Below are 123104 nucleotides of genomic sequence, written 5' to 3' on the forward strand. Positions count from 1 at the left end.
TATTTTGAGGCTAGAAGTTAGTTTGAGGATATCACCAAGATTCAATAAAATATGGACTAATTACAATGTAACAACATTGTGTTTCCCAAAAAAGTAATAGTTGAACTAGTCTTATTCTGTTATAATAATAGAAATGATCACTTAAATTTATAAAGATAGCTAGAAGTGTTACAGCACTATGCCCATCTATCTCTTTCTATTTGTATCAAAATAAAAGACGAGGTTATAGTCTACATCTTTTGTCTCTTTCTCTCTACGTGTTTACGACGTCAATTCCCAAGTTAGATTTGCAGTTTATAGTGGCGCTAGTGTCTACGCAAGCTGTCAAAGTTATTATCAAAAATGGTTAGTTTGGTTTTTTATCCACCGGCATTCGTAACATTGTCGTACAAGCAAGTGACAGGTACGGCGTTTCTTCATCTCTTTTTTTGATGACGACAGCTCATCCAATATCCATGTTCAACACACTCATGCGCAAAGGACGTGGATTGTAGACGTGCGAAAATATTGCGAATTTATCGAAACACAAATAACTCAGTTTCCAGGAACTCAGTGTTATCTCAGTGTGCATTAAAAAGAGTGTTTACTTGTTGTTGATGTGCTAAAATACTGGATTGCGGTGCTTGTGCTGTGGATCAGTGAGTCTACTTCAACGCGAAAGGATTTTTTTTGCATTCATTCACCGATTATTATGTTTCTTCGATTACTAAGGTGAGTGGCCTAGATCTACAAGCATTTTTTTTTAATGCATGTAACCTGTAAAAGTAGTTGCCTTGACTTGTTGCTGGCTGTCAAAGATATGGATTCCAATTTTGAATTTTGAAAAACAAAACATGGTGTGCATTAAATAAAAAAGTTATTCTCTAGTACTGCAGGTTACCCATCATCTTTATGTAGCCTAAAATAAAATACATTTGAGCATGGAATTTGTAAAATATTGTTCAGACTCAAAATGCACTGTTAATAATTAACAACAAAATGTCTGTGAGTACTCAGAATGCTGTACCAAATATAAAAACTAACCACATTTTTTTTTATCTATCCATCCAATATAAGCGCATAAAATTATACATGTGACATCTTTTAGAAATAAATACTTTATTGTTCATCATCATCATTAGAGATGAAACGGATAGTTGTTTGGCCGGATACCGGATACCGGATATCCGGCCAGCTGCTAGGCCGGATAGCCGGATATCCGGCGGCCGGATAGTTGGCCCATTGTCTCGTTGCATGTCGTGACGAGTATAGTGCCGCACAGGTGCTTCGAACGCGATCAGTGGGTCTATTAGTAGAATAGACTAGTCACACTTTTGGAAAATCGAATCCGTCCGAATAGAATGTCAGATTTTGCCACTTGTCTAGGGGGCAGATCAATTCAATTTCGGCTGCAATAGTGAGTGTGTGATTGAATAGCGAAAATTTAACTATACTGGTCATCACAAAAATCGGCCCACCTACGTTTTACATTAAAACTCGTTTCTACTGACACAGTCATGGTTCCCCAACAATATTGGTGTTATTTGAAAGCCCAATAAATATCCTTAAAGATAATCACATTTAATTTCTTAATAAACGATTAACATAAACGCGATATACAATAAATGTGACTTGAAAAAAGACCTCACTTTGGGCTCACCTCTGGGATCAATTAGACCCATTTTTATGGTTATAAAACCAAATAATAATCTCACGTGTCCTCTTTAACAGATGGATAGCGATTAATCCCAACTTAACAGTTTTATAGCCATAAAAGTTAGCTCAAGCGTAACTACCTATTTTTTGAAGAAATGACTCTGGATTCTTCTACAGACACATTTTTGGGGTAAAAACCTTTCCTTTAATGAAATGAAGTTTAGAACTAGGCTTTTAAATGGTGCCTATTGGCGGGAAGTGGGGATGCATACGTTTGAAAGTGCTTGTCGCGGGAGGGTCGATCTTTGTGATGACCAGTGTAGTTGCATGATGTCATCAGACCATCAGTGAAAAAAAAATCGCCTATTTTATTTGGCAATATTTCGACATTAAAGGATATTTACTATTTATCTATGTATTCGTCATTAGAGTGAATAGCCCAGAAAAATAAATTAGTTTTGAAAGGCCTTAATATGGCTTTTTTGTAACTTTTTGGACTTTAAATAAAAGCCGTCATTATTGTAAGCCATTTTATTGATATTTACCTCAAAGATTAATGTATTTCATTTTATTAATAGGAAATTGTCGTTTTTTTTTAATATCCGGTATCCGGCCGGATAGTGAGTTACTATCCGGTATCCGGCCGGATAGTAAATTAGGGCCGGATATCCGGCCTACCGGATAGTTGCCGGATATCCGTTTCATCTCTACATCATCATCATTTCAGCCACAAGACGTCCCCACTGCTGAACATAGGCCTCCCCCAAAGATTTATGTAATATTAAATTATCTTTACTTTTACTTACTTACAGTTCCTATTTTAACAATATCAATAAAATAAATGACCTCACATTATTTAATTTCATTCCGTAAAATGGTTTCAGTGTCATCGATACTTTCTCTTGATAAACAAACGCTGATTATGTAACGTGGACAACAATGTTTCGGTTTGGTGTAGGTTATGGTTTACAGTAGCAGATGTAATACAATAAGTGCTCATACTTAGCTAATAAATGTTTTATTGTTATTACATGACTTTGTTCGAATCAGGGCCGGACCAAGATTTTAGGGGGCCCTGAACTAATACTGCTTAGGGCCCACCTAATTACTCAATGGAAAAAAACAAAATGGGACAGTAAAATATTTGACTTGAATAAGCTGGGGGCCCCTTGAATCCATGGGGCTCTGGGCTGAGGCCCAAAAAGCCATAAAATATGGTAAATCCAACCCTGGTTTGAATGATTACTAGCATTGATACTCATGGATGTTTGAAGTGTAGTACATTACTCATACGTCTATTTTATGACCCTTTTATGTCACTTACTGTTAGTTTTGAGCTTGTAAGAAGTACCATAGAGGGAACAATTTATTGTTATTTCTTCGTACTGTACATTGAGAGTCTTTTATTAATAAATCCAATCTATATCAGTTATGCTTTAGTTACATTTTCTGTACTTATTGACCGAGCTGAGAATAAACACTAAACCTATGTGCTGTGTACTATCCTTAAATAAATAAACCTAAATGGATGAACCATGTTATTTCTGGCTCTTGGAACTGAAATGGCGATCGCTTTTTAAAATAGAATAAATTCTGTACTAAAAATATAGACCCTTATTGTACCTTATTGTACCAGTTTTAAGCGTTGATTAATATAGAAACGTCATTTAAACTAGTGTTTTCAAGACCTGTCTAACGTATCAGTAGGTTAGGGCGTAGGGGTAACGATAAGAGAGTTGAAGGAGTTCCTAGTTCGGAGTTTTTACTACAAGTCAATCAACTAACTTTAAATCAATTTATCAATGCCAAAGCAACTAAAGATCTACCACCACTTTTAAGTATACGGTTGATTCAAGAGTTTTTAAAACCAGTGAGGTATTAGAAACATTGTGCCATTTAACATGGTTGCTGTTAATACTCTTATCTAATTTAACTTGCAAAGACAAGTGTATTAAAATTCCTCCGACTTCGGCGGGGTTTGCCCGCAAACAAAATGAAAATACACACATACACACTTTAGATCCATGACACACAGTTGCATGTTTTACATGTTTATCAACAAGTTGACCGGGCATCCCGAGCAGCAAGATCGACAGAGACAGATAGCGTGAGAGCGGGACAACTGTACGTTTGTCAATGAGGATCAGTACTGTTGTAGAAAATTCAATAAAACTAGTATCTACGTTAATCTTTAAGACATAAGAAAGATATATCTTTTTGAATTATCCAAATCGGACCATTACTTACGAAGATATTAAGTAATAAACATAGGCCGTTTTTGCCGCTAAAAGTCAACGTACGCAAGGCCGCGTGACGTCATTATATCCGAATCGAGCGCAGCCGGCGTACTAATGGGATGGAAAATATTTTTTTCCGGCTAAACTATCAGTTTTAGAAAAAAACTTTTAATAACATTTATTCTTCAAAATAAAGTAACCTATCGACCAGTAATTTTTAAAAATAAAAATTGTGAAAAATAAGTATTGCTATGTCCAAAAACCACATTTTCATAGGATTCGATGCAATGCGGAGACGCGGTTGGGGTGAGTGTAACTTAATGATTGTTTGTATTGAACATAATAATACTTAATATGATGCTAATACCCAGTTTCTGGCCTGGGGGGGGGTACACTTTATTTGAATAAATCGCCAAATATACCACCGCGGAGACCCCAATCGCGTCTCTGCGTGCCATTGAATCGTATGAGCGTATGGATTTTTTGCGTTATTTTTCACAATTTCCATTTTTAAAAATTACCTATCGATAGCTTACTTTATTCTGATGAATAAATGTCATTACAAGTTTTTCTCTAAAACTGATAATTTGGCTAGAAAAAAATATTTTCTATCCACGCAGTACGCCGGCAGCGTTCGGATCGGATATAATGACGTCATCGTCCCCGCGCCGGGCGGTCAGTGAACTTTTTTAGTAATTTGGCCATAACTTCGTCAATTTTTGTCGTAGAACAAAAATTTTTGCACTGTGTATTAAGGATTTCTTAGCCCTATACATCTGCATTCACAGCTAAAAATCGAAATGATCCTCATTAGGTGACTCAAGGCCGCCGGGTGCGCACCTATGGTTACAGTTCGCGCCAATTGAAAGTAGCAATTTTGTTGACTAGATTTTGCCCGCGGCTTTGTTTGCGTGAAAATCAGTTTGTAAAATTGTCACGGAAAGGCCGCCTAACTTGTCAGTTATCGTTGTTATTGGGCTAATTAACTCAGTCATTCTGAAACAATTAATACTGTAAAATTTTCTCATAATCCGTTCAGTAGTTTTTGCGTGAAAGAGCTACAAACATTCATCCATCATCTTAAACTGAACACATAATATTAATATCAATAGGATTGTACTTTTCACTTTTTTAGTATCCTTCTTAATATCATTTTATCTTTGCAATCAAAGATAGTTTAATACATTTGATGCATAAATAAATAGCTGTTATGCTAATAAAATGTTATTCGGCTTTATTTGTTACAATTCCTCTGCTTACATTATTCTGCCTACATTATTACAGATTGATATTGTGCTGTGTGCTATCCTTAAATAAATAAAATAATAAAATAAATACAAAAATTGCCATTTCCATTGGCGATTGACTATACATAGTAAGGATGCAACTCCCGCGCAACATTCTGCGATCGCACGCCGCAGATGCGTGATCATTATAAATAGACACAGAATTAGCCATTTTTGACGAGTACAGACGACAGCTTATCAAGTTAAATAATGTACATATTTAGTGCTATTTTTGAACAAAAAAATAATAATATGATAAACCTATATTAATTAAGACCTTATTTCAAGTCAAGTCGTTTTGAAGGTATTAACTATCTCCTGAAAATCTGACTTACCCCCCCTAGGCCAGAAGCTGGATATAACTTGCCCTCCGCGACCGCGACCGAGCCCCCATCTGCTCAAAAGATCTTTTTCCAGATGATAAGGGCCCCCCTTGATCCTTAAGTGCCCAGGGCCCCTAGTAGGTTAAAGACGGCCCTGAGTCTACACCAATTTTAATGGGTGGAAGAACCCTAAAGTCACAGACCGCGGTAAAAATATTGATTTCTATTGTGTCTCGACTATTGTACCAAGTACCAGTGACTTGAAGGGGTAATGGTAGACACCTGTTACCTGACCTACCTACTAAAATACAAAACTCATGGCACGTGGTGACCTCTCTCGTGCCTTCTATGACGTCATAATCACTGAATCGATTAACATCGATTATTAACTAACAGCTTAGGTATCCCTTAGCAAGATTTCCTTTTATTATATTTTATGTTAATTTATACGCAATGACTAAAACAATCGAATGCTTATCGAAAAAGCAATTAAGGGTACTTCCCTACTTAAGCCATGTTTCATTCGACCGCAGATAAGAGAGAATTTGTACGAAAATAAGTCAGTAAAGTAAAAAAAAACATTTATGTACCTATATCCAAAAGCGAGCGGCGCTAATCCTTGGGGCAGGCCTTTATCCAGCAGTGGACGTCTTTCGGCTGAAACGAACGAACGAACGATATCCAAAAGATGTCAAAATGTACAGTAAAATTTTAATCTCTGGCGAATAAATAATGATAAGGAGCAGATACAGTTAAATGCTCCCCATTTTACCTACATCCCCATTCCCCACCCTGGCTAGAAGATTACCTCTTTAATTTACCCGTACCAGAGACAAAATGGAGGATTTAATGACCTACACTTCCCATATGGAATTGACAGGATTATTAACCAGAATCTAAAGGTCCTCAACATCAGATCATTTTTTTCGTGTCCAGTGCAGGACAACCCTCTTTAATTTCCTAAAAGCATAAGGGATGAATTAAGGCCTACTCCCCACGCTGGCCAAACGCAAGACTGGATCAAGTTTTCTGTATTGTGTCTTTTAATGTGTCAATAAACCTATTCTATTCTATTCTAAGTACACGGGACTATTCCCACCTCTCGTTCCCACCGCTGCGACTCCTGTGTAGCCAGGATCTACAGCTTGACCGCCAATAAAAACCCAACCAGGATCAAGTCAACAAAGGAGGATTTGACCTACACCCCACGTTGATCAAATGCACCAAATTCAAGAGGAACCAAGCAAGATATTTCTTAATGAGGATCAGTACTGTTGTAGAAAATTCAATAAAACTAGTATCTACGTTAATCTTTAAGACATAAGAAAGATATATCTTTTTGAATTATCCAAATCGGACCATTACTTACGAAGATATTAAGTAATAAACATAGGCCGTTTTTGCCGCTAAAAGTCAACGTACGCAAGGCCGCGTGACGTCATTATATCCGAATCGAGCGCAGCCGGCGTACTAATGGGATGGAAAATATTTTTTTCCGGCTAAACTATCAGTTTAAGAAAAAAAGTTTTAATAACATTTATTCTTCAAAATAAAGTAACCTATCGACCAGTAATTTTTAAAAATAAAAATTGTGAAAAATAAGTATTGCTATGTCCAAAAACCACATTTTCATAGGATTCGATGCAATGCGGAGACGCGGTTGGGGTGAGTGTAACTTAATGATTGTTTGTATTGAACATAATAATACATAATATGATGCTAATACCCAGTTTCAGGCTTGGGGGGGGGGNAACTATTAAGTGTACATCGAAATGATTTTCATAGCAATGTCTGATTGTTAGAAGTTATACCTTATTGTTAGAAGTAAATAAATTAATACTTATACATTTTTATATTTTACTTGGAAGAAGATATGACTCTAACAACACTTATGTACACTTTATTTGAATAAATCGCGAAATATACCACCGCGGAGACCCCAATCGCGTCTCTGCGTGCCATTGAATCGTATGAGCGTATGGATTTTTTGCGTTATTTTTCACAATTTCCATTTTTAAAAATTACCTATCGATAGCTTACTTTATTCTGATGAATAAATGTCATTACAAGTTTTTCTCTAAAACTGATAATTTGGCTAGAAAAAAATATTTTCTATCCACGCAGTACGCCGGCAGCGTTCGGATCGGATATAATGACGTCATCGTCCCCGCGCCGGGTGGTCAGTGAACTTTTTTAGTAATTTGACCATAACTTCGTCAATTTTTGTCGTAGAACAAAAATTTTTGCACTGTGTATTAAGGATTTCTTAGCCCTATAAATCTGCATTCACAGCTAAAAATCGAAATGATCCTCATTAACACGAAGTTTGCAACTCCACTCGGGCAAGTCCGGGTCGGTGCTTGTAGCCCGTAGAAAGTTGTCTGCGACTAGTGCGCTGCTGCAACTTTCAATGAGTCTTAATATAATCTGTTAAGGCCGTAACACAAACTTTGTTGAAGTAACCTCCGTGGAACGAAACGTTATTTAAAAAATATGTGTAATTTTTTTTCAGTCAATTTTGCGCGGGCAGAATCCCAACTTCCCAACTAATATTATAAATGCGAAAGTAACTCTGTCTGTCTGTCTGAGTCTGTCTGTCTGTCTGTTACGCATTCCCGCTTAAACCTCGCAACCGATTTTGATGAAATTTGGCATAGAGATAGTTTGAGTCCCGGGAAAGAACATAGGATAGTTTTTATCCCGGTTTTTGAAACAGGGACGCGCGCGATAAAGTTTTTCTGTGACAGACAAAATTCCACGCGGGCGAAGCCGCGGGCGGAAAGCTAGTTGGCCATAAACAAAAGAAGTTTTGCAACGGAAGTGGAGAGAATTGATATTAAAAAAAAAATAAAGAAAATCACTGTCTGTCTGACAGATCGATTTTCCCGCGTAAAACTTTTTTGAGCTCCACCCATATTATTTCGTTATTAGTATTTGTAATCGAAGATAGTCGGAATCCAAGCAAAATCCATATCATGTAATATTAAAAACACATTTGCACGAAACCAGTGGCTATCAATATTTAACATTGAAATAACCTTCTTTAAGACGTCTCTTAAGTGGGATATAAATAATACAATGGTTTTGTAATATGTCTGTCTGGTTATACCTGCATCGGCTGCATCTTAATTTTGTATTTTAACATCGATTCGTTAGCGCGTTCACACGGCGACAAAAACTACGAAGAAACAAAACACTTTCCCTTTTTCATTTGAAATAGAGAAAAATACTTTATTTAATTTTGACATGTGAAACACACATTAATAAACAGAAAAAAATGCCAAAAAGGTCATCGCAGTAGCATCTTGACACGTTAGATTGATTGTGACTTTCAGTGTCAAAATTATCATGGAATCATTGAAATAAAAAAATACTATCCTTAGGGAGAAACAGGATAATCTCAAAAGCAGTGTCAATGTAAAATTTCATCTAAATCGGTTCAGTGTTTACTTATAAAACAAACGTTAGTTTCTACTAACTAGCAACTTAGCGCGCGTTCAAATAAAACTATCCAACTTTACCGTTTCAGAATATTTATAAAAAGAGTTTTAGTAACATCAAATCTTAAACCGGCTTTTTCGAAATCCTATTTTGTGAATATAAATATTATTCAAATGAAACTTTAATTACTTGTGATAAGATTCAAACTATCGTGTTACTTAGGGGGCGTCCATTAATTACGTGAGACGTTTAGGGGAGGGAGGGGGTCAAGAAAAACCTCACTAAATCTCACGTAGGGGAGAGGGGGGGGGGGTCTCGATAAATATCACGTAATTTTTTTCAGCTAGAAAAAGGGTCAAATTTCGAGAAAATGTCCTCCCATGCCCGGCAGCCATCAAAATTCGTTCGTCAACTTTAGTTCATAGGTTCAATAGCAATCGAGGTTGGAGCTAAACCGTCTAAACAGTAAAGAAATTAGAAGAAACAGTTTTTTTTATATGAAATCCTAATCGAAGCTAACCCTTACATTAGAAATATGTATTTTTAAAAAATTCACGTGAGATTGTAGGGAGGGGGTCTGGTAAAATCTCACCAAATCTCACNCATTAGAAATATGTATTTTTAAAAAATTCACGTGAGATTGTAGGGAGGGGGTCTGGTAAAATCTCACCAAATCTCACCAAGGGGGGCGGGGGGGTTAAAAATTTGCCAAAATTGTCTCACGTAATTAATGGACGCCCCCTTATCCGACCGAATCCAATTCGGTAATGGGGGGGGGGGGTTTGTTTTTTTACCGCTTTTTATTTTGCAAGTAGCCAGCGCATTGTAACTCAAATCGATGCAGTCTGCATTCACAATAATTATCGAAGATTTCACAAAGACGAACGTTTAAACGCCTTTGCATCCTCACAAAAAAAAAACTGACTTAAATAGTTTTTTTATCATTCAAATTCAGAATTAGCATCTGAACTGTACCTTGTATTTTTAAATTCTTTGTTCGAGTTCGATTCAAAATGGCGGCTGTGACGTCACGCGTATAAATAAGTAATCACGCGAGCGATACAGGAAAACTTCATGCTTTAGTACTACAAAATGTCCTTGAGAGGAGACATAGCGTGTGGGACGCTGGCCCAGTGAGCCGATAAATGAATTACTGTAACAAACATACCACAATCCTCATCAATACAGTACTTTACTAGCTTCAGCACGCGGTTTGGCTTGCCTCGATTCTGCCAGTGATTTTCCCGCGCGCGCGATTTGCAAAAAATACAAAAGTTTTCTTCATATCGGTGTAACTTCAGAATTCTCTCTAGTAAATATCTGGGTTCATGAGATAGCTTGGTGACAGACAGACAGTGGATACAGCAGAATCCTCACCACAATACAGTACTAGCTTCAACTCGCGGTTTGGCCTGCCTCGATTCTGCCATATAGTTTTTATAGTTTTTAGCGCGCGTTTTTCAAAATTAGTTTTCATATTATCACTAACATTAGAACTCCATTAAATCACGGTTCGATAGCATGGTGACAGACAGACAGTGAATGTCTTAGGTAATTTAATAGGGTCCCATTTTTGTCCTTGAGTATGGAAAATGACGTTGGTATTTAAATACCAAGAAGTTTTCAGAACTAAGTCAATGTGTCTTTTCCTATTTTCTGTATTTTTCCTGTATTTCTTGGCACAAATATAAAACTCAATGATTGTTCACTTAAGTAAGTTGTCATATTATCACTAACATTAGAACTCCATTAAATCACGGTTCGATAGCATCAAATAGCATGGTGACAGACAGACAGTGAAGTCTTAGGTAATGTAATAGGGTCCCATTTTTGTCCTTGAGTATGGAAATGACGTTGGTATTTAAATACCAAGAAGTTTTCAGAACTAAGTCAATGTGTCTTTTCCTATTTTCTGTATTTTTCCTGTATTTCTTGGCACAAATATAAAACTCAATGATTGTTCACTATCTCGAAACCTATTAATTGACCTTAAGTAGGTTAGTATGTGCATTATCTCTGTTTCTCCTTAATAGAGGAAAAAAGACAGCAGATATAAATAAAATTCAAGAAAGCATTTTAATCTATCACAATTAAAATTTGGCGACGACAAAAAGCCATTTACTCGTATTTTATAAATCAGTTGTCTCTTTTTATTTGCTGAAGAAAGACAGAGATAGATCGCACTGACACTGAAAATCTCGGAAACGGGTCAGAGAAAATCTTGGAATTCTGGATCATTGGTAAACATGCGTGCGCGTGCGCACATTAAGCAAATAACGACCGAATGCCACGTTATTATGGTGCATATTTCACTGACTCAAATCGATAAACTACGCAGAAAAATATCACAACATCTGAGACTGACGTTGAAGGAATATTTTTTTCAACCTTTTAAAGTTTTTTTTTTACAAATTAAGGCCGAGTTGCACCACCCTACTTTAATCTTAACTATAACCATAAAAGTGCTTTTGTATGAAGTTTGACAGACTTTTGACGTTTGATAAAAAGTACATAAAGCTACTAAAGTTTGTCAAACACTGAAGATCGAACCGTCCCAGCTATAGACCCAATATACCTACTGAACTGTCCTACCCGTGACATTGACAGCGGGGCGCCACCGTCAATACCGGATCGCTGGTTCCGATTTTTGTTATGTTGGAAACTATTGATATTAAACGATGCTGGCGCCTGTCAATGAATTTGGTGGGAGAGTTCAGTTAAGGTCATCTATATGACTTTAATAGGAGGGCGCTACTATCAATACCTGGGATTAGTTTTGTCGATTTTTGCCAATGAGGGTTTTCGCAAATGAAAAATCCGCCAGATGGCAATACGTAGACGCGAGGTCCAAATTCTGCATGATTGGTTTTTTTTGACATGACAGACAGTATTTGACAGATATGTCAAAATCCACCAATCACGCAGCAGTCAGACCCCACATCCACGTCCCGCCATCTAGCGGATCTTTCATTCGCGAAAACCCTCATTGACCTTTCTGGTCTGACTATACGGTCATGCAGTGTGGTAAACAAAACTAATTGGGTCTTCAGTCCCAAAAACCCAAAATTGTCTTTAAAATCGAAAAACCATACTGCACCTAATTTAAAAACATTGTGGAAAATTCTACATGAATTGTCCTGATAGTGACCTTTCTTCAAAAATTTAGTACGCTAACTCAATAAGTACAAAAATAATGTCTTATCATTGATCAATATTAATTTATTTTGTGGATTGGAAAAACATTGCAAACGTTTTCCTTATGCACATTATTCAAGATTTAAATAAATACATACGAGAGCCCCAAAATAACAAAATAAATGTGTGGGTGCTAAGGAAAAACGCTGTATTTTGCGAGGTATAACGCTATAAAGGGTCGATTTAGGAAATTGCAATACAATAGGAAATTCTAATTTTATTACCGAATCATAAAAAGTGCATAAACAAAAAGAATCGACTCTGCACAGATACAAAATCATTTCCTATGCAATAAATGTTGCCATCACAAAAATAATCTCTTTTTTTAACTAACAACAGAGCTTTTTGGCGAGAAAGGGAAGCGTCGTGTTTAGCAGTTTTGTTTTATTTTCTAAAAATGTTTAGCCGACTATTAATGTGTAATAATGGTGGATTATTAACCATTAACTGTTCCTACGTGCACGAGTGTAGGCAAATGAAATAAAACAGTGCAACATTTACTGGTTCTCGCAAGAAGTCCGCGTCAAGGTTCAAGTAAATAAAAAATATAGATATACTCTGATTTACCTACATTGAGCATTAATAATAATTTAAAAACAACATTTATAACCGACTTAACCTAATTAACCCTGGCCGTGGAAGCACAGATAAACGAATGACGTCATTTTACAACACATACAACTCATCCAGACAGAAACGACGTCATCGCACACACACCCGAACGTATAGTCTATGGTACAGTCCCCGAAGCAACTGAAGATAAGTTATCTGTGGTACAGGGATACAAACACGAAGTTCCCGAAGCATAATCTGTGGCGCAGCGAGCAATGACGTCATAGGCGTTAACAGGAATCATCCCATAGGATGCGTATGAGTCATATAATAGCAAGTCAATGCACTGACAGTCAGACTTGCAAACCAAATAATGATGGCTAAGCCTTGGCGCAGACAACCGATTTTTAGTCGGCCGATAGTTGGACCCGATTCTAATTTGTATGAAGAATCAATAGGTGTAATGTGCGCACTTTCATACATTTCCATACTGATTAAATGCCCGACTAAACTATCGGCCGACAAAAAATCGATGGTCTGTGACTAGGCTTTGTCTTCCAGTCTATGGATGTCACTATTTTGAACCGACTTAAAAAAAGGAGGAGATCCCCTATTGAGAACGAGTTTTTTTGTATACTAGCTTTACGCCCGCGGCTTCGCCCCGCGTGGAATTTTGTCTGTCACAGAAAAACCGGAATAAACACTATCCTATGTTCTTTCCTGGAACTCAAACAATCTCTATGCCAAATTTCATCAAAATCGGTTCAGTGGTTTAGGCGTGAAAGCAAAACAGATAGAGTTACTTTCGCATTTATAATATTAGTTTCTATAGATTTGTATGATATTCATGGGCTAATAAAGATACAGGTCTATTTTTAGAAACAAAGAGACTAGATTTTTAACTGAAAAGCGTTTTTGTGTTCAATGTCAAAACAAATCGCATATTTCTCTCTCACACAAAGGATGATGGGCATATTGGGCGTTAAACCAACAGAAACAAAAAGTATACTAAATTAAAGCTTAATACTAGGACTTCATTNTACCCAACTTCTGGCCGAGGGGGAAGTCATGCCCAGCTTATGACCTGGGGAGAGGAGAGGGGCGGGGTAGTCATACCCAGCTTCTAGGTGCGTAGGTTTAACTCAGAAAAACTAAATAACAGGTAGGTATTAACTATTAAGTGTACATCGAAATGATTTTCATAGCAATGTCTGATTGTTAGAAGTTATACCTTATTGTTAGAAGTAAATAAATTAATACTTATACATTTTTATATTTTACTTGGAAGAAGATATGACTCTAACAACACTTATGTACACTTTATTTGAATAAATCGCGAAATATACCACCGCGGAGACCCCAATCGCGTCTCTGCGTGCCATTGAATCGTATGAGCGTATGGATTTTTTGCGTTATTTTTCACAATTTCCATTTTTAAAAATTACCTATCGATAGCTTACTTTATTCTGATGAATAAATGTCATTACAAGTTTTTCTCTAAAACTGATAATTTGGCTAGAAAAAAATATTTTCTATCCACGCAGTTTAGGATTAGAAATAGACTCACACCTAAATTGGAAAAATCACATTAAAAAAATCAAATCAAAATTATCGCGATTCACATATGCCCTCTTTGAGTTAAAATTAAGTACGGATCAAAAAACAGCAACTGCAGCTTACTACGCTTATGCACACTCGTGGTTAAAATATGGAATCATCCTTTGGGGCAACAGTACGGATGCACCCGACCTCTTTATATTGCAGAAGAAATGCATTAGGATCCTCGCAAATATTGGTGGAATGGACTCATGTAAGCCGCACTTCATAAAGCTACGTATATTAAGCCTTCCATCGATGTATATACTGGAACTTTGTAAATTTATTAAAGATAATTGGATTATTTTTGAAAATTCGAATCCTATCTTGCGTCCCCCTAGAACTATCAATAAATACAAAATTAAAATACCTCAATGTCGCACAACAATGTATAGAGATAGCCCATATTGCACTGCAATAAGAATATTCAATAAACTACCAATAGTATTAAGAAAAGAAACAAATAAAAAAATATTCCTCAGAGACCTAAAGAACCTACTAATAAAAAAATGCTACTACAGCCTAAAAGAGTACTTCAGTGACTTAAACTTAAATTAAAAATATTTTTGTATCCGTCACACGTTGATTACTAAATCAATCATTTAATTGCTAAGCCTAAATGGGTAACATGATGTACTGGATAATATGATAACCACATCTTGTAAACATTCATGAAATGCAATAAATACATTTTGACTTTGACTTTGACTTTGAATCACAGCTTGACCTTACGTTTTGACAGCTCTAAAAAGTATCTCAATTGACTAGTGTATTTACATTTGCGGTGCAATTTTGAACCAATTTTGAATTTGGACAAAAAATAAAAATATCTGGGTTGTCATGTGTGCAAGGTACTTAAATTGTATTTCAGTATTTTACGATGTGACAAGCAAATAACAAAATAAATATCTCAAGTTATTCTAAATAATTAATCTCATTAAAAAAATTTGAATTTAAATCCTCCTGTAGCCGGGATCTACAGCTTGACCGCTAAAACTTAAAAAAAAATCCTTGGATCTATCTGTAAGCTCACTTGCATTTTAAATTAAATAGGGTAAACCGTATAGCTATTGCCCACTTAAAGATTTCAAACACATTGAGATGAAAAATTAAAGAAAGTATTTCAATTATCGACCATTTATGACTTTTTTCTTATAACTCAATAAACTGTTAAACAGAATATTAACAGTTTTTAGTTAAAACTTACGTAACTTAGAAAATATTGAAATAAATTTAAAATCCTCCAAAAAGTACAGTCATTGCCCATTACTTACACTAATTGCCCACATCAAAGCACAGTAATTGCCCAGTATCTTAAAACGAAATAATTAATTTTAAAATGACAAAATAGGCTTTAAATAAACAAAACAAAACATTAAACTTAAATTGTAGTAGTACAGTCTTCAAAATTTCAAAATAAATTGCGTTTGGCCTTATTAACATAAATATTATCAAATATTTCTTGAGCTGATGTTGATGAGTCAGAATCGGTAGAGACAGAATCATCTACTTCAAAACATAGAAGACGCAAAAATTTGAATTTTATATTAAAATTTTATATTTCATGTATTTATTTTTTTATCTTCTTTGATATCAGTTCAAGTGGTTGCTCAGAATGTTCAATTAGCTGTTGGTTATACTTCCCTAAAGTTGTATCTATTTCCTTACAATTAACATTTTCACTAGTAGATTTAACGTAGGTTTTTCATTTTTTGTATTTGCGTTTGAATTTTTATCAATTTTTTCAAGCCAAACCATATTTTCAGCAATTTATCTTGTAGATAAATTGTTGGATACATCTTGTACAGCTTCGATCGCTTTTTGCAAATTTTCTATGCTATATTGAACTTTTGGAGTCTTTGGCATACTGAAAATGAAACATTAAAAGCCATTTCAATATTTATGCCTGTAAATTGCAAAACAAGTCTAGCAATGAGCAACTTAAACACTGCTACTGCATGGTGGCAACACTCTAATAATAATTGCCCTGGGCAATAACTATACATTAACATATGGCAATAACTGAAATGATGGTGGGCAATAACTAAAAATATACAGATTTACGTGCAGTGATTACCCACCGTTAAAATGACCGTTAGAAATCAAATTTTATCAGTTATTTTCATTGATAATGGAGAAAACACTTATAATTTCATCATGACTATACACCATTAGTTGAATATTAAATAACTTGCAAAAAAAATTTAACCTCTAAGCAAGTAATTCCTTAGTAAAATTGTTAAAGTCTTTACCTGTTTGAGTAACATTTTCACCCGTCTTGACAAAATCCGCCATAACTGTTTTTTTTTAGTGTTTCCTATTGTAAATTTTAAATCTACTGTACATTGATCACGGAGCCATCTACTTAGTAAATTCAAATCTAACTAGAGTGATTCAAAGTCAGCACCTGACAATATTATTCTTAAAGCGGGCAATCACTACCAGTGGGCAATCACTCTCTGGTTTACCCTATTTGTTTAATTGTTAATTTTTAAAGTACTTCTATTGACTACTTAGTGTTGTTATCTACCCTATTTTATTTCAAATTCAAATTAGTTCAAATTCAAACGGTTCTATAGTAAAATACAAGACCGGACGTTGAAGTGGGACCGGACGGTTTGATACATTATGTAACCATTACCAGATCGGACACGGTGAATTAAATGTGAGTCAATCCACCAAATTATTGTTCCGTACCTACTTGCATTGCATGTACACGATTAAGTAATAAACAGAATTGGGCTTTAAACGGGCGTTGAACACTTTATTAATTTGACATTTAGTTTGCAAATGTCATTTTAAACAGGACTATTCCCACTTTTCGTTCCCACCGCTGCAACTCCTGTGTAGCCAGGATCTACAGCTTGACCGCCAATAACCCAACCAGTGAAGGTCAAGTTTGTCCCGGGGGAATGTTAAACTGTCATTGGACCCGCAACGAAATTAATCAGAAGATCATAGGAGCAGTTCGAAGTTAAGGTTCGACTTCCCTCCAGTGCAACACAATAAAACACGTGTTTAACGTCTATTTAAGTTTTTTGTAATAAATCATCATCATCATCATTTCAGCCATAGGACGTCCACTGCTGAACATAGGCCTCCTCCAATGCTTTCCATGTTGATCGGTTGGTAGCGGCCTGCGTCCAGCGCTTCCCTGCTACCTTTGTGGTGTCGTCGGTCCTCCATGTGGATGGACGTCTCACGGTGCGTTTTCCGGTACGCGGCCTCCATTCCAGATAAATAACACCAAATTATTTGAAATTATGTGAGTCTACTATGTATATCGAACATTAATGTAAATATGGTAAAGCCATATGCCATGTTTAAAAAACTGGATTAATGCTCTCGTTGGCCAAAGCATCAAAACACGATTGTTGAACGTGTTATCTCAGACCTTAATGGCGTGGTTTTTTCACCTGCACTTTTTATACGGATTGTTCTGACAAAAAACCCTGCTTAAAATCTTTTTATGGTATTTTGAATTGCCAAAAAAACGCTAGCAACGTGTGCCTTTGCCTTATGGCGCGTGTACACTATGCGGTAAATTGATCGAACAGAAATGTGAACACGCACAACGAAGTATGGGCGACGCGCGGCGATTAATACTGAAGTGAGTGTTCACACTATATCTCGATCAATGTCCCGCATATTGTAACTGCGCCATTAAACAGATCCATAAGTGACATTTCAAAGTACGTTATAGTTGACCCACGCTGAACTGTCCCACCAAACTCAATGACAGGGGGGCGCTACTATCGTTCAACTATATGGTTTGCAATATGGCAAAAATCTGAACCAGCGATTCGGTATTGACGGTGGCGCCCTACTGTCAATGTCATCGACAGGACAGTCCAGTATTTTGGAACTATAACCTGAGTTCAGTATTCTAACTCCATGATTCAAGCCTACCTCAAGGGCGAATTATTGAGCTTGAGCCATGCAGAGCTGCTAGGAAAATCTTTTTTTTCTCTCTTTATTTGGGACAACAAACATTTACATTGAGGGCAATGCAACCAGCACCATTGTCCACAGATAGGATCTAATGTAGTAAAATGCAGCGCTTCAACAAAATTAAACAATTACTTAAAGTGTAAATGATGTTAGGGCTGCGGCAAAGTTTTACAGTACAGTAAAATTCGGCAAGCTACAAAATGCAAAAGAAAAACGATTATTGCAACCAATGAAAAACTAAGTAGCTTATTAATATGTAGGTATTATAGTTAGGCAATGACAATGACAAGAAGTCACACTATTAATAAAAAGGCGAAAGTATGCGAGTATGTAAGTGTGCATCTTATCGATGTTTTTAGACGACAAATGTATGGGCTTATCGTATAAAATCGACAAAGTTTATCGTGGGGCGTATCTTCGGCTTAGGGCTATAGAAATTAGTAGGCGATTTTCAAGATGTTTTACATAATATCAATTCAAGCCTTGGTCTAAATATTGAAATTCAGACATCACAGACTTTGTATTTGTTCTGCATCCCAAGTCAAATGGGTCAGCTACCATTTATCCTGTTTTCCTCTGGGTCTCAAATTTTCTCTAAACAACTCATTCTAAATCGGTATTTGTTTAGGCGTGAAAGGTTAAAAACATTGTAAATAAAGTAACATTTTGTAATATGGCTTGAATCTATATCACAGGTAAGAGTCAAGAAATATTGTAAGTAGGTACAACCAACGGCCTAAAGTAAAAAAAAAATTCTTCAGACTTGGAAAGATCAATATCAGGAAGTTCTAGTACCTATTTACGTACATAAAATGCCGGAGCGAAGCCGTCGTACATTTATCAACCCGGAAAGGGATCGTAACCGTATCAACTCGAGGCGGTCAGTATTCTTTGTATGAAACTCCATACTGCAACCACCCGCACCGTAACGTAAACGCCACGCCTCGCGCGAATGGCGATGACAGCTCGCGAAAGGCGATACGGTGTTGATCCCTTTCCGAGTTGATAAGTCTCTGCTATAGACCCAAATTCAATATACTGATCAGTCCTATCCGTGACATTGACAGGGGGCGCCACCTTCAATACCGGATCGCTGGTTCTGGTTTTTGCCATGTTGGAAACTATACAGGGTGGAATTTTGTAATGTCACCTGCAGGGAAAGTACTCTTAGGGCTATATTTCACCGGGACACCATGGGCGGCGCAACCAGTCGCCGGCTACCAACAAAATGTATACAGCTCTATAGAGAGTTACTCACCTGGTGTGTCCGTTTGGTTGCGCAAAGCTGCATACATTTTGTTGGTAGCGGCGACTGGTTGCGCCGCCATGGTGTCCCGGTGAAATATATTATAGCCCTTAATAGTATAGATAGAAACCCTGAATAGTTGAACGATGGTGGCGTCCCCTTGTCAATTAGTTTGGTGGGACAGTTCAGTTTAGGTCACCTATAATTATGAGCTTTACATATGTCACGTTTGTACCTTTGTTTATGATGGCTGGTGAGCTTATTTCTCTTTCTTCTGCTGGTGGTAACGCTATGCTACATTTTGAAGCTTGGTTAACTACGAGAGGTAAATTTACATTATATCCAAATAAAATACACTTGTTTTTGTAAATGATTTAAATTAACCAATTTATCCTCCTCGTTAACCTTATCATTATTGTTTTCCTGTAACGTACCTACTATTTCAAATGTTTTATGTCTGTAGTCGACTAGGCTTCTAGATAATAAACCATAGGTTCCCAAACCTTATGCTTTACGGGACTATTCCCACCTCGTTCCCACCGCTGCAACGCCTGTGTAGCCAGGATCTACAGCTTGACCGCCAATAACCCAACCAGTGTTGTCAAGTTTGTCCCGGGGGAAGTTAAACTATCATTGGACCCGCAACGAAATTAATTTCTGATTAATTAATGCGGGTCCAATGACAGTTAATCCTGGCTACACAGGAGTTGCAGCGGTGGGAACGAGAGGTGGGAATAGTCCCGTAAAAAAATGGGAAGTGTTCGTGAACCAATAGCCATGCTGTTGTGGTATTAATTTACCGTGAATCAATAATGATACAGAATGTTGTGGTATTTGGGTATACCTCAAGGACCTCAAATACACCCACGGGCCACGTGTGAAGTGGCATCGAAATTCGAAATCTAACCCGGCAGTTTGGAGAAAAATACTTTAAGGCTTAGTTTCACCAACTTACTTAGTTTGGCCGTAACTAACAATAACCGGTGCTTTTTGAATGGAGTTTGACAGATTTTTGACGTTTGTCAAAGTAAGATGATGCAACTCAGCCTTAGAAACAGGTCTCTTTTTTCAACTACGATGAGAATTATAATTTATAAATAATGTATTTATCATACTATTAATATAGCCATGTCCACTAAATTCAAGTTTTCCTCGTGCAAATCTGCCGTATGGTATTTTTAACTTCTTGTATTAGATTTCCTGTTCGTTTGTACATAACGTATACGTCAAACAAGAGTAATAATTAATTTATCAAGACTGATTGTGGCTGGCAAAAGTATGACGGGAAGTCATAAGACGTAAAGAACTAGAGTACCTATCTCTGTGAAGTGCATTTGCCAATATGGTATAACGTCAGCTTCAAATACACTCAATCAACATCAAATAAATCGCACCTTCCGCGACGCGAACCTTAAAGATTTTCTTCTGACACAATCATTGTGCCCCAACAATATTGGTGTTATTTGAAAGCTCAATAAATATCCTTAAAGAAAAACACATTAAATTTCTTAATGACTTCAAAAAAGACCTCACTTGGGGCTCACCTCTGGGTTCAATTAGACCAATTTTTATGGTTATAAAACCAAATAATGATCTCACGTGTCCTCTTTAACAGATGGATAGCGATTAATCCCAAGCCCAACTTACCAGTTTTATAGCCATAAAAGTTGGCTCAAGCGTAACTACCTATTTTTTGACGAAGTGACTCTGGATCCTTCTAAAGACACATTTTAAGGTAAACCTTTCCTTTAATGAAATGAAGTGTAGAACTAGGCTTTTAAATGATGCCAATATGGGTGGGAAGGTGGGGATGCATACGTTTGAAAGTTCTTGTCGCGGGAGGTGCGATTTATTTGATGTCGAGTGTATTTCGTGACACCCGAAGCAGTGGCCAAAAAGTTGATTGACACAACCTTATTAAGACGTGTTGCGAACTTTTTGGCTACTTTGGGTGTCACGAACTATTTGACGCTGACTGTACAGATGACAGCCCATCAGAGAAACTACATTTTTGCTGCTAAGTCGCTCGCACTACAACTACCTACATAAATTATGCCTGATCTACATAAGATGACGTTTTATTGTACACTAGCTGACCCGGCGAACTTCGTACCGCCTTAGCGTAGAGACTTTCTTTATATTTTTTTCCGTAAAAACCTTGTACAGAGTATTAGAAAACTACAAAAAAAAATCAGCCAAATGGGTCAAGCCGTTTTCATGTTATGTCGTGACAACGGAAAACGGGTTTCATTTTTATATATATAATATAAGATATTCCACAATTTCACGATGTTGTCGCCTGTACTATTTTCTGCCCACGGCTTCACCTGAAGAAATTTTGATTTTAACCATTCTTGTGGCCGAGTTTAGGGCCGACGCGACCCTGTGTAGGTTTGTTGTCGACACGAAAAGAAGAAGACCATAATATTGATGAATCTTGTAATTAAAATTTTTGACAAAGATAATACACATTTTGGATTTTTTACATTAATTACTTGAGAAATCCTCTATTTGCCTATTAGGCCAATTCTTTATAGGTATTAGATGAATCTTAGATGATAACCCCCCACTTCCCTTGAGTTTCAGTAAAGTAGCACTTTAACTTTACTGAGACAACACACGGACTACTTGATAGTTGAGAGAATTTGAAGTGATGTTGCCCCGTTTTGTATTTGCCAACACTCACGCACTTCACGAATACCTAATGGTAAATAATCACCCGTTATTTCGCATTCATATTCGCAAACACAAAAGAAAATTAAACAAAATTGCCATAACATGACACTTCACTTTCCCGCCAAATTGTTGAAGAATAGATTATATCAAAAAAGCGTTGAAAATAGATTATGCAAAATTATTATGCCTGGCGACCAGACGCACGGTCGTTTTATTAACATAGCGGGAAAGCAAAGGCGTCGCATTATACAGCTTATGACGTCATTCGATCGTAGATGGCATCCAGTGTTTTTTGCCACGCGCTGGCTGGTTATAAATTATGTTTTTTAAAAGGCATAGCTACGTGCAGCAAGTTAAAAAAGAAAAAATATTTGACATTAGATATTGGGCGGGAAATCCGGCATATAATGGTGATGTTCCGTGCGGAACTAAAATCCGGTCAAGTGTGATGACTCGCTCGCTAAGGGTTCCGTACTTACTAGAATATTGGGTCCAAAATTCTTCGAGTACGCAACCCAAAAGAGTCAAAACCCATAATTTAAATTTTTAAGCAATTAATTAATAAAACTTAGGTAGTCAGACTGCTGCAGATTCTAGATTCGATATATTCGAAATATATCTTCGAACAGGGATATATAAATATAATAACATTTGAAAATACATAATATAGCATAAATTCATTCTCAAAAGGTCTACTGAGCGTTTTCACAAGTAAAGAAGGTTAAAACAAAATAAGTAACACTATTGTATACCTATTTAATCTAAGATGGCGCACAAAAAAGAGGAAATATTGTCTGAAAATTAAACGATTTGATTGATTAGATATTCCCAGGACCAAAGATCAGCAGATGATTGCAAGATAGTACTAATATATCAGTCTTGACAAGTAGATAAAAATTTAATGTAAATTTCCTCATACAAAAATAGCTGTGCCCGCGACTTCGTACCTACGCTAACAAAAAATTTTGACGTCCGTAAATATTCATGCGGGGGAAGCCGTTAAACGCCAATATCAACATCATTAGTAATTAAACGAGGTCCACGCGTACGAAGTCGCGGGCGGCCGCTAGTTAATCATATACCAAGACCTTGACACGCGCTTGGGAGTTGAGATTGCTCTTGAGACAACGTTTCAACGACTTGAGCTTGTAAGTTAGTTAAGTATAGACCAGCTATTCGTTCTCAAGTTTTGATACGCGATTCTTGAGATCTCTCTCAATTAACACTTATTCAACAACTTAACTTCTTACAAAAGTTTAAATTAATGTTCAGAGGGCCTGGGTTTACATCAAACGCGCTCACATGACATTAAATGTATGACGGATTGTACAGCGCCCCTAGCGGAAACGTTCAAGAACTAAAATTTTCATACTTTTTTTAACGCGCTCTCTAGTGATTTAAACTCACACTTAGCCCTCAGTGTTGTTCCATCGCACGTGAATTCGGTTTATCACACTATATCGTGTGTTCCCGTTTCAGAACCGGGATGAAAACTCCAGTTTTTCCCGGTCTCTCAAACTGTCTTTATATTGAGTTTTTTTTTTATACACAACGAGGAAGCTCTTGGCCTGTATCTCACCTGATGGTAAGTGACGATCAGGCCGAAGGTGGAAGCGAGCTTCACCCGGAATCCTCAACCACGGAGGAACTGGCTATCTTACCTGTAACTGCGGAACACAACAATGCTGTTAACACTGTTGTTATTATAATTTACTTAAATCGGTTCAGTGTTGCGCTGGCAAAACTAGCAAAGCTTGGTATGGGTTTTTTTTATTCAGGTACGTAAGTACCTGATCCTTTTATGGTACATAGCATCCTTTGGTACTTGCGACCTTTTTATGAACACAACCATAGAATTGAAAATAATAGACAAACCCAAAATGCAATATTCAACAAAGCCTCTTATTTCAATAGAACAATACAATACAACATTTTTCTGCCTCGCTCCTTTTGTGAAAGAAAGAGACAAAAACTCATCCCTTTCTTTTGTACATTTTACCTAGCTCGTCCAGTCTACCATGGTTTGTCCAATCCTTCATCCCTTACAAGATTCCGTTCTTCTAAGTCTAAGGGATCAAAAGCAGAAGATCTCCTTTTTTCCCAACGAAATAACCACGTTTTGAGCACAACTGTCTAATTTAACTGAGAAGGAAATACGCATTTATGGTCTTTTTCAAATAATTTACTATCGGGATTATTCCACCTCTCGACCCCACCGCTGCAGCTACTGTGTAGCCAGGATCTACAGCTTGACCGCCGATAACCCAACCAGTGAAGGTCAAGTTTGTCCCAGGGGAAAGTTAAACTGAAAGGACCCGCAACGAAATTAATCATAAGGGCCGAAACTACGTTAAGTGGACGCCCGCGCGGTTTCATACGAAAGTCCCCCGCGGGCACCCGCGACGAAGCACTTTGTATGAAACCGCGCGGGTGCCCGCTTAACGCAGTTTCTGCCCTAAGAACATAGGAGTTCGAAGAGGCGTGACTTTAACTGCGTCAAATAATTAACTGTTATTAATATGTCGTTTTTTTTTGTTTCAGAATGCCAAGAGCTAAATCCTAACGAACGACCACTAATATGGGTAGTGCAAAGGTATCCAACGCGCAACCACAAATATCAATGGCTGAGAACGACAAGAAAACCCTAAAAAAACTGCTCAAAGTCTTCTTCAAAAAGGACAAGAAAAAAGACAAACCCAGCGAAGATGCAGTCAAAACAGAGAAACAAAGAGACGGGAATGTTAATTCTATCCCTGTCAACACAGTCGCGAACATTCTAGACAAAATACAGTACAAACTAGAAGTCAAAAACGAAAATGAGGATGAGGATGATGAATTAAACAATTTTTCGTTCAAAACAGTTCAAGAGGAAGCCAGGAATGACAGAATTGACTCACAATCGTCAGAAGACAGTGGCTTTGCTGAGAAATACGTAGAAGAAGTGCCATCAGATGATGATTGTAAAGAAAAAGACGATGACGTCATCCTATCGCTGAAAAAACTTAACTTGGACGACAAAAATACAGACAAAGACGATGGAATCGTCGACGCGTTCAACAATTTGGATATCAACAACGAAAAATGTCCTTTATCGGTTAAAAACGACGGTGATGACGAAACTGTTGACAAATCTGAAGCTTCCAATAAAAATGAGGATGTTGAAAACCAGAAATGTACTAAAGAGAAGCGGAAACATAAAGTACTGTTGTGCAGAAAACCTATAAAGACTAAAGTTGGGGAGCCTAGGAATGCGTGTCCATATTATGTACAGCAGTCAGATCCTTGTAGACAGGTAAGAAGTTATTTACTTATCTACTGACTTACACTCGTATTCACAAACATAACTATGAGGTCTCATAGTGCGCGTGCTCACGGTCCCAAAAACCTATTCATTCAGGTGGAATGTTACACTAGCCCAGTGTTTTTCAACCTTTTCCATGACACGACCCCCCTAGTATGAAAAAAATTGAATAGACCTCTGTGATTGGTTCGTGTCTCACCCTCACACTGTGAGACTTCATAGTAATGTTTGTTAATACGGGCCTAATAATAGCAAGTCCTTGAACGTTGTCTATATGTCGTTGCCCGAGCGCAATTTGAAAATGAAAATGATATTTATTTAGTCCAAAAATATTACAGTACATGATCTAGTTACTGTTACATTCTGAATAGAAACGGATTACAATTTATACAGTAAGTATGTACTAACAGCATTTGTATGTAGATTATCTTCTGCCCCTATCTATTTTGTGCTTAGAGCCACAGCGCACATGGTACTTTTAGCATCGGCGATTTAGCCGCTTTTGAGAAGCTAAATGCAGCGACCACACATTCCGAATCGCAAACGCGGCGATTGAGTCGCTTTTCTTAAGCTCGACGTAGCGGCAGCAGTCGCTAAAACGTTTCCGATACCGCATCCGAACGCATGAAGTCGCAAAATCGTGATGCCATATCGATAAAGTTGCTAAAACGCGCGATTTTTATGTCGTGTCCCACCTCTCGTTCCCACCGCTGCAACTCCTGTGTAGCCGGGATCTACAGCTTGACCGCCAATAAAAATCCGACCAAAAAGGTCAAGTTTGTCCCGCAATGTTGCATCGATAGTGATACAGTCGCAAAATCGCCGATCGCCGTTGCTAAAAGTAGAATTTCTGCTGTGGTTATTTTCACAAATCACAACTAATATTATAAATGCGAAAGTAACTCTGTCTGTCTGTCTGTCTGTCTGTCTGTCTGTCTGTCTGTCTGTCTGTCTGTCTGTNATTACCTGCGAAGCTTAAGAAGATACAATGTGCAATCATGAATTTGGATAGTAACCATTAGAATTATGCCTGTTTTCACCATCAATCCCTAATTTTTAAGTGATCCCTATGGTAACAAATAACAGGTATTTTGTTATCATAGGGGCTACCTAAAAATTAGGGATTGATAGTGAAAACGGACATTAGTCAAATATTTTCGTAACTTACCTATCCCAACTATCCCAACTAATATTATAAATGCGAAAGTAACTCTGTCTGTCTGTCTGTCTGTCTGTCTGTCTGTCTGTCTGTCTGTCTGTCTGTCTGTCTGTCTGTCTGTCTGTTACGCTTTCCCGATTAAACCTCGCAACCGATTTTGATGAAATTTGGCATAGAGATAGTTTGAGTCCCGGAAAAGAACATAGGATAGTTTTTATCCCGGTTTTTGAAACAGGGACGCGCGCGATAAAGTTTTTCTGTGACAGACAAAATTCCACGCGGGCGAAGCCGAAGGCGGAAAGCTAGTAAAATATAATTTTGTACGACATCAGGCCTTTGGAACGATGAACTGTGGTCATTTGTGTTTGAAATTTTTAAGGAATTATTGGAACAAACATCCCAACTATCCCAACTAGTCCCAACTAATATTATAAATGCGAAAGTAACTCTGTCTGTCTGTCTCTCTGTCTGTCTGTCTGTCTGTCTGTCTGTCTGTCTGTCTGTCTGTCTGTCTGTCTGTCTGTCTGTCTGTCTGTCTGTCTGTCTGTCTGTCTGTTACGCTTTCCCGATTAAACCTCGCAACCGATTTTGATGAAATTTGGCATAGAGATAGTTTGAGTCCCGGAAAAGAACATAGGATAGTTTTTATCCCGGTTTTTGAAACAGGGACGCGCGCGATAAAGTTTTTCTGTGACAGACAAAATTCCACGCGGGCGAAGCCGCGGGCGGAAAGCTAGTAAAATATAAAGGTGCGAAAATAGCCTAACAATTAACGTAGTTCAATCCTCGTCCACTATAGACTATTGTGGTGTTTTGTACAAATAACAACACGTCATCTACCGAACACTGCAGGAGCTTAGTTGTATTACAACTACGGTCCTACTTTGCAACAAAATGACGTAAGGCTGATTCGCTGTCAACTGTACGAAGATAGGCACTATAATTAACAATATGAATACATTTAATAATTTACCATATTAATATACCTACATGCAATATTATCACACAAAGCTATAATTGCAAATGACTATTTGCAACTGTAATATTACAAGCAAATTATTTTGTAACATTAACTCCTTAAATGGTAATTCGACCGGTGGCAATTTTCCTCCATTTGCGTGTGCTTTAGCAATGGGCCAGTTTTCCGCAAAGCGTTTTGATGCCAATAGGGAACATGCCTAGTCTTTAAAGCCTTGATCACACGTACCGAGCAAACGGGCGAGACACTGCTCTCGGCCGAGTACTCGGTGTGTATGAACATTATATCGCTCACCCAACTGTCTCGACCGAGTAAACATTTTACTGTCTCGCCCGTTTACTCGGTACGTGTGATCCAGGCTTTAAAAGTTAATAATTGGGTACCACTTGATTCTTGAGTCAATTGACATACTTTTTATAAGCTGTCTAAACGCACGTATTTTGTATAGCAAATCTTAATAAAGTAAAGTAGGTACTACATTTCAGTTAAAACAATTGACTTAATAGTAACTAACTTTTATGATGTCAACGCTACTAAAAATCTAGTTTTACAGCAGCTTTTTCAGGACTAGAATGAACTTGAAGTGTTTTCTAAATAATTTATGTCTTGTAATTTAATATTTAATTGTGTCAAGTACACATTCCAAAGCACAGATTCACAAAAGAATCTTCATTTTTACCCTGAAAATCGAGTTACTTTTGAACTTGCTATAAAATTCTATTTTAGTAACTATTTTAGTTAGTAGTTTTCAACTAAAGTCAATTGGGTACGCGATCTACCAATGTCGTTGGTTTTGGAAGACAAAACCTATGGGAGTTTGACAGCTCTTAAAAAGTATGTCAATTGACTAGTGGTGAGTGACAGCTAAGGTGACAGCTACCCTATTTTAAAGACTAGACGAGCTGCAAAAGAACTTTTAACTGGAAAAAAACTATAACACTATGAATGATATTTGTGTGAAATATTATGTTTCTTAACCATGGCACTTGGCAGGCTGGCACCGACTCGGACCAATCTATACTAATATTATAAAGCTGAAGAGTTTGTTTGTTTGTTTGTTTGTTTGGTTGAACGCGCTAATCTCAGGAACTACTGGACCGATTTGAAAAATTCTTTTTGTGTTGGATAGCCCGTTAGTTCCTGAAGGCTTTAGGCTATTTATCATCACGCTAAGACCAATAGGAGCGGAGCACCAATCAATAATATTTCAAATCGGTGATTTTTTTCCTTTTGAGAGCTGACGCTGCGTAAACGGTTAAAGTTTCGCAAAAATCATGTATGACAGGATTGTTCCCCTTTAAAAGTTCTTTAAAAAAGTCCGCGGTAGCATATGTCTATCTTTTAAGGTTGGCTCATAGTAACCATTTTTATGCAAAAAAAAATCTGTTTTAAAATAATGCATTATTTGCGAAGGTGTTTTTATAAACATGATATTAATCCTTATCCAAATAAATAAATTATTCACCACAAGTATTTAATTTTAAACATTCTTGCCCTTTACACCATTCGATTTCAATAAATATCTTAGGAGATATCGCAGTTTTAAAATCACATCGCAGCAAAATAATGATCAAGTACTACGCGCGCTACTGATGGATCAATGCACAGCCTAAACCGCTGATCGTAAAGACCTGAAACTTGGACGGTGTGTTCTTTGTATGACGTAAGCATCTGATAAGAAAGGATTTTCCAAAATTCTACCCCTAAGGAGGTAAAAAGGAGGGGCAAAGTTTGTATGAAATAACGAGATTCCTTCGTCCAATCTACTTAAAATTTTGCATAAGCATTCTATAACAGAATTAATGGAAGACGTGTTTCGTATTTTAGTGAAATGCACCCCCTAACTATGTTAAAAAGGGGTAGAAAGTTATTTTAGTGGTGATTTGCTTCAAAGTTGATATTAATTACTCATTAGTGCATTTTTTTACAATCATGACGTCATGTTAACGACTACCATACTCTAGGGGCCTCCACTTAACCTCGGAGTGGGTGCCCGCTGCGTGCGCTCGCCCAACAATGCATAGTAATGCATGAAAGTCATGCCGCGGGCACCTGCTTGCGCTGTATACATAAACTCATTTTCGCGCGAGAGTTTTGGCGGAGGCCCTTGAGGTAGTGGGAGTAGTCTTGAGGAAAAGCTCCTTCTCCCACGGCCAGTGGCATGCTGGAAGCTTGGTGATTCTAGCACCCGTAGGAAAATATAAAAAAAAAGTTTACAAATAATACTGCGGTAGGTGTAGTTTTCGATTTCGTTCACCGGATCAAAGGCCGAGCTGCATATTCATAAAAAATATTTTCATGTTTATTTAACCTGATTTTTATATTTTAAAAGTATTCAAACATTTAGATAATAACGTTAAAACATTTAAAAATAATCGTATGAGAACGTTTTCGACTTCTCCACGGACGAAGTCGCGGGCAAAAGCTATTTGTAAAATAATTAGACTAAATTAATAAAAGTGCCTACCCAAAGTCATTATTCCACGCGGACGAAGTCGCGGGCACAGCTAGTCATTGTATAAAATAATAAACTGTCCTGTAATAAATAAATAATGCAATCATTTTTCTACTTTTTAACATTGTTTAGTCTCTCTTATTGATACAGAAAACGACGCAACAAACTGAAAATAACGTTACGTAGTTGCAATAAAAGCTGTTTTTCTACCACAATGTCAGACTGATAGATAGTTAATAAAAACAATAATAAGATAACCTGTTAATGACTGAAGCTATCAGGAAATAGTCGATAAATATATATCTTGGGAAATACCTACATTATGCGTAACAGATATTAGGTATCTTATACTAACTGTGCCCGCGACTTCGTACGGGTGTAAACCCGTTTTCGCAACATTTTTCATTGTTGCTCTGCTCCTATTGATCGTAGCGTGATGTTGTATAGCCTATAGCCTGCCTCGATAAATGGGCTATCTAACACTGAAATCATTTTTCAAATCGGACCAGTAGTTCCGCAGATTAGCGCGTTCAAGTAAACAAAGAAACAAACTCTTCAGCTTTATAATTATCTTATGTACTAACTAACCTTCCGCTCTCTTGTAAGGTTAATAAGTAATTAAGTTAAACTAACTCAGATATCTTATGGCGATCGACTGAGGCCCAGTTTCTTAATCCGTAGTTAAAATAACCAATAATAACCAATAAAATAAGCAATGTTAAAATGGCACCTAATTTTTGCGATCTGTCTGTACTTTCTTACCCTCATTTCTGGTCACAAAACCGATGATTAATTATATCTTATTTTTCGCAGATCCAAATCAACAAGCACACGCTAACCGGTGGCCAAGTCATCGTGAATCAGACCAGACACAACGACTCCATCGAGTTCGACAACGCCTTGATCCAAGTCCAGCAATCCTCACAGAACTCCCAGCACGAATATGGCGACGAATGGATCAACATCGTCTCCGACGTCATCGAAAACGACATGAAGAAGGTCTCGCAAACGAAAGAGACAGACGAAGATCTGCTCTCCTGCTTCTTCCAATCCCAGCAGTTGCCAGAACCGGTAGATGTGAACGTCATGACGCCCCCTCATCAAGAGCAATCGCCTCCAAACCCAATCGAGGAGTTCTCGAACCATCTCAATTACGAACTCTTTGGAGAGCTGGACTTCACTACACTGCTGCCCTCAGAAATGCCTCAGCCTAAAGCCCAGCAGTTTCTCTTCCCGACTCCACCTCACTCAGAAAACGCAGCCAGTCCCATGTCGGATTCCCAAGGGTCTTTTAGGACTTCTGAGTACACCTATTCCCCTGATCGGTCAGTCATTTTCTCCCCTGAAAGGTCATCCCCCATTTGCAACAGTGATTACGAGAAATTCCAAGACATTTCGAACTTCGACGACTCTCCCATTCAAGATGAGGTGGTTAGAGGAAGAGAGCGTACAAATTCTCTTTCTATGACGATGAAGCAGTACAAGGATTTGCAGAAGGAGCTCTCTCAGTCTTTCTCGAAGAAAGATTGCTGTCAAATGACTCTGAAGCCGTGTAAAGCGCTGTTTCAAGAGCATTTGCAGAAATTGAAGACTGATGAGAGAAAGAATTTATGCCTCAAAGTCGCTAAGATGGAGCTGAAACATGCCTATGGGTGAGTTCTTTTGTTTTTTAGATATGCCCGCCACTTCGCACGCGTGAAAATCGTTTAAATAATTTTTCGCAACATTTTCTATTGATGCTCTGCCCCTATTGGTTGTAGCGTGATGGCATATAGCATATAGCCTTCGTCGATAAATGGGCTATCCAACACAAAATATTTTTTCAAATCAGACCAGTAGTTCCTGAGATTAGGCCATTTAACCAAAGAAACAAACTCTTCCACTTTATAATATTAAGTTACTTACCGATTCTCCCATTTAACGTAACCATGATAAGTTTTTTTTTGCGAATTACGTAAGACCGAAGAACGATAATTTATGCAAAATTGAAACAGGTAATAGTTGAAGGCTGTCTATGAATCAAAGGTCTCTCTAAAAATTCAATCTGTATGCTCTATGGTAATAGTAGAATTTTTCCCGCCTTAGGCAGTTCGATTTTTTCAATTTATTTATAATTTTCAAATTAGATTTTTTCCAGCTTGAAATCAATAAATAAATACTCAGTTAACGTCCTAGGTTCCTAAGTTCGATTGTTAATGAAACCAAATACTGGAATCGCGTGTTGTGACAGATAAAAAAAGTATGTCAATTGATCTGGTGTCGACTTAACCGGATGTACAGATGGTCAGGTGGACGTCAGACAAAGCAACTCGTAGCCGTCTCGAGATTATCATAAGGTCCATTATGACATAAGAGGGCGTTGACCCAGTCACAAGTCAAGTAGAATTGGCGCCAATTTTGTATTGGAGTGGTAGCTGAATGTTGTTGAATTTTCTAGTTTTTTTTCTTTCACTATGGTTTTCATATTTCTTGTGGTTTTCATATGGCTAATAATAAATTATGTACATTATTTATTACATAGTTGTTTATTACTAGTCCAGTCAAGCTTATATGCTCTTATATTTTAGTTACCTATTTAGTACAAATAACTAAACATTTGCGTCATAGTAAGTTAGTCATATAAATTGCAATAACTAAATTCATTGTTTACTGTTAATATGTTATTCATATTAATATGTGACAATGCACAAGTCCTAATAATCCTACTAATGTTAAAAATGCGAAAGTTTGTATGTTTGTTAGTCTTTCACGCAAAAACTACGCAGCCCACTGCCCACAGGTTGCGTGGGTAAAAACTAGTAATAGAAGAGTTTGTGAGATTGGATTGTAGGTGCTTCTTTGACACTTAAACTATTGAATCGTTTTAGAGAAAAACATATAATTTGAGACCCAGTAAAAAAATACATAGGTTCTGGTCCAATTTGATTTTTTTTTTTGTGTTGGATAGCCCATTTATCAAGGAAGGCTTTAGGCTATATAACATCACCTTACAGCCAATAGGGGCGGAGCAGTAAAGAAAAAAGTTGCAAAAACGGGAAATATTATTTAAACTTTTCACTCGTACAAAGTCGCGGGCGCAGCTAGTAAAATAATGTAGAACATGTTATTGACATGGTTTTGTGGATACTTGCTCTAAACCGCAACAACCTATATTATTATGATTCAGCCTTTTATTCAATTGTTACAAACGTCATAACGTTAATTGATACATTTATACTTACAACCGAATTGAGAATGCCTTCCTTTTTTGAAGTCGGCTGAGCTCGTTCCAAAGTTTCGAATGATTCCATCTCTCTCACGAGAAGCGAGATGCCAATATGAATGATAGTGACAGATAGAATAGACATGAAACGGGATTCCGGGAGAAGCATAACGGACAAAAAATGGTTGGTTGGGCTGGAATCATTTAACTTTTACTGTGCCCACTTTATAGTGGACCCGCGCCTGCCTTCTGTCTTTCATCCGCATGTAGGCCCCTCGCCCGCGGCGACTTTTTAGCAACAGTATCGCTACTAACACGCGTGTTAGTCGCATTTGCGCGTTACAGAAGCGATGCCAATGCGCTACTAATGCGCTACAGATCGATGCAAACGCGCGACAGAATCGCTACAAAAAGTCGCCGTAGGAGCCAGATACAAAACTCAAAAACTCATTTATTTCTGTAAATAGGCTTAAAAAAAGCACTTTTACACGTCCCAGTATTAACCCTACCACTGCTTCAGGACAATAAATGGGCCAGTGCTGAGAAGAAGCTCGCAAGAAACTCAGTCACTATTGTCAGCCTCTTTTTCAAAGGTTTACATGCTTTAAAATGTACAAAGTTATAAATATTTATGCGAGCTAGGCAGTAACATATCCCAACCATTTTTATCTTTTAAATAATCATCGACTTTATAGTAGCCCTTTTTCATTAAGGTACTTTTAATATGTGCTTTGAATTTATGAATGGGTAGTTCTACAACAGTTTGTGGTAATTTATTAAAGAATTTAATACATTTTCCCATAAATGAATTACCAATCTTATGCAATCTGAAATTTGGAACGGCAAGTTTATTTTTGTTTCTTGTATTAAAGTTATGCAAATCGCTCTTTTTCGTGAATTGCTCTATATTTTTGCGGACATATAAAAGGTTTTCATAATAATAAATACAAAGACAATTACGGAATTTCAAAATGTTTGTAACCCCTGTACCTTTCTCCAGAGTGCTGCAGCACGTCCTGATCAGACTGAGCCAGCCGTGCTCGCAGGAGGCGCTCCTGCACGCCCTTTTCTGTTTGCTCGGCGAGCGGGTGCTGTCGCAGGAGCCCGACTGGTTCCAAGACGACTTTGGTGAGTGGTCACTTAAGTTTAGGACGAGTGTTGGAGTAATCATCATTTCAGCCACACGTCCACTGCTGGACAAAGACCTCCCCCAAGGATTACCACAAAGAACGGGCCTGTGCCGCCCGCATCCAGGCACCTCACCAGATCGTTTGCCCTACTAAAGTCGTGCTCGCACACACTGTGTGACGGGCGGCTGAAGTGAGTGTGTGAGCGTGACAGAAAATTAAATATAATTACGCGCGAGCGATAAGGATGGGTAGCTTGGGGTCATTGTACGAAATTCTACCTGCTCGGCGACCAGACTTTAGTACGAGGCCTGCCCAGTGCCCACACTAAGGGCTATATTTCACCGGGACAATATGGCGGCGCAACCAGTCGCCGCTACCAACAAAATGTATGCAGCTTTGCGCAACCAAACGGACACCAGGTGAGTAACTCTCTATAGAGCTGCATACATTTTGTTGGTAGCCGGCGACTGGTTGCGCCGCCATGGTGTCCCGGTGAAATATAGGCTTAAGTCTTCCGGCTCGGAGTCGCCACTCGAGAACTTTTCTGCCCCAGCCGCATAGTTCGTTTCACCCAAAGTAGCCAAAAAGTTCGCAACACGTCTTTGTTACAATTTGGAAAAGCTTGTGTTATCAACTTTGACTTTGGGTGCCACGAACTATTATTTAACGCTGACGAACGAACACGAACTTTTATTTTTGAATAGAAATAGAACTGCATTCAAAACTTTTCCAAAAATTTGCATGGCACACCCGAGAATCAAACCAACTAAAATTTGTTAAAAATTACACCCTGTATTTTTATTCCATCGATCGTTAGGGTTAAGTTTATGAATGAAATCTCTCTAACAAACTTGATAAATTAAATGAAAGGAAAACCATGAAATCTTACATTATTTTAATTATTTACAGAAAATTGTATGGTATGGTAGTGAATTTTCGAAAAAAAATCAATCTTTGTTTTCGAAAATAAAGGAATGTTTTCTTTGAGTAAAATATTCTATCTACAGTATTAATAATACTTTCCCTCCAGGTGGCATTACAAAATTCCACCCTGTATATTTAGATAAGTTGGGAACACACAGGCTGGCAAGGAATCCAACTCCATTTTCATCTTCATTTTGTTCCAGGGTTGAACCTTCTAAAATCCGCCGTGCTGAGGTGCCCGCAGCGCCCGCTTCTGACGCGATACCTCGTGCAGTGCGTCCGCACAGCTGTGCGCGTCAACCCCGCGCTTACTGAGGGAAAGGACTCTGTCTTCCACGAGGTAAGGGACATAGTACATCACCTCTTATGTACTCAGCCTCAGCATTCTTATGTACATATTTGTATAGGATAATTTTGCAATAAATATACTAACTACTAAGTCTGATATGCACACCTGTCAGCTACCTTTAAGCAGGGATGTTATGGATAAAAGTTTCAAAGTTTCTTATAGTTTCGGATATAGGCAGTTTAAATTGTTTTTTGTATAGCATTATATGTAAAGGCATAACAGCCTGATTTACCTTTATAATGCCATCTAGTATCAATTTTTATTTTTTTATTACTTTTTCTTCGATGTAAAGTCATGAATGAACCGTGTTGGACAACTATTGCAAATTGCATTCTAAAGCACAGATCCGAAACCGGTATAATATTATTCCTATATCCGTAACCGTATCCATAACCGAAACTACATATCCTTTAAGTATAATATTTTGTAGTTCAACGTTTCCTAGCTTTCCTATCAATCCTAATAAATTACTTTGGTCAACATCATCAAAATTTCTACCGACGATCAACATTTTGTGATCCAAAAATAACATTTTAATCGCTAAAGTCCTTTCCACTTCAATAAAGGTTATTACTATCTTATCTGAACTTATATTTTGACTTATTTTGATGATTCATATCGATTTTATTGATATTGACAATGACATGGAGTGACTGCATTCGGAAGTACGTAGTCAGATAACAAAAAACCCCTTGGACATTTTTATATTGCGCCATCTAGTTGATCTGGTCCCAAACTAATCCATGGTTGCACCAACTTTAACTACCTATAACAAATGTCAAGTACCTACAAAAACAGCGGTTGAAGTTATGGTTACGGTTAAAGGTAAGGGCAACTCAGCCTAAGGCTATTAGCAGACCGAAGTTTTTCTTTAATTAAGTCTTTCGCTATTATAGCGGAGTAAAATAGACTTTTCAACCGACTTCAAAAAAGGAGGAGGTTCTCAATTCGACCCGTATGTTTTTTTTTCTATGTTTGTTACGCGATAACTCCGCCAATTATGAACCGATTTGAACAAATCTTTTTTCGGCGTATAGATAATACCTCAAGGGTGGTCCCATTTAAATTTAATAATAGAAAAACAACCCCCAAGGGTGGAAAATTGGGGATGACCTTTGTATACGCAATATCTCCGCCGATTATAAATCAATTTGAACGATTATTTTTTTGTTGAATAGGTATTATCATAAGGGTGGTTTCATGCGAATTTGAAGAAAATATTTCACCCCCAAGGGTGGAAAATTGGGGATGAACTTTTTTATACGCAATATTTTTAATTTTTAGATTTTTTTTGTGTTCACGCATTTGAAGTCGGTTTTTTTTTTTTAAAGTTAATTATTAAACGTAACTGTCTTTCTTCTAAATTACTTAGCACTCATAATTGAAAATTGCGTGATCGAATGAGGATCGAATCAAAAGTGACCGATATAGCTAAAATCAAGTGGCAGTGGGCGGGGCACATAGCTCGCAGAGCTGGTGACCACTGGAGCAGAAAAGTTCTCTAGTGACGACCACAGGCCGGAAGACGTAGTGTGGGCAAGCCCCCCACTAGCTGGACCGACGGTAAGAGTAGGCGCACACCGTTGATTTTTCGTCGGCCGATAGTTTAGTCGGGCAGTTGATCAGTATGGACATGTATGGGAGTGCGCACACTACGCCGATTCGATTTGGCCGATTCTTCATACAATTTGAAATCGGGCACAACTATCGGCCAACTAAAAATCGGTGTGCGCCTACTCTAAAGGTCGCGGGAAGTGTCGTTGTGGACATCAAGTTTGCCAAGCAGTGGACGTCGTTCGCTGAAACGAACGAACTTTAAAATTAATTTTAATTGGAAAGTCGACCACATTCATATTATTTGTATAGTGCGCCAATTCTTATTAAAGACGCTTACAAACTATCTACTTTAAGACATTGTAGGAAAACATCTAGGAAAAGCATTGTCAGTGATAGATTGTTATGTGTATTGGCAAGCCTTCGACCAGTGTAGTGTGTGCATATTAATCCGTTATTATGGCGCAAGTACACTATGCTCATTTTGTCCAAGTCAAAGAGCTAGCCCGCACCGAAGTATGGGCGACGCACGGGTGGGTGAAAGAGAAATTAACCGAGATGGTGTTCACACTAATACGTCTTGGCCAGTTTTCCGCATAATGTAGTACTTGCGCCTTTAGAGGACGCGTCCGCCATCTTGACGACTCTACGTCAGAGCAATGAGTCCTGAGCTGTCATTTGTTATTGAATAGATGAATTTTTAATATCTAACTCGGTATTATCCTTTGTTAAAGTTGTAATATTGTTTTGGCATATCAACACTTGAATATTTTTTTATGCATAACAAAGCATGTATTTGACCACAATCGCACCTGGTGTTAAGTGGGATGCAGTCTAGGATGGTACATTATCTGCCCTGTAAGTGCCTATTCACTCTCGCCTTAGAAGCCGGCCGACCAAACGTCATCCGATAAAAAATCTGTAGTCTGTTCTCTAAACATTTTTTCATTCCATGTTCTTTTGCGAGATTAATCCCATTTTTTTCGTTCTTACCACTGCAACTCCTGTACATCCAGAATCTAGTTTTCCTCCTATAAAAGCCAACCAGTGAAGGTTGAGTAGACCTGGGATATAACTTACGAAGGAAATTAACGCCTGTATTCACAAACATTACTATGAGGTCTCACAGTGCGCGTGGGTACAGGATGACACACGAACCAATCACAGAGCTCTGTTAAACGCAGTGCGTTCGATTTGCAAGCATCGTTTGTCAATACGGGCGTTAATCTACAATAAACATATTTTATCTTATAATACAAATAAAAATATTAATTACTTATAATTACTCTTATCACCTTATATAAGCGCCAAAAATTATCAATTTTGTTTGTGAAAGAGTTAATTTCGCATTTATAACGCAAGCAAAGATTGATTTGTTTGTTGCACCCAAAATCAACAATGATTTAAAATCAATAACAATCGGATGTGAAGTCATAATATTTCTGAAGAAATCTACTTGCTGTGACTAATCTATAATTGATAAGATAGCTTAATGCCAAACGCCAAACCTACTTATGTATGCCAATAAACGTTGCGAATCGATAGCAGTAAATTTTATTTTAAAGTATTAACTTATAACTGGTGCCAAATTAGTCTCACAAACCGTGAGGCGTCATTGAAACATCGTTTAAAAACTCATAAAATTCATTTATTTTTGCAAATTTTAAAAAGCATTTTTACACGTCCCAAAATTAACCCTACCACTGCTTAGGGACAATAAATGGGCCAGTGCTGAGAAGAAGCAGCGCAAGAAACTCAGTCACTATATTGTCAGACTCCTTTTCGAGGGTTTCATCCCCCTCCCCCTTGGTTGCAATGTTTCACAGCTTCAGTAGCTTCGACTTTAGTTGCGTCTACGCCGTAGAGAGGGATATTTGCATCATTCAGTTCCAAATTGCTAAGTTACATCGATGTAAGTTACACAAAAACTATGTCACCAGTTAAAGGTTAAGAGGGCAAATACGGACTAAAAAAGAAAACGTAGTATAGGCAGACAATCTGGTGAAGGTCGCGGAGCGTCTGGATGCAGGCAGCACATGACCGGTAGTTGTATAAATAAATCATTGGGGAAGGTCTTTGTCCTGCAGTGGACGTCATTTAGCTGAAACGAACAAATGAACGAAAGGTGTAAATACAAAGTAAAAAAAAATCTGAACTATTTTTATTCAAAAGACTGTCCTGATTTTTAGGTTTCCGTAGCCAAATGGCAAAAATCGGAACCCTTATAGATTCGTCATGTCTGTCTGTCTGTCCGTCTGTCCGTTTTCTCTTGATTAATGAAATTAAAAAAAAATCATAATTCAATGGTACGGAACCCTTTGTGCGTGAGTCCGAAACGCACTTGGCCGGTTTTAAGTGAATTTTAAAGTAGGCCTTGTATTCTGTACAGCTTGTTTACATCTCTTTGTATTAGTATAATAGCTACCTACATTATGTACTATCATGCTCATCTACGTGGAGGTAAAATGTAACAAAAGAGGAAAGAACGCACAACTAAGCAATATGACGCAACTTTAAAGTATTCATATAAAAATCCAGTGAATCATTGTATTTTTTATCGAAACGTAATTCATCCCTTATAAAAACTCATTTATTTCTGTAAGTAGTCTTTAAAAAAGCACTTTTACATGTCCCAGTATCAGTGCCGTAACTAGCCTTTTATGCGCCCGGTGCGAGCTTTCAAAACTGCGCCCTTGAAAAATGCTTGGTCTGGTCATTTCTGCGCCCCTCCAGGGTCTGCGCCCTGTGCCTGGGCACCGCTGGCACCGCCCTAGTTACGGCACTGCCCAGTATTAACCCTACCACTGCTTCAGGACAATAAATGGGCCAGTGCTGAGAAGAAGCAGCGCAAGAAACTCAGTCACTATTGTCAGCCTAGAATTACCAAATTACATCTGTGTCATCATCATCAGGTCATTTAGTCTCCATTGCAGGAGCACGACCCTCTAATGTACCAGAGGCAAATGGAGGATTTGTCCTACACTCCCCACGCTGGCCAGACGGGTTGGGGAGGCCTGATGTTCGCATATTTGTCCCTTAGTCACTTACGACATCCACGGGAAGAGTGGGGATGGTCCTTTTATACTCTGCTAGAACCACATGGCACTTGTGTGCATGGACATATTTGTTTACGGGACTATTCCCACCTCTCGTTCCCACCGCTGCAACTCCTGTGTAGCCAGGATCTACAGCTTGACCGCTCAACCCAACCAGTGAAGGTCAAGTTTGTCCCGGGGAAAGTTAAACTGTCATTGGACCCGCAACCAAATTAATCAGAAAGCATATTAATTTGTTTATATTTTGCAAAAAAATGTATTTAACATTGACACATTCTGCATAATTGATATGCCACTCATGTTTCATATGAAAGGAAATATATTTTAAGACGCAAATGTACGTAGACCTTGAGTTGTAACGTGTCTAAAATAATAAAAGATCTTAATTGTTTCAACTGTTCTCGGTAGTGATAAAATTGGAAATGATGTAACATTAACAGGCAAAACAAAACTTTAGTTACCTAAATCAGGGTTTCTCAAAGTAGGGTACGCGAACCCCAAGGGGCTCGCCAATCAACGGTACGGGGTTCGCAACAAGATTTACGTAATGGTGACACAATTACAATTATCCAAAATTACTCCAAAATTTTACTTCGTTTGCTTCTAGAAACAAGCACACCCATCACATTAATATTTTGAAATTTATTGAAATTAAAACATTATTCATCAATGTCATCAATTTCATTATTTTCTTTGGGGGGGGGGGATAATTAGCTAGTTAAGGGGTCCGCTATCACCTGGCAACTTTAACAGGGGTTCGTGGAGCCGAAAGATTGAGAGACCCTGACCTACATCATTCATAACTCAAGGACGGTTTGACCGATTTTGTCGACCTCTAATTTTTTAGATTCGTTTATGGCAGAACAACCAAAAATATGACGGAAAATTCCCGAAAAAAAAATGTATTGTTATTTAGGTTTGGAATTTCCATATTCCGTAATTGACAGTTCACGTCAGGTGAATCTATGAGGGGTTACGATATGATTGATCTATGATTGCAAAGTGAAGTAGGTAAATGTTTAGACCACTGAGATTAAACTATCTTCTTAAGTAGATTTTATCATTATCTTATTTACAAGATTAGATAAAATAATTATTACAAAAATACATGAATATTTTACTATAATTTTCCTTAAAGTAACAATGTAATTTAGTTTTATTATCGTGGCGTTTTTTAATTCTGGTAAATATTGTGATGCCTTTCAGTACATAGCTTATCCCTGCCATGCTTCTTCCCAAAGAGTCCTTTCTTCTTCTTCTTGTCGTGTCGACAACAAAACTACACAGTGTCAGCCCAAAACTCCGCTACAAGAGTGGCGTTGTCAGTAGCCTTTATTAAATCTTCCTGCGTGCAGTTGTTAGGGCACGCATCATGTGCTTCGTCGACTGGGGAACAAAACCACACTTGCACTCCAAGTTTGAGCCATCCAAGAGTAGTATACTCCCCTGAGTCACTTCATAACTATAGTTTTCGGTATTTATTACACTTTCACTAAAGTTACCCAGATTGACTGCACTTTAACTGGCATTTTTTTAGTTTTGTCTCGACTTCACATTTATAACGTACTAGCGGCCGCCCGCGACTTCGTACGCGTGGACCCCGTTTTACCTCCTTAGGGGTTGAATTTTGCAAAATCCCGTCTTAGTGAGCACCTACGTTCTAAAAGGAACCCCCATGCAAAATTTGAGACTCCTTGCACTTGTAGTTTCTGAGATTTCGTGATGAGTGAGTCAGTCAGTGACCTTTCCGTAACGCCTACTGTTGCGCGTCTTCTTGACAGGTAGCCTCAATATGGTCCCGGTCAAGAGGGCGCGCAATCCGCAATCTTCATCGTGTTGGTTCCCGCTGAAAACCAGCTTCTCGACATGGCGCTTGTTATGTCGCGAATGTCTGAGCGGACGCCTCTTCAGCATAGCTTGTAGTTTAATGTTATATGTACTGTATTTTTATTTTATTTTTCTATGCTGAATAAAGTATTTTTATTCTTTCGCTTTTATACAACACTAGCTGACCCGGCGAACTTTTTTCCGCCTTAATGGCAATAAATAAGCAGACTTTTTTTTAATTTCGAACGGGATAAAAAGTATCCTATGTCCTTCTCCTGGCTCTAAACTACCTCCCTGACAATTTTCAGCTAAATCGGTTCAGCCGTTCTTGAGTTATAAGTGGTGTAACTAACACGACTTTCTTTTATATATACAGGGTGGAATTTTGAAATGCCACCCGGAGGGAAAGTACCCTTAATATTGCAGCTATACAAAATTTTACTCAAAGAAAACATTCCTTTATTTTTGAAAAGAAATCGAACTGCATTCAAAGATTGCCAAAAAATTGCTTGTCACACCTGGGAATCGAACCAACTAAAATCTGTTAAAAATTACACCCTGTATTTTTATTACATCGATCGTTAGGGTTAAGTATAAGGATGAAATCTCTCTAACAAACTTGATAAATCAAATGAAAGGAAAACCATGAATTCTTAAATTATTTTAATTATGTACAGAAAATTGTATGGTATGATAGTGAATTGTCGAAAAATTTTCGAAAATCTTTGAATGCAGTTCTCTTTCTTTTCAAAAATAACGGAATGTTTTCTTTCAGTATTTTTTTCTATCTACAGTATTAAGAGTACTTTCCCTCCAGGTGGCATTACAAAATTCCACACTGTATAGATATTATTTTATTCGTCCACAGGTGGACGCGCAAGGCGACACCCTGGTGACGGCCTGCGCGCGTCGTGGCGACTCTTGCGCCGACGCATTGGCCGAGCTCGTACGACGCGACGACGCGACGCTGCTGCCGCTGTTCAGGATACACCACGTCAATGCCGACGGTGAGTTGAGAACTAAAGCCTCTACGCTCTGCCTCTTCGCGACTGTGCGACGCGCGCCCGCAGTGAGTGTGCGAGCGCGACAGCAACATAATTACGTGCGAGCGACAAGGATGGGCAGCTTGGGGTCATTGGACGGGATTCTACGTGCTCACGGACCAGGCTTTAGATACCCTAGCGGGCCAGCAACCTTTTAAAATATGTAGAAAAGTTAACAATTACTACAATTTTCCAGTTTTAAAAAGCCTTTGCATCAGTGGAACGCATTTGGTTGAAACGAAAGAGCCACATTTTTTTTTATTTGACGATCTCCGTGGTTAAGCAGTGTACACACCGGCTTTCAAGAGTTTTAAAATACTGAAACGCCGCTCTTGACACTAAAAGAGTCGAATTCCGAATTCGGCATGCGAACTGCTGGTTGCCGACCCCTGGCCTAATAATTTTTTTATACTTCCTATAAACTGAGATTTTATGTAGTAAACTATGACGTCATCGGGTTGCAAAACATCCTCCTATCGCCTAATAATAAACATGGATGGAACCAGCCTCTTTTCATTCAAGCCTTACTTTTTGCTACTTTTTGTAATAATAATTCATATACAGGGTGGAATTTTGTAATGCCACCTAGAGGGAAAATACTCTCAATATTGTAGATAGAAAATTTCTCTCAAAGAAAACATTCCTTTATTTTTGAAAAGAAATAGAACTGCATTCAAAAAATTTGCTTGCCACACCCGGGAATCGAACCAACTAAAATCTGTTAAAAATTACACCCTGTATTTTTATTGCATCGATCGTTAGGGTTATTATAAGGATGAAATCTCTCTAACAAACTTGATAAATCAAATGAAAGGAATATGTACCATGAAATCTTAAACTTTTATATTATTTTAATTATGTACAGAAAATTGTATGGTACTCGTATGGTTGTGAATTTTCGAAAAAAATTCGAAAAACTTCGAATGCAGTTCTCTTTCTTTTTAAAAATAAAGGAATGTTTTCTTTCAGTAAAATTTTGTATCTACAGTATTAAGAGTACTTTCCCTCCAGGTGGCATTACAAATTTCCACCCTGTATTAGATAATTTTATCATGTTCCTTATGTGTATCGATAGGGTCTTCGGCTTTGCACGTGGCGTGCAGCGAGCACAGCGCGTCGCGCCCGCGTCTACACATCGCGCACGTGCTACTAGAGCACGCTGGAGCCGACTTATGGCAAGGGGTGAGTACCAGATCACTGTGGCTTTGGTAGAACTCGAGATTATGGTAATTGTTGAAATTGTGTATCTAGATGACATGCTGTTTTTTTCATGTACGCTAGAGAGACATTGTGGTGGAATGATAGAAAGAAAGATAGCGGCGTTAAGTTGAAATGGCTATCTAGATGAAATGCTATTTTTTCGTGTAAACTACAAAAACAATAAGTGTTGCATTGATAGAACTTGACATAATGGTAATTAATTAAAATTATACTTGTATCGAATAAATACTTTTCTTTCTTTCTTTCTAATTAGTTAAAATGGCTACCTAAACCACATGCTAATTTTTTCATGTAGACTACAAAGACATCAGTGGTGGTGGAATTATAAAACGAAAGATAAGATAATGCAATAGCGTTTAATAGAAATAGATAAAATATTATTTATTTGCCGATTATTATCTAGATAATATTGTAATTTTTGTTCATGTAGACTACAAAAACAATAAGTATTGATAGAACTTGAGATAATGGCAATTAGTGGAAATGCTTATCTAGATGACATGCTAATTTTTTCATGTAGACTACAAAGACAATGAAGGTCATAGCAGACTTATCAACTCGGAAAGGGATCAACACCGTATCGCCTTTCGCGCGTTGTCAACCGCGAGGCGAGGCGTTTACGTTACGGTGCGGATAAGTGTACGTTGCAGTATGGAGTTTCATACAGAGAATACTGACCGCCTCGAGTTGACACGGTTACGATCCGTTTCAGGGTTGATGTGTGCTTCGTCTTTCAATCCTACGATTGGTTCGAAAATACCCTGATTCATAAATAATTATATTCCTTATCCCACAGGACTCAAAAGCGGGTGACACCCCGGTTCACATGGCGGTCAACTCCAAGGACTGCGACTTAAAGCTCATCATGGTTCTGTTCAAGCACGTCGACAGAAAGGTCTGGAAGAAACTGGCGCACACACCTAACATGTGGTACGTATAGTTTAACAGTCTATTTGCCGCCACCATCAATCAATGAGGGTTTTTGCGATTGAAAAATCCGCCAGATGGCAATACGTAGACGCGAGGTCCAAATGCTGCATGATTGTTTATTTTTGACATGACTTTGACGGATATGTCAAAATCCACCAATCACGCAGCATTTGGACCTCGCGTCTACGTATTGCCATCTGGCGGATTTTTCAATCGCGAGAACCCTCATTTGCGTACTTTTTAAAACTGTCAAAACGTGATTCTCCCATAGATTTTGTATGTCAATACTAGCCTGTCTGTGACGTCACTATTTTTTCAACTCAATAAACAACTTCTTTCTTACAATGCAACCAAAAATCTTAATCAATTAAAAGTTTTTAAGACGGAGATTTTTAAAAAAGTTGTGATTTCGAATTATTGGGGAATGGTGTCAAATAGTCTATTACTAAAGTTCATCACCTAAATATTCTCTTTTACATTTTTTTACCCCTATTTTAACCCCTCGAGCTAAGCTAAGTGTTACTTAGTACTTATTATTATTCTGTGCTTATACTAACTACATCCGCAATAGTCCAGCTGCGACATGTTTTGAACTACCGACTCTCGGCAAGTCCGGAATATTACAAAAATATTACAATCTTTTCCTATGCACCACTCTACTACCGCAGAGGCTAACTCGGTTATGCGCTATACTGTGCGGTTTTGAATTTATTTATTTATAGGTACAACAACAGAATACAATCTCAAACATTTTTATAGAATAACATTAGTTTTTTTTTCATTCAAATTGAATTCCTATAAATGTTGCACACAACGTTTACATAGAATAGATACAATTAAAATAAAGGGGTATGGATGCAGAGATATTACAATTTAACTATCATTATGTACTTACTTACATCAATGTTAGGCTACAAAGTTAGGCTGTTTATAACCCTTGGACGAATTTATTCGTCCAAGTTATAACCTTATGATATGAATATAAACTTTGATAAAATATATCCAATCTTTTTACGTTTTTATTATAAATTCTGCACATCCGAAACAGAGGATAATTGAATGTTACATTATTAGTACAGTTATGTATATGTTCTTCTTTAATAAAAAAATATGAATATGTTTAAGTTAATTTACATATTTTCTTCCACAGTTCGACGACGCCTCTCGAGTATGCGCGATCAGCAACCAAATCTCAAGTAAGAGACGGATATCCAACTGAAGTGCTGGAGTTTCTCAAGAAGTGCCGTTAAATTGAAGAATTCATCAATGAAAAGCACACCAACGTGTCAATCATATGTCTAAAAAAGTAAAAAAGGTATTTTGTAGCTGTAACACTGAAGTGTCCCAAAGAAGACAGTGACAGGACGCTACTATCAATACATATTAAAACTTTTCAAGTTTTGTCGACTACTGTAAGATTTTAAAACTCTTTTTCAATGTACAATTCTCAGAGAGCAGAAATAACAGGAGTAGCAGCGCGCGTTTATTTCCATACAAAAAAATTTCGCCATTTCCTGAGGGGGACGAGGTAATGACATTTGTGTAACAGCTGATGGCGCTGAGACACTATCGATATTTTTGTCGATGAGAATCATTGCTCTATGGTTCATAGTCTATGGCTCGTTTAAAAAAATGATATGAATTAATTTATTATCCTATGGGAGATTCAACATTTCAGATCTCTATTTAAAGGAAAATACGCAAAAGTTTGGCATTTCTTCCCTAGCACGAATACGAATTGTGAAAGTTAAGAGTTATATGAAAAAAACTAAAAAGTCATTTATATAGGCTCTTAAAAAGCACTTTTACACGTCCCAGTATTAACCCTACCACCATTACCCTACACTACCCATGAAATAGGTACCTAATATTCTTATATACCAAACATGACCCACGGCCACACTCCCTTGGCAAAGGGGATCGACTATCAGCCTTAGGCCCGGTTTCCACCAAAGCAGAGCGGTACGGAGACGAGAGATGTACGACGAAGCTGGCAGGCTATTTCCACCAAAGCGGAGCGGAGAAGAGCGCAGCGGTGCTGAGACGAGAGGAGATGCGTGAGCTGTGCGTAGCTGTTAGCTGTCAGTCTATTGCTATCTATGAAATACCGCACTTTTTCGCTTCCCAAAGATGCTGAAAGGTATGTTGGCCATGTAGGTAATCAATAATAAAATTCTTAGGATAGTATAGGATTCTTTATTTTTCTGTAATAGTATGTTTAATTTATCTGTCTATGTTAAAATAGGTAGGTATGAATGAAGACATTGTAATAGAACAAGTTTTTTTAATCCTAATTAGGTATATTTGAAATGTTATTTTTACTTACCTACGTACCTCATTACAAATAAGTAGATTAATTATTTTTTCACTAGACAGCAACCCTAACAGCGTAAGAAGAGTTCAGAGGCACGCGATAGAAAGAGACAAAACTTGTAGGTGAATAAAATTGTAGGTACGTAGTGCTGTGCGAGCTGAATTCCACTGTATCGCGTCGCAGCAAGACTCGCATTTATTTAAATCGTCGTGCGGAGTAATCCTTCTGTACCTGTACTATTACTTATTCTGTGACGACAGTAAAATAAAGACGTTGCAGAATTATCCGCCACCAGCAAATTGCGATGACGTCAAACGTTTTGTCGCGTATGTCATCGACCTAGATACGCTCATGCGGTGTACACTAAACTATGATATTAAAATATTCTTATAATTACTTACCTACTATACTACAGAAGTAAAATAAGCATTTTAGTTAAAATTAAAATTGTCTCTACCTGTAGCGGAGAATAATGTTATGGCAGGCCTTTGTTCAAACGATCATTGCAACAAACGTTGTGATAGGGATAGAGACATGTGATTTTTGGTTTTACGAAGGTAATACGATAGAAAATAATACAAAGTAATAAAAACCGCCGGTTATAGGGGCATTTTTTGGAGAAATTTATCAAATAACCAAAAAAAACACGAATTTAAAAGTAGATTTTTTTTAAAAATTATCATTTTTTATTATTTGTTGGCCTTTTTTGTGTATTTTATGTATTTTTTTAGTATTGCCTGTTATTTAGCATTATTACTGTTTTTATTTTATCAGGATATACCGCTTAGTTTAAAAGTTATTACGTTTTCTTTACAATAAGTAATTGGAAGAAAAAAAATTATATAAAAAATAAAAAAAATATCTCAAAAAAATTTAGACCTCTTTTTTGTCGATAAAAATAGGTCTAGTTTCATCTATTTTCATATGTACACTTTAACGTGACTCACACTGTATATGATTTATCTACTGTGCTAACGGCTAGCTCTAGCATGTTCTAGGCGCGACAATATTATTACCTACGCGCACCCGGAGTTGCGTATTATTTATTGATACCAAAATCAAACATAAACATTGTAGGTAAAAACCGTAGCATCCAAATGGGATATAAAACGGTATCCTTCCGTTTGGCCAAATTACTTTTCGCCAAATTTCACTTCGCAAACAACTTATCGCCAAAGTTTCATTTCCCAAATGAACATTTAGCAACTGTACTTTTCGCAACTAATTCATTTGGTCAAATTTTATGATTTGGCAAAATTTTACTTGGCAAATGTTTATATATAAAATGTTTCAGTTTGCCAAATATTATATCCCAAATAATTTGTTTGGTCAAATTGACACTTCACATACCTACTTACCCACCGTTACCCACAAATCAAAGCATAAGGCACATGATCATTGATCATGGTTTTCACAAGAATTTTATGTAGGTAAAACAAAGAGATTGCAGAACATAGTATGGTTGCAGAAAGTAGGTATTGCAGAAATAGTAGGGTTAGGTTAGGTTAGACAGAGACTAGGGTTGNATTATGAATAATTCCCGACAGTCGAGGTAAAAGTAATAAATGAATTTACATTTATCAGTGATTATTAATAATGTATTAATACTAACAAATATCATAAAAGAGAACACCTATTGGCAGTATCAAATTGTTTGCATAGAATTTCGATTATATTGTTATAAGTACACTATCCTTAAAATATTACACAATTAGGAATTTTTGCTTTCCAGTCATTCCAGTGGCAACACTTCTAGAAATTTAGTTTTTTGCAAATTTAGTGTATTAATTAATGTGAAATAAATAAAATAATATTTACCGATGGAATGTAATGTTGTCCTTTTCAAGATTTGATGTTTCAGATCTCTTCTTACAATTAAAAACACTGCAATTCACCATTTTTATCGCAGCACGTTACTCTTCAATAGTGACATTTGGAATATGTCATTGGTGGCGCTGCAACTAGTTTTTATAAACTGAGTGAACCACTGGTCTACTTACATTGCTAGAGGGGATTGCCTGTCAGTTCCACTCCTGTTATTTCTGCTCTCTGACAATTCTAGAACACTATTTCGAGGTACAATAATTGTAGTTTTTAATTCGAGACAAAACTGGTGTTACAAATGAAATGGTGATAAAAAATATTGTGCATTCGAACACGCACAGAGTGTCGAGCGATTTGTCGCATGGATAACTTGCTTTGGACCCGAGGGTGTCTTAAAAACTGCCTTTAAGGAAACTCAAAAACAGCCAACAAAAGCAAATAAGACACAGGAACATACAACTCCATTTGTAATCAATCTGTCTCGAATTATAAAGTTGATGCAAGAAACATACATGATACCTACATTCATTTTAGAACCATCCACAAATAGTTTTGTCTTTATTAACTAACACGAAAAAGAGTTTTAAATAAGCTTGTAGACTGATACCACAAAATTAACACGATTCACAGGTTTTAGTGACCTTCAGATAAAAACGAAATTAACACATTATAAGAAGTAAATTAAAAGTACACGATTTAAAACTGCATAAATCAATACTGGAAAGTACATTGATTTTTCTCATCAAATTGTACATAAATTTTGTTGTATTACATTTAGCTATCGGTGCGAATTCGTCAGAAAAATTAACACTTTTCATGCGATTTCTACAGACAATTTTAGTACGAATTCGCACTGTCTTAATAAATATAATGCATGGTCCAATGACAATTATTTTTAATACTAACACGTATTTTTAGAGCACTAAAGTACATATTTGTAGGCTCCGTTTTCAAATCAGACAAAGGATAAATTTTGACTACGCACTGTAAAATAAATTATTTTTTATATAAAAAATATGCCTTTTTTACTGTATGGGGACGAATAAATCGTTAGATTTTTTTAAATAAAATGGAAAAAAATCTTAGGCTAGATTGCATCATCTTACTTTAACTTTAACAAACGTCAAGTCTATCCAACTCCATTCAAAAAACACCGGTTAAGGTTTTAGTCACGGTTAAATGAAGGTGGTGCACCTCAGCCTTAGTTTTCTTGAAAAAGCAATCATTTTGTGTTGTAAATATATTTTTCTAATCACTTTACTAACAATTTGAGTCTTTCATAGACAAAATTATAAAATAATTAAGGAAAGGTTGTTGCTAGAATAAGTTGATATGTATTACGAATATAAAACGTTTCTTAACAGATGTTAGTGCCTTATAAATTGAGATTAAAAAAAAATTCATAGCTGTTAAGATTTTTCAGATCCATATATTACGAGTAAAAGTATGTCATCACCCCGTTGTTTTGTTCCGATCTTAAGAACTGAATTACTATGTATGTATCTATGGTATGAATTTCACGTTTATAATAGACCTTTAAAACTTTAATAATTTTTTTCCTTAAATCGCTCGGAACAATAGGGTGATTTCATATTATTTTTGCTCGCGAGTCTTTATTCAATTATGAACTTTATTAATTTCGAATTATTTGTATTCGTATGTAGGCGTTGTGTTATGTATGTAAATTTTGATTCAATTATAAACTCGTGTGTACGTTTATAATTTAGTAAGCCATGTCAATCATGATTTTAGAATTTAGATGAACTGTATAAAATGACAGTTTATTTATACATTTATGTATAAAAGGTGATATTTAATCAGCCTTACGTAAAATAGTACGAAGCATAGTTCGCGCTAATAAACTTGCAATCATGCAAAACGTAAAAAGAAGAAATATAAATTTGTCTATGCCTTATGTATGATGTGCCTATCTTTAGGCAAAAAATTTACTGTATTTGTTTCAATTGTTTTTTCTTATTGATATAAAAACAATTTTTAAAAATATTGGCGCGAATATAGGTCCCGGATATTTTAAAGTTAAAATATCCAGAAATAATATTAGATCACATTGTTTGAAATGAAAAATTATGAAAACTCCTTGAATATCGATTCATCCAGGAGTCGAAATGCATTAACATAACATAGTGTATGTTTTTCTTATTTAGGATGTATTTTTTTCATTTTATTCACTTTCATCACACGATTTTTTTGGTTTAGTTTTGATCTCTGCATTTATAACGATCTGAACCGCGTGTTTTTAGTTTTATTTAAAATTCGACCGACATGCCCACCATTTTAAAATTCGTTACCTGTTTGATCAAAAAATTACGTCAAAAAATATATTTGATCAAGTCTTGTAAATAGGCATCATTATTTTAAGTCATTAATGTAAGTATTGATTAATGAATTAATAATTAAGTTTTTGAAATATATTTTTGGATTGAAGATATTGTCGGAGGTTGATATTGCTTGAATTTTGAAAGAACAAAAATGTTGTGATTTAATTTTTCAATAAATGGTGCTATGTAATGATTGTTATGAAAAGATTTACAAATAGTTGGCTAGAATTAAGTTTTGATATAGATTTAACATGAACTCGAGTTTATGTATACGTATTTTGAAAACCAACATTTAAAATAGTCAAAATCGCATAATTATGTGAAGTTGTGAAGTAACTTTTGTCGATGATATACCTACGTAAATGCATAATAAATATAAATGTATAACTTCTTAAACTTGAGATTTTGTAGCTTCGATCAAATACGAAAATAAAAACGTAATTATTATGAATTTAAGAACTTTATCAGTAATTTGTAATACAATTTACATTCAAGCCATTGAAGTTTTTAATTGCCTCCATTTTGGAATCAAGAAAACCGTTATAAGAATTGACATTTGTTTTTACATAATAAATTGTTGTAATGTTTGAATGCTTGTTTTATTCCTGCTCTAAAACAAACCTAGTTTATTAGCAGTAGTAGGGGTAGGGGTGTCACAAAGGGGGTGCACTAAAAATGACATTAATTTATTCACGATAGTGGCAATAAACAGCGATCAAAAAAGAGAAGTTTGAAAAATAAGTTTCCGACAGCCGAAGTTTCGAAATTGGGACTTAGAAAAATGTTGACGAATTTATTATGTGGCTAGTGGAAGGGTGAAAGTAAAACTGGGTTGTGTAAAAGCGCTTTTTAAAAACTTGCAGAAAATAAATAGCTTTGATAACCTGTTTAGCTTTAGACTGTTTAGTGAGAAAATACATTTTGTAGGTAGGTCTTTTGTTTTATGTAGGACACCTTCCCCAAGACTCAAATTCAAATTAGGTACCTACTTAAAAAATGCACGTGCTATTATCGGTTTTATGTTAGTTTGTGTACCTACATAACCTGTTTTGCTCTCACTCGCAGTCGACTACTATGCGGTAATATGATGCAGATTCTTATCAACTTTAGTGAGAGAAATGAAATCTCCGTTCAGCAGGCTATCTGGCCAGCTAGTAAACTATATTTATTGTGCTTGTACCTAAGTAGCCTTTAATGCTAAGAGCTAGCTAGTTTATTTACCTAATGCCGTGTATTATCTAACACAGTGTGTTTTTCAGCCTTTTTCATGACACGGCCCCCCCTAGGATGAATTCCCCTGGTATGAAAAAATATTTTGCGACCCGACCGTTCGCTTTTTTTTCCAGCATTTTATAATGTTGCATTTTGTAACATTATAAAATGCATGAAAATCTACCTGGACCGAATACTTCAATTCATACAACATTTAGGTACGCATTTGCATTTAGATTTCTAATAAATCTATTGNGGGTTGGGAACCCTAACAGAGACCCTTGACGCGCGAAGGCGAGCAAAGCGTGCCGCGGCAGCGGCCGCCGAGCGCTAGAATCACCTCTATTGTTAATGAATCATTTGGAAATTTCGATAAAGAGAATGAAATAAGAAAATTAATTTAGAACAAATTTTATATTAACTACCCACTAAACAAAATAATAACCACAAGCTAATTTGTATTCCATTCTATGCAGCAATCAAATTATTTTGTAAATAGTTTATCGTGAAATATTTTTGCCAAATGAAACATTTGGCAAAACATACTTTGCCAAACAATAATTTGCTAAACAATAATATGCCAAAAACGACATTTGCGAATTAAAAGTTTGCAATAAGTTGTTTTGCCAAATAAAAATTAGCCAAATGAAAATTTGCGAAACGTTGTTTGCGATGTGATAATTTGGGAAACGTTTTTTGGCCAAACATTAGTAATCCACTCTTGGTGGCCATCGTCAACATCCTCCCCCCTAGTGTCGCTTTGCGACACTCATAACCAAAGTTGTACCTACTACGCGCGTCACTGGTCACTTCATTATAGCTGTTGGTCCCAGACCTTAGTGCCAGTTGGCTCAAGCACGGCTAGCGTTGTGCGGTTCTAACAAAGTTTCCATGTGGTAGGGATAGGATCATAAAACGATGTCGTCAAAGCGGTAAAGAATAAAAAATAACATTTTCAGTAGCACGCTGTAAACGTGATCAATCGTCAAACCCAAAGAAAAGAAAGATAATCTAATACGGTGGTAAGCTACTAAATATAAATTAAAGATAACAAATTAACCTTTTACAAAACTTAATCATTAGGTAATATTTATTCCTGTTAAGTACCTCTCTATTCCTGTACTATTGCGAGATCTTTTTCGTGGCCACCACGAACGATCTTCGCGAAGAAACAAATTTTTGAGCTCAGATTCCAAGCGGTCAAAGGCATTTCGATAAAAATTCGGCAAAGTAATGACGTCATGCGTCAACGGCAAGCCCTCAGTCCAAAAACTGTCAACAAGTTTACTTAAACTTTCCAACATATTAATCACATGTGAATTATCTTTATATTTACACGATTTATTCATTATTCCTATAGATTCTAAAGACAAATAATTTTGCACTAACTCTAGAAACTGCAAATCATATTCATATGGATCGTGTTGCAAGCAAGTTAAACTGTCACTATCATCATAAGTAGATTCGACAGAAGGTTCATCTACTTTGCGCGGCAACGACTTTCCATTTGTATCGGTAAATAAACAAGTTGATGAGATCGCTAAATTACCTAAACATTCGTTGCTAGACTCGGTAGTGGAATCGAGCGCACGCGCCGCCGTAGGTATGCAAGCGGGCGTCGGCAGACGCGTGGGGCCCGAGTGGGGGCGGCTCGCACGCAACGAGTGCGAGCGGGACCGCGCTACCGGCCAGCGTGTCGGTATTATTACAATAGGCGGCGACGGTTTGAGTTGGTTCACGGGATTCAAAACACAAGTTTGTGGTAAAGCAAACAGATTGATTAATTACCTTTTTTGTTGTCCCGTGCAGGCACCATCCTAGGCACGTCTTTGTCATGTATGGCTCACCTGGTTTTCCCCTTATGCACTCAATAGGAGCGATTAAGTCGCAATTATCTTGCCCGATTAATAACATTGGCTGGGCGTCACATTTGCACAAATCAATATTTACAGATTTATATTTACACAAATCAATATCAGGTACACATTGCAATGGCAAATTGAGTTCGGAAATTTTTCTTGCTTGTAACTTAAAAGTCTTAAAACGCTTACTGTCTCTATTTGAGATTTCAAAGTCCACTATTTCCGTCTCACATGTCAGTTCGTTAGAGTCCCATGCACCACGAGTGCGCATGGTATGAGTTACTCCGTGCAGTCCAACCTCATCCGCGAGTCGCGACTAGAGGTGGGCGCCGCCGCCGATATAAAATTGGCCGGCGGCGGCGCGCCGACTTTTTGACCTCGGCGGCGGCGGCGTCGGCGGCGTGACCTTGTTTGACCTTTGTTCATTAGGTTTTTTTTTAATCTGCTTTTTTAGTATCTATCGTCAAGACTAATCAGGTGATTTGCAGTTGGTTGGGGTTTGAGGCACTAAAGCAGTGTTTTACCCTAGTAAATTAGCTCTTGATCATAGAAACTTTGATATTTGGATAGCGGGTTTGGCTGAGATCAGGTTCTCNACCGAACACTGTAACCGGCACTATTTTCAGTAATACTTGAGGCACGTTTTTGCACTCAAGCGCGGTATGATTCACTGTTTCACTTTCACTGAGTCGCTGTTGGTCGCGTTCTGCTGTCGTCTGCTGCTGGGGTCGCGGCTTCGACCAATGTAGAAGGCGATGGTGGCCGAGTCCGCAACCGTCGACGTCACACTCGGGGGCTGTGCACGTGGTATCGGCGTGTAGTGGTTTCAGGCATTTGAAACACAACTTCTGTGTACGTGCGAAGCGCCAGCGATCTTTTCGTAGGGCTCGCTTGAACTTTAGGCATTGTTCAAGCGAGTGTTTTTGTGTCTTGCAGAACTTGCACTTATCGCTGTTGTGTTCGTCGTTTGTAAACACGAGTACATTGTTGTGCGTGTTTCTAGTGTACTCTGGCTTACGTCGGGGCTCAGATTGATTTTGCACGAAACTAACACCGGCTGCGGCGACCTTTTGCGCTTCTAGGTATAAAAAGTCCGATAGGCACTCTAACTTCGGCTTTTCGTTCACTTCACTGTTCGTGTACGCGTAGTCAGCCCACTTGGTTACGAGTAGCGTAGGTAACTTAGACACGATGAGAGATACGAGTTCGGGGCTCTGTAGGTACTCGCGTTGTTTGATAGCTCGCGCCGCTGCTACGTGGTTTCTTATTTTGACCGCAAACTGCACCAATTCAGTGTGGTAATTTAGTGACAGTGGTTGTAGTTTTCTCAGCTGTGCCACTATTTTATTCATGACGATTTCAGGTCGGCCAAACCGAAGCTCTAACATATCGATAATTTCATTAGGTGATGTGCAATCAATTAATAATGAAGACACTGCGTCTTTGGCTTCGCCTCGTAGGCATTTACGAAGGCGCCACATGTTTTCAGTGTATGTGTATTTACATACCGCAGTGGATTCGTAATAAGCGTTGCGGAACTGTAGCCAGTCGAGGGGGTCACCGTAGTAGATGGGTAGATCTTTAGAGGTGGCCAATCTTGACAACAGCTGGTCGTTGAGGTTTGTTGCGGCAGCGTTGGAGATCGCACCTGTGAGTGCCGCCGCCAGCTCTTGGATATCAGTACGCTGCTGGGGCGCGGTGCAGGTGGCATTCTCCTCCCGACGTGTTGCTTCAACGTGTGTTGTGTCAAGCCAGGCCTCAACTTTCTCTGACGATGACATCACAGATCTCTCCGAGCCGAGCTCGGCAAGGTCGGCGTTCAGCTCCATATCAATGAGCGACTTACGAATCGCGGCTTTTTTCGCGGCGGCCTCCGCGGCGGCTTCAGCGGCGGCGTTCGCGGATGCTTCCGCGGCTTTTGCGGCCGCCTTCCTGGCGGCTTCTGCTGCTTCGATCGCTTCGATCTCGATTTCCGCCCTCTTTCGTGCAGCTTCAATTGTGAGTCGCCGTGCTGCAGAGGACGTGCGCGTGGACCGGCTGCACTCACTTTTCAGCATTTCACTCGCTACTTTCACGTCGGTGTCAACTTTATGTGCCTCGTTTTCGACCATCAACTGTCGGCGTGTTTTGACTCCGGCGCCGCGGGGGGTGCGAAGCAGAGACATGTTGACGTATCACTCACTCTTGGTTCACAATTATCGATGATCCGGCTCGAAGGACCACTTTGTAGGCGATGGAGGTCGATGGGTGAACGATGAGATGAATAAAAGAAATGAAAGTCCAGTTTGTAAGTGAAAATAACCGAAAGGCGCGTCCGGGGGTGCGTACGCGCGTTCGCGGAAGTTGTTGGATCACGACTGGCGCGGCTCTCGGCCGCGTGTGCGGCGCGGTGGGCCGCGAGTGGCTTCTGGCCATAAAAGGACAGAGGCCTCCGGCCAATCAGCGGGCCGCATCGCTAACGGCTAGCTCTAGCATGTTCTAGGCGCGACAATATTATTACCTACGCGCACCCGGAGTTGCGTATTATTTATTGATNTTCAGAGGAGTGGGTGCAACACGGACATTAGACATGATTTTTGTCTTGTCCATGTTCATTCTGAGGCCCACTTGTTGAGAGGCTCTACTGAGGCCATCGAGCATTGTGCCTAGATCCTCCAAGGTCTCAGCCATGACTACGATATCGTCCGCGAATCGAAGGTGGGTGATGTACTCGCCGTTGATATTTATGCCAAATCCGTTCCAGTCCAGAAGCTTGAAGACATCTTCCAGGGCGGTGGTAAACAGTTTTGGAGATATGACGTCTCCCTGTCTTACCCCTCGCTGCAATTGGATAGGTTTCGAATCCCGATCCTGGAGGCGGACCGACATGTGCTGTGTGGGGACGGCCGTAAAAGAATACTTTTCCCCACCGCCAACAGGAGGCGTGTCGTAAGAGGCGACAAACTCAAAAACTTTACTGCCCAATCAAAAATAAAAAAATCAAAATCAAAAGTATTTATTCAGTTTAGACCACAAGTGGCACTTATGAACGTCAAAATTATTAAAGAAAATAATAAAGAAGAAAAGTTAGCCCTTATGGGGCACTTTACATGTCTCCTTATCTTTTGGGCCCTACCAGCTCTACGAGATATGTGCCCCGCCCACTGCCTCTTGATTTTAGCGATTCTGTGGGCTATGTCAGTCACTTTGTCCTCCTGCGTCTTTCGTCCTCAATTAGCGTAGTAGGAATCAATCTTCTACTTTGAACTTGAGGAGGGTAAGCGGAAACATGGCGGTCAACTCCTCAGATAGTCAGAAACAAAGACAGAAGTACAAAGATATCCAGAAACAGCATACGAAAAGATGCAAAATGAGCCCTTTCAAATCACAATGGGAAGGTTTGGCAGCACAGCACCTAGAATGGCGGGAGATTGTGTTGTGTAGAGGCGAGTCCGCGAATTCAACGAGTAGCGCACATCTGAACTCGACGCAAAACGCGATCATGTAAATCCCGTCCATATGCCGCCATTCACTATAATTATGTTGGCGGCGGTACACAATAAGTAATAGTCAGGGTTCGAAAATATCCGATATTTATTATAAATATCAAAATATCGGATATTTATGATATATATCCGATATACAGTGTGTCCGGGCATGTAGTGATCAAACTTTAAGGGCGTAATCTATGGACAATTTTATCGATGAAAATACTTCAAATTTGAGGCCTGACCCATTTCTCGAAAAATTACATCGATTTAAGTTTTTTAATTTTTAGTTTACACCTCTTCTTTAAAAAACAAGTGAAAGCGTGGGTAGCTTAACATATAAAGGCAAATATTTTATATCACGCGATAGCCAATAAAATTATCTATTAGTAGAAGAAGAAAGCAGATACAAGTTTCATACATTTTATGGGAGTAAGAATGGATTTAATTAGAAAAATACATTACTTTTTTCACTTCTTTTTCAGTTATTTTCCAACACAAGAAAAACCAGGTCGTTAAGGTATGTTTTATTTGCATTGTATTTTTAGTATTTGAGCTATTCTACAAAACGAATGTAAATTTGTTAGTCTACGTCTATTAGTTTCGACGTAATTGTTGAACAAAGATACCCCTTCCCAGCGGTTTCCATAGTAATCGGAATAGGTTGTGTGATTCCTTCAGGCAGTGCATTTTCGCATGTCGCGTGGGCTATGGAAACCGCTGGGAAGGGGTATCTTTGTTCAACAATTACGTCGAAACTAATAGACGTAGACTAATAAATTTACATTCGTTTTGTAGAATAGCTCAAATAATAATAATACAATGCAAATAAAACATACCTTAACGACCTGGTTTTTCTTATGTTGGAAAATAACTGAAAAAGAAGTGAAAAAAGTAATGTATTTTTCTAATTAAATCCATTCTTAGTCCCATAAAATGTATAAAACTTGTGTCTGCTTTCTTCTTCTACTAATAGATAATTTTATTGGCTATCGCATGATATAAAATATTTGCCTATTAATGTTAAGTTACCCACGCTTTCACTTGTTTTTTAAAGAAGAGGTGTAAACTAAAAATTAAAAACTTAAATCGATGTAATTTTTCGAGAAATGGGTCAGGCCCCAAATTTGAAGTATTTTCATCGATAAAATTGTCCATAGATTACGCCCTTAAAGTTTGATCACTACATGCCCGGACACACTGTATATCAACTTTGATATATATCAATTTTGTATGAAAGCCATAGTATTATTTTATTGTACTATTCATGAATACTATTGCATAAGTGTTACATAAACATGTTTTTAATGTTTTTAAAACTTAAAATCAGACAAATAAAGCAAAAACATAAAATATCTTTGAAATACGACAAAAACAACTAAAAAAATAAAAATCTTATGTCAAAAAGTACAAATACAGTAACAAATTTTTAAAGTTGATATATATCATCAAAACCGGCTTGATATATATCGGATATACAGTGTGTCCGGGCATGTAGTGATCAAACTTTANAAAATAGGTAAAATCAGATACACATTATAATCAAAAGTAAATATAGTAGGGAAGATATGTAAATCAGTTTAATTGCAAGTAAAAATAAGTATCTTACGTAAATCTATCGGCTACTATACCTACTACTGGTGGCCATCGTTAACAGTTGCCTAGGAATATTACATAAAACATTTATGCAATACGAATACAATAGTACTTGAAGCATTGTGAAAGTTATTTTCTCAATGTTCACGGGCTATATGGATATGTTCTACGTGACACCGCCGCGTTGTTTCCTGCACTATTATGGCTGAAAAATGTTATTTTAACAAGATGACTCATCATGCAAAGTGAAATTTTAAAATGTTTTTGCAAGTCACATGTTAGTAGGTAGGTATTGAGTATTTAGGCTAGATTATAGTAAATGTATGTCAACCATAGATATAACTTTTTATATTAATTTAATGGTAGGCATATTTAGACCTGTTTTACACTCAAAATATTCTATCATAATAAAAAAAAATTAAAAGATTCACCTTTGTTCATGAGGCTCTTCATCATCAGTTGATGGCTCTTCACCATCAGACCAGAATGGATTGTAAGCTTTTATTAGCCGTTTTCTGTAAGAAAAAAAAAACCATGACATTCTTCAGAATTAATAGTCTTATTTCATTATTTCAAAGTTAGAAGTGAGCTACACTTACACAGGTGTTGCTTGATTTTCATTACTTGATGCTTTAGGCTGATTTGTTATGGGCGGAACATCATCATCTTCATCATCACTGCCAAATGGATTGGTGCTTGCTTTTTTAGATAGCTCTTTAACTTCATCCTGAAAATAATATTAAGTTTATATTTAGAATAAGTAGGTATGCCATGTACCAAGGACTTTAAGCGTCTTCCTAATTGGCAGATAATCGCGCGACGAAAATAAATAATAATATACTCGCGTGTTGACATTAAACATTAAAATCGAATTGTTGTTGACCAATGATTGTTTGGAAATTAGAACGACGCTTCATAGTGTACATAACAAATTACCTCATCTTCTTCATCATCTGAAAATGGATTTAAGTGATCAGGATACATCTTTACATCAGGTTTCTTATCTTCTTTTTCAACTATTTTCGGAACGACCCTATCAGGAGATGACAATTGCTTCTTCCGTCTTGGAGGCACACTTATACTTACTTCCTGTTCTAGTTCATTTTTAACTACTTCATTATTTTCTAATCGAGTATTGTCTGGATTTGATGAGTTGTGTCCTATACCTAATCTGATGTCATCAGTTATGTTACTCTCTTCTTTATTTATACTCAAATTACTGTTTGTTTCTTTTTCAGAGATTTCATTTTTAACTATGTTACTACTAATACTTTCAATATTTTGATCTTGTTTAGGTGTGTCTAAGTTTTCTGGGGTGGTTTTGTCATCTAGTTTATCATCTGCCAATTGTGTTTGTAAGAAGTTAAATTTGTTGACGTTACTTTTGTACACTTTAGTTGGCAAGTCTGGTAATGAATGCCGGTGTTCGACAATAGCTATGTTTTCTTGAGTTTGTTTTGAATCAGCTTCTGTTTGAGAGTGCCCTTCACCACTTGACTCTTTAGCAAGACTAACTATAGTTGGTGCACTTAATTCTCTAGGTTTACTAATTGTGTTATCTTTTAAAGAAATATTTGCTATTTTATCTGTAACTACATCTTTTTCTGAGTTTTTCTCGAACATGTTTATTTTTTCTGAAACACAAAAACAAGTTTTTCAAACTAAAATATGCATTTATATTACATAAAATATGTTGCAGAAGTGTTGTTTTGTGCAAATAAAATTTATCTAAAAATAAAGCATCAACATGCACGCACGTTGATGTTAAACAAACAAACATGACATATGACTTTGCTTTTATTGTTTTAAGGAAATAGTGACATCGTAATACAAATTCAAAGTGATAACGTGCATCATATCACTGGAATGTAGTATGTGACTAATTTTGCTCCTTTAAAACCAGTAAATGAGTATTCTAGTAGGTATGTACTGTAATATTACCTTATGTTATTATTGTATTATTTGCATTATTTTTATATTTATTATGAACTTGAATTCGAATTCCTTACTTACCATATTAAAATTATTCTAAATTGTCACAAACACAAGCAGAGCCAAGGTAAAGGTGAGAAAGTAAATACTTACCTAAAATTGACAAAGGTCTTGTCTTAATTTTAACATTAATTGACTCCTCTTTAGGAACCTCCGGGGTTTTCCTTAAGTCATCACTAAATGCAAGCATTCCCATTTGATCGTGGTCATTATTATTGAAGAATTTAGACAATGTCTTTTCATTTTTACAGCTATCACAAGTAAATTCAGATCCATCAGTGATCTCAAAGTTCTTTGGGTTGAGGTGCCCAGAGCATTTGGAACATCGAAAACATCTTCTATGGTAGAGTTTGTGTGATACTATAAGGCGTTGTGCCAGATAGACAGGCAGGCCGCATGCAGCACATTTGTCAAGTCCAGATTTGCCAAATTTGAGTGGAGTCTATAAAAGTGAAACAGAAAAGTTGAGAGAATTCAAGAAAGAAACAAACTAGAATAAAGTATTGCAAACAAACAGTGAGTATGAAATAAGAATTTAAAGAAGTTGTTTATCACATTTTTACTTACTGAGTTTGAAGCTGAAGATGATTTAGGTTCAACTTCAGATGATGCCTTTGTATTTACTGTGAAATAGTATGTATTTTAATAAAAATAAAAAAGAGATGAGAGATTTGATTGATGAGAATTTATGACATATTATATATCATTGTAATTTCAAAACATACCTGTGTGGCCTAATCTCTGATAAAATTGAGACAAATAAGTCAGTATTGATAACCTGTCTGGGACATCATTCTCAACCATATCTTCGGGATCAAGCAAAGCAGGGATACCCAAATGTTTCTCAGCCACATTAAATGCCAACTGATTATTTTCATAGATATTTTCTGGTTTTAATGATGACATATCACTGAAATATAATCCATTTGTGTCAATATAGCATTAGTTACACATGTCTGCAATGCAATTAAGTAATGAAATGGCCAAAATATTTTATATTACTTAGTTGGTTACGAAAATGTTAACTTAAACTAATTTACATCAATAGGACTAAAATTAACTCTGTCACAAACTTTATTCAGTGGAGTGTTGAACAAAAAATTAAAATCTTATTATTATTAAAATTAATAAAGAAATTAGGTTGAACTTGGGTGTTATGCATTATTATACTTACATTAGGTCAGGACGAAAGTGGTGGACTAATGCACAAAATGCAATGCCATTCCTCCACGATGTGGTCATATTATCTATTTGAACATTTGGACAATCCCGCACTAGACGCTTACACCACAGTTCTAAAGCTTTAGTTCCTTTTCTTTCAGACATTTTATTAGTTTTTTTAGATTAAAAATACGATTGAGTAGAATAATAATCGGTCATCATTTAACTGCGTTAGGTGACTCATAAAATGCTTTTTCACCGAGAATATGTCATAGTTTGTTTTGTGCGAAACTTGCACTATTAACTATTATGTTAAATAAACAAAACTGTACAAATGCAAAGTTTTTGTGCAAAATTAGAATTGTTGAGTAAAACTTTGTGGTTAGTTGGCATTACTCTCTCTCATCTGTGGTTGGCATTTGGTAATTTGTCAAAAAAATTGACATATCATCCACTTTCTTTTTATCAGTAGGCAAAGAAATCACACTCTATACATAGTTCGTGATAAAGCAAAATTATTTTGCTCGGCGCACATAGCTAATAACGTTATAATTATGGAGACGGCTTTATTTTTGTGTATCTTTATGGCCATGACCATAAGTGAGTGGCTCCATTCTGATAGTGAGTGATCAAACAAGTTAATTTAGCGATTCTATTCGCATGCACTGACGCACTTCTGCAGACTGAGCCTTAAACTTTAGAATTATGTAGTAATAATTATTTAAACAGATTTATAGCAAATGTAAAGGGTAGGCATGATGATGCGTTAAAACAGTGTTTTTCAACCTGTGGGTCGCTACCCCCTGGGGGGTCGCGAAGCCTCTATAGGGGGGTCGCGAGAGGTCGTAAAAACTACCTCAGTAAAAAAATCAGTAAAGTTTTAAAGCTAGATTTATCCGAAATCTAATTATGCAAATGCATAAAATGTTGTATAGATTGAAGAATTCGGTCCCTAGAACATCTTCGTAAAAGGCATGAAAATAAACCGAACGGTCGGGGTCGCGTCATGAAAAAGGTTGAAAAACACTGCGTTAAAAGATGGACTTATTAATGGCAATAAGTAATTACAAAATCATTCATTAATAATATCTTTTATTGTTTATAAGTTAGATTTCAATACATTTCAAGAGTACACAATCAAATTAAAGATCTCGCGACAGACACCGAGAGCATCAGGCTTGTATCCGATAGGACATTGATTGGGTACGGTAACGATGTTTTTATGTTCAACTTCATTAAGCAATTCTTGCGATCTCAGTTCTGCTTGCCTGTAAAAGAGATTTTAATTATTGTAAACCAGTTAAGATCAATAATAGTGGTCTTCTTTGGTTTACTTTAGGCTTTTTAGATGAGTATGAGCTTAGATTAATAAAACGTGGCTTGTGGTCAACAAGACCACCGGATCGAGATCACAAAAAATCTGAGAACTAATTTATTTTTTTTTATTTAAAGACTTTATTGCACACACAACAATGTTCCGTACAAAAAGGCGAGCTAATATAAGTAAGTACCTACTTAGGTAACTGTCACAGTTGAGTTTATAGGTAGGTAGGTACTTAGAACGTTTAAAAACTGCTTTAACTGCTCATGATGACTGTGTGAGACTTCATCTATATTAAAGGGGGTGGAATAGGATAAATCGATTTTTAGTTATAGTACTTTTTTACCTTAGATTTAATTCTATGCCTACAGCGAATTATTATAAATGAAACAAGTTTAAATATTTAAAAAGGTATAATTATTATTTATATTTATTTATTTATTTATTATTCATTATTGAGCAATTACATATTTGATCCAAATAGCGTCCTAAATCCTCTTTAGGTTTGTCTAGACACTATTGTTCTCTATACAAATAAAACGTAAATATGACGTAGATCTTAAACTTTTACTGAGTAAATTACATTACATTTAAGTAGGTACCTACTTAGTCCTATCTATGTAGTTAACATAGCTGGGCATTAACTCGTTAATCCGTTAATTAACGAAGTTAACATTTCTATTAACGGATTAACTTTTAAGTTAACTTTAAAAAATGTTAACGGACTCGTTAACTTCCGTTAAATTATCCTAAGTCCGTTAATCGTTAATCCAGTACCTACTATTTACCAAAAAGATACAGCATGCACGTTGAAAAACACTAGAAAAACGCGTTGCGTTGAGCTGTATGCTCAATGTCGTTAACTATATGGTGTAATTTAGCTTGTCTCAAGACTTCAAGAGTCAAGCACACACACAGGCTGACTTCGGTAAAATAATGTGTGACGTGAGGTGCCAAACTGCAGAAAATGGCGGAGGAAATATATGATTAAGCATGAGTTATCATGAATAATATTAACCACTTATTTACCTCTCAGTGTCTTCAGGCAACTTAAAAAAGTACAATTTGTGTTTTTATTATTATTTAGTATTTAGTACACCATTTTCTTTATTTTTTTCCATCATATACAAGAATACGCGTGCGTGAGTCAATGCTTGCTCGTATGTGAGGCCTTGTCGAATAGTACTCCAATAGGGTGCCATCGTGCTTTTTTGTTTTCGAAGTAAACTCGCGGAGATAAACAGGCCTGCTTATATTGACTTCACTTGTTAGTATGTGTGGGACAAATCTTGCAACTGAATTTAAGACCAGTTCTCCTCAACCGATTGAGCTGCAATTTAGTATAGTTATGTAAGTACGATGAAAATGCAATGTTGTGGTACCATTAAGCTGGTCTAATGATGGAGTCAGGAGGCGGCCATAGGAACTCCTAAATGAAACGCCGGAATCGCATCGAATTTGGGTTAGTTGGATTTGTCTTTTCGAGCACATTGGTGCTAAATTGTATTGTAATTGAACCAAGGCTCTGAGATTGAAATACTATAGACTAAGAGCTGGTGAACGCCAGACCAACGTCATTTTATAAAAGCTGAAAGTTTGTCAGCGTATGCTTCCAATATAGGTTAGAATGTTGGTGGATTATGAAGTTTGGGTCATCGTGGCTTTGGCAGCTATCCTAAAAAAACTGTCTGGCAAGGAGTTGGAACTGTCAAAACTGTCTGGCTAAAAAGAAGAATAAATTCCATGCGCGATACAAGCTTTCGAAATTATTTGAACCTTGCATACAATTATTTTTTTCGTTTTATTATAATGGGTTAACGGATTAACGATTAACGTTAACTTGCGTTAAATCTTGCTAAATGTAACGTTTTAACGTTTAACGAAGTTATTTTTTTTATTAACGGTTTAACGATTAACGAAGTTAACTATTTGATTAACGGTGCCCAGCTATGGTAGTTAAGTAGGTATCAGTATCTTTTGTTTCGTGACAAATAAGTACTAGTACACTACTTATTTAAGGTATAAAATTATGTATTAGCTGAAATCCAATTTGGAATAATTTGTTAGACTTACGGCAGAATCGCTACGAATATATCGCGACACTGGTTGTTGACATAAACTTGATTGGGTCGACAGTTTGGTGGGACGATCACTGCGTTCGTGGGTTGTGCATATTCATCGGCCGGTTGCGCCTCGGAGTCACTAAAACAAAAATATTTCTTTAGTTACAACAGAAAAAAATTCAATCGACTGAATCAAAATGGAAAAATTATGTGCGTGTCCCAGTGCCAGCGACGCTCGGATGCATTATTTAGAAAATTTTAAATTGGCGATTTACATATCCGGCTTTATTAATCTAAGCATACTTACTTAACCGTTGACTTGAATTAAGAGGCGATCAGGGTGAGAATATTGAGTTATATTGTTGATTAGGTAGTAGGTACTACCTACAGGTAGGTATGTCACATAAAAGCTAATAAAGCTAATCTATTTTTAACTGAGGTAGTAGGTAGGTAGTATTATTATAATTTCCAAGCAAGGCAAGGCAAGTTAATATCTTCATAACGAACGATATTTCGTTTTATAATATACTTAGTTGTTGTTGTTTTTGATGTTTTGCTATGATATCAGTCATTATCTCATCATTTTATCAATCGTTCTTTGTTTATCTTTATCTGCGATTGTCCGTGGCAAGAGTCCCTTTAGGAAAGAGTAAACCATTTTTAATTAATTTAATCCTACGCATGTAAAAATTCGGAGACGATCTTGTAAAAAAATATTCTTATGTCGTTCATTCGTAACTTCGAATGTCCACTTCAATTATCTATTTATGAATGTGTGATGAAAAGATAAACTTACACGAAGTTCGGAGCAGCGTTTTCAGCGTATTGTGCTGGGATCGGGATGGCAGGAAGGACCACTGGTGCTGGGGCGAGTCTCCACACGTCGCGACATTGGCCATTCACCCACTCCTGGCCCGCGGGGCAATTAGGGGGGACTACAACCACGTTCAGCGTATCGGCCTCACTCGGTCTAGCCGCCGACACGGCAATCAGCCCAAACACAGTAAAGACCCACAACATTCTAGCGATTTAAATTTAAAGAACTTTGCAGATGTTAATTACGATCAGTATTGAACAATGAAATGACTGCAAATGATATTTTCATTGGATTTATCACTTATTACTTACCTAAATCTTTGACGTACAACGATAAGTTATCTCTATTGTTATATTAATTATTGCCTGATTTGATTGAGACTTACTTGATCTGATAAAGTACGTACCTACTTGCCTATTGCTATTGTAAGTAGTTGAGTAAGTGCAAAAGAATCTGTGTGAGGCCAAGAAGCGCGCCTTATCTTTTAGCACCAAAGTGCTGCCACCTACAGAGTTTATAATATAGGAAATAATGTTTCAATAATTTGCGCAATAATTAAAACAAAAAGTGACACACAACCTACGCATAAGTCATCATTGTGCATCTATCTATATATATAAAAGAAAGTCGTGTTAGTTACTCCACTTATAACTCAAGAACGGCTGAACCGATTTAGCTGAAAATTGTCAGGGAGGTAGTTTAGAGCCAGGAGAAGGACATAGGATACTTTTTATCCCGTTCGAAATAAAAAAAAAAGTCTGCTTATTTATTGCCATTAAGGCGGAACAAAGTTCGCCGGGTCAGCTAGTTTTTAATAAATAAACGTTTAACTCCCCTACTTTTTTTTATTTCAGATTCAATTAACATTTATGAGTGGTCCCAGTCGCCGCGGCGGAAGAAAATTATTTAATTTTTACGGATCCGGCGACTGGGACCGCGGTCCTAGTTAATTGCGGTCCCAGTCGCCGGAAGCCTCATCACAATATTATTATATTTACTTAATAACTTATGCCCACTTAAAGAAAAGTAGGTTTATTATAATATAGGACTTTAGGCCAGTAGCCCTAGAGATAGAGACACATAAAAGCAATAAGCAAACAGGGACCTTGATGATCATAGTGGCGATCTTTGTAGAAAGATTGAATTAGACCAGTGGTTCTTAACCGGTGGTCCGCGGACCACTGGTGGTCCCTGGAGGCATTCCAAGTGGTCCACGAAGACATCGTAATAAACAAGTGACGTGATGTGATGAGTCGAGTCAACACAATGCAAACGGCGCACAGTGGGCGACAAATCGACCTCCCCTTTCATAGGATTTTGAAAAAAAAAAAAATAAGTGGTCCCCAGTGGCGGGGCAAGACCTAAATTTGATGTGGGCAAGACAGATTTCGCGAGGCCTTGTTCTGTGGCGACCTGAAGACGGATTTTATGAAATAATAAAAAAAAACGGGTCAATGGTCTATTCATNAACAGATGGTAGCGCCGCCCTGTCATTGAGTTTGGTGGGACAGTTCAGCGTGGGTCATCTGTATGACACACCTCACCATGTCACTGCTGTCACTGTGATACGAATCGCCCCCTAGTGACTGTAATGCGCAATACAGTGAGAAAGTGTCACTGATATCAATGACACGCCTCAATTGTCATACTATAGATGACCCACGCTGAACTGTCCCACCAAACTCAATGACAGGGGGGGCGCTACCATCGTTTAACTTTATGGTTTCCAACATGGCAAAAATCGGAACCAGCGATCCGGTATTGACGGTGGCGCCCCACTGTCAATGTCATGGATAGGACAGTTCAGTATTTTGTAACTATACATTGTCCAGTCAGCGTCAAACATAGTGGCCAAAAAGTTGACGACACACCCTTTTTCCAATGGCAACAAAGACGTGTTGCGAATGTTTTGGCAACTTTAGAGTGTCACGAACTGTTTGACGCTGGACGCAGGCCGCTACCAATCGATCAAAGTGGAAAGCATTAGGGGAGGCCTATGTTCAGCAGTGGACGTCCTATGGCTGAAATGATGATGATGATGATGAACTATTTGACGCTGTCTGTACACGAGTATCACCCGCTCACCTGTCAGTGTCAGCATCGCAAACGAGCTCGGAGTAGTATTTAAGCTTTGGTTCGGTGCCGCTGGTGCGCACAGTAACCGACAGTCCGTTGTGGCAGCGGAACATCACCATTTCGCCGCTCGTGTAGTCTTGGTCCAAGCCCGTTCCCAGAACGTCTAGAGAAAACATATAAAATACACTATTTGACACCTATTGACATAATTTTCTGTCAAAATGACGCATTATTTGATAGATTTTTTATCAAGTTGATGACAGTAACCATTTTACAAAAATGACTTTTTATTAAGGCTGGGTTGCACTACCTTACTTTAACTATAACAAACGTTAAGAGTCTGTCAAACACTATACAAAAACACCAGTTATGGTTATAGTTACGGTTAAAGTAAGGTAGTGCAACTCAGCCTTGGAGGTAGAGCTACGTCACACTATAGTCTTTTTCACCTAAGATGATTCGTATGACGTTTCGAGTTTGAAAGTTATAGAGATGTCACATAACTAAACCATAGCGATTTATCTATCGATTTTTTTCTAAGTTAGTAAAACCTACTTTTAGAGAAATATTTTGTATAGGTGTTATTTAACAAAAATCGTGTTTTTTTTATTACAAATATTATTGTAACAATTTTTTGTTGATAATATTCAAATCCCATGGACTTCATGTTCACAAAAACGATTCCTAAAATGTACTGGTTCTGTTTCTTCAAATTAAAAACTATTAATTTATTTTCAATGCGTTTATTAAAGTCAACAATCGAAAAATATAGTTGATTTTTGTGATGTTTTTAATAACTAAGTGTTCACTGCAATCGATTAATGAATCGCGGAAATAATCGATTTTGTTATCCATCAAATACCTCAGCACTAAATCTATTCCGTTTCACACATTGCGTACATTAAATAAAAAATATTTTTACGTCGTATTTAATCGAAATATAATCAATAGACTCAGATTTTACTATATATTTCAAGACAGTAGTTAATTATTTTTTTATTTTATTGCTAATAAAATACAATTTTTTTTTTCAATTTCTGCATATGTAGTATGCGTAATATGGATAACCTTGAAGTGTCATACGGATCATCTTACGTGAAATGAACTATAGTGTGATTTTTCTGCACTTTTTGGCTATAATTTAAATATAAATACATCACTGGATTATAGACTAGAAATATTGTCTCTAATTTATCAGTGACATTTCAAATGCTAAAGTTATGATAACACCATCTACACTTGCGAGCAAAAGTATGGAATCACTTACATGAAGTTGTTTCCACGCGATCTTGTGTACTAACGAATTTGTTAGTAACAAAAAAAGTAGCANAAACGGCGTAAACGCTCTTAAGTATTACAAGTTTGTAAAACCAAGGCAAAGAAAGAATAAAATTGCTTGAACCAGCCAAATTACGTGGGTAGTTTGACCAGTTTTCTTAAGGGGTGTCAAAGCGTGAAAACATCCAGTCACCCCAAACTTTTTGTAAAAAGTGATAAAAATTTTAACAAGAACACGTCATTTATTTGGGTTCTAATTGAAATATTGAACGGTTGGTAGCAGCATGCATCTAGGGCCTTCCTGCTACCTAATGAAGTCTCTGCTACCAACCGGTAAATATGAAAGTCATTGGCTTTTGTTCAGCAGTGGTGTCCTGTCGCTGAAATAATGATGATATTATTTGAAATTACTTGAAGTTTTATGCCAGCCATATCAGATTTTTTTCCAGATACTAAGTACACAAACAGTGTATCACAACTTATTTGAAAGAGTAGACTAAAAAGTCACCCATCATACTAAGCCAGTGTTTTTATTGCTCCATAAATTTTCAGTGCGTTGCTACAGTGTTTGCAGTGAGGCCGCGTGGTCGTGATTGGTGAAGCATAAATCGCTCAGCTGTCAGTAGTGCGATTTGTACAGCCGATGTAGATTACGTTGTACTTGTGTAGTGGATTTGTAGCCAAATAAGTAGGTACTAATATAGAAAATTGGGATTATGTAAGGATTAGTGGTCACTGGGTGAATTTATAGGATGTTCGTCGTAGAGACTTGTACGCCACTTTCAAATTAATGCTCGAACTGTAACCTCACTGTTGTCTATAAGTATTTTGATTAAAAACGTCTGTAATAGTGACATTTTGGCCTAAGTTATTTTATTATCTTTTGTATATTTTTTTTGTGTTGAGCGGCTATTCTGGTTCTATGAAATCCCAGTATCACTGCGACCGGTGATCTATTGTGATCGCCACTGTTTTCCTCACAGTCCTGCATCCATTAGGTAGTGCAGTATCTTTTGGGGGCAATACGTTTTACATCTTGTGGGCTTAGGATGTGTTTGCCCAGGTGTAAGCTCCGCTTGCGCATCAAAGGTCCGCAGTCCGTGAGAATGTGTAGTGGCGTTTCATCTGCCTCTTGGCACATCCTGCACGTTCTAGTTTTGGACAGTCAAATAGTGGACAAGTGCTTGTTTAAGCTGCAGTGTCCAGTGAGTGCTCGAACTAAGATGCGCATTTTGACCCTACTCAGTTCTATGATCTGCTTAGTCCATTTTCGGTTGTAGAAAGCTTTTGTATTTGGTGTTTTACCGAGATTCTGGATACTAAAATGGCGTAGCGACTCAAAGTGAGTTTTGGCCCCCAACAATAAAAGTCTCCATTTAGGCCTACTAATGTGTTCTGTGCGATTTCTCCCCAGTTTTAATATCTTATAGACAATTTTAGTGAAAATATAAAAAATAATAAGTACGTAATGGAAAATATTTTATTTATTAAATTATCCAATTTCCAACGACCTTATTTGTATTAAAGATCAATTTCCATTAACTCGGCAGTTTTCCAGCGGGTCAGCGGCCGCTGGTGATTGGGAATACATAAATCGCTCAGCTGTCTGCAGCGATCGCTGACGCATGTTTGTTGCTGTAATACTGTATTTGTATTATTGTAAGCGTATTTTGCATTAATGCACTAAGCGTATTTTGCATTACCAGAATTATTGTACTTAATAAAAATCCTTTTATGGGCCGATTTGATAGGTTTTTAATTTGTTTGAGAAAGAAAAGGCTAAAGTTTTAAAAATTTGCATGGGGGTTCCTTTTCGAACGTAGGTGCTCACTGAGACGGGATTTTGCAAAACTCCATCTCTAAGGCTGAGTTTCACCACCTAACTTTGACCGTTACTACGACGATAACCGGTGCTTTTTGTATGGAGTTTGACAGATTTTTGACGTTTGTCAAAGTTAAAGTAAGATGTTGCAACTCNGAAGGGAAATAGTGTGACACCTTCACAAGCATGTGTTACATGTTGGCTACATTTATTAGAAGCTGTTGGTTACATTATATAAAATTTTCAACTGTTACATTATATTTATGAGATTGCTTGTTATCGTCGAAAACACAAGATAATGTACATTATCTTGTACCTTTCATTATCATTTATCTTATAACCTTTTCAGTCAAAAAATATGGCTGTTCTTTTGTTCAACAAATAAGGTTCTTGTTAGAATGAAAGCTTTTCCTTAATTGATCATTTGTTCTGCTTTCTTAAGGAATTACAAGCATTTCTATGTAATCGCTATATTTTTTCTTTTAAAAATATTACAGTGAAAAATAACATAACTCTTCGTAAGTGGAATTTCTCAGAAAGGAAATATAGGTCAATATAATATAAACCTATACATAAAGTAATATTATCAAGTAGCTTCAGAATGCCATGTTAGAGCCAAAGTACATGACGGCGCCGCGCCGCATCGCAAAAAAATTGCCGTATCGCGCGACGTAGAGTCGCACCGTTGCCGCAACGCATCGTGTTCTTTGGGTCTGATAAATCGAATTAAGTTCGTATCATCATCATAATCATCATCTCAGCCATAGGACGTCCACTGCTGAACATAAGCCTCCCCAATGCTTTCCATGTTGCCCGGTTGGTAGCTAAGTTAAGCTCGTATAGGCTTAAATAATTCCCACAATAATAATTTCGTATAAACCAGTTAAAATAAATATTAATTAAATTAACACATACCTAATTAATAAACTGCGCTTCTTTACTACAGTGACATTAATGTAAAATAATTAACTGATTACACACAAAAACACTGGAATTTAAACTTTAATATCATTGCTTTATAGCACTAAATGTCCTACCCCTGTCCGATAATTAAAACGAAATTGTTTTAACGCGTTACATTTCGCAACATAGACGTGTGAAGATAAATTGTTGGGACATAACACTAACTCTAATTTGTTCCGGAATTTGCTAGTGAGTTAAGAGTCTGATGTTATACGATTCAGTTTTGTTAGAATGTTGCTTATTACTTTAAGACCTAGCTCTATCTGTACAAAATAATTAAATACAGTCATCAATATACTTGAAACATTACTAAATTGGCTCAAAAAATATTCCCAGTAAGATTTCAACCTGCAACTAAACCTGGGACGGTAGTCCTTATTGACCAGGATAGACGCCAGACAAGTTTTGCAGCGTTCATTCTCATTGTTATTTTAATACCTAGTTTTTTAAAACATTTTATTTAAAGAAAAGGTTTGCATTTGATTCAGACGTTAATTCTAAGCAAAGTCATTGGGACTACACCCAAAAATGGTTATCGTATTTTTTAATAATATGACCCATCTCACTCCATGACGAGACGTGAGCTCGAGTGATAATGACAAAAATTTCTTCAAAAATACCGAATCACCATTAGTAGCAAAAGAGCATTATTTAAATCAATTTTCTCTCCGCAATCATCACACAACTTTACCTTGCTAATTTTGAGTAAATATATTTTTTATTTCGTGAACTACGTTTGCCCCTTAATTCTTCGTAAACAATTTGCGAGTAAAGTGGGCGAATCAGCGCGGCCACAGTACCTGTGGCCTCGATGCAGATAAGGCTCATACAAAGGGTCCGGCGATCGAGGGACGCCGTTTCGGTATGCCCGGACATTACGGCCGTTTCAGGTGGCTGTTACACCGTAGTATAGACAAAAAGTTTTTTTCACTTGTTACCAATGTGTAACACAATGTGTGACCGGTAGGGAAAATAGGTAAACTAATGTCCTGACGGGTAACGGTGTGACCTGACTTGATTTTTTTTTTCAACGAGTACCTAACAGTTTTACTCGTTTGGGTGTGACTCGTTGGGAACAAGCAGTTTTTTTGGGTTGATCATTGGAAATGTCGTAGTTCCATGTATCTAGTTGCGCTTCATCATCATCATCATCTCAGCCATAGGACGTCCACTGCTAAACATAGGCCTCCCACAATGTTGTTCGGTTGGTAGCGCGCTTGTTGCGCTTAGATCGACCAAAACCATACAAAACCATTTCGAAGAAGGATTTTAATATGGAGTGCCTTCTGGTTGGTCATCTTCGGTTCTAATCGGTCATTCAAAGATAAGTTCAGGTCATCCAGTAATTCTGTTATGAATGTTTGTTTAATAAAAAAGTTAAATTGTGTTTCTTCCTTCTAATACTCTGGCAGTTTCATTGGACTGCAAATGCCATTATTTTGGGAAAAAGGGAGGATTGAGCAAGTTTTTGCTCTAGTACATTAGACGGGAAGCTACTACGACCCATATTACACGAAGATTATTTTTTATGGAACTCTGGTAATAAATACTCTTGTTCCATACACGGAATTAGCGAGTAGTAGCAGTTCCAAGTGGAAATTTTAGTTCCATGAGAAAACTCCACTTCCATTTGAAACTGAATGTTACGGTTACGCTTCGGTGTAATAACCGGCCACAGCGCGGTCATAGATACTATAAAAGTGGCCACACCCCGATTACACGGATCGCGGTGATGACATCATTACGTTGGCGGTCGAAAACACCGCCGGGCAATTTACCTTTTGTATTCGCGAAGATTACAAATTCCGGATCGGGAGGCCTGGATTTCGCCACAGTACACGTTGGGGCGGTTGGCCCTTGATGATAATGATGATGACGTTTCTAAACAACCAAATAGCAGGGGTATGCATTCTTAGGTTATCAATTTTCAGCGTCAAATATTTCGTGACACCCAATGTGGTTTTTTTTTTACCACTTAACCCAAAATTTTGACAACACCACAACCTTATTCGAATTGTTACAAAGACGTGTTGAGAATTTTTTGCTTATTTGGCTATTCTATTTGAACTATTTGATGCTGAATGTAGCATCACATTTAAAACTAAGCAATGTGATTTGAGTATTAAAAGCAGGATTTTGCTTAAGGTCTGATGCTAGAATAGCAAATGCAGTCAATAGTTACTACATGCAAAGCAAAGCTTCATGATGATCTGTAGTTTGTGGAAATATCTACGTCCAGTTATTGAGATATAATTCTGTCTGATAATTCTGATCAAATTGAGGCTAATACTATTTGTCACGCTTACGGATCCTCTCAGTACAATACTGATTTATTTCAAGAAATATTGGAAATAAAGATTGTGTACCTACGGCATTTATTGTTATTAACACTAAGTGCACACGTCTTTCGCTTCTTTAGAAGTACTGCTTCTATCCTATGGAATCAGAATCACACCCTAGTACCCATTCCAAACGAGTGCACCTACTGATCTTCTTTACTTTATATTCTGTAAAAGATAACGGTGCAATTGAGGATTTCAATTTAGGAATAGACTGGTAATTTTATCGGAAGGGAAGGAATTTTTAATTTGGGCTAAACTCAAAGTTTTTAAATAATAGGAGGAATGAAAACTTATTTTAAACGTTGACGCAACCATCAAACTGACATTAAGGTCTGATAAATAAATTGCCGATGTGTTGACAATCATTTAGCAAACCGATGATGGTTAGAGTCCTGCGTCTTATCTAAAATCTAAAGATGGAATTTAACTTTCTCAGTAGGTATCCTTTACATATGATTCATTAGAGACGTTACTTCGTTTCAACCAAATGATGTCCACTGCTGGACAAAGGCCTCCCCCAAGGATTTCCACAACGACCCGATCTTGCGCATCTTGCATTCAAGTGCTTCTCACGACCTTTACCACATCGTCAGTCGTCAGTCCACGTAGTGGAAGGCTTGCCCACATTTCGTCTTCCGGTCTATTAGTCGCCATTTGGCTCACTAGAAATATACAATTTGGTGGCGTGGAATTTGTTCGAAAAATTGCTAATTTTGTTTTTATCTAATTTAATATCATTATTTTATAACATCTACTTTATCACCGTGTGATCGAGTAGCCTTCAAAGTGATGTAGATAGCTTCATTATGCTTAATAGAAGACCTTGGCCTTTATATATACATACCTACATATTCAATGTAAGTAGCTATTGTCATAAGGCAGTTTCATTAATCCTCAGAAAACTAAAGCCTCCAAAATCCCCTAAGCTAAATATCCAAATAATCTCATATTTACGTGACATTTTGGAAAGCCTTGTCACTCTCATAGTAAAATCAATAAGAGTTGGCAGTGGTCCAGTTCTGGAATATGTTTACGCTCACGGACCTATGCCCTGATCATTGTTTTTGTAGCCAGATGGGGACAGACAAACAGCTTTTCGAATGTTTGTTGCAATATTGGATTGCGGTGGAAAATTCTCGACGTTGTCTTTGGTTTATAAAGTATGATGGTAAAGGCACATTATTAAAATTTGTTTAGAAATAGTTTGAATGGCTTTTGATCTTGAAAGAATAGAAAATTACTTTTTAGTTAAAGTGGCTTTTGGTCTTGACAATAGAAACAAATTGGTTTTAAAATTATTTTTTAAAGCAATTAGCTTCCATTTTAGTTCTTGCCCAAAAATAATGTATGTTTTTTATTGTAGTATTCACTTAACGTTTCGGCTGTAGCAACACAGCAGATTGCTGAAAGTTTCAAATATAACAAAATGAGACATAAAGTGTTTTATTTTTCAAGTCCAAAAATGCCAAATTTGTGACCATTTGAAAAACTGCATAACACTATGTCATCATCATCATCATCATTTCAGCCATAGGACGTCCACTGCTGAACATAGGCCTCCCCCAATGCTTTCCATGTTGATCGATTGGTAGCGGCCTGCGTCCAGCGCTTCCCTGCTACCTTTACGATGTCGTCGGTCCACCTTCTAGGTGGACGTCCCACGCTGCGTTTTCCGGTACGCGGCCTCCATTCCAGAACCTTATAACACTATGTACCTAAGCTATATTGAACAAAATCTTTCCTATATGAAACGGGGATTCCCCGCTTGCATTGATCTATAAATTATGTATCCCTGATCGAGAGCTCCGATAGCGTCTTGCAGACACCTGGGCTGGCTATTTGTCTTAATAAGCGCTGCAGGTATACCTAAGGTCTAGTACAGACAGACATCAAACTAAATAGAACTTATGTGGCTGTATTAAGGTCGATTTTGCTATAAAACGTATGCTCTGGTGTGCTTTCTACCTACATAGTACAAGGTACACAGACTGGAATATTGTGGAGATAGTGTTGATTAGAAGATTTGCATTCAGAGTTTGTTGAGAAATAAGTTATCTGAATGAAGTAGCTGGTTTAAAGTAGTTTGTTTTAAATTGTTATACTTTATGGACTAAGCAAAATAAAGGTATTTAAACAAGATAATGTAAAACGTGGAAAAGTTAATGGAATTCCGTGAAGAGTAAAACGTACCAAGTGTGTTACAGCTTCAAAATTAAATATCTTTCAACAAAAGTGAACGACTGAAATGAAAAAATATAAACAGAATTTTAATTATTAAGTATCAGTTAATTAGCATCAAAATATGTACAAAAGGTAAACGGTAATAACTCCGATTTAATTAAGTTTAATCCGATATTCATGAAATTGCTTTTGTTATGTACGTACATTTCAATGATAAAATTTTCTCTTTAAGTGTGCGAAAATGGATGCCGTCAAATTTGTGAGTAAAGTACCTAGTCTAAATAGAATTGATCAGAAAGTTTAGCTTTCTCAGCATCTTTTGCTTATTTGCAATCAAAGACAAGTATATTCCCAAAAAAATAAGCAGTTTAGTGTCAATGTTTCAATTCAAGAGGCGACAAGAGCACCAAGATGTCGGTGTCAGACTTCACATAGAGCATATAAAGAGGTGCCGATTCCGGAGTCGCTAAGGGTTGGTACTTAGTTCAAACTCAATTGGTGCTGACTATTGTGGCGAGGGTTAATCCACGTAACACAAGCAAATACACAAGCTTACTTTGAAGGGTTAACGGACAGGACAATTTTTTTTATTAGGTTTTCTTTGTTTTGAAAATTTCCAGTTATTTTTTTCCCTTATTAAAGTCGCCAGCACATCAAGGTAAACACTGGAGCATTTTTATACAATGTGTTTTTTACAAGTGCAATTTTGCAATAAAAAATTTAATCTGATATGCTGTCAACTGTATCCGTCTGTATAATATTTTGTGCATACGTCATCTCTTTTTATGGGGCCGTTTTGTCATCCCTATCTGTGTCACGGTTCACCTCTGTGAGACCGTCTGATTGGACAAATGGACTCGAACACGGATGCTTAAGTGCTATAAATTGTCACCGTGACAATAGTGCGGTTCAGGACACGACCGTGCTATAAATCTCGCTTCTGTTATTGCTAAACAATCTTCTAGCCGTGTCCGTGACGGGAAATGCAAGGAGCCGATTGAAATTCGGTTGGATAGTGGATAGCTATTAAATAGCTAGAACTAGTCTATCCATTGATACGTTTAACGCCATTCTAGTCGAAGAAAATGTTTAACATCTTTGATAGATACTTGTACTAACACATGGAACAAACTTGACCTTCACTGGTTGGGTTGTTACTGGCGGTAAGCTGTAGACCCTGACTACACAGGAGTTGCAGCGGAGGAAACGAGAGATGGGAATAGCCCCGTGCCTTTTCCTTAGTTTCTGGGTTAGGAAAAGGTAGTGTATTTTTGGTGGTAATGATATTATTATAAATGAATAATATTAAAAATGAATAATTTTAAGTTTTATTAAAATATAGGTACTCAACATCAAATAAATCGCACCTTCCGCGACGCGAACTTTAAAGATTTTCTTCTGACACAATCATGGTGCCCCAACAATATTGGTGTTATTTGAAAGCCTAATAAATATAGGTACTTAAAGAAAAACACATTTAATTTTTTTTTAAACAATTAACAGGTACCATAAATGTGACTTGAAAAAAGGCCTCACTTGGGGCTCACCTCTGGGATCAATTAGACCATTTTTTGTGGTTATAAAACCAAATAATGATCTTACGTGTTCTTTTTAACAGATGGATAGCGATTAATCCCAATTTAACAGTTTTATAGCCATAAAAGTTGGCTCAAGCGTAACTACCTATTTTTTGAAGAAGTGACTCTGGATCCTTCTAAAAACACATTTTTGGGGTAAAAACCTTTCCTTTAATGAAATAAAGGTTTTCGAATGGAACCAATGTTGGTGGGAAGTGGAGATGCATACGTTTGAGAAGTGCTTGTTGCGGGAGGTGCGATTTATTTGATGCCGAGTGTATAACCGTAGCAAGTTCTCTTTCTTTTCAAAAATAAAAAAAATGATTATTCTTTGATTACAATTTTCTATCGTACCTAATGAGAGTACTTTCCCTTCAGGTGACATTACAAAATTCCACCCTGTACATATAACTATCTAATCTATCTATCCATATTGCCGCAGCTAATGTTCAGTTTTAATCAAGAACACTAATAAATCGTTTCATTTAATCCAAGTTGGATTAAAAACTGCGGTTAGAACGCGTTCAATATCGGCGCAGGCTTCTATTGCACGTGTGTGTGAATAATTTGACGCCATTAGGGACTGTGCACTTGCAGACATGTGCAGGGTGGAGATGACAATGGATAAATTAGGCTACTTAGGTATTACATTTGGTTGCGGACAGACAAACAAAATAAAATCTGAAACAAAATTGTTTTCTTTGCTTATTTACTACAAAGAAGTTCTAAAATTTTCCAAGAGATGGCGCTGTACGCAGTTGCACCGCGGTATCATTTGTTTTTTTCCGAAACTATGAATACAAACAACAACACGTCAAGTTTACACATCACGTGACCAAAGGTATTTTAAAAATAAACATTACATGTGTCCGGGGAAGTAGATAGTGATTAAACTTGTTATCATAATCTTCTCACATAAAATATCATTTATCTTCTTTTGAATATCTTGAATTTAGTTCAATTGCCAAAATATTTACTTTTCCTCTTCATAAGGTATTTTCGAGTGAACTTCGTGCGTGACTGTACCTACTACTACTACGTTATATTTTCTACACATTTCTGTGCAGTACATCTATTCTATTATCATTTTCATTTATTTTACACCTTCTTGGGTGTTTTCTTTACTACTACCACTGTATATCTACTTCAGATGGAAAAAGAGATGAGTTTCTTGCGCTGCTGTTACTCAACACAGCAAATGGGACACCATTTGTTGTCCCGAAGCAGTGGTAAGAAAACAAAATCTTTTTTTGCAAAAAATAAATGAGTTTAGGTATTTTATTCAAATTGCACAAAGTCAAGGTGACCGCTAGTCTCAAAAAAGATCTTGAATAAGACCCAGAAGTGTAAAACCGAAAGTATTTTCAATTTCCCCCAGCAAAGCGAGTGCAGAACAATCAAAAGCGTTCCGCATTTACGGGCAGTACTTTTGTCATTGGGTACGTAAACCAAATTTTTAGTATCGTGGCGGCCTACAAATTTTATTACTACCATTACGGAAAAATATATACTTGCACGCATTTTTACGCCTTATTGTGGCCATTAAATGCCTCTACCAATGGCAATGTAAGGTTGTATCGAAATTTTATGATTTTTAACCAAGTGCCCCCACTAAATGTTGTCATTAAACGGGAAATGATGGACTTTGGGACGTGAACGTTATTGGAAATGACATAACACTTGTATGGGTTTCATTTGTAATCTCTCTCAGTGGAAATATGTATACTAAAATATTGCCAAGTTTTTTCTTTACTAGCTTTAGGTATTTTGTTTTAAGATACAACATCCCATTGACTTTCTCGTACGGGAATACTTACTTGTCTCCATGGAATCCATAAAAACAATAGTATAGAACTTTATAACCCCCCTGTTCTATTCTACAAGTCATAACAATTTTCCATATGACATTGTCAGAAAAAGCGTTTTAAAGAGGTCTTATTTTTTGCTAGAGAAAATCTTCCTTTACATTTTCGACACTATACTGTCTCAGTCTCTTGATACAAATTGAATTTCTCCCAAAACTTCAAATATAGCTGGAACCGAGCTAAATTCTAGCACGGCACGTATCACGTGAGGATCATAAATATCAGGACATGAGTTGGACGCGGCGGTATGCCGCAACCGTGCGGCGAAACGTTCTGAACTTGGTGTAAACTGAGGTGATGGTGGTTTTTAATGGATATATCTAACTACAGCTTGATAAGAGTGCCAAAAAGGGTGATAGTTCAGGGACAAAAGCTGTGTGCACTGTATGCACCTGCCACACATAGGTCATGAAACGACTTATTTCAATTTGGCACGTATGACCTTCAAAAAGTAGGTAGTTTCTACACGATTTGCAAACCTTTAAAACTTTCTATAGTTGTTGCAATTCATGAAGGCGAGTGAACTTTACATGTGTGGTGGCTCGCTACTGTTCGTTTTTCTAAAGTTTTCTAAGATATTAATCTATCGTTACGTGCATTTACATGTACACACAAAAATAAAGATCACTTGTCCTTGTGAGTTGCAAGAACTATACCTACTACTTTTAAAGCGAAGAATACTTTGGTGAATAGCCATTTCATTATGTAGTGTAGTGTAGTGTAGATACATTTTCATTTGAACAAAATTATAATTATTTCTGGAAATTAATATAGGAGTTAGGACATTCTCGTCACTGACAAAATGGTTCCAAGAATTAAATTAGCACTTCCAAAGAACACAAACATTCACATTAGGAGTAAACTCATTACGATATCTCATTACACCGCCGTAATAATTTTGAAAGTATACAATATCAATATCATTACTAAACTAGTCTTAAATCTAACTTCCAAGAAATCCAAAGTTGCTAAGAACAATGTTGACGATAGGTGGCGTTGAGTGCAAAAGTGCCGGCATCGACTCTCGAGCTTTGTTGGTAAGGCTACAGACACAGTTTAGTGCCTGGATTGTGGATTTAAGCCTAGGAACTTCTAAACTAAGAAAAAGGTGATTCCTTCTAGATTTTAATGCCAGCAGATGTTTTAATGGGATGTAGTTATGAAATTAATGACGTTGGATCATAGTGTAAAACAACTTGTTTCATTTGAACAGAGTAAATTATGTGTGCGTGTAAATAGTCACACCAGGGAAATTCGGGAATAGAAAAAATGCGGGAAACGCAGACAACTGATCTGCACAAAATGGAAACCACCGACCTGCGGATCTGGAGACGGAGACCAAGGCTCGAGGGTCCACCCGTCAATAGTCTTGATTTATCATGAGAAAATTCACCAGTTTTTACGTCACATAACGTACACTAACAACGTTCAAACAATCGAGTGCGGTTTTGCGTAGGGTTTTTTTCATCGCATGGCTCTACGCCCTAGGGCCACTTGACTTGGCTCTCGCAAAGGTGCTGGACGCTGGTCCCGAATCCGATATACAGATTGGACAGATTGGTAAGAAACCAATTATGTAGCCAGCTAATTTAAAGATGTATTTGGAGTTAACGAAGAAAAAGAAGTTTAAGGTATAGAAAAATGCAATTCTGCGCACTGAGTGCAAATTCTCCTATTCGCAATTCTAATTTCTCAGTTTTTTTAATACGATCGAATTCCCGGTTTTTCTTAGGGTTCCTACGTTTAAAATTTACGTATTTTTTTTCCAGGGAGTGCCCAATACTTATCTCGCCTTTCATCAACTGCCTCTGGGCAGTTTAAAATAAGTACGGTCGTCGTGGTCTCTGATATTGTTGCGCCGTTTAGGCCCCGTACATTTGTTAAACTTCTGCAAACAATGACGGTGAAATGAACTTATCTTCTCTTCTTGAAGAATCAGATGCAGAATAGAACCTGCAATAGCTGACCTTCATTTTTGGTGATCCTGGCATTAAGGCTATGAAGCTATTATTCGTTCGGTATCTCTCTCCATACATACACGTTGTTCGATAAAAATCAACTTTCAAACAGTATAATTCAAAAACACAAAAAACATTTTTACCCACATTTTTACAAATAAAGTGATTTGATTTGATTTGATTTGATTTGAAAAAGTCACAGACCTTGGTCATTTCTTCACCAGGGCCTATTTCATTTCGAATATATCCCCAACAATCTGGTATGACTTGACCTTTATTTTTGTTGATACTAGTATTATGAATTTATTCGTTCGGTGTACCTCCCTCTCCATCCATACGAGTACAGGCGAAATGAACTTATCTTCTCTTCTTGAAGTATCAGATGCTGAACCTGCAATTAATAGCTGACCTTCATTTTTGTTGATACTGGCATTAAGGCTTTCATGCTATCATTCGTTTGGTGTCTCTCTCCATACATTTACCATTTTCGACAGAAGTTGGTCAGTGCTTCACCAGAGCCCATTTCATTTCGAATATATCCCCAACGATCTGGTATGAAATAATGGGGCAGAAATGCGAGTTTGCTACATAAAGATATAACCCAGATATTGTGTTTTGTGCACTTCAAGCCGATTGATTTAACTTTTCTAAATCTACTATGTATTTAAAGCTAAGAAACTATCATTCGTTTGGTCTCTCTCCATAGAAATACCATGTTTGATAAAAAACACCTTTCATCCAGTATGATTCAATATAGTCACAAAACTTGTCATTGCTTCTCCAGAGCCTATTTCATTTCGAATATAGCCCAATTTATCTGGTATGAAATAATGGGGCAGAAATGCGAGTTTGCTACAAACAGATATATTATAACCCTGATATTATGTTTTGTGCGCTTCAAGCCGATTGATTTAGCTTTTCTAAATAAGGTATTTAAGAAGTGTTAAATGACATTTCAGACAAAGCAACTAATGTGGCATCAAAATCAATTGTTACTTTCTTAGGTTGCAAGCCTCGCACCTGTGCTTTGATTACGTTGAATACTGTCATGTACGCTTCCTTCGTCTAATGCGTCATGAACGCAAAAACGAAGGGTACTTTAATGTTTTCTGCATCACTGCCGATGTCAGTATGGATTGTATAAATCTGCTGGAAAAGCGAAGGGCACAATTTGAACGTTAGGTCCATGAACATGTGCTCCCACTGGGCTAAACATTCTCGAGCATCGTTTGAACTAAATAACATAATTCTCATGCCATTGTGACTGTAATCAGCCAACAGAAAACTCTCGTATTGAATAGGTACCTCCACTTCTTTGGAAGCGGTATGGCAAATTTTATCCACATCGGAAATTTTATTCCGTTGGACGTTGGGAAGTTTATTTACCGCCATGTGCCAATATTTTTTTGCGCTAAAGTAGCCGTAGCGTAACGAATTTCCGGTGTTTTCTTAGAGTTCCTACGGTATCTGTATTTTGTAGTTTTTAATAGCCTCGAGAAAAGGGGAGAGTTATAAAAAATTACCAGAGGAAATCGCCTTTACCGAGAACCTGATGAACCAAATCGAAAACATTTGCAGATGTTTACGAATCTGGTTCATTCATTGCCGTTGGATCGTTAGGATTTTCAGATCCTGTTTCATCCTCATTTGATGGTTTATTTTCTTTGCCAGTTTATAAACGGAAAGACCACAAATAATCTATATAATTTATAGTCTCACAATTCCTATGTTTTGAGGCCTACACCGGCTTCATTTGAAATTTTTCAAATTATATTTTAGCCTGCCCTTCCATAATATGAAGGAAAATACAAGAATTTTGAATTCTTATTTAAATTATCAGTTATTGGCTTGATTTTTGCGTCTTTCCTCTGAATTCTGCTTATTCAGTTTTCTTAATGACTGGGGAACGAAACCCGGTTTTTTCTTAGGGTTCCTACGATGTCTTTATTTTGTAGTTTAAAATTTTTATAACTCTTCTCTCGAGGTTAATTCAATTATTGTCTTGAATTTTGCGGCTTTCTTTAAACTGCCTGTTAGAGGCATAAAGTTAATATTCCTCCTTCGGAAGAGGTAACTAAGTTCTTTTAGTTAGAAGTATCTAAAAGTAAAATTAATGAGTAGGTATCTAACCGATTAAATATTCAGTTTAATGACTTAGAAAGCTCAAACCTAAAGTTAGCTTAAACAATATGGCTCAAGGCTAAATCCAGCTTAGTTCTAAACAGTATATCTAGACCCTTAGCGAATAAACTAGGTCTCGGTCCGCGTTTCGACTGAGTTTCTTCAAGTGGGTTCAGTTCAAAGTTTGATGACACATTTACTTTCTTGATTAAAGTACTAACTACTACAGCTCCTTTCGTAAGACTAAACTTAGGACTTTTTTAGCTTTTCTTGTCGAAAGTCATGTACACAGATTTGGTAGCTTTAAACACTGTCTATTACGTTTTAAATAACCCTCTTTCACGAGCAGCCGGGTAACTATAATGTCACCTATAAAAATGCTAATAAATATTTATAATTCACCTTCTAGTTTAGAGGTTGCCTTTATTCTAAGTTCTTATGAAATTTCTTTTATTTTTGTACAAGTGTCACGCTTGTTTAATGTTCAAAGCTTTAATAATTCTTTTCTAATTTACTTTGGTTATGATAGGATTTTTCCATTGAAATCTGTGATAGTATTTTTATTTTATTGAAAAGTAAGAAGAATTGCCTAAGTATTACAAGTTTGTAAAACCAAGGCAAAGAAAGAATAAAATTGCTTGAACCAGCCAAATTACGTGGGTAGTTTGACCAGTTTTCATAAGGGGCATCAAAGCGTGAAGAAAACATCCAGACACCCCATATTTTTTGTAATAAGTGATAAAATTATTTTGTACTAAGATGTTTAACAAGAACATCATTTTATTTGGGTTTCTAATGGAAATATTGATCGGTTGGTAGCAGCATGCGGCGGCCTTCCTGCTACCTAATGGAGTCGCCGCTACCAACCGGTCAATATGGAAGTCCTTTGGCTGAAATGATGATGATAATTGAAATTACTTGAAGTTTCATGCCAGTCATGTCAGATTTTTTTCCCGATACTACACAAACAGTGTATCCTAACTTATTTGAAAGAGTAGACTAAAAAGTCACCCATCATACTAAACCAGTGTTTTTATTGCTCAATAAATTTTCAGTGCGTTGCTACAGTGTTTGAAGTGTTGCAGAGAGGCCGCGTGGTCGTGATTGGTGAAGCATAAATCGCTCAACTGTCAGTAGTGTGATTTGTACAGCCGATGTAGATTACGTTGTACTTGTGTAGTGGATTTGTAGCCAAATGAGTAGGTACTAATATAGAAAATTGGGATTATGTAAGGATTAATGGTCATTGGACGAATTTACTGGAGATTTGTGCGCCATTTTCAAATTAGTGCTTGAACTGTCACCACATTGAACTTTGACCGTAATTAAAACGATATCCAGTGCTTTTTGTACGGAGTTTGACAGATTTTTGACGTTTGTCAAAGTTAAAGTAAGATGGTGCAACCTAGCCTAAATGTCTATAACAATTTTGACTAACAACGTCTGTAATAGTGACATTTTGGCCTAAGTTATTTTATTATCTTTTGTATATTTTTTTTGTGTTGAGCGGCTATTCTGGTTCTATGAAATCCCAGTATCACTGCGACCGGTACCAATCTATTGTGATCGCCACTATTTTCCTTACAGTCCTGCATCCATTAGGTATTGCAGTATCTTTTGGGGGGCAATACGTTTTACATCTTGTGGGCTTAGGAAGTGTTTGCCCAGGTGTAAGCTCCGCTTGCGCATCAAAGGTCCGCAGTCCGTGAGAATGTGTAGTGGCGTTTCAACTGCCTATTGGCACAACCTGCACGTTCTTGTTTCGGACAGTCCCATAGTGGACAAGTGCTGGTTTAAGCTGCAGTGTCCAGTGAGGGCTCGAACTAAGATGCGCACTTTGATCCTACTCGATGATCTGCTTAGAATATTTTCGGTCATAGGCTTTTATGAATCTTTTGTATTTGGTGTTTTACTGAGATTCTGGATACTACAATCAAAGTGAGTTTTGGCCCCCAACAATAAAAATCTCCACTTAGGCCTGTAATGCCTACAGCTACTCGATAACTCAACTCAAGGAAAAAATATTCTATAGAACCATTTATTCTGTTCGTACCTATAGAACTTATTTATTTTATCCATTAAACTATCAACCTCTTTTCCAGACCTTATTTGTATTAAAGATCAATTTCCATTAACTCAGCAGTTTTCCAGCGGGTCAGCGGCCGCTGGTGATTGGGAATACATAAATCGCTCAGCTGTCTGCAGCGATCGCTGACGCCTGTTTGTTGCTGTAATACTGTATTTGTATTATTGTAAGCGTATTTTGCATTAACGCACTAAGCGTATTTTGCATTACCAGAATTACTGTACTTAATAACAGTACTTTTTTATGGGCCGATTTGATAGGTTTTTAATTTGATTGAGAAAGAAAAGGCTAGGAGTCTCAAAATTTGCATGGGGGTTCCTTTTAGAACGTAGGTGCTCACTAAGGCGGGATTTTGCAAAACTCCATCTCTAAGGCTGAGTTTCACCACCTAACTTTGACTGTTACTACGATATAACCAGTGCTTTTTGTATGGAGTTTGACAGATTTTTGACGTTTGTCAAAGTTAAAGTAAGATGTTGCAACTCACCCTAAGAGGATAAAGCGGGATCCACGCGTACGAAGTCGTGGGTAATAAATCAGTGCACATTAATTATTATCATTTAAGTATTTACAATTCCCATCATACGAGTATACTATTGCAAATCCGTTTAAAACATTGAATGCCCCAATCACGATCATAATGGCTGCAACACGTCGAAACATGGGCGTATGAATATTTCGATGAGTTCCAGGTATTGCAGAATTCATGGTTCCGATGAAATATGTCCCGTTGTGCGATTCATTCACGAGTATCCATCAAACACCGTTAATTTTCAAATGGAGAATAAACAGGGTCAGAAGGCAACAGACCTCTAATACCTGCATGTATTAACTTTGTATTGTATGTTTAGTTTGTTTTTATGCTACAGTGCTACAGTCAAAACTTTGTTTTTATGTTACTTTTAAGCGCTGGCGTTTCCACAGCGAGTCGACTGCCCGTCATTGGTTGGCGGTTGAGACGTCGTTCTGCACTCAAGCATTTTAAATAATAACTACTGTTAAGCCTACCCGTTTTAGGCCTGGTACCCGATTTAGGCGCATCTCCCCTAAGTGCTAATAGTCCTATTTTTTGGGACTGAAAGAGAAAGGTAGATTGTTATCCATATAATAAGTATTTTGATTGTGAAATCGCACGTACGATTTTGGTCCATGATGTTGCAAGTTTGAAACTGTGCAGTTTCGTTAAAACGTGACAACCTGCATCTGTGCAGGCAGAGTAGAAGTTTAGTGAAATGGAAGTAATTTTCAAACAAACAATAATAATTTGGTTTGGTTGCCAGTTGCTTTTGCTGAATGATTTTGATTGAAAGCTTTGATGGACCACTTTTTCTCAATTTTTTTGCGTCTTTAAACAATCGACAGTCATCAATCTAATTTTTTTTATGCACAACGAGGAAGCTCTTGGCCTGTATCTCACCTGATGGTAAGTGATGATCAGGCCGAAAGGTGGAAGCGAGCTTCATATGTATATGTATAACAAAATATTTTTCCTCTTAACACTAACTTTGGTAGCGACCTCCGGACTCAGGCCATGCTCCTTAAGCAGGTCAGGTTAAGCAGGTAACAACGCCCCACAGTCAAAAGTAAATACCTATAACCGGTCGAGTTCACTGCGCATCTGGCAACTGTGACGTCACATCGACGCTCTGGTATTGATGGGGTGAAGGCGGGGAGGTGTGGAGGAAGTGCGCGGGAGAGTCGCATTCCAGCGAGGTCGATCAGGTTATACATAGGTCATTGTAAACAGTGACACTTCTGTTTTCATGATGTTCTTTGCCGTGTGTAAATATGTAACAATTCCGCTCAAAACAGATTATGCGGTTGCGATTCGTTTCAGTCCTAAACGCTCTAAGCTTTCGCTCATCTGATTCAAAGCTTATTTCGAAAACAAACGGTACTTAAGTCGCATTAAAACGCATTTACTGTTCTTAGTTGTTTTGTGTTGAATGGGTTGACTTGTGATTAAAATAAAACGACAAAATAAAACTTAGATTTAGAGAGATAGACTAAATGAACCGGTCCTGCGATGCCTGCATCCAGGTATTTCCCGCAACCTTCACCAGATCGTCGGTTCACCTAGTAGAGGGCCTCCACACTTAGTCTTCTGGTCCGTGGTTGCCACACGACAACATTTCTGCCCCAGGTAAATTCTACTCCTAAAAGTAATAAACTCTTCAGTTTCTTACCAGCAAAATTGTTTACAGTTCACGTCAAAGATTGCCTTTATAAACAAAAGTAAGCCAGGTTCCTATCAAAACACTACACTTACAAACTTTTAAGGTGATATCACACTACATATAGGCAACTTATTAAAGATACAAGTTAACCGCAAAGTAGCAAAACGGAATTTGAAACTACCCTAGGCCTCTATGAATAAATTTGTGTGAAATTACTACTGAACACTGCTGTACTGTCTCTTAATACAGTTTATTGCAGTCTGCGGTCAGATATTACTAATAAACTGCAGTACTTACTGTCTCTTCAACTTTCTTTACTACGATCTGCGGTCAGATTCGGAAGTCGTTTTATATAAATCTTCATTTATGCTGACATGAATGAACAAAACGCGTACTATATCAAGCATAGACGTTTTAATATTATTGTACATTATTTTGTCAAACGGGACTATTCCCACCTCTCGTTCCCACTGCTGCAACTCCTGTGTAGCCAGGATCTACAGCTTGACTGCCTAGTATACATTTGTCATCAAAATTTGACACAATATGTCATCAAAATGTGTGTGTATGTAAATAAATAAAAATAAATAAATAACAATATAACTTCATTTCGCCGTCTTTGGTAGCAGGACTTACACCCGTATTCACAAACGATGCTTGCTTAAGAGAAGCAGCAAATCGAAAGCACATCGTTGAATAGAGCTCTGTGATTGGTTCGTGTGTGACCCTGTGCATCCACGCGCACTGTGAGACCTCATAGTAATGTTTGTAAATACAGGCGTGATTGTTTTTCACTTTGGAGGTATAGCCGGAAAATGGCCTGAAAAAATCACACTGAAAGATATTAATTTCTACCCTCACATAGTATGTTACGACCCTAACTCTGTTGTTGTTGTGAAACAAACAATAATTTGTTACCTTCAGCGTGGGGAGTTTGGAAATAAAAAGTAAGAAACGAAGTGATGTGTGTTTATGAAATACTTTCTTTTGCTTTGTCGCGTTATTAGTTTGACATGACAGGCGTAAAGGGAAAAATGTGATTATGTGACGCTGGATGTGGATTTAATAAGTGTTATGTCATCGCTTGTCGTAGGTTGAAGACTTCATTCTTAAACGTTTCTTGAGAATAAGGGTTGTCTTTCTGCAGTGGAGATGACCTGATGATGATAATAATTAATTTGGTTTGTTTCAAATCTTGTATTCTAACGGATTATTCTTCTCCTCACTAGCCCATTTATGGTCCCCCGAAGCAGTGGTAGGTAGGGATGCAATACTGGAAAGTGTGAAGGCGCTTTTATAAGCCTATTTGCAGAAAAAATACTTTTGTGACTTTACGACTTTAATGATGTTTTTATAATATAGGCTTTAAAGGTACGTTTTATCTTCAATAGCCCGCGGGTGTCTATGGGCGACGGTAATCATTTACCACCAGGTGATCCATCTGCTCGTTTGCCTCCTGTCCCAAAAAAAGCTATTTCTCTATCTCGTCGCCTGTTGGCGTTTATTGTTATAAAAAATACACATAAAATAAAATCCGCGATAGCAAGTACCTAAACTGATATAAAATACCTGTTATTAAATAACGTACTCTACTTTACTATCAATAACTGAACAGATTTCAAAATGAAAGGCTTTTACAAATGACTAGTATTTTCCATTCCACTGGATATACAATTTCCTGACACTTAACTGGTGTTCGATTAATATTTTTTCATTCGATTAACGGGTGGCTCACGTAAAATATCGGGGATCTACTAAAATTATCGCTCGAAACATTAACGTTAGGCCGATTGCGAACGAATATATTTAAAATATGTTTTTGTGTGGGCTTGAGCTACTTTTATTCCTAAAAACCCCATATTATTGATGTTGTATTTGAATGGATAAAAAGGGTTTTTTAATGGAATCTAGGTATACGGTAAAAATGGGTTGCTAAGCGCAAAACCTAAGCACTGGTTTTGTCGAATATTCTTTGAAAACGGGCGCTAGTTTCTATAGAGAGCAGAGTGACCATTTTCTAAGAAATACGGACTTTCTAAGAGATTATCAGAATGAAGGTCATTTATTTTGAAATAATGTGATGTAAACCTAAACTGTATAAATAAATAGTGTTAAAAATACTATGTCTTAACTCGGACTGAAGCTAATCCTAAACTTTTCAAGAGGTCCCTGTCTCTTTAGAGATTTAGCACTATTATTATTGTGTCTACTTCAAATAATCTGACAATCTGACCAACGTCTTAAATGCTTTAAAACTAACGTAAAGCCAGCTAACAGTAAAAAAATAAACCATTTTAATTTCCGCGTTTTCCTTCACAAAAGATTAAGATTTTCCAACCATATCATTTATTTTCGCACGTTTCTTAATGTGTTTAGTGTCAGTTAACTTAATCGCCTCGTTACATCTCCACTGCAATTCCTTCGTTGCAATTTAATGCAGCTTAAAGTCAGTTAGTATTAGTTGCAGTACAGACTTCAGTTACTTCGGAGATTCTTTTTCTTGATTGGCAATTACTGTCCTATAACTGCCCGATCATGAGAAAAGAGGGAGTGTAGGCGAAGCCTTCATTGACCTCTGGTATAGTCTGGTCCGTGAATACGTAGAATTTTGTCCAATGACCCCAAGCTACTCATCCTTATCGCTCGAGCGTAATTATGTTGCTATCGCGCTCGCACACTTACTGCGGGCGCCCGTCGCACAGTCGCGACAGCAATATAATTACGCGCGAGCGATAAGGATGGGTAGCTAGGGGTCATTGGACAAAATTCTACGTGCTCACGGACCGGGCTTTAGCTTAGAGAGGGTCGGGGTCCATATTGGCTCACCTAAAGTTATTTACCCGAAATTGTTCTTCCTAACGATTTTAAATCCGAATGATCACTCTTCCTAAAATTTTTCATCCTAAAGTTTTCATTCATACTATTTGTAGTGCTACCGGCGATGTTCATAACACTCGTGTTTCCGAAAATTGTAATTAATAATATCATTTATGTAAATATATTTGAACTCCTACTGTTTTTTATCATAACACTTTTATCCCTAAACATTACCATAATATTTTCACTCATACCATAGAATAATAATAAATACTATGTACAGAAGTACGTTCTTCGCGAATGAAACGTAAGGCCACAGTTCTAACCTAACCTAAACCAATAATAATGAATAGACCGATTCGTTTCTGGAACTTGACTGAATGACTGGAGCGGGATTCTGGCTTTGCTCGCTCGGCTCGTGTGTTGTGGTCACAGTTCTAACCTAACCTAAACCAATAATTATGAATAGGACCGATTCGTTTCTGGAACTTGACTTAATGACTGGAGCGGGACTCTGGCTTCGCTCGCTCGGCTGGTGCGTTGTGGTCACAGTTCTAACCTAACCTAAACCAATAATTATAAATAGGACCGATTCGTTTCTGGAACTTGACTNTTTTCAAAATTTTTGATGCGCGTGGCCCCTTGTACCGCGAGGCCGTAGGCGGTGGCCCACGTCGCCTACGCCTTACGCCGCCACTGGTGGTCCCTGACAAGACAGAAATTTGGTAAAACGGTCCCCCGTGACTAAAGGTTAAGAACCAAATTAGACTAATACTTAAACCAACCTATCGAGAAGTTGTAATCCTTACATTCAATTATTAAGTAGGTAGGTAACATTCAAATTGTTTGAATAATAATAAAATTGACCTTTACATACACAAGGCATGACTAAAAGCACAAAGGAGACGATATTTTGTACCTACTACCTAAGTAATTATACATTTATTTTTGTATACTTATCTATTTTATCAATCAAACTTGCACAGCTACCAGGGAATACCCAATGTCGTATTGTAGACACAGTAGATAGTGCAAATATCGCAACACCTCGTAGGTACTTACAATATCCTGTCTGATGCAATAAATTAGTCCTAAGACCTGAAAGACCTAAAGTCCTTATTCTGTCTATTTTCATGAGATTTATTTTGTGATTAAAGATACAGAGGGTATATAGAGTATCTAAGGCTATATTATAGGTAATTATTATTATACCTACTTAAATACGAAAGTATGTGGTAACGCTTTCATGTCTAACCACTGGACCGATTTTGGTATAGAGATTTTTGAAAGTCCTGGGAATGGACATTAAGTTTTATCCCGGTTTTTCAAACAGGGACGCGCGCGTTGAAGTTTTTTGTGCTGGTAGGGCAAAAAAAGAATGAGGCATGTAATTTGACGATTTGTAAGTATTTACTAATTTAATTAGTCTTACACAAATAAAGATAATTTAGTTTTTGACACAAAATTTCATATGGGCGCACACACAAGTTAGTAATAAAATAATTAAACGGTTCTAATAATAAGTAAAATGTTTTCAAACGTACGCTACAAGCTGGGGAAATAGAATGCTCATTGCTCACCCTCGATGTATTGATTTTTAAACAAGAACAATGTTCAGTAAGTACCTACTACCTACGTATTTAAGCATAGCTAGCTAGAGCTGGAGGTAGGAGATGAATACTGATGATACTAAATGTAGATCTTTCAAAAGTTTCAAACAACTAGGTAAGTACATAACAAGACTGCATGTCAGCCCCATTAGGTAGGTATGGGTAGGATGCTCTCGTAAGTTCCAGTAACGTTAGTTACGATCAACGATAAATTGACCATCAGACCAATTTATCAATTGAGTCGTAGGTACTGTAGTACGAAGTTCTCAAATGTGTAGCCTAGGTACTACCTAATAGGTAGGTACAACAACTCATTTTCCGAAGGAATATTAACTTTATGTTACAATAACTACACAAATTACGGGATACTCTTGGTATCAAAAGTGATAGACATAAACCAACTCAATCTTTACTTTCGTTTTTGTATTAAGTACCTATATAACTACAATCCCTAACCCTAACTGTCAACAGAAGACTATTCCGATAAGTATTATTTAGTTAGATCTTAAAAGCTTTAGGTAGGTATTTCTATTAAATCAAAAAGAAAGAAAAATTAAAAAAATCGGCTATAATGTAGGGTGGGTAGTCGAACAGTGAACCAACCAGATACGCTGAACCACCGCCATATTTCAAAAAGTATGATGTTGCCAGTTCCACCGAACGAGTCACTACGTGTCTCGTGGATGCCCTTACCCTCTCCCGTAGTGCGCCGGCGACTGTGGCTAAGGTGTGAAGTGTGGCTGCGAATTCTTTGTTTCGCGACGACAAAAGATAGTTTTTTTAGTTATGCTTTACGATTTTTGTATATTTTGCTATTTATATTAAGTACGAAATCTATTTGGTATCAAAATTATTGTAGTTTTATCTGTTTAATGAGCACATTCCGTGATGACCATTCCGCGTACTTCTATATTGTTTGTGAACTCATAAGTTGAATAGTGTATGTTTTGAACAGTGAACCAGGTTTTCAAAGTACACAGTGAACCGGTTGACTGTTTTTTTATTTAACCACCAAACGGTTGATTAATCACCTAAAGGCTTTAAGAGGCAATTTTCAGTTATTTTTGTTTAGAGAAGGATTTTTCTTTTCAATTGTGTCTTGTGTTAATTTTGTTTTCTGTGATTTTTTAAATGAAGACTGTTTGTTTACCACCAAAAAGGTTGATTATTGATTACTTGAAGGCTTTATTAGACAATGTTTAGTTATTTTTGTTAAAAGAAGCATTTTTCTTTTCATTTGGGTTTTGTGTGAGTTTCTTTGTTATTTTTGGATTCTGTGATTTTTTATGAAGACTGTTTGTTGAAATAATCATTTTTATTTCCATTTGATTTTTGTGTTGTAAAAATAAAAGATGATTATCTAAAATTATGTTGTTTATTTTCCAAAATCATAATTTTTACTCGTAATTAACTTTATGGTTCACTGTTGAAATATGGGTGGTTCAGTGAAAACTACCCGTAGTACACAGTGAGCCAAATTTCATTTTTTTTTAAACCTAATTTAAGTTACCTTTTTATTGCTGAGGCTAATTTTAAGCCTAAAAATTAGAAACCTTATTAAATTACCTGACTGATAAGACCATAATGACATTTCTAGCTTCATTTTCCAGCTAATTAGAGCATTTAGAAAAAAGGCCGGTTCACTGTTCAACGATGCACCCTATTTATAATTATCCCAGGAAAGATGGGTGTTATAAGTTCGTTCCAAAGGATTTGAATTAAACACAGTAATTTTTAAACTTTTAAATTCAATTAAGAACGTATAGGTACCTACTTACCTACCTTAATATTAGAGCAACATCAAAGTTTCAGACAGGTACAATAAGGTACTCACTAAATATCTACTTTATGTAGGTAGGTAGGTCCATACATAGTAACAAAATTTCGATGTGAACCTAAAGTTAGGTCTGTATATAAAATATATGTAGGTAACTTGTAAGTATTGATTTTAAGAAAACGTCAACACTAAAGTGTTTGCGTGTCTTTGCTCCATTTAGAACGGAGGTCACAATGGTTTGCTTACGTAGGTATGCCATGTACCTACGTACACCAATCATAAACAAGACCGTCCGCAGTGGGGTGGGCGACCAACAATCAACTCCATCAACTCCCCTAAACGATCCAGACTAGCAGTGTGACTCTCGATTGTTCAGTGCGACCGATGACTAACGTACGTGTAGACGGTGGCAACATTTTGTAACTTGTATTGGAGCTCTTTCAAATTCCTATTAACATTATTATTACCCAATGAACTACTGGGAGCTCCTACCGTAAAAATGAAGAAAACATTACTCGTGACGTTGTGTTTAGTGATTTTACTCATCTCTGTGCAAGCGAGAAAAACTTCACGTAGTCGCAGCTCAGGATCAGGACGTGGCACAAGCAGGAAAACTTCGAATCCTCAACCAGTACCTACATCTTTCAGTAATCCACAAGCTTCTGCACCAAAACCGACATTATTTGGATGGCAAGAAAAGCCGAAAAATTCGCAGACGTATACATCACAATCGAAACCAGCGAATAGTCAAAGTCACGGTTATCCGTCTAGCAATACCGGACTTTCTGGAAACAGTCCTGCCAAGCAACCTCCTGCATATTCAGAAAGTGTTCAAAGGAGTAATAGTGCATCTCAAAATACTGCTCAGCGGGCACAATCTCCTTCACAAACGAACAGCCAGCCTGGCCATTCGTACCCGGCATCTAACGGATTGTCAGGAAGTTCTGGTTCAGCGGGATATCCTCAAGGTACCGGTTTGTCCGGCTCGGGTTCAGCGGCAGGACATGGATCTGTCGGATACCCACAGTCAAGTGGAGGTTCTAGTTCTGGTGTAGGTTATCCTCAAGGGAGTGGACTTTCTGGCGCTGGAGGAGCACCACCCCCGTATCCTGGTTATAAGCCCGGAGCTAATACGGGTGGAAGTTATCCATCGCAAGCAGTTGGTAATGGATATCACCAACAAGGTCCACCGCCGCCATACTCAGGCAGTGGATATAATCCCGGTGGCTATGGTGGTTATGGTGGTCATAGCGGCTATGGGGGCCAGGGTGGTTATGGAGGTCATGGCTATAATCCTAGTTATGGCAACCAAGCACAGATGCCAGGCTATTTCGGAAATTATGGTGGTTACGGCAAAGGTGGTTTTGGTGGGGTCAGTCGTTCAGGAAGTGCTCTTAGAGGAATAGGCATTGCAGGCGCAGGAGTTGGTACTATTTTAACCGGTTTAGCTCTATGGAATTTGGCAAGATCTACTGGCCATCACCACCATACTGTGATTTATGACAACAGAGGTCAACCAGTTGCGGTTGCCCCAGCTAACGGCACGGAACCTGTTATCGACCCTATTCTGAAAGATTTGGTTAACTGTACTTTAACCATAAGCGGTGAGAATTCAACTGAGGTCTTAGCAATACCATGTGCTATAGCTACATCTTTTACACCTGAGGCTGACGTTAAAGAAGTTGAATCTGCGGATGGCAAAGCTGATAACACAAAATGTATTGTTACTGTTGTCACAAAGACTGGGAAGGAGTTTATGACCACTATTCCATGTTCAATACTATTAAATAGTGCTGCTGAAAATAATGTAACGGAACCTGTTATTACTGAAAATACTCCTGACATTCTGAATGGCACATTGGCAGAAAGTAACAATAATGGAACAGTACAGCCTAATCAACCTTCAGCTTTAAGGCTAACAGGAGATGTTAAAAACGGTACCAATTTGATGGATTTTAATTGTGAATCAGTATTAGAAAACGGTGAAGTGAGGGATCCGATTAATCCGTGTTTTGCAGTGACAAGTAATTTAACCGTAATACCCCTATCCACCAGTGTACCATCAGAGACAGTAAATTAATTTACAGTTTTCCTGTTCTTGATTTGTATAACTAATCATTTAGGATTATATTAGTACCTATTAAAGGTACCACTTTCACAGAGATGCCATAATTATTTGTACGTAATCTACGTATAATTAAAGTTTAAATTCAGATAATTATTATTTCAGTACCTAAAACCAATTAAGTCGTTTATAGCTAATTAGTCATATTAAGATAAGATTATATTAATGATTGCAATTTTTCTTGAAACACATGACAATGGATTTATTAGTACATACCTATTAAGATTTTTGTTACCTACTTAGCTGTACCTGTGTGATTCATAGAAATAAAATGCAAAAATGCTTTGTTTTATTTTAATAATCCCCCCGTATCATGATATATCAGGGGCCAGGTCCCCCTTGGAAAATGACCCTAGTGTCACCCCCTGATGCTTGGCACCCCCAACGCCCCCCCATACGCCGCCACTGTGTCTGACTTTATCTTAACTTTATGATTAAAATAAATTGTGGGGAGCGGCAGTTCTTTTGCCCCTCCTACGATATTAATAACATAAACACACCGATTTACCGACCACACACAAACTCCTAATATCCGCATGTTTTTGTTATCTAATAGGGTATCATTCATACAATAAAATCATATTGCGACTGTATGGCCTATCTCTGGATTCAAGGTTGACTGGTAGAAAATTCTAATGCAGGCAAATGCCATGAATTTAACAATGTCAAATCAAAAGTGAATAATGGCAAAGAAGTTTAATAAAATTACTTTTGCAAACCTTTCTATTCCACTTTGCGCTTATAAAGTCCGCTGATTTAATAAAATAATACGGCGACCTTAAAGCACAGTCCAACTGCCGATTTCAAACCTGACCCTTTCAACCTTCAAATTTAGCTGGAACCGTGAAGTGGCTTACTCGTAAGCTTTAGCCTAGCTCTAAGGTTATTAACGAGATAATAGTAATTTGTGCAATACGAATATATTATTTCTTCTCATAAACTAGGGAAATATTTATACCAGGCAGCATGGTTTTCTGACTCTGTTCATGTAGGACCGAATGAAAAAAGTTAATTGTCAAAAAGTAAAAAAAAAGCAAATGTCACATTGAAGTCGTTTGGCCGAAAATAAAATTGTTAGCGCTAATAAGAAAAATGGCGTTCTTTTAGCTGTAAGTGGACTGCTGCTAAAAATGTATGGATAATGACAATAAAAGTTAGCAAACGTGTCCTTGCCGAAAACATGCTAAAGTTTTCGGCGTTTGCCATCGCGATCGTCATTTTGCTTACAATATTCTAATAAATTCTATTTTCGGCCAAAATACCCTATTGGTTTGGTTTTAGTTAAGTTTGGGGTTTTTTTTTTGCGTTTCTCTTTAGAAACAAGTTAATTTTTTAAAATGTTGAAGTTATTTTTTATTAGAACTTAATTAACAGTTATTTTATAATCATACATCATGTCCGACCCTACGATACAAACATTCTGCTGCCATCATACCGGCAACAAAGAAGACCTAGCTGTGAAAATCATGAGTGAATTTAATACTGATTCCTACAATACTGTATGTTTAGTATCATCTGCTGTTGGTATGTTAGGAGCTATGTACCAGGTAAATCTGACTTTTATTAATCATACTTTATGGAATTTCCAAACTTAGTTAGTCATCTTTCTCAGTTTATATGAAATGTGTTCAACTTTTAAATCATTAAATGAAGCTTCTTTTGTAGTTTTTATAAAATAATGTATTAATTAAATATTTTTTTATTTCAGGTGATACCGACCCTTATTCATAAAGGTTTGCAGCGCTCTACAGGTTCTACAAGAGGGAGACGGACTATTATTTGGTTAGCCATAGCAGATTTACTGGCCTCTTTTGGTAATGTGATTTTTAATATTGAATGTTGTGTAGTGTGTTTTAATCCTCCTGGTGCTGGGATAGACACTCCTATAACTTATGTAAAATTACTCTTACTTTTTGCAGTCACACCCAAGCTTTTTAAGTTCTAAGTGTTTTTGTTACCAGTGCATAAGATAAAAGGAATCTAACTACATTTATTGTAATTTTATCAGTCAGTGTGTTGAATCTAAGCAAATTGTTAATTGAATTTCAGGTGTCTTGGTTCGTTCCTCTCTCTGGTTAAGGTTTAAAAATATCATGCCTATGCCTGATGATGACGTTAGTGTTCTATTTTGCAGCATAATTTCTGTAAGTTCCTCAAAGATAATGTCTGTGTTAAGTTTTTATCAGAAATAATGGTATGGTGTCTTTTATAGGCCTGGACACAATACTTCTACACTGCTACTTGGTTCTGGACATTATTCTATGCTGTAGACACTTGGCTCATAATAAAAGGTCGTGATTCACATCCTACTCTGTATCACTCGTTGGCATGGGGCATACCAGCTGCAACAACAAGCATAGGATTGTCTATTCTCTATATTCCTAATGCTACGTAAGTAAATCCATTTATAAAATTATATTTTAGAAGATTAAAATATATAATGATGAATTGCTGTGCAAACTAACACCAATAGCATCTATCATGGTGTTGAGGTAGTTGGACGCTATCGATTTACAGTAAAAAAAACTTTGATTAATAATAATTTATAGAACATTTTGAAGTTGAGATTAGTTTGTTTTTTTTTTTCAGGTGCCATAATTTGACTTCTGTTACAAGTGCACTATACAAAATATTGCCTAATTACTGTGCCACTTATGTTCCAATATCTATAGTAATGATAGTTAACCCAGTTATGTATATGTTGTCAAGTAAGAATGTGGAGATGGCAGTATCTTTACCATTGGCTCAGGTAATAATTTTCTACAAATTATATTTAATTAGCTTAAATATCACTAAAATTTTCTGCTTACAGATTGTTGTATAACTTTACTTTCATTTCAGTTCACAAGCAAAGAAAGAAGGGTAGTTGATACTTTACGAGTGAAGTTCCTATTTATAAATGTAGTGTTCTATGTATGTTGGCTACCCAATCTTATTAACGGTATATTATTGTGGACAATGTGGTTTAATATGCCAGTCAAAGTTATTATTGTCATATGGTATATTATGGTAAGTGGTTATTTTGAAATATTCAATAAATTATTTAAATTTCATTAGGTACCTTTTACCACTATGAAGAGAAGAGAGAGCGGGAAGAGCCTGAATGCGGGCAGCGCAGGACCGTGCATTGTGGAAAACCTTGGAGGAGGCCTTTGTCCAGCAGTGGACGTCATTTGGCTGAAACGAACGAACGAACGAACCACTATGATTGAGAAAGTCATTATATTTTGGATTTATAAGCAAAAAACTTTATAATGACGGACTTGTTATAACGCTATTAAATCGTCGTTGATTCTAATAAATAGGGGGGATTTATCTTTAAAACCACAATATTAAAGATGTACTCAGTATTCGTCTAATAGACAAACATAACTGGTTTCAGCATAACATTAATAAGATAATGTTAAAGTTACAAACTAAAACAAATTGTAGGGTAAAGTCCAGAGGATCTGGTCAGCCCTTATTTATTAATATTTTTTGTATTTTCAGGCATTATTGAACCCCATGCAAGCACTACTGAATGCTCTGGTTTACCGAAAATGGAGTTTTCACAGTCGAAGTCTAGAATCCAACTTATTGAAAGACTCTGGGAAAGAGTTTAATTTTTATGATGAACAATCACCTCTTCTCGGGTCCGAACCACCTCGATTGCATATGACGCCAATTCCTCCCAGCATAAATAATTATGCTACTTTGTAAAATCGATATTTATATGTAGGCTTATATTAATTAATCTAAGTATGTGGGTATTGTCGCCTAAAATTTTAAAAGGTTTGTATCAAAGGCCAGATTAACTTTTATAGTGCGTCACACTATAAGAAACGAGCACCTAAGAAACAGCGAAAAATAATAAATTAGTCAGTCTGTGATACTTGAAAAATAAAATCCGATTGAAAGACATACAATAGAAACAAGTCATAGAAGACACAAATATGTATCTTATCATAATATCTTATACCTATGCTATATCGTCCAGTTAGAGCATGTTATACACTTTGAAAACTTATTTATGAGATGTATTTTTAAAGTATTAGAATTAAGGACAGTTTACTACGAAATAGCATTGTATACGAATTGTGCATTATACCCCTAGGCCACACACATTTAACACCCCAAAAGATTCGCGGTATTGCGATGTGTATGTACCTAAGCAAGGACTGAGTTAATCGCAAGGGCTTCGCTCTGCTGTTGCTCGAATGTTACAGTGTGTGGCCGAGGGATTACGCGGTAAATGCCATTGTAATGCGTATTGTGATTTAATTTTATACACCTGAGTTTAAGTTGATTTATTGTTGTTATGCACATTTTTTATGGTATTGATGTTTTTGATGACTTTTTTTATACAAAATATATTGCATTTATAAATTTTACTGATTCGTTTTATTCAATAAATTATTACCATTAATTTACTTACAATCTTAATGTTATGATTTTTTAACCCCTGATGCAAAAACGTGTTAAATAATGAAATTTTTTTTAGAAAAATGCAGGTTTTGTATTTTGTATACATTAAAATATTTTATTTTCTGGAAAGTCATTAGTAACATTTTATATAAATTTCAGATCTTTACAACTTAAAATATACATATCAACTAACTATCACATGCTCACACTTCATCTTGATCATTCTCCGGTGGGGCCAAGGTTAAATCAGTGACATCCTTAACAATCATATGGGCTATTTGCCAGGCCATTTCTTCTTCGACTTTGGATGTGGTGGTTGGCACAAAACGGCTTACCATTTTCTTCAAAACTGACCTATCTTTTTTATCTGGATCAGGTTCAAATTTAGATTCAAATCTGCCCAAGCTATTCACTCTTCCCAGACTTAAACCATCTTGTCTCTTTCTTTGCCATAAGGAATCAGCATTATAAAGCTGATTTGAATCAATTGTCATATCAGGTACAGAGTGATTGCGTTTCTTTTTCCGGAAGACAGGATCTCCCATAGCAAGAAGAGTGTTTTGAGTACTTATACTAAATTCACTGCTACAATCTGATTGGGATCTATTATGAGACCATGATTGATCAACAGAGTGTATCATTTCTGACAAAAGTTTATAGTACAGTTCAGACTCCAGAAAAGTAGTGACATAGCGTGAAAGAGTCTTGAATACAATTTTATATGGCAAATCAAAACACGTATACTGAGGTCCTCCTTCTATGCATATGTCATTTTCTATTTTCAACCTAATATATGTGGGAAAGCCGATGGGATTAGTTGCTTGCAAAGAAAAATATTTATCATAGAGAACAATTGCATCTGCTTGAGCTTGATCAGCATCTGGAGTGTTTCCATTCCTTAAGTTATCTCGGAAGTGCATGACAGCCATTAAAAACTCCAATAGGTGCCTACAAGTCTCTTGTTCCAAGTATTCAGTAAAATAGAATAGCAATGTGTCATGGTATAAAATATCTTTGAGACTAATAGAACCACTTGTCAGAATATCTATTTGGGCTTTTGTGTTGAATGGACTATTTTGGAATTCCTTAAAATAGTTTTCAATTTGGTTGAATAATACATCTTGAACTGGCTTGAAACAATCTGGTTTTATGAGACCTTCAGGTTGGCATATATTAGAAATCACCATCTTTCTCAAACTATCAGGCAGGTCCAGCTGATATGGTGCTTCCAATGCAATGTAGTTTTTGAACAAGTTTATGGCCAACTCTGTCACATTGGCACCGTCTTGCATGCAACACTCTCTACAAGCATTTGTCGAGTCTGCATAATCTGACAAATTCAAACATGAACTGGAATTTCCATATTTTCTGGATTCACTTGTGCTATGAAACTTTTCATTTATTTTCTCCCTCCATAAATTCTTCTGAGATGACAAATAATCAGATTTTTCATTATGTGCATGACATTTACAATTGAAGTCAAAACTTTTAGCTCGACTTATTTTTGAATGACTTTCAACTTTATCATTACTATTACTAGTTGAAAGTATTCTTTGAAAACTTTCTATTTCTAACCAACATTTTATGAGCATTGGTTTCTCTACAGTGTCCATAAACTTTACAAAATATTTGAGAGCTTTTTTTTCAATGAGTATGTCATGCAGGCTTAAATATAATTTACTTTTTTTTTCAAATTGCAACTCATCTGAAAGAGATAAACCAATAAAGTAGTAGTTTGAGAATAGATATAGTAATTTTAATGTTATTTAAAGAATTTAGTCATACGTTCATACCTTCGACATCATCGAGTTCCGTGTCCAAAAGAGTCCTATTATCAATATTAGAACTTGTACTTGGTTCGGGTGGTCGTACTGGACATCCGGATTTTCCTTTCGCTAAAAAGTGATGATAATGAAAATTCACATTAAAATTATACAAGGAAAACTTGATTGCAAGCAACGAAGCGAGTAGATATTACGTTATTATGATTGTGCTATCGAGACGTTACCTGCGCTCTTCCAAAATTTAATCATATCTTTGATTAGTGTATTTCAAATCGATGTTTGAACGTTGAAAACCACAATAGCAGAAAGTTACGTAAATTCTTCATACGTGCACTTCGCTGTACACGAAGGTAAACAATAATACCGAAACGAAAACAATTATTATTTTGCAAGAATGTATTGTTTCGTCTCGAACTGACTGAATGAAATGAATGCAGAAATTTGACAGTTATAGTGATGTCATATGTCAGGGCAATTGATTAAACAATTAAATTGAATATCACCACGACAATCGATTATAATATCTCATATGCGAAAATACTTTATCGATACAAATACACAAAAATCTTTTTCTGTTAAATAATATAAATTATTATAGTTTAAATTTAATGTAACATTTAATTTGTTTAGTCTTCTAAATTATTATTTTAAATAAAATAACTTCTATGCTAGAGGGCGTGCTAGAGGTAAGTACAGGCACAGAATAAATAATTGGTACAGGATGTTTGGTAAAGGGGTAAGCCACGTCTCCAGTATCCAGCGCGTCGAGCGCGTTTTGCTTTACATTCAAAAGGTCAATAAAAGAATACGAATTTGGCCATTTGACCCTACGTAACACAACTGTTGTGCCCTAAGTGAGCTTATTTTTTTATAAATGACTACCTTTTGCCCGCGGCTTCACCTGCGTGAAATTTAGTTTATTACAGATCGTCATATTATAGCCTATATGTTATTCTGGGTTCTAAACAATAATACCGTACTGTAAAGTTTCATCAAAATCCGCTCAGCAGTTTTTGCGTGAAAGAGTAACAAACATCCAGACATCCAAACTTTCGCATTTATAATATTAGTAGGATTTTTGTTTTTACATAAAATATTTTTTCCGAAATATTATCAAAATTGATTACGACAAAAAAAACTCAACTACTTAGAATTTGATTTAAAAATTAAAGTTGTTAAAGGTTTACCAATGACCCTAAAACATTTCTAGCTTCTCTTCTTCCAATGATTTATCACATGTATTATAGTTAAGTAGGTATAATAAATAACATAATTGAAATTCAACAAAAATGCGAAGTTTAGGAAAGAAAATGGTATAACATACAAAAATTATCCAGACAAAGTTTCTTCAGACATCGCTACTTTTTTGAAAATGAAATGAAAATGAAAATGTTTTTCTGCTATACCTACTCCTTTTCATAACATTTCATTTGTTTTATTTCAAAATTTAATTATAAAATAATAACCACTTAAGAAAAGAAACAGTTTAAAAAACTAAAAACGGCCAAGTGCGAGTGGAACTCGCGCCTCGAAGGTTCCGTCCAAACTTGTAAGTTCATTGTAGGTACCTATTATCATCCCGCCTTAGTGGGTTATGGGCTGCTCCGCTGATTAGAGGAGTACTGAGAGCGGCCCTGCGAAGGATGGGCCCGGGCAAACACCTAAGTTTTAAAAGATGTCCCCTGCATCGTGGCCCGCACAAATGCCTCAGGCCTACTACAGGTTACCTGAAAGATCCGCCGAGTTGACAAGATCTGCCGCCGGTAAACCGGTCCGGTAACCCCCATGATCGGGGCCCGGGTGTTCCCACTATCCGCAACCCGGGTAGGGACGCGCCCGATGGCAGACCAATCCAGAACTGCGCATTAACATTTTAAGTTTTGTTTTCAGATAATACCCTGCTTGACCGTAACCAATGGCAATAATAGTAAGTAGTAGGCTGGTAGTTAGTAGTTTTACATGAATTTCCTAAATAAAGGAACACGAAATTTAATGCACGCAAGGAATAAATGTAAAAATGGCGGACTTAATGCCAGGAGGAAAGAAGAAGGAAGCAAGGCGATGCAAAAAACAGTCTTAGATTACTTAAATAAATTTAATTTATGTAAATTATATATTAATAAACTTTATAATGGGCGCTTTTGGGTTGAAAAACGTTAACGAAAATACTAATTCATTATTAATTGGGCCATTCTTATTCTTACGCATTTTTGTGTGAGATGTAAGAATAGCATATGTTTTTAAAGAAAATCAGTGCACTTTATATTAATTTACTTAGTAAAATACCTCTATTAACTAGGCCCAATATCATTTTTATCATAAAACTACTAGAAGAATATTTAAAAAAAGTTACAAGTCCAAAATGTCACGGACCGTGTAGTGTGAGATTCTCGGATTTGGACATACAATATTTTTTTCTGAAGAGATGTTATGTTATTTTGATAAATATTACAGTAATTATGCAAGATTAATACATGTTATATAATATCGGAAGCATGATCAGATAGTGCCAATAATAAAAAGTCTATTTTTTTATTATCTAGTAGATATATTAACTACCTGACGGTATTTTTGAACTCAATTTTAATTAAATTTTTGGATGTTCAGAAAAAAGTACATATTACCAAATAACACCTTTGTTGATGAAACGAATTTAGTGTATTTTATTGTTAATCAATTTAAACTATTATGATATAAATTTAACAACATAAATATTATTATTTACAGTAAAAATGTAAAACTGTCACATCCGTGTCATGCAGTGTCACAGCCGTGTTTACGTAGGCTATTTTGTTTCCTTTCCGAGGGCTTTAAGGTTGTCCATATACATCAAAAGTATGCTTTTGGTTTATACTTTCGATACACATCGCAAAAAGTTTAAAAAAAAATCTTTAATTTTTTTAAAAAATTTGGCACAAATTTAAGAATGGCCCAATTATATCTACACTTATTTAGCTCAATAAGTAAACAGTGGTAGGTCTATAACTTCTATAAGTAATGGGAGAGTCTATGTCTAGACATTTTGATGATTTTTATCTCACAATCTCAATAGTAGTTATGTAGGTAACTTAAGGTTTTTTTTTTATTTGCTCACTTACAAAATATTAACTTAGAAACAATTTAAGGATATCAACGCGGCCGAAACTTAATTTAAAAACCTTTATTTTCTATCATAAATGATGTTTTTTAAATTCTCTACCGCGGGAATTCTAAGAGCCTTTATAAAACTGATAACGGTTGATCAGGCAAATTATCTGCGGTCCTTACGCAATCGGAGGACGCGGTGCACCGGCTGAGGCTATCGACCTTCGCGGTTACTTGAATTAACTGTTATGTTGTTGGAAATAACTTGATGTCAAGCAGTCCGCAGGGCGCAGCTCGTCACAGGCGAGTCGCATTCGCACCTGTACGCGGGACTTGGAAAAACCATCCAATGCAAAATCCTAGACACAAATAAGACATAACAATGTGTTCGTTATTATTTCTCGTAATCTACATTGTTGCTACGGAATTCGCGAGTGCGGCATCGATATACGACCAAAGCCAGACCGGTGACATTAATGTGCAAATTGATTTAAAAGATCTTCAAATAATAGCTCTTACAAAAAGTACTAAAGAAGAATATGTGGTAAGTTAAGTGCAGTTTAGCGCAATTAACAAAATTAAATTAGGTACCTATCAAGTAATGGTATATTATCTTTTATTGATAAAAAATATCAATTTCTCCCTAATGCTACTTATGTAGGTGTAGGTACTTAGGTAATTATTATAATAACTAACGTTACAATACACTTAGTTTTAAATTGTATTACTAATAATTTTTCATAAAATGAAATACCTCGTACGCTTAACTTAATAATTAGAGCACTGAATTATTATACTGAAGTATTATGTAATTTTAATAGATTTTGCCCCACCGGAAGCCGGAAGCGTTATCTTCCACACGGGGGAAAACACTAATGCCCGCGACTTCGTTGAGTGAAAATTGTTTGAATATTTTTTCCCGTATTTGCAACATTTTTCATTGATGCTCTGCTCCTAACTCTTGAGTTTTATAATATTTGTCTGAATATGTACTAACTCTTTTAATTAATTCTTTTTGCGTGTACGAATTATTTAAGATTACTACTTACCCGCAGCTAGACCGTTAGATTTTTTAATAAAAAAGCTAATTATAGCATTTCTGCATTGGAACTTATTATGACTAAACGAGTCTATTAACTCGTCATCCGGTCACCGGTTTTAGACATCGGATGAAGAGTTCTAGGTACATGTATGTACTTACCCAAATCTAAGATTTCACATCTGGTTTTTCAATACAATTGCAGGACTATGACTATGCATATGATTACTCGGAGATGACGATAAAACCACAGAACGGTACTACACAGAAACCGTTAAACGTGACCAGCAGCACAGGTGCAGATGTTTTGAAAGATAACACCACTATTTCTACAACGGTTTACGCGGACACCACAACTGAATCGATGAAAAACAGCACCTTGGAGACTGTGAGCTCGGTAGAAGTAACAAACATTACTGCGTTTACTACAGAAAAGAACGTCCAAACGACAACGAGTAACACAACAATAAATAAGATCGACATCATTACTGCTGCCAACGCTACTGCTGGTTGCACCAGGGGGTATGTGCGCTGCGACTCGCAGCAACCACAGCAGAGTAAGCCCTTGTCGTAAGTAAAGTTAGATAAGCATAAATTATCAATAGTATTTTAAATACAATAATTATTATTATGTTTTATATTAAACTAACCTGTATGGATTTGTGTTCAGCTCTTAGAGGAGACCCGGGTTCGATTCCTGGCATTGTGTTGACGAACGACTTGTCAAAAATAATAATATGGTAGGTAAGTCATATGCTATTTGTCATTGTAGGTAGGTAGGTACTTACACCAATTTCGACTTTAGATTACTTGTTAAGAGCGTTTACGCCGATTGGCGCAAAAACAGTACTTTTTCAACTCGTTACAATCATTAACCAGTAATATTACAAATATGTTATAGGCATAAATAGTTAGGCAATTTCGTCGTCTAAATAGTTAATTGAGAAAATATTGCGATTAGTTTAGTATTTAAGAATTCTATCAAGATAAGTCCACACAGGTTTTGTAAATTTCCACTTTAGCGTCAGTTTACAAGCTGAAATTTTTATAAAAATACTGTTAAAACGATTTAACAAACATTTATATCCTATAGCATAGATCCTTGGGCAAATAGTTATCTGAGAAAATTTTTAGATTTAAGCATTTTACAATAAGAAATCACAAATTAAAAAAACGTGAAATACCCAAAAATCAAAGTGATTTTTACACCATTATTCTTCTTTAATTCAACATAAAAATAGCTTAATATAACAAAATAACATCTTCTTTAAAATATTTACTTTGAAAAGATATATAATTCATTGTTATTGTTTTGCTATAAACATTTGGAAACTATTAAAAAACGCCGCGCGCGAATCATTTCCAATGATGCCCCTTGAAACGCCGCGCTTCGCGTAAACGCTCTTTTAAGCAGTCAACCTGTTTAAATATTGTACGTGACATGTAGTCCAGTCATTTCGTCCGAAAAAAAGGCAAATAAAAGAAAATGAATTTGCGCTTCTAATTTTTTAATATGTTGTAGGGGATACCTAGAAAAGCTTAACTTGAGATTGTCGACCAAGCTTTCCTAGGAGCTTTCGCCGCCATCTTGGAAAACGCTTAAAATTTGTTTTTCGGCAATAACTCGGCTATCCGATGAGATTCGAAAATTTTTGTAGGACACTTTTTGTAGCTTTCTTTGTGCTCTACAATAACGCCCGAACCATTTTTAGCGTATCATGCATCGTTATCGAGATATCGATCGATAAAGTCAAAAATTTTGGACACAATTTTTGTTTTTTTCTTTTTTTTTCTTTGGGTCTTAATAAATATGAAAAATTCCGAAATAATTAAATAATTAATTAAAAAGTAAAAAGTAAAATTTAATTACTTTTAATTACTTTTTAATTACTTTTTTTTAAGTAACGGCAAAGCATTTGTATTAGTTGGTTCTTGTTTTGATCCCTTGTGAGAAACTTCTCCTGGCTAACTTTTGGAGTAGTTGTCTCATCGAATGTGAACTCCGGCGATTGGTTTTTTCTCGAACGTCGTACTCTTTCCGAAGTTTTCGTTCCAGCGAGTGTCATATCAGTCGGATAACCGTCGAATATGATTGCAACCTTTCCTTCGAAGTTATGTTGTACGTATCTGACGTTAATTATTTAATTATTCCGAAATAATTTGTGTCCAAAATTTTTGACTTTATCGATCGATATCTCGATAACGATGCATGATACGCTAAAAATGGTTCGGGCGTTATTGTAGAGCACAAAGAAAGCTACAAAAAGTGTCCTACAAAAATTTTCGAGTCTCATCGGATAGCCGAGTTATTGCCGAAAAACAAATTTTACCCCTTTTTTCAACATGGCGGCGAAAGCTCCTAGGAAAGCTTGGTCGACAATCTCAAGTTAAGCTTTTCTAGGTATCCCCTACAACATATTAAAAAATTTGAAGCGCAAATTCATTTTCTTTTTTGAATGTACGTAATGACTGGACTAATGGTAGTGCCTTGTGTCGTCGCTTGGCTACAGCGGGTCGATTGTATTAATTCGCGGTTATACTTTAATTTCATGGTCAATATCTCATGTTCTATGTACCTACTTAATTAATGTGAACATTCAGTTCGGACGGACTAGTAAATATTTTAAGTTATTGCTATGTAACATCACGTAACAAATTATTAGGTTTTACGTCCTACGGCCTACCAACCACCTACTTTGGATTTAAATGGAATCTATTATACCGTTATACCGGACCGTTTTTATATTTTAACCTATTTGTTTCAGAATACTAGAAATGCTTTCACAGAAATTTAAGAGAAGAGAAAATAGAAAAAATGTCGACAAGAAAGAATGATATTGTGATAATTTTTTTGTTAATAATTTAATATTTTTTGTTTTATCATTAAACTAATCTATCATCTACAAACATTTGTAAATTCGTTTATCAGTGTTCAGTAGTTTCAAGTTTTATTAAAAACTTAAAAAATATAAGACTATTATTATAACTAATTAATTTTTTAACTTGTTTCATTTTACTTTGATAAACTTCAGTAGGAGCTATGTTTTGTATGAAAAAAAATAGCTACTTTATGGCTAAGGTAAGAGTGATTATGTACCTACTATGCAATCCACATGTCATCAAATACACAAACTTTATTAATTTAGAACAGCTCAAAAAAAAATAGCTTCTAACTCTTAACATTTATTACTTTAAATATTTTATTCTACTATTAAAATGATTTAGAGCAAAATTATGTAAAATTCACAGGGAAAATGTCAATTTAAACGAGGTATTTTTCCTTCCTCTTTATGTTACAGATAAATTAAATGAAATTGCAAAAATATTGTTTTAAATAGTACTTCATAAAATCTTATTTCAAGTATTTAAAAAATCAAGAAATTTTAGTCTTAAACCCTAAACTTTAAAGTTTTTATTTTTAACTAACTCGTTTCCTACTTAGAATCTTAGATTAATAATCTAAGCTTATAATTAATAAACTTACTGGACATGCAACATTATGTTGGAAATTGTATTCCATGAACAGTAAATACCATCCATTCACTTCAAGGAAATTTTAAATAATAAAGGCACATCTGAAACAAGATTTTATTTACACAATGTGTGTTGCTGAAAGGTATTTTATTTAGGTCTTGCCTAATAACTATGATATTGATAACAAACAGGACGGGTATTAATGAATGACATGAGATTTGTACTAGCATCAATATTGGGTGTTAGGTCATACTACAAAATAATGAAATAATTTGTAAAGTCATAATTGTGTCATGATTTATAATAAATAAAATTCTTTAAGAAACAGTGCACAAATTGAAAACACACTAAAGAGATTAAAGTTTACACAAGCAGAAGAGTAAGGGAATGAACGCTCCAATGGTAATGAAAACTGGAATCAAAACTGAACTCTCATCCATGGAATATGGATCAGGCTGCTTAGGGCCACTAGCTTTACGGGATTTAGTATTTTTTTCTTCAACCTCATCTCTTTGTTCTTCAGCATCGTTTTCTGGCCACACTAACGGTGGTAGTTTCGGTACCTCATCTATTGTACCTCTCATGACATATAAGGCATTAATTTTAGGGTTGTCTCTGTACCCCTTTATAAATTCAACCTTGATTTTGCCTCCTCGTATGTCAGATTCTTCTTCATTGTAGTAAAGTTTGCCATTTTTTATTGAGTATGGGATGTACTCATCGTGAGCAACTCCTCTGCCAACTTTGTCAAAAATGTCTAGGTCAGCTACAATGGTGTGATCGCCATTCAGAACTACATCAAATACTTTCATGTTGGGCGCATTGAAGTACACCTCACTGAATTTTAAAACTAGAACATAATCGCCGTCCTTGTTAGCCGGTATATCGTAACCAAAAGTACTGTGATGATATCTCTCAGTTTGATAGAGAATTTCATCTTTTGGATTGACTCTTCCTATCATAACCAATTGTTTTCCATAGTCGGAAGCGGTGCCAGTTCTTCCTTGCAATGGGTCTTTTTCATAGTGAATTCCGTATATATCTGTATGGGCAGGTCCTCCTGCATTTATAGCGTAAATAATTTCACCTAATCCAGTTGCACTTTTTACCAGATAGCAAATGAAAAGTGAATAAATTATTAGGATGCTCATTTTTGATGACGAATGCGTTTACCGGCTCCTCTTTACTTTTATGAATTGAAGTTCACTAGTGACAGATATTTTTATTTTAACACATGTTAAATTTGTTTATTAATCACTTTATAAAATATAATAAGTTTCAGCCGGCTAGCTGTGACAATATTAAATATCCATGCAAGAACATGAACAAAACTTCATTCAACAACTAAAATCGAACGCAAACGAGAGGACATTTTGTTTCTTTTATATCTTCACAGCCTTGGATAACGTACATATAGCCACATTCACCCCAATAAAACGACATCAATTGGAAAAAGATGGCGCTAGTAGTGAGTGAAAAGCTGTGAAGAAGACTGAAGAAATACTTGATACCACCTCAACTTCAACGCCTAATACCTATTAAACATTTGTGCAAAATACAGGGTGGAGTTTTTTAATGACACCTGGAGGGAAAGTACTCATAATATTGTAGATAGAAAAATGTTCTCAAAGAAACCATTCCTTTATTTTGGAAAAGAAATAGAACTGCATTCAAAGATTTTCAAAAATTTGCTTGCCACACCCGGGAATCGAAACAACTAAAATCTGTTAAATATACCCTGTATTTTTATTGCATCGATCTTTAGGGTTAGGTATAAGTAAGAATGAAATCTCTCTAACAACCTTGATAAATCAAATGAAAGGAAAACCATGATTACTTAATCTTAAATTATTTACAGAAAAAAATTCGGAAATCTTTCTCTTCCTTTTCAATAAAGGAATGTTTTCATTGAGTAAAATTTGATCTACAGTATTATGATAAGAAAAGATAATTTATTTTAAGATAAACACAGTAGGTACTTTGGCAATCCACAATAAAGGGGGGGGGGGGGGGGATTGGGGAAAAAAGGGAGGGATTAAAGTAGGTAAACACATTCAGAATTATTTTATTGCTTTAAGTTGAAGTTTATAAGCTTTACAAGCTGTACTATAAAGAAGAATCGTATATTGATTCATTTATTTATGTACCATAAAACGAATTATACTTACTATACGATTCTGATTAAGTCCAACCCAATTTGCGGTTTGCTCAAGAGTTCGAATCTCATCGCCACATCACAGTGCACTGTGATGTGGCGATGAGATTGATATTGTGGGAATCAAATCGACAAACTGAGAATGGGGGATAATAACTTGTGGACGCATTTTAAATTAAAAGTTACGTTATCAAAAAGGCTCAAGCTAACGATGAAGTTTTTGAACTCTATAATTATTAAGTATTTGAACTGGTATTATTTATTTAGATATTTTTATTTTCATTTCCTATTCATACGGTCTTGTCTGTCCTACTTGTGCTTCCTAGCATCTTCAGTATTATTCAGTGTTTTCCCCTGAGATCTGACCTACCCGTTGCTAGCTAGCTTGGTATCGTCGACCTACCACAAAGCTATATAATTTTCAAATTAAGCCTACCTACAATACCTACCTACCTATGTACTTCGTCATCATAAACTTTTATGAATAGGTACCTACTGTGTGTTCTTACCATATTTTATTTATTTAAAATCTTTATTGCACACATTAAACAACAGTGGTACAACAGGCAACTATACAGGGTGTTGATTTCAATTCTCGCCATATTTAGGGAGTTGATTAACGGCCGGCCGGTTCACACATGTCTCCGTTTTACTGTTCCGTTTTATCGTGTACGTTTTTTTTCGTCGATTACCTATGTATTACTGACATTACTGTATACTAAATAGAATATTGTGTCATGTGTGAAGTCGCTCATACAACTACGTCATCGACGAAAAAAACGTACACGATAAAACGGAACAGTAAAACGGAGACATGTGTGAACCGGCCGTAAGTAGCTTATTCTGATCACGTATCAGTAAAAAAAATTGACTTCGAAAAAAATTTAAAACGAACTTTAACTTTAGTTAGTCAAAGAAAATAGCAAAAATAGAAAATTTACACTACCTACTTTTACTCTACGTGGCTTCCTTCAGTAGGCAATCCGACATTAAAAGCGAGCGATCCGCGTAGCTCGAAGGTGCTGGAGTGTAAACGTATTGCAGTATTGCGAGCCACAGTACTTGATGTCGCACGGAAAATATTCGCTAAAAATTCCACTTTCGTTTGTAATTTTTTTTTTTGGTGGATAATGTGTTTATAGAATTCATAATAGATCACCTAAATAAAATAAGAGCAATGCTTTACTGAAATTCAGCTTTCAGCCAAACCAACGTGCGTCCTGTCATCCTATGCACGCGCAGTGATCGTCATCGGTTGATGCTTAGTTCAGGAGCATGGGTTCGTTCAGAGCATATTTTTCGTAAAATAGCAGCCTTTTAAAAGCGACAATTTTTTAAAATTCCTACTCTATTGAAAGCTTAAACTAAATTCCACTATGTAGTTAATTTACTATGAGTCATTCTAAACCGTGTCACATCCACGGCAGACGGATTCTACGAATATAAAATGAAATTAAGTTTTATGGACAAATGAATGAGCCCATTTCGCTAATTCGTGCAATTCGTGAATTAGATTTCACATGACTGTGGCGCGCACCCTTTAATTTCGTGAATCTAGTTAAGATTTTATCGTTCTAAAGTTCCCTTTGGCGGGAAATGTATAGCTATCATTATCGATTTCTGCCTAAACCAGGGATAACTGAAGGTAAGAAAAAGGTACGGGCCGAGAGATTAATGTTTTTCGGTATGGAGCTGATGTCCCCAATCACACAAAGCTATAGATGAGCTCGTAGGGCGAGCGGAACAAACAAAGGTTGCCAGCAAAAATTGTCCTCTTTGTGTCTGACTGTTCATTGTCGTTTGTCATATATTTTACTCACTGTCGGAACCGTATGTGCTTAGGCTCTAGGTCGCATGAGTAGTGCTTTGATAGATTGTAGGTAGATACGAGTATTATCATGAGATTATGAAATAGCTGAAAACCGTTTAATGTGTATCGTTGTGTGTTTTAGCATGATAGGGTTTAAATTAATACTCGTACATATTCATGTTACAAACTAAATATACCTAATACAAATTAGAGAATTCATAAACACTTTTGCGCGAACCTAAAGGTTATATAAAAGTTCAGTTATTGCTTCTAATAGTAGTCACGAACGTAATTCCTTTACAAATACTAAATTTATATTGGAATTTCGACTCTTTGGCCTACTGCTACTTACTGGAGAGAATAATACCACAAACTATTCAACTACCTAATTTGAATAATCTGTGGATTGTGAATCTAAAACTGATCGCGTATCAATAAGCCGATATTAGATCGTGATAATACATATCTACTAGTTAGTTTACAATCTATAGGATATAAAAATGAATCGCAAAATGTGTTTAAAAATAAAGAAAGTTTTCTTCATAATTTTATTATGTTTTCTTTACTTTAATAATTTTAATTTCAATTTTTCTTTAAGTAATAGGTGTATTCAGTTTCATATCACCACGTTCAAGTTTTGATAATGTCGTATTAATAATATTGGAACCTTGATTAGTCAAGCGTGGTGGTTCGCATTAGGTACGTTAATTAAGTATGTTGCGAGTATTATAATGATATTATGATTTACATTAATTTGTAATTAAGTTATGATTAAATCTAAGTTATAATAGGTATGTTTACACCGTGACTACACACCAGGATATACCAGATGTTTGTTGCAAAATTAGCTCTACATTATTATAAGATATATAAAATAAGATATATATAAATTAGCTCTACATTATTATAAGATATATGCAAAATTAGCTCTACATTATTATAAGACTTATAGTGTACAAGCTCTATCACTCTGTAGTACCATGGTCTTTACAAAAAATATTTGCATAAGGAAATTTCTACACAGAGATCACACTGACTTTGGGTAAATTTTTTTTCCACTTTTTTGCTAAATTAGCTATTCGTGAGTACGTGTCGTAATTTGATGGATAGCCGGCGGGGCGCGGAGTGACATGGCTTCACGCGGTGTGAAGTGGGGTGAAGAGACTTGGCTTGTGAAAAGCGCCCGCTTATAATCTGTAAACTTTGAAACCAACTATTCAAAACTTCATTATCAGTTAAATTAGGATTCAAAACGTACCTGCATAAGTGTGTCTGTGGTTTTCATTGTGGTGGAAGTCACGATGGAATTTTGTATAGAATCGCTCTACCTCTGTAAAACGCTTTCTGTTTCAGAGCATTTGTACAGATCTATGTGCAATTTACTAACATGGAATAACTAACATGCTTAGTTATTTCTTTGCATGCATACCTACATTATTATTTTACGAATCCAAGTAAATTTACCATTAGACTGCCACTGCAAACACAATTTGAGAGAGATTTAATCATGAACAGATATTGAGTAAGTAGGTGTAGATAAAATACACATTCATAAAATGAAATCATATTTGGCTACAATTTTCATATGCCTGATACCGGTTATTGGATAAAAAATACATAAAGTTTCCAGTTTATTTTTTATAAAACACGAAGACACGGAAAGTATTTATTTTACACTTTATTGTTTCTAGCTAGGTATACGGCTTGAGCTTGACGGAGTTCAAAGCAAAGGGTTTTTTTATTTAAAATTATTGAATGATCCAGAGAAAAAGGAATGTAATCTGCTTTACATAACCGCAAATTATAAGTAGTTTGTATACTTTATGTAGTATACCAAGAGTGTAACATAACATGGTACAATTACATTGCAATACACAGTTTTCAGCAGGAATGTCTAATTTCAGGGAATTCTCATCCAATAAGAGAGCGTGTTTGAATCGTTATTGCTCTTCAGATGATCCAACTGAAATGAACCCGCATTGTATTCGGGAACAATAGTATAGTTGATTATTATTAGCCTCGTCTCTACAATGAGACGTCGCGAGACTCAAATACGATTGCATGCAGCGAACGAGCTGTCTGTGATTGCAATTATCATTGTATACCAGTTCTTCAGCATATGAATTGCCTACTTATGTCACCTTTAGACATGATTATGCGTTATTTGTGAACATAATATCCATTAACGGAAAAGCATGCGTGATTATAATTGAATCAATCAATTGTTAAAACCCGCGGCGTCTAACTCTCCATTCTACCTATTTATGTTTTTTTAATTAGTGTTTACCTATTTAAGTATTTCTTATCGTATAATCAGGTTGTTTGATTTTTAATTAGACTGCATCAGCTATCTCCTATATTCTGAAAGTAAAAAATACTTAAAGAAATATTTTCTTTTAAACGTCAAGAATCTAAGTATCTTTCAAGTTGGTATCTGTTTCTATTGTTCTTGTTGTTCCCTTGAAATTGGATGACTAAGTAATTTCATACTTTTAACAATTTTACTGGCGACGAAGCACGTTGAAAGCATCTTGTAATATAAAACAGTAACCTAAATCGGTTTTGACGTTCTCGCGTCGGCTTTTAGTAGGGTCTGAGAACTTTCCTTTAAGCTACCTACATTGTACTCGTATTAGGTGTAGGTAAAAGATATGTTTAACAGCATAGGTTTGATGTATAATTTAGTACTTCATTATAGCAACTGCATTTGAGTTACATAGCAAGAGGAAGTCGTATCATTCAAACGTATTTTATTTATTTTATTTTATTTATTTTTATTTTACAAGGAAAACAATACAGTGTTGAAACTATGTAGACTAACATTTTAGAAAACTTATAACCATTAACATGTTTTCACATTTAGAGCCTGAGTAATGCTTGTTTATCAATAAACAAAAATAGAAAAGAAGTTACCAAGCCAAAGTTACCTACTACTAATTAAATTAAAGCTTAATACAAAAAAAAGCACCTTTCAAGAATGCACATCAAACCAGTCTTTGAAGAGATTTCGTTTAACACTATTTATGCTGGAATTGAATAAATCAATATCGGAATCGCCAGCCATAAGGTTAAAGACATTAGCAGCTCGAATAAAAAATGAGTTCTTCCTGTAATTGCTATTACTATGAGGAACAGAAAGAGTAATGGGTCGTCTTAAAGTCCTGCTAGGAGCACGTAGATTTATTAAAGAAAGAAGGTGTGGGGAATCGATCTTACATTGGGCTACTTTTAATAGAAAAGTGATGTCTGCTATTTTGCGTCTATCTTGTAGCGGTAATATGTGATGTCTGCTACACCTCCAGTGGCGGATTAAGAGTATCCGAGGCCTTAAGCACAGAGCCTGTGTAGGCCCTCTATTGCTTTTAATGGAAATGGAAGGAATGGAATGGAAGGTATAAAGTATAAAATGAAAGTTCATCGAAATAGAAAGTGTAGTAGGTAAAATTTAAAACTTAAAACATTATATTCCTTGCCTTAATCAGAGAAAACTCCGAGATTACATCGTCGAAATTTATCCGACGAAGTATGTCTGCCTCAATACACATTAAAGCTAAAGAATTAAGCTTGTCTGGACGGATTTTTGTTCTTTGCGGGTTTTTTAACCTTTTTAGTTGTGAGAAGGATCGTTCAGCAGAGCAATTAGTAATCATTAAGCTGTGAAAGATTCTAAACGCAACCACAATGATAGTCTTACACTAGCACACTTCTTTTGTTTCTCTTCTTTTTTCACATCGCATGTTTATTTTAATATATACATTTATAAATATATACACAATTATTATTATTTTAATACGGGTATTATTTTATTATGTAGCATCTTTAATTTACTATAATTATGTTTATTCAACAAATGTTTGCACATTATTATTATTGTTATATATTTATATTTAAACGGCCTTGTTGATATGCAGTTTAGGTTAGTGTCCGTGACTTCCACTCGGCATGGGGCCCACTGAAAACCAGCGTCGTGGCCTTCCCCACCGTGGGCCACGGCATACTTATGCTGAGTGTCGCTGTTGCGACAGGATAGCACTGCTCACTGCTCAGTTCACTTTTTATTTCCTTGTAATATTTATGTGCCATTTCTGTCTTTTTTTCTGTGTACATTCTTTGTCATGTATTAGTGATGTTCATCGTAATAAATTTTTCTTTCTTTCTTTCTTTCTTTAAACGCCACTTGTATATTTGGGAAAACGCACTTTACTTTATCTACACTAATATTATAAAGAGGAAAACTTTGTTTGGTTGTAATGAATAGGCTCAAAAACTACTGGACCGTTTTTAAAAATTCTTTCACCATTTGAAAGCTAGGTACATTACTCACGAGTAACATAGGCTAAATCTCGATAAAATGTAGGTATGAAATGAAAGGCCCCTGGAGAACAGGGGCCCCAAGCACGTGCTTGTAGTGCTTATACGTTAATCCGCCACTGTACACCTCCCTGTGTAATTATCAATGTAAGTCTTGCTCTTGTACTGTAAGTATCTCATAAATTTCCGTTGGACGCACTCCAGCCTGTTAATGTAAATATTATATTGCGGATTCCAAATCTGTGAACAATACTCGAGGATGCTACGCACATATGAGCAATATAACACCTTTGCTACTTTTACACTTTGGAATTGAGAACAAGAACGCATGATAAAGCCCAAGGTCCTAGTGGCTCTCTTAACTACACTATCAACGTGCAGTTCATTCAGTATTTGGGGTTATTTTGTCAGATTTTATTTACCTCACGATAAATATAAGTTTATTAAGCAGTCGTGTAACGCCAGTGGAAATGAATGGGCAACCACGGCAATACCTGTTGGTGAACAGACAGCGCGCGGATTTCCCTTCGGGCGCCCGCTCATTACGGCCCGCCTCAAATCGCGCGTCTCCGAGGACCGTGCACTTGGATAGCTGGATAGCTACTTCGTTAAGGTTCTTAGTATTAACATTAAGAGTAAGCAGATGTTTAAAAAACCTCTACGGCAAGTCTAAGTAAGTTAAGTTATTAGTACCTAGTTAGTAATTGCACATTTTATGCAGGAGCTTCTATGTCCATCTGTTCCTGGCAGTGTCATCTCTACCATATTTTTAAAAATAGTATCAACTTTTAATGCAAGTTATGTTATGGGTCTATGTCTACATACACCGTGTTACTTTGCATTCTTGCCATATTCACAGAGAAAAAAGTAGGTAACTATACCTATTATTTATGATACACAAGAGACTCCCATAAAGAAAGTACACTAAGATTTTAGTAAATTTGGTTTTTCAGTACAAATTGGAATAAACCATTTTTGTCTCGCACGTTCTACAGGTACAAGTGGAATAAACCTAGTGGGCGTGGCCTAGTTCTTAATTTTATGGCTTTGGGTACCAGCCTTTTTATCCAGTCATAATAACTATTTTAAAATACTCTTCAGTTAATTTCAGATTTTCCTTTCTACTTTACGGGCTTAGGACTGTCAAAAATACGTAATAATTAACAGGGTTTCAAATAATTTACAACATTGTACCCTATTTTTACAAATTAATAAATTAAGTATGAAATGAAATCACCTTATTCACAATTAATTATTTATTCATAAGTTCCTACTTACAAAGTTTACGTACTGCGAAGCAAGTGTTCAAAGTGTCCTTCGTTCTGATGAAGGCACAGTCTAGCACGGCGAAGCGTAGGTTTTTCGCTTTAGTTTTCGCAACACAAACGTTTTGTATCACAGTTTCACTAAAACAATCCTTTCATGTAACGCGTTTACACTGTTTATCTCTTCTGCGCATACCAGTCGTTTCAAGTCACTCCAAAAATCCATTGGTGTCAGGTCCGAGGATCGTGGTGGCCAAGCTACTGGACCCCTCGTCCAATCCACTGTTCACCAAACGTATTATTCGCGCACTTGACGTCCTTATTGTGGGGGAACACCATCCTGCTGGTAGTAGAGCATTGGGTGTAACGCTAAGGGTACGTCATTAAGCATTTCGTCTAAGACGTCTTGCAGACACTCCAAGCACCATTTTGATTAAATTATTCGTTGTTTGAATACACTTCAGTCATTTTTGTATTATTTATAACGTGATTTGTGTTTGATGGATTTCTCAGTTTTTTACAAGTGTCAAAAAGACATTTTAAAGACATTAGATTGCAATAGACATTTAAAAATACAATAAAAAGTAAAAAAGTCTCCATCGCCATCGCCAACAAGTGATGTGCATGCGTTACGATAATTAGTGGTGTGTTTAACAGATTGTCGATAAAATAAAATACTCAAAATTAAAAAAAAAATTTTTCGGGCATTATTTTTTTACGGATTTGTGTTCAGTATCAGTAATATAGTAACCTCTGTAAATATGGCAAGAATGCAAAGTAACACCCTGTATATGTAAGAACCTTTACCAACATTGGAGCAATAAAGAATTTGAATTTATTAGAAACGATGGCTAAATTAAAAATGCTAAGTAAGTAGTGAATTTACCTTACTTGATTATTGAACTGATACCGTAGTTCCGAGAATAAGTACCTCCTAACCACTACCACGTAAATGCAACCAAGTTCCCGTCCAATTAATATTCTAGACGCTTCGAGGCATAATCAATTTTTGACGGCATCGGAAGGCCATTACTTATTGAAAATTTGTCTGTCACTGGCGTTATCAAATCAAATAGAGCGTGGGAAGTCGAAAACTTACTTGTGCTATTGGTTTATACCTAATATTTTTATGAAAATTGCGTTGCTCGAAGACATACAAGTTTTTACCTAAAGGGATTCGCGTATATAATATTCTATTGAAATGAAATAATATTTCGCTAATGGTTCTCCAAAATCCTTTCCGACGGTGCCTAACAAAATAACATTACCCTTTTACAAATTTGAAAGAGATCAGTCAATTTCAATGTACAATTTTGGAACGTAAACAATAGCAGAAAATGTTATTCAGTAAGTATTCTGCTTCGTTGCCAGGATTGTTTTTATAAGCAAATGCTTAGCATTCAGGCGTGTGGTATTACAGAGATTCGTTGTTTTTACAATATATTTTTTCACAGGGCTTTTGTTATAGCTAGGGTAAAATCCCATTTTTTTTTAAAGATTTGAATACTATTAAAAGTGGCCGCGGGCGTACTTAGACTCTTTCAGTTTTAAAAAATGCCTAAAAGCTAAAGTATGTTTTTTATTGGAAAAAATGAATTACAACATTTTTTTACTTACAATTCGTACATATAAAAGCTATTTAGCAGGAAAATAAAATACGTAATCAAGCAGAATAAGAAATAAATTATCCTAATTTAATCGGAAACTTATTATGAATTTAAAATTATGCCATTATTGACTGAATTTCACCCCTGAAATTGATTTCGT

The 123104-nt window shown here is 36.5% G+C and overlaps 8 protein-coding genes across 9 annotated transcripts; 4 read left to right on the top strand and 4 right to left on the bottom strand.

Moving 5' to 3' along the window:
- The first annotated feature begins 433 nt into the window (after positions 1-433).
- Positions 434-52223, top strand: LOC114350187 (uncharacterized). The gene is made up of 10 exons (XM_028300891.1): positions 434-711; positions 24680-25430; positions 30846-31684; positions 34235-34362; positions 35492-35628; positions 42943-43081; positions 44193-44299; positions 45135-45268; positions 46419-46708; positions 49635-52223. Exons 2-9 carry the CDS (start codon positions 24717-24719, stop codon positions 46516-46518), a joined length of 2298 nt encoding a protein of 765 aa, XP_028156692.1. The 5' UTR covers positions 434-711; positions 24680-24716; the 3' UTR covers positions 46519-46708; positions 49635-52223.
- Positions 52224-59810: 7587 nt separating this feature from the next.
- Positions 59811-63870, bottom strand: LOC114350193 (MICAL-like protein 1). Its single transcript, XM_028300902.1, has 7 exons — positions 63049-63870; positions 62600-62784; positions 62442-62497; positions 61968-62316; positions 60819-61516; positions 60482-60609; positions 59811-60397 (listed from the first exon to the last, which is right to left on the bottom strand). Exons 1-7 carry the CDS (start codon positions 63198-63200, stop codon positions 60310-60312), a joined length of 1656 nt encoding a protein of 551 aa, XP_028156703.1. The 5' UTR covers positions 63201-63870; the 3' UTR covers positions 59811-60309.
- A 240-nt stretch (positions 63871-64110) lies between these two features.
- Positions 64111-67582, bottom strand: LOC114350202 (uncharacterized). Its single transcript, XM_028300911.1, has 3 exons — positions 67216-67582; positions 66430-66558; positions 64111-64303 (listed from the first exon to the last, which is right to left on the bottom strand). Exons 1-3 carry the CDS (start codon positions 67437-67439, stop codon positions 64159-64161), a joined length of 498 nt encoding a protein of 165 aa, XP_028156712.1. The 5' UTR covers positions 67440-67582; the 3' UTR covers positions 64111-64158.
- Positions 67583-96102: 28520 nt separating this feature from the next.
- On the top strand, positions 96103-98296 carry LOC114350213 (PE-PGRS family protein PE_PGRS18). The gene has a single exon (XM_028300921.1). It carries the CDS (start codon positions 96386-96388, stop codon positions 97964-97966), a length of 1581 nt encoding a protein of 526 aa, XP_028156722.1. The 5' UTR covers positions 96103-96385; the 3' UTR covers positions 97967-98296.
- Positions 98297-99095: 799 nt separating this feature from the next.
- LOC114350143 (G-protein coupled receptor 143) lies at positions 99096-101926 on the top strand. The gene is made up of 7 exons (XM_028300808.1): positions 99096-99558; positions 99720-99825; positions 100061-100155; positions 100224-100402; positions 100601-100760; positions 100853-101020; positions 101501-101926. Exons 1-7 carry the CDS (start codon positions 99406-99408, stop codon positions 101708-101710), a joined length of 1071 nt encoding a protein of 356 aa, XP_028156609.1. The 5' UTR covers positions 99096-99405; the 3' UTR covers positions 101711-101926.
- Positions 101927-102543: 617 nt separating this feature from the next.
- On the bottom strand, positions 102544-104621 carry pkaap (A-kinase anchoring protein pkaap). Its single transcript, XM_028300794.1, has 3 exons — positions 104424-104621; positions 104209-104310; positions 102544-104120 (listed from the first exon to the last, which is right to left on the bottom strand). Exons 1-3 carry the CDS (start codon positions 104446-104448, stop codon positions 102619-102621), a joined length of 1629 nt encoding a protein of 542 aa, XP_028156595.1. The 5' UTR covers positions 104449-104621; the 3' UTR covers positions 102544-102618.
- Positions 104622-107460: 2839 nt separating this feature from the next.
- LOC114350155 (uncharacterized) lies at positions 107461-111177 on the top strand. Of its 2 annotated transcripts, none has more exons than XM_028300831.1 (3): positions 107461-107827; positions 108528-108892; positions 111088-111177. In XM_028300831.1, the coding sequence occupies exons 1-3, from the start codon at positions 107666-107668 to the stop codon at positions 111155-111157; spliced, it is 597 nt and encodes a 198-aa protein (XP_028156632.1). In that variant the 5' UTR covers positions 107461-107665; the 3' UTR covers positions 111158-111177. The 2 variants fall into 2 exon arrangements, with proteins under 2 accessions (XP_028156632.1, XP_028156638.1); XM_028300837.1 differs by having other exon boundaries at positions 107463-107827; positions 108528-108879; positions 111088-111130.
- Positions 111178-111896: 719 nt separating this feature from the next.
- Positions 111897-113166, bottom strand: LOC114350150 (malectin-A). The gene has a single exon (XM_028300821.1). The coding sequence runs from the start codon at positions 112945-112947 to the stop codon at positions 112153-112155; it is 795 nt and encodes a 264-aa protein (XP_028156622.1). The 5' UTR covers positions 112948-113166; the 3' UTR covers positions 111897-112152.
- Between the last annotated feature and the right edge of the window lie 9938 nt (positions 113167-123104).

Source organism: Ostrinia furnacalis, unplaced genomic scaffold (genome assembly GCF_004193835.3).
Source record: "Ostrinia furnacalis isolate ACB-3 unplaced genomic scaffold, ASM419383v2 OfSCF0074, whole genome shotgun sequence".
In the NCBI taxonomy this organism is placed as follows: Eukaryota; Metazoa; Arthropoda; class Insecta; order Lepidoptera; family Crambidae; genus Ostrinia; species Ostrinia furnacalis.

Bases quoted from the DNA above. Each gene is read 5' to 3' on its own strand.
- LOC114350213 (XM_028300921.1), top strand. From the start codon at position 96,386: ATGAAGAAAACATTACTCGTGACGTTGTGTTTAGTGATTTTACTCATC.
- pkaap (XM_028300794.1), bottom strand. From the start codon at position 104,448: ATGATTAAATTTTGGAAGAGCGCAG. The intron at 104,311-104,423 runs GTAACGTCTCGA...ATCACTTTTTAG, and splicing joins TAAATTTTGGAAGAGCGCAG to CGAAAGGAAAATCCGGATGT. The intron at 104,121-104,208 runs GTATGAACGTAT...TATCTCTTTCAG, and splicing joins GGAACTCGATGATGTCGAAG to ATGAGTTGCAATTTGAAAAA.
- LOC114350143 (XM_028300808.1), top strand. From the start codon at position 99,406: ATGTCCGACCCTACGATACAAACATTCTGCTGCCATCATACCGGCAAC. The intron at 99,826-100,060 runs GTAATGTGATTT...ATTGAATTTCAG, and splicing joins AGATTTACTGGCCTCTTTTG to GTGTCTTGGTTCGTTCCTCT. The intron at 101,021-101,500 runs GTAAGTGGTTAT...TTGTATTTTCAG, and splicing joins TTGTCATATGGTATATTATG to GCATTATTGAACCCCATGCA.
- LOC114350150 (XM_028300821.1), bottom strand. From the start codon at position 112,947: ATGAGCATCCTAATAATTTATTCACTTTTCATTTGCTATCTGGTAAAA.
- LOC114350187 (XM_028300891.1), top strand. From the start codon at position 24,717: ATGGGTAGTGCAAAGGTATCCAACGCGCAACCACAAATATCAATGGCT. The intron at 35,629-42,942 runs GTAAGGGACATA...ATTCGTCCACAG, and splicing joins AGGACTCTGTCTTCCACGAG to GTGGACGCGCAAGGCGACAC. The intron at 45,269-46,418 runs GTACGTATAGTT...TTTCTTCCACAG, and splicing joins GCGCACACACCTAACATGTG to TTCGACGACGCCTCTCGAGT.
- LOC114350193 (XM_028300902.1), bottom strand. From the start codon at position 63,200: ATGTCTGAAAGAAAAGGAACTAAAGCTTTAGAACTGTGGTGTAAGCGT. The intron at 62,498-62,599 runs GTATGTTTTGAA...ACTATTTCACAG, and splicing joins TCAGAGATTAGGCCACACAG to TAAATACAAAGGCATCATCT. The intron at 62,317-62,441 runs GTAAGTAAAAAT...TCACTTTTATAG, and splicing joins CATCTTCAGCTTCAAACTCA to ACTCCACTCAAATTTGGCAA.
- LOC114350155 (XM_028300831.1), top strand. From the start codon at position 107,666: ATGTGTTCGTTATTATTTCTCGTAATCTACATTGTTGCTACGGAATTC. The intron at 107,828-108,527 runs GTAAGTTAAGTG...ATACAATTGCAG, and splicing joins GTACTAAAGAAGAATATGTG to GACTATGACTATGCATATGA. The intron at 108,893-111,087 runs GTAAGTAAAGTT...TATTTGTTTCAG, and splicing joins CAGCAGAGTAAGCCCTTGTC to AATACTAGAAATGCTTTCAC.
- LOC114350202 (XM_028300911.1), bottom strand. From the start codon at position 67,439: ATGTTGTGGGTCTTTACTGTGTTTGGGCTGATTGCCGTGTCGGCGGCT. The intron at 66,559-67,215 runs GTAAGTTTATCT...TTTTTGTTTTAG, and splicing joins AACGCTGCTCCGAACTTCGT to TGACTCCGAGGCGCAACCGG. The intron at 64,304-66,429 runs GTAAGTCTAACA...TCTCTTTTACAG, and splicing joins ATATTCGTAGCGATTCTGCC to GCAAGCAGAACTGAGATCGC.